Source organism: Dendropsophus ebraccatus, chromosome 14 (assembly GCF_027789765.1).
Source record: "Dendropsophus ebraccatus isolate aDenEbr1 chromosome 14, aDenEbr1.pat, whole genome shotgun sequence".
NCBI classification, from domain to species: Eukaryota; Metazoa; Chordata; class Amphibia; order Anura; family Hylidae; genus Dendropsophus; species Dendropsophus ebraccatus.
In genome coordinates, this window is record NC_091467.1 from 79,283,840 (window position 1) to 79,427,467 (window position 143,628).

General features: G+C 45.8%; 1 protein-coding gene across 1 annotated transcript; it reads right to left on the bottom strand.

Moving 5' to 3' along the window:
• Window positions 1-1,637: 1,637 nt before the first annotated feature.
• On the bottom strand, window positions 1,638-81,011 carry LOC138772051 (protein-glutamine gamma-glutamyltransferase E-like). The gene is made up of 13 exons (XM_069952143.1): window positions 80,858-81,011; window positions 52,297-52,437; window positions 37,212-37,454; window positions 27,768-27,886; window positions 27,564-27,692; window positions 15,096-15,273; window positions 12,981-13,116; window positions 12,433-12,536; window positions 11,989-12,231; window positions 10,403-10,933; window positions 6,990-7,147; window positions 5,321-5,454; window positions 1,638-2,739 (listed from the first exon to the last, which is right to left on the bottom strand). The coding sequence occupies exons 1-13, from the start codon at window positions 80,862-80,864 to the stop codon at window positions 2,592-2,594; spliced, it is 2,271 nt and encodes a 756-aa protein (XP_069808244.1). The 5' UTR covers window positions 80,865-81,011; the 3' UTR covers window positions 1,638-2,591.
• Between the last annotated feature and the right edge of the window lie 62,617 nt (window positions 81,012-143,628).

The following is a 143,628-nucleotide window of genomic DNA, read 5'->3' on the forward strand; positions in this document are numbered from 1 at the left end:
CCCCTTTGGCATTTCCCCTTCCCTCACTCTGTATCATGGTTCTTGGTTTAGCACCACTCTGCAGCTCCTCTAATCCCACCTTCCTGTTGCACATCATGGGGGCTTCCTCTACTCCTCAGAGGCAAGACAAGGGAGGGACACATAGCAGTTGCTTTCAGTGGTCCTGTCCCCTCACACTTCCCTTGCTGTCGACCACTGCTGTTCTGTATGTATACTGTATGAATACTGTACATTTTACAGAGGAAGCGAATATACAGTAACAACGAGACTGCGTGTCAGATTGGCAGCCTTTTAAATCAGTGCCTCGAAAACATGGATCTAGTCCTGGGAGACCTGGAGAAGTTTTTCAGGACTGGATCCATTTTTCCAGACACCGGGGGAGGAGCGGAGGTAAAAGGCAGCCAACCAGCAAACTAATAAAGCCTTTTCGCTTTGTTATAACTGTATATTTCCCCATCTCTAATCTCTAATGTCTACTTCAGTGTGCTAGCTGCAAAGAATTAGCAGTAAACTATGGGGTTAATTTTTTTAAGTGATACTTTCCAACCCTGTCAGTTTTTGTTCTGGTGAGAGGCAGCATTATGCTTCCTGCCAAAATAGGGAGAAGCCGGAGGGGATGACCGCTGCTGCCTGCAACAGATGAGTATCGCTTTTTTTTCTCTCCTGTTTTTAGTCAGGAAAGACTAATGGTTTCCTGAAGCCTCCTGATCTGTAAAAATGGTTGGAGAAGTTGCTACTAGCCGGGGTGCCCCCCTGAAAACTGCCCAGTCCTGGTGCGCTCTTCCCAGTTGTTTAAGCCTAGGGCCTGTACTACTGGATATTGCTCTCTGATCTCCCCAGCATTAGGCAGAACTTCATGCCGGGGTTTTCTCTCTATCTATAAAGTCATGCATCATGAGCCAAGGTTGTAAGAATCCCCACAGGTAAGTGCAGGGTATATCTGGACAGGTCCCCCTGCTGGTAATCCCCCAGCCTCATCTACAAGCATTATGTACTCAAGTATCAGAGACTTTCCAAAACTCTAAAGTATCTCCTATAACACTTACAGGAAACGTGCTAGAAACCGCTACTCTCAGCGCAAAAGCGCAGCGCAAACTGTTCCTTTAATTTCTTTCAATATTTTCTACTATTTAAGAAAGAATTGTCATGACTGTAGGTCAGATTTGTTTGATAAAGACAGACACGTTTTATTTCTACTGTAATTTAGGAAACGTCATTTTATTCAAGCAGGACAGGCGAAAGGCGGATACATTCATGATAATAAATAAAATATAAATAACCTTGATTGCACAGAATCTATAACTATACAATTATATAACAAGTTATAGAACATTAGAGTGAATTTCATCTTGCTTAGAAATAGGTAATAATGAACCTGTCATCACTTTCATGCTTCCTGATCCAGGAGTCATTAGGCGGTCGCCATTGACTTCTGTCCAACCTGCCGGCCAGGGAAGATGGTGATGAGAGGTTGTCTTACGATCCATGTCCACCATGTATACATTTAGTAAAACTATATAAAAAAAAATCCCCTTTCTTCATTGCGGAGATATCATCTCATATTAGAGCCTCCACGTGCTCCTCCATGCCCTAGTGCAGAATGGTTATCACTAGTTCATCACAATATCAATGGTTGATGGCCTCATTTTCTGAATAGACAAGGGATAGAAAGCGACTGGTAGCGTACTGGGAGGTCAGTATATATTTTAGATGGTTGGAAGTTTGTGCTGAAGTTAGCAGGTTTAGCCGACCCGAATCTAATGCATATAGTCAGCTTAACACCTGGACCAATGTGAGAACCACCCAGTTATGCGATGCTCTGCATCTGCCATGCTATAGTCTATGTATCCTATCAGCAGCTTTACTGATGGCTGGTAAATCCTAAAATCCTTGCAGCTGGGATCTACTACTGGGATCTACTAATTATTCTGCATGCATACAACACAACAGAAAATACATTGTAGTAAAAGAAAATACAAACTGTAAAATTCAGGTTTCTGAAAAATACTGTAATGAGCAGAAAATATCAAAAATGGATATGACCCCCCCCTTCCTCCTAGATTCTTCAGATTAGCAAGGAATGATGAGACACGCGCGTTTCTCATGGAGGACCTCATTGTTATCCGTCTAATTAGGCGTGCTAAGAGTTGTCCATGTAATAACTAGGAAGCATGAGATTCTCCACTGATAATGTAAAACACAATCACACAATTATTTTTTTCTGCTTTTTGTAACACTTTGCATTAGAACCTCATCCTGGTGGGAGAGGGAGACGTGTAGCACAGTACATGATAGATTGTACCTATATGTTTTACCCTAATCAAGGACTTGTCACATTTATTACTGGGAGAGTTTACCATTACATCCATATCTTGTGCCAGTAGATCGGAGTCGTTCGGGCATCTAGGGGGCACATCAGTAGCTAATCCCTATTTTTAAGGACTTTTTACACACTTCACTTATAGTGGATATTGTCATATATTCTCGGCACCTGCATTGATATTTTATTATAAAACTTTACCTCTAATATTATTGTACATCTATAAATTAATAATACCATGGATAATATGGTGCCCAGTACTGGCGGTGGATTACCAGGACTCTACGTGCAGTAGCTGATATCCTTTCACTGAAAAATGTTGACACTTAAAGTTGACTATGAGTTGCCTTGTGCCCGTCCTGTACGGTGTCAGCTCCACCTTGAATCTTATCTTCTCCTTTGGTTTTAGGTATGGCACCCTGTGAATGGCAGAAATCATCATCAGTGACCACTATGGTACCAGTGAGAACCTAGAATACCCCATAACAAGGATGGTGCTGCTGGACACCATCATATTCCATAAAACTCTGTATAACTATCAGTAACAGGAGATTATAATGTTATAGCTGATCTAAATGAAATAATACAGCAGTTTTTAATAGAATTTAAAGGAACCATAAATCACCTGTTTTTGGGATGTGTAAACATAAAATGTATATGATCGTATGAAGTTGCACGTGGCAGAGAGATGTGGGGGGTTGGGGGATGCTGGGATGGCCGCTGCCTTCTGCCCTTTTGATTCAGACAGAGGTTGTTCTCTTTTTTTTCCCATTCTGCACTGTTATTGCTCCTCTGAGCATGGGGTATACCTTACTGTATGTAATACTGTCCGCCTATTACTGTGTATTAGGCCTATTACTGGGTGTATTACAGTCCGCCTATGAATGAGTATTAGGCCCATTACTGTGTGTATTACAGTCCGCCTATGACTGAGTATTAGGCCCATTACTGGGTGTATTACAGTCCGCCTATGACTGAGTATTAGGCCTATTACTGTGTGTATTACAGTCCGCCTATGACTGAGTATTAGGCCTATTACTGTGTGTATTACAGTCCGCCTATTACTGAGTATTAGGCCCATTACTGTGTGTATTACAGTCCGCCTATGAATGAGTATTAGGCCCATTACTGTGTGTATTACAGTCCGCCTATTACTGTGTGTATTACAGTCCGCCTATGAATGAGTATTAGGCCTATTACTGTGTGTATTACAGTCCGTCTATTACTGAGTATTAGGCCTATTACTGTGTGTATTACAGTCCGCCTATGAATGAGTATTAGGTCTATTACTGTGTGTATTACAGTCCGCCTATTACTGAGTATTAGGCCCATTACTGTGTGTATTACAGTCCGCCTATGAATGAGTATTAGGCCTATTACTGTGTGTATTACAGTCCGCCTATTACTGTGTGTATTACAGTCCGCCTATGAATGAGTATTAGGCCCATTACTGTGTGTATTACAGTCCGCCTATGAATGAGTATTAGGCCTATTACTGTGTGTATTACAGTCCGCCTATTACTGTGTGTATTACAGTCCGCCTATGAATGAGTATTAGGCCTATTACTGTGTGTATTACAGTCCGCCTATTACTGTGTGTATTACAGTCCGCCTATTACTAAGTATTAGGCCTATTACTGTGTGTATTACAGTCCGCCTATGACTGAGTATTAGGCCCATTACTGTGTGTATTACAGTCCGCCTATGACTGAGTATTAGGCCTATTACTGGGTGTATTACAGTCCGCCTATTACTGTGTGTATTACAGTCCGTCTATTACTGAGTATTAGGCCTATTACTGTGTGTATTACAGTCCGCCTATGAATGAGTATTAGGCCTATTACTGTGTGTATTACAGTCCGCCTATGAATGAGTATTAGGCCCATTACTGTGTGTATTACAGTCCGCCTATGAATGAGTATTAGGTCTATTACTGTGTGTATTACAGTCCGCCTATTACGGAGTATTAGGCCTATTACTGTGTGTATTACAGTCCGCCTATTACTGTGTGTATTACAGTCCACCTATGAATGAGTATTAGGCCTATTACTGTGTGTATTACAGTCCGCCTAATAATGTGTGTATTACAGTCCGCCTATGACTGAGTATTAGGCCTATTACTGAGTATTGGAGATCTATTCCTTTACAGGGACTGAGTGTCACCACCACTATCTCCCATAGAGATCTGTATCAGCCCCTTTTCTGTAGCGTCAGTAAGGTACAAGTTTGACCATCATTGTATTTTATGTCATTTGTTGCTGTATTCCCTGTTTTTTTTTTATTATTAGTAAATAAAATTCTATTTCCTTTGATCTGTATGACCTCTATTTTCTTCTCTATAAGGTCCTATGTAGCCCTTGTTAGTGATAATTCCTGTGTGTTACAATGCTATCATGTCTCGCTATGGTAATCTCCATGCAATTAAAGGCGATACTATGATCTCTAGACATGGGTGCAGCTTCAAATCTTTGCCTCGGGTGTCAAACAACCTGTCCTTCCAGTATGGCAGACGTTTCATAACCTCCTAACAGAAGGACTTTCCTGCTTTGAGTAAAGAAGCTAAAACAGGAGAACTAAAATCGTATATCATTACAGATAATTCTATTTGACTTAAATCAGAATAAAAAATACAATTGGATACATTAGAATCCAAAGTTTTTGTGATTAATTTGAGCTCTGTGTCCCCGCTCCTGTACCTGGTGGCCTGGAGGGAAGCGGCCATACACATTACAGCTTTCACTCACTACATTCCATGGACAGGGCGCTCTGTATGCAGGTACAGGAACAGGCACACCTCACAGCGATAGGAGTCCCTGCTCCTGTAATACTTTGGGTGGACAGTAGGGACACTTCTAAATATAATCCAAACAAATCTAGCAAATCACATTTACCAAATCAGACCGAACCCAATGTCTGAATATTATTATTATTAATATTATTATTTCCCTCCCAAAGGTGGGATATGCTAATATGGATGGGGGAGGGGGTGGCTATACTCACACTGTAGACAGTTGCCTGTCTATAAGGCCACTGCCCTCCACCACCAGGGCGCAATCGGTGATTGTTATATCCAGTGGGTTTTGGAACCTGATCTCTAGCGCCATTGTCTTGTGCAGCATCGGTTTACCAAGAGGCTGGAAGGAAGGAGAAAAGAAAAGCATTAAACATTAAGACGTACTAAACACGTAAATGATCCTAAAGTAAGATGAAGATCTATGATGATGAGATGGAGCTGGGTCTGCGCCAGACATAATGGAGGCCAATCAGCTACTATCTGACCAAGTCATCTTCATGTCTAGGAGATTAGGATTATTTATTGCTCATGTTGCTTCTGTTATTCGTCTCTTCCCCATAGATCACAAGACATCACAACAACCATTTCCTGACGCTCTTTAAGGACATATGGACATTATGAGGGAAGGTCCTATGTTTGGTACTCCCCCTTCTAGATCCAAGAGCAGGGGCCAATTTATTTTACCATAGGCCCTGGGCTGTTCACAAAGCTTGGACCCCCTACCCCACAGTAACTATGGCAGTACTAGATTTAGTCTTTTTCCACCATAGTGCAGACTGTACCTGACAGGACCTGTGCTGACATCATAGTCACATGTTAAGGTCCTTCACTATGTTCTCTAACGTTACTGAATTGTCTCCTCGATGCTGTTTTGCCCTGATTATGCAGAATTGCTGTATAAAAAAAGCTGTAATTTTTCGCAAATCATGTCAGAAGTGTAGCCAGGAGACAGTACACCACTGAAAGTATAAGTCTGTTTGGGTGGCCATGGGCCCCCCAGGAGCTCAGGGCCCGGGCGACCCCCCAAAACGGACCTATTGTAATCCGCTGCTATCCAGGAGCCACCACAGAGTACACCATATAGTACTATACACATGCTGTGACCATTACTTTTTGCGAATGGCCTGTCAGGCTTAGTGGCCAGAATGAAAACTGCAAAATATCAGGATAATTTTATAATTAGATAGTACTATTGCTTCTAATATCTGTTACAATTATTATGATTAATTAATATCCAGCAGCTGCCGTCAGATACGGAGGTTCTCAGGGTATTTATGGAGGCATGTTGACTGCAGCAGGCAATATAAATCAGTCATTTAGCAATTTAAAGGGATTTAGACAATTCTCAGTAGTCTATACCTGACCATCATCTTTTCTCATGGAAGTTAGAGTATACTTTAGGTGGTTACTCTATCCTTTAGACAGGCCGGCACTACTATATAAGTAAGGGTTGGACTCCTGGCACCCCAACTGATCTAATGGTTATGGATGGAGCATAGGCCATCAAGGATTTATAGGCTGGAGAATCTGTTCCAGACTGCTGACACTATTAGATGCTGATAGGTTAGGCATGGTACCTATCATATCTCTCTGTGCTTCCCAGATGTAGAGAAAACACTTTTATTCTACATTATCTTGTACAATTAAGAATCTTAGTACAGGCGTCCGGCCCTGCACAACTAGTGTACGCCTCCTCAGAGCTGGTGTCGATTTTTGCCCGTTTTCAGGCTTAAATATTTATAAAACAGGTGCAGGGCCACGCCCCCTTCCCACCTTGTCACGCCCCCTTCCCACCTTGCTGCCCCATTTACTCATCCCTTATCACTAGTTATCGTCTGAATTCCCCATATGAGAATTATTACAGATGAATGTTACCTTGATCGTGATTGGTGGATTCTCCAAGACAATATCCTTTGTAATCACAACTTTCTCACCGAATGGCAATTCACAGAGAGCGACCACTTGTATCATATTGCCATCATTGATGAATTTATGGTAGTGAGAGTAAGGGATCTGCAAGGAGATGCGTGCATCTGGAAAACACAGTATATACCATTATATCCACACTGGAGATGAACCTTTACAGCAGACATAGTATTTCTTCTGTCATTGGATGTAAAATGTGCTGTCCTAGTTTGTGGCTGTATGAAAAACTTAAAGAGCTACAGCACCCCCTAGTGGTCATGGCCAAGTTACTTTACACCAGAAAACAAACACTTGAGATGAGCGAGGAGCAATAGGTAGAATACAGAGGAGCAGCTAGGATTCACGGGGCCCCATAGCAAAAAAAAGGGGCCCCCCTCCCCTACGCACAACACAAAGCACTGTGTGTATATTATATTATATATATATATATATATATATATATATATATATATATATATATATATATACACACACACACACACCAAGAATTCTGCAGCAAGTCGTTTGGTGAAAAAACTTCCAAGTGTTTATTACACAACATGCATGTAACTTTTACCTGTTATGGAATAAACACTTGGAAGTTTTTTCACCAAAGGACTTGCTGCGGAATTCTTGGTTTATGTAGCGGGGAGTCGTGGATTAGGTCTCCAGCTGCTGGCACCCTGAACAACACTTTTTACAGAGTGCACTTTATTGTGGAACATTCTCCCATCCTCCCACCTTTCCTGGCGCTTTTTTTTGGATCAATAATTATGCAAGGGGGTGTTAGAGGCCCTAGGAGCATTCTGACATCGAGAGAACAGCCCCTACAATCAATGGCTGGCTTACTCATGTGACCTCCAGAGTATAAGAACTTGGCTTTTACTGCTCCTCGTCAGATGCCATCTTGAAGGTAGTGAGGGAGAGATCTTGGAGTAGGGGCAGTGAGGATTTAGCAGACTGTAGGCAGGAAAAACCCCAAAAGCCCTTCTTAGGGCTGCTACACAGTTTGTTATATACCTTCAGATATATACAGTAAATAGGCCAGCTACCAGGACATCAGCTACTTAGACAAGCAGAGCATAATTTTCCTGTATACACCTGTCTTGGCCTATTTTATGTAACATCCAAATTGTTGTAGGACACCTTAATGCGCTCTGCCACCTTACATCAAACTTTATAAATATACTCTATATGCCAGTGTTTAATTAGTAGATTTCCTGCTCAATAAAAATTGTCACAGGACAGGTTATTCTGCTCATAAATGAGTCTGTTTTTGCAAAGTGTTTCCTGGACATAATATAGTTAATTGTGCTACAATACAACACAAAGACATATATCCCGGAACTTTGTGTACAGTTATAATTTTTTGCAATGTGGAAGGCTAGAACAAAGGGACAAGGACGGAGTGGGGAAAAGCAGACACAAGCCGTGGGCAACGTGTGAGAAAACAATGCTTGCTGCTGAGGGGGAGCCAGGATTGCGCTTATCCAGCATCGTTGGCTTCATCGGCCAGTTAAGTGTGTGTGTGGGGGGGGGGGGGGGGGGGGGGGTACAGCACTGTTGAAGCCAGAGCAGCGGGAGCAGGTGGTCAAATGGATAGCGGATAACGCTTCTATTCACCTGTCCACCACCCAGTCCAGAGGCGTAGCCATCTTTTTTCCTGCACTTCCAGGGTTGGGGGGGGGGGGACACGGGAAATGGGGCTATTCACTTAAATAACACACATTACAAAGTTGTATAACTCATCTCTAGTAAAAACTAAACCATATTTATCAAATATCAAATGTATAAACAAAGATATTATATGAAAGTAAAGAAGATCTGGGTGGTGTTATATTGTACTGTATGCAGTCCTTCTGATCATTTCAGGAACTGTGGAGATTGGGAGTGCTGCCCTCACGTGGTCAATGTGTGCATTACATGGTAGTCTGCAGCTTGTAAACAGTGTAGTCTATGGAGTGAGACAAATAGAAGTGCTCTGACATCCGCTACCTGTCACCTCCATATTAAGTCCTATCCTGCTTACTGTCCAATGCTGTAGACACTCTGTTAGAGATACAAGTTTAAGGGTTATTCCCTATACTCAGGATAGGGGGTAGCTAGATGATCGTGGAGGGGACCCCAGTGTCCTGTTAGAGGTGGATTATGAGCGGTGCTGCTCTATTCATTCTTTATGGGACATGTGCACCAGCCAAGTACAGTTTCAGCTGTTTCTAGAAGCTCCTATAGACAATGAATGACTGGGAGCCCAATCTTATCACAGAGGAATAATGTCATAAGGGCCAGTTCCCATTACTCCATGTGAACTGGCCCCAAGTAGGGAAAAGAGGTATTCCCATCTGACAAATACCTATGCTTTATTCTGACGTGTAGTGGGGTTTCAGAGGACATAGCTTACACCATGGCACCAGGTAAAGTGTCTGGGAGGTGGTCTTATTCGATTTTATTCTGTGCGCTTAGTCTTCATTGACAGTTCTCTTCCTATCAGTCCATAGTCATCAGGTACAACAATACGTTTAGAGGAACGTTTTAAAGTGAAACTCCTGGAACACCACGGCAAAGGTTTTTCTAACTGACAGGTGCACTTTAAATAGTATGAACATAGCCCTGGTGTGATTGGTGCTGTAATGGCCCAGAACCAATGTGCTATTACTGTGCTCTAGTATCTTCCAGTCGGCACTGAAGTGTTTGTTCCTTGCACTCCCGAGCTCTGAGATTATATCTGTATTATATTTCTGAGATCTATTACCACAGCTTGGCCACAAGCACTTACTTATTTTTCCAGCACATTGAAGCACTGGGCATTAATGCGCTGTTGATCTGATTATGTAAAGTTTTGTATGTGCAGGAGTGTGATAGGTTAGGGGATGAAAACATCAGAGTTGCTCTAGAAAGTTCCCACCAATGGGGCATTGAGTCACCGCAGTTCCTCAACCAATGGGGGGTTAGCTCACTTGTAACCCTATACATAGGAAGTTTGGTCAAGTCTAGTCAGTTCTAGTACTAAGTTTCAGAATAGTGTATCCTGATAGTGTTCCTGACCAGAGAGAAGTCCCTCAGGGTCTGACTCATGGCCAGGTACTGATGCCTTCTTTCGAAGTCCCAGCCTTCCATATGATGGCCTGCTAAAACCATAAGAGGGGCAAATATTTGCAGGCAGGCCAGTGAACTTGTGCCAAGTATCGACTTGTAATGTTGCTTTAAGAAGATTCTTTCAGTAAAGTTTACGCCTACAACTGTTCTACTTACAAGAGAGTGTGTTGGTACATCCAGGGGTAGGTATATACCACTCCTGGCCGCTGTGATACACTTACTACACCTAGCAACCCGGATTACCACAGGTACCATGGCTATGCTCCTGGTGCTATAAGTCTACATACCTTGACTTGGATTGATAATGAGAGACTTCTGATCTGTAAAGATGTCGTTCAGTCGTCTTCCCGTATACAGAACAGAGGAGGCACTGAGATTCACCTTCACGGGTCTGTGATATGGCGTCAGATTTTGTAAAGTTAGGATAAGGTTGATATCTTCTCCAACCACTACAGGACTGAGGAGTCTAAACTTCCCTGAGATGTCTGGACCATCAAATGTCGGCACTGTGGAACGGGAAGGATTCGTTGAAGGAGATGATGGACGGAAACCTGTCCGCGGTGAATTTAATGGACGGGACAGGTCTCCTATGGAGGGTGACGGTGGTAGTGGTCTTCCGCTTCCATGTCTTGTCAGTGGTCTTCCATTTGCCGACGTTGATAAGTTTGGTGTAGAGGATGAAAATCGTCCAAGTCGATTATTACTCCTTGTTCTGTTGCTCACAAGGAAGGGGATCTCATTGATGTTTTCTGATGGATGTCTGTAAAATGTCATGTTTCTGGTGGCCTTCTCAAACACTTCTCTCTCCTGAGGAGATCCTGGATCGACAAACATGTAAACCATTTTTAATATAGTTATAATGAATGCAGATTGTAGTATTACAAAATGTTATATTCCACTTTAAGGGGGCTGTCAAGGATTAGAAGAAACACAGGAACTTTCTTGCAAAAACAGCGCCACCCCTGTCCTCAGGTTGTGTGCAGTATACAATTCAGTTTCATTCACTTCAATGGAACTGAGCTGCATAACCCACACTCAACCTGACAAGAATGGCACTGTTTATGGAGAGAAGTGGCCATGTATTTCTATGTTTGGATAACCACTTTAAGGCTATGTTCACAGTACGTAAGAGACCGGCCGTTCCGTGACCCCGGCCGGGTCACGGAACGTCCGGTCTCTGGCCAGATCATCTCTCGGATGATCTTTCGTCCGCGGAGCTCTGATGCGGGCGCATCAACGCGCGCCCGCATCAGAGCTTCCCAGAGCACACAGTGAAGCGAGCGGCCGGAGCCGCTAGCTTCACTGTGTGAACTGACAGGTCTTTCTGCGGCCGGAATTCACTGAATTCCGGCCGCAGAAAACTGACCTGCCAGTTATTTGTGACGCCGCATAGATCCCAGCCGGAGCGTATACGATGTGTGTACGCCCCGGCCGGGATCCCATTGAAAGTAAGGTTATGTTCCACCCCGCAAAACTAAGGCTGTAGTTCTGCGGCGAGAGCTACGGCCGTAGTTTTATGTAGTGTGAACATAGCCTAAAGCCGGGGTTTGGAACTAAAGCTTTAGCTGTCCAGGCATGATGGGAATTGTGGTTCTGCAACAGCTGGAGGACTGCAGGTTCCCCATCCCTGACTTAAAGGGTTCATCCCACTAAGATATTTGATCAACTAATCGCCTATTGCTCCCAGCAATTTCAGAGTATTGAACAGCTGTCACTTTAATACAGGGTAGAAAACCCCTTCAGTATCCAACTGATTTATTCTAACTGGTAACTAAATCACTATGCAAACCATCACTATGTATAGGAGAACCTCATGAACCAACCATAAAACAGCATAAAAAAAGCTCCATGAATTCTCTGTATACTCTCTTACCTTCTGGATATTTGTAGTTGTGGGTTATATCTACACGGGAATCATTACCAATGGCCTTGGTGCTGATGTTTTGCCCCACATACTTGCTATCATTGTGGGCTTTCTCTTTGCTGCCATCCTTATGGACAACCCAGGTAACTCGATCTGCGTTGACTTCAGCAAACACAAAGGGGGTATCATAACCAATGTGCAAATCTCCTTCTTTGACTGCAATGACTGAGGTGGGTCCACAGCGAAAGACGCCTGAGAGAAAGCAATCCAACTGGTCAGCAAATACAAAGGACTATCCTTCTGTCTATAGTTATACACTTCTTCATAATTCCCTAGAGATGAGTGAGACCTGGAGCCCACTGGTCATATATGGCAATTCCTGCGATCGCATCAAATTTACAAGCTACAAATGTGAGCAATTTCCTATTTATGGACTCTCATTAGTTTTCTTACCTTGACTTTGTTCTTGAGGTGTTGAATCAAGTACTTGCCACCCACTATAGAAAAGACCAAGGTCTCTCCTCATAAACCAGGATTCGTTCCACACATGGAAATTCCTGCATTATAAAGGTCATGCATTAATCTTGTATCCAGAGGAATTAGTACAGATGAAACCACCACCAAAACTTATAAGAGATTGACAGAGATTTCTTAGAATATACTATAGAGCATAAACTGTTCTCCCCTGCCATCACTTTCCATTGGTTCCTAGTCCTGCTTCACAGAACCCACCGGTCTCAGTCTCTACACAAGGAAGTGTCCTCTCGGGCAGTCAAGGGCCCAAGGGACCGCTGCTGAGGCCAATGATTGGCTGAGTGAACCATGCATAGGGACTGGGCACCATTGGATGAATGGCAGTAGGGGATCGGGCAGGAGTGTACCGTTTGCTTGTTTTGTCCTCCCAGCTTGAGCAAAGTGATCAGACAACCCCTTTCTGTCTAGTCTGTAATGATATACAATAAGTGACTCAAAGTAACTCAAAGTAAAAGATGAGAACATACCAGATACTGTCACTGGAGATCTCCAGAAACTTTCCTTCTGCGTCATAGTGCATGTCAATAGCCATGTTCCCATCTGTGTTATGGGCAGAGTTAAAGTTTGTGATGACTCTGGTTGGAATGCCGAGGCACCTGAGGACTGGGAGAACAATAAAGAACAATATCATTGGAGAGGGAGGAGCAGAAAAACAATGTCTAATGTATGTAAGACAACAGAGAAAGGCCAGGAGGCGGCGAATGAGGAGAGATCTAGGGATATCAGTTGCAGCCACTTGCAAATATATAGTAGTACCATCCACCATAGACTAGGCTACAATATGCTACTTTAATAATCAGGGTCAGCTGAAAGTCTCCAACCTGTTATACCCTTCGTGGCAAGTGGGCAATTGGGAAACCGCAGCACTTTGCTGAATCCTAACCTTCTGAATAGCCCTGACCTCCCTACGCATTTCTCCTATAGTGTCAGAATCATTAGGGGGGCTGGTGGTAAGGGAAACAGTGGGGAGTGACAATTACTAATCATTTAGACATCAGGTAGTAATAGACAGAAAAATTGGGGTCCAGGGTCGGACTCCCAAGCCTTACTAACACAGTGTACCAGAAATGCAGGGATCCCAAAGAGTTCATCAAAAACTTGAATATCAGGCAAACATAGGAATTATAATCTGGCAATACACTTGCAATGCAATGTGGGGCCCTCAGGCCTTTAATAACATTTCTTATCAAAGGAAAAATGAATCATAAGTGGTAATCTGAGAGGCGCCTGTAGGGAGAGGCATCACTCCTGTAGACATGGAAATCCTCATCCTCAGCCAAGTGACTCATAGGCCTCAATTATCCTCTCTTCATATAGGAATAAGTCTCTACAGCCACCTCCCCAGCACTGGAGGACTCCAATCACCCACCTGTACACATAACAGCCACAAAGACCCAGCACTGGAGGACTCCATTCACCCACCTGTACACAGAACAGCCACAAAGACCCAGCACTGGAGGACTCCGATCACCCACCTGTACACATAACAGCCACCTCCCCAGCACTGGAGGACTCCGATCACCCACCTGTACACATAACAGCCACAAAGACCCAGCACTGGAGGACTCCGATCACCCACCTGTACACATAACAGCCACCTCCCCAGCACTGGAGGACTCCGATCACCCACCTGTACACATAACAGCCACAAAGACCCAGCACTGGATGACTCCAATCACCCACCTGTACACATAACAGCCGCAAAGACCCAGCACTGAAGGACTCCAATCACCCACCTGTACACATAACAGCCACAAAGACCCAGCACTGGAGGACTCCGATCACCCACCTGTAGACATAACAGCCACAAAGACCCAGCACTGGAGGACTCCGATCACCCACCTGTAGACATAACAGCCACAAAGACCCAGCACTGGATGACTCCAATCACCCACCTGTACACATAACAGCCACAAAGACCCAGCACTGGAGGACTCCATTCACCCACCTGTAGACATAACAGCCACAAAGACCAGGCACTGGAGGACTCCAATCACCCACCTGTACACATAACAGCCACAAAGACCAGGCACTGGAGGACTCCGATCACCCACCTGTACACATAACAGCCACAAAGACCCAGCACTGGAGGACTCCATTCACCCACCTGTACACAGAACAGCCACAAAGACCAGGCACTGGAGGACTCCAATCACCCACCTGTATACATAACAGCCACAAAGACCGAGCGATGGAGGACTCCGATCACCCACCTGTACACATAACAGCCGCAAAGACCCAGCACTGGAGGACTCCATTCACCCACCTGTACACATAACAGCCGCAAAGACCCAGCACTGGAGGACTCCATTCACCCACCTGTACACATAACAGCCACCTCCCCAGCACTGGAGGACTCCACTTACCCACCTGTACACATAACAGCCACAAAGACCCAGCACTGGAGGACTCCGATCACCCACCTATACACATAACAGCCGCAAAGACCCAGCACTGGAGGACTCCGATCACCCACCTGTACACATAACAGCTGCAAAGACCCAGCACTGGAGGACTCCGATCACCCACCTGTACACATAACAGCCGCAAAGACCCAGCACTGGAGGACTCCGATCACCCACCTGTACACATAACAGCCGCAAAGACCCAGCACTGGCCGTACTTCACCGGCTTGTAGTTGTCGTTGAACCATTTCCACAGAATCTCAACACTTCCGTTCCAGCTGTTTGGGTCAACACCATCTGAAAAGTCCTTCTCCCACTTTCCCTCCAGGACACCATAGTCATCATTACTGTTCACCTGGAAGAGAAACATTCAGTCGTCAATATTTCAATTGAAGGTTATAAAATGTAGCCTGAATAATGTTCATCTGGTTACTGACTGCTACGGTGAGAAATTGTTGCATCAAGTTAAAGGGGTTGTCCAGCGAAAATCTTTTTCTTTCAAATCAAGTGGTGTCAGAAAGTTATATAGGTTTGTAACTTACTTCCATTCAAAAATCTCAAGTCTTCCCATACTTAAAGGGGTTATCCAGTGCTACAAAAACATGGCCACTTTCTTCCAGAGACAGCATGACTCTTGTCTCCAGTTCAGGTGTGGTTTGCAATTAAGCTCAATTCACTTCAATGGAATAGAGTTACAAAGCCCCACAAAACTTGAGATAAGAGAGGGGCTGTCTCTGGAAGAAAGTGGCCATTTTTGTGTAGTGCTGGATAATCCCTTTAAAGGGGTTATTCAGCGCTACAAAAACATGGCCACTTTCCCCCTACTGTTGTCTCCAGATTGGGTGGGGTTTTGAAACTTAGTTCCATTGAAGTAAATGGAGCTTAATTGCAAACTGCACCTGAACTGGAGACAACAATAGGGGGGAAGTGGCCATGTTTTTGAAGCGCTGGATAACCCCTTTAATAGCTGCTGCATGTTCTAGAGGAAACCTAACAGTGCTCTCTGCTGACACCTCTGGCCAAGACAGGAACTCTTTAGAGTAGGAGAGGCTTGCTATGGGAATCCCCATAGAAAACCTCTCCTACTCTGGACCGTTCCTGTCATGGCCAGAGATGTCAGCAGAGAGCACTGTGTCAAACTGAAAAGAAAACATTTCCCGCATGACATACAGCAGCTAATAAGTATGGGAAGACCTGAGACTTTTGAATGAAAGTAAATTACAAATCTATATAACTTTTTGACACCAGTTGATTAGAAAAAAAGTTTTTTTTACTGTATAACCCATTTAAATGAGAAAAGACTGTTAATCCATGACTTCTGATGACCAGCATCTGATACATTGATCATGGACCTCCACATTCAGAATCAGAAAACTAAACGATTTCAAAACAGAACAACCAGATCCGCGCTTGTGAATGATGCAAGAAATTCTTTATTAGCAAAAGCCCATAAAACCAACGAGTGAGTGGTTAGTGCCTACGCATTGCAGGTTCTCAACCTTTAGTCATGGGCCATTAACTGGGACCACTCACTCGTTGGTTTTATGGCCTTTCGCTAATAAGAGTTTTTTGCGTCATTCACAAGCGCGGATCCAGTTGTTCTGTTTGGAAGTCGCTGCGACCCTGGTGGAGGGGCAGATTGTGTGCTGATCAGCTGGGAACGGTGAGCTGTATACACCTTCTGTGCTTGGACTAACAAAACTATTACATGACAGTGACAGCTTAAAGGCGGCAGCTCCTGCGCTTATGACCCCTGGGTTTCCCATTGCAGATTTTAAGGTGCGCTGTATATGATGCATTCTGGCCATCTTATTTAAGAATTGTGATGTGCATTAAGATGGATTTGGTATTTCATATTTAAACAGGAACTCCAGGTAGAGGTAAAAGAAAAAAAATAAACCTGCTGCAGAAGCATATAGCATTGCTTACCTGTCTAACCCAGTTTTGGAACTACCAAAAATCCATTCATTGTTTTGTTCTGTATTTTCTGACTAATTCCTGATTGAGCGGTTGTACACAGTACTACAGGTTCCAGAATGCAATGCTTTCCCTCAGCTGTTCATCACAGTCCTTCACCCTGCCTATTCCCCGCCCAAAGCTGTTGCAGAGCATCTAGGTTGTGTTCACACATTGCAGTTTCATTGTGTTACTGAATTATTTGCAGTAATTTATGATTTCATTGTGGTCCCACCCACACAGCGTCACTGTTACTACCTGTAACACCACACAGCACTGTATTCTCTACCTGTAACACCACACAGCGCTGTATTCTCTACCTGTAACACCACACAGCACGCTGTATTCTCTACCTGTAACACCACATAGCACACTGTATTCTCTACCTGTAACACCACACAGCACGCTGTATTCTCTACCTGTAACACCACACAGCACTGTATGCTCTACCTGTAACACCACACACCACACTGTATTCTCTACCTGTAACACCACACAGCGCTGTATTCTCTACCTGTAACACCACACAGCATGCTGTATTCTCTACCTGTAACACCACACAGCACGCTGTATTCTCTACCTGTAACACCACACAGCACGCTGTATTCTCTACCTGTAACACCACACAGCACGCTGTATTCTCTACCTGTAACACCACACAGCACGCTGTATTCTCTACCTGTAACACCACACAGCACACTGTATTCTCTACCTGTAACACCACATAGCACGCTGGATTCTCTACCTGTAACACCACACAGCACGCTGTATTCTCTACCTGTAACACCACACAGCACACTGTATTCTCTACCTGTAACACCACATAGCACGCTGGATTCTCTACCTGTAACACCACACAGCACGCTGTATTCTCTACCTGTAACACCACACAGCACGCTGTATTCTCTACCTGTAACACCACACAGCACTGTATTCTCTACCTGTAACACCACACAGCACACTATATTCTCTACCTGTAACACCACACAGCACACTGTATTCTCTACCTGTAACACCACACAGCACGCTGTATTCTCTACCTGTAACACCACACAGCACGCTGTATTCTCTACCTGTAACACCACACAGCACTGTATTCTCTACCTGTAACACCACACAGCACACTGTATTCTCTATCTGTAACACCACACAGCACTGTATTCTCTACCTGTAACACCACACAGCACGCTGTATTCTCTACCTGTAACACCACACAGCACTATATTCTCTACCTGTAACACCACACAGCACACTGTATTCTCTACCTGTAACCCCACACAGCACTGTATTCTCTACCTGTAACACCACACAGCACTGTATTCTCTACCTGTAACACCACACAGCACACTGTATTCTCTACCTGTAACACCACACAGCGCGCTGTATTCTCTACCTGTAACACCACACAGCACTGTATTCTCTACCTGTAACACCACACAGCACTGTATTCTCTACCTGTAACACCACACAGCACACTGTATTCTCTACCTGTAACACCACACAGCACCCTGTATTCTCTACCTGTAACACCACACTGTATTCTCTACCTGTAACACCACACAGCACCCTGTATTCTCTACCTGTAACACCACACAGCACACTGTATTCTCTACCTGTAACACCACACAGCACGCTGTATTCTCTACCTGTAACACCACACAGCACTGTATTCTCTACCTGTAACACCACACAGCACGCTGTATTCTCTACCTGTAACACCACACAGCACTGTATTCTCTACCTGTAACACCACACAGCACGCTGTATTCTCTACCTGTAACACCGCACAGCACGCTGTATTCTCTACCTGTAACACCACACAGCACACTGTATTCTCTACCTGTAACACCACACAGCGCGCTGTATTCTCTACCTGTAACACCACACAGCACTGTATTCTCTACCTGTAACACCACACAGCACTGTATTCTCTACCTGTAACACCACACAGCACACTGTATTCTCTACCTGTAACACCACACAGCACCCTGTATTCTCTACCTGTAACACCACACTGTATTCTCTACCTGTAACACCACACAGCACCCTGTATTCTCTACCTGTAACACCACACAGCACACTGTATTCTCTACCTGTAACACCACACAGCACGCTGTATTCTCTACCTGTAACACCACACAGCACTGTATTCTCTACCTGTAACACCACACAGCACGCTGTATTCTCTACCTGTAACACCGCACAGCACGCTGTATTCTCTACCTGTAACACCACACAGCACTGTATTCTCTACCTGTAACACCACACAGCACACTGTATTCTCTACCTGTAACACCACACAGCACTGTATTCTCTACCTGTAACACCACACAGCACACTGTATTCTCTACCTGTAACACCACACAGCACGCTGTATTCTCTACCTGTAACACCACACAGCACTGTATTCTCTACCTGTAACACCACACAGCACTGTATTCTCTACCTGTAACACCACACAGCACACTGTATTCTCTACCTGTAACACCACACAGCACTGTATTCTCTACCTGTAACACCACACAGCACGCTGTATTCTCTACCTGTAACACCACACAGCACACTGTATTCTCTACCTGTAACACCACACAGCGCGCTGTATTCTCTACCTGTAACACCACACAGCACTGTATTCTCTACCTGTAACACCACACAGCACTGTATTCTCTACCTGTAACACCACACAGCACACTGTATTCTCTACCTGTAACACCACACAGCACCCTGTATTCTCTACCTGTAACACCACACTGTATTCTCTACCTGTAACACCACACAGCACCCTGTATTCTCTACCTGTAACACCACACAGCACACTGTATTCTCTACCTGTAACACCACACAGCACGCTGTATTCTCTACCTGTAACACCACACAGCACTGTATTCTCTACCTGTAACACCACACAGCACGCTGTATTCTCTACCTGTAACACCGCACAGCACGCTGTATTCTCTACCTGTAACACCACACAGCACTGTATTCTCTACCTGTAACACCACACAGCACACTGTATTCTCTACCTGTAACACCACACAGCACTGTATTCTCTACCTGTAACACCACACAGCACACTGTATTCTCTACCTGTAACACCACACAGCACGCTGTATTCTCTACCTGTAACACCACACAGCACTGTATTCTCTACCTGTAACACCACACAGCACTGTATTCTCTACCTGTAACACCACACAGCACACTGTATTCTCTACCTGTAACACCACACAGCACTGTATTCTCTACCTGTAACACCACACAGCACACTGTATTCTCTACCTGTAACACCACACAGCACTCTGTATTCTCTACCTGTAACACCACACAGCACACTATATTCTCTACCTGTAACACCACACAGCACTGTATTCTCTACCTGTAACACCACACAGCACTGTATTCTCTACCTGTAACACCACACAGCACTGTATTCTCTACCTGTAACACCACACAGCACTGTATTATCTACCTGTAACACCACACAGCACGCTGTATTCTCCACCTGTAACACCACACAGCACACTGTATTCTCTACCTGTAACACCACACAGCACGCTGTATTCTCTACCTGTAACACCACACAGCACGCTGTATTCTCTACCTGTAACACCACACAGCACACTGTATTCTCTACCTGTAACCCCACACAGCACTGTATTCTCTACCTGTAACACCACACAGCACGCTGTATTCTCTACCTGTAACACCACACAGCACGCTGTATTCTCTACCTGTAACACCACACAGCACTGTATTCTCTACCTGTAACACCACACAGCACGCTGTATTCTCTACCTGTAACACCACACAGCACACTGTATTCTCTACCTGTAACACCACACTGTATTCTCTACCTGTAACACCACACAGCACGCTGTATTCCCTACCTGTAACACCACACAGCACGCTGTATTCTCTACCTGTAACACCACACAGCACGCTGTATTCTCTACCTGTAACACCACACAGCGCTGTATTCTCTACCTGTAACACCACACAGCACTGTATTATCTACCTGTAACACCACACAGCACGCTATATTCTCCACCTGTAACACTACACAGCACGCTGTATTCTCTACCTGTAACACCACACAGCACACTGTATTCTCTACCTGTAACACCACACAGCACGCTGTATTCTCTACCTGTAACCCCACACAGCACTGTATTCTCTACCTGTAACACCACACAGCACGCTGTATTCTCTACCTGTAACCCCACACAGCACTGTATTCTCTACCTGTAACCCCACACAGCACTGTATTCTCTACCTGTAACACCACACAGCACTGTATTCTCTACCTGTAACACCACACAGCACATTGTATTCTCTACGTGTAACACCACACAGCACGCTGTATTCTCTACCTGTAACACCACACAGCACACTGTATTCTCTACCTGTAACACTACACTGTATTCTCTACCTGTAACACCACACAGCACATTGTATTCTCTACGTGTAACACCACACAGCACTGTATTCTCTACCTGTAACACCACACAGCACGCTGTATTCTCTACCTGTAACACCACACAGCACACTGTATTCTCTACCTGTAACACTACACTGTATTCTCTACCTGTAACACCACACAGCACGCTGTATTCTCTACCTGTAACACCACACAGCACTGTATTCTCTACCTGTAACACCACACAGCACTGTATTATCTACCTGTAACACCACACAGCACTGTATTATCTACCTGTAACACCACACAGCACACTGTATTCTCTACCTGTAACACCACACAGCACACTGTATTCTCTACCTGTAACACCACACAGCACGCTGTATTCCCTACCTGTAACACCACACAGCACGCTGTATTCTCTACCTGTAACACCACACAGCACGCTGTATTCTCTACCTGTAACACCACACAGCACGCTGTATTCTCTACCTGTAACACCACACAGCGCTGTATTCTCTACCTGTAACACCACACAGTACGCTGTATTCTCTACCTGTAACACCACACAGCACTGTATTATCTACCTGTAACACCACACAGCACGCTGTATTCTCTACCTGTAACACCACACAGCACGCTGTATTCTCTACCTGTAACACCACACAGCGCTGTATTCTCTACCTGTAACACCACACAGTACGCTGTATTCTCTACCTGTAACACCACACAGCACGCTGTATTCCCTACCTGTAACACCACACAGCACGCTGTATTCTCTACCTGTAACACCACACAGCACGCTGTATTCTCTACCTGTAACACCACACAGCACGCTGTATTCTCTACCTGTAACACCACACAGCACGCTGTATTCCCTACCTGTAACACCACACAGCACGCTGTATTCTCTACCTGTAACACCACACAGCACTGTATTCTCTACCTGTAACACCACACAGCACACTGTATTTTCTACCTGTAACACCACACAGCACTGTATTCTCTACCTGTAACACCACACAGTACGCTGTATTCTCTACCTGTAACACCACACAGCACGCTGTATTCTCTACCTGTAACACCACACAGCACGCTGTATTCTCTACCTGTAACACCACACAGCACGCTGTATTCTCTACCTGTAACACCACACAGCACTGTATTCTCTACCTGTAACACCACACAGCACGCTGTATTCTCTACCTGTAACACCACACAGCACTGTATTCTCTACCTGTAACACCACACAGCACACTGTATTCTCTACCTGTAACACCACACAGCGCTGTATTCTCTACCTGTAACACCACACAGTACGCTGTATTCTCTACCTGTAACACCACACAGCACTGTATTATCTACCTGTAACACCACACAGCACTGTATTATCTACCTGTAACACCACACAGCACGCTGTATTCTCCACCTGTAACACTACACAGCACACTGTAATCTCTACCTGTAACACCACACAGCACTGTATTCTCTACCTGTAACACCACACAGCGCTGTATTCTCTACCTGTAACACCACACAGCACACTGTATTCTCTACCTGTAACAGTAACACGGCCGTTTCTAGGGCCGGGCGGGCCGGGCCACCGCACGGGGCGCCCTCAGCTAGGGGGTGCCCCGGCGGTGCCCGACAGCGCCCAGCCCCCCCTGCACTCACCCAGAGCAAATTGAAGGCTAAGGGCCGCTGCCGGACCAAGTGTCTGGCAGCACCCTTATTTCGGCAGCGGCCCTTAGCCTCCAGTCAGCAGCGCGGCCGCGACGCTGCCTTGTAATCCTTAGGAAGAGAGGAGGGGGGCGGGTTACCAGGGTAACTCACCTGTCCCGCTCCCCGGCAGCTCCTCTCTCTCATCTTCCGGCACAGGCAGCAGGGTACAGGGACGCTGCCTGCGGCGGATGTGACCTGCAGCCTCTTTCATTTGCAGGGACACCCAGCACAGGCAGAGTCTCTGTACCCGGCTGCCTGTGCTGAAGAATGACAGAAGATTGAGCGTCATAGAGGGGCTGCCGGGGAGCCAGTACTGGTAAATTACTGTTTTTCTGGTGGAGGCACTATGGGGAAGGGGGGGGGGGGGGAGGTGGAGGTTGTATACTATATTATATGGGGCACTATAGGGGAACTGGCTACTAAATGATTCACTACAGGGGGGACTGGCCACTATATGGGGCACTATGGGGGACTGGCCACTATATGGGGCACTATGGGGTACTGGCTACTATATGGGGGACTGGCCACTATATGGTGCACTATGGGGGACTGGCCACTATATGGGGCACTATGGGGTACTGGCTACTATATGGGGGACTGGCCACTATATGGTGCACTATGGGGGACTGGCTACTATATGGGGGACTGGCCACTATATGGTGCACTATGGGGGACTGGCCACTATATGGGGCACTATGGGGTACTGGCTACTATATGGGGGACTGGCCACTATATGGTGCACTATGGGGGACTGGCCACTATATGGGGCACTATGGGGTACTGGCTACTATATGGGGGACTGGCCACTATATGGTGCACTATGGGGGACTGGCTACTATATATGGCACTATGGGGGACTGGCTACTATATATGGCACTATGGGGGACTGGCTACTATATATGGCACTATGGGGGACTGGCCACTATATGGGGCACTAAGGGGTACTGGCTACTATATGGGGGACTGGCTACTATATATGGCACTATGGGGGACTGGCTACTATATATGGCACTATGGGGGACTGGCCACTATATGGGGGACTGGCCACTATATGGGGGACTGGCCACTATATGGGGGACTGGCCACTATATGGGGGACTGGCTACTATATGAGGGACTGGCCACTATATGGGGCACTATGGGGGACTGGCTACTATATGGGGGACTGGCCACTATATGGGGCACTATAGGGGACTGGCCACTATATGAGGCACTATAGGGGACTGGCCACTGTATGGGGCTCTATGGGGGACTGGCCACTGTATGGGGGACTATAGGGGACTGGCCACTATATGGTGCACTATGGGGGACTGGCTACTATATGGGGCACTATGGGGGACTGGCTACTATATGGGGGACTGGCCACTATATGGGGCACTATGGGGGACTGGCTACTATATGGGGGACTGGCCACTATATGGGGCACTATGGGGGACTGGCCACTATATGGGGCACTATGGGGGACTGGCTACTATATGGGGGACTGGCCACTATATGAAGCGCTATAGGGGACTGGCCACTGTATGGGGCTCTATGGGGGACTGGTCACTATATGGGGGACTGGCCACTGTATGGGGCACTATAGGGGACTGGCTACCATATGGTGCACTATGGGGGACTGGCTACTATATATGGCACTATGGGGGACTGGCCACTATATGGGGCACTATGGGGAACTGGCCACTATATGGTGGACTGGTCACTATATGGTGCACTATGGGGGACTGGCTACTATATGGTGCACTATATGGGGGACTGGCCACTATATGAGGCACTGTGGAGAGACTGGCTACTATATAAGGCACTATAGGGGAGACTGGCTACTATATGAGGCACTATAGGGGGGGCTGGCTACTACATGAGGCACTATGGGGGAGGACTGGCTACTATATATGGCACTATGGAGGGAGGCACTATAGGGGGGACAGGCTACTATATGAGGCACTATGGGGGGATTGGCTACTATATGGGGCACTATGAGGGGGGACTGGCTATTATATGAGGCCCTATGGGGGACTGGCTACTATATATGGCACTATGGAGGGAGGCACTATAGGGGGGGCTGGTTACTATATGAGGCACTATGGGGGATTAGATACTATAACGGGCACTATTGGGGGAATAGATACTATACCAGGGACTAAGGGGGGATTGGCTACTCTATAAGGCATTATAGGGGGGACTGGCTAAAATATTAGGCACTATGGGGGGGGGGGGGGGGGGGGGGGGGGGGGGGGAGATAGGCTACTATATTCGGGTTGCCAATGATGTTCTTGTATTCAGTAGAACATTATTTGGGGTGCCCTATGCTGTAATACACACACTGCCCCTTTTTAGCAACCCGAATCTTGATAAAAGCCCCCCTTCCTTCCCCAGGGCTGAAAACTTAGTGTGCTTTGGTGGGGCGGGGGCGCTTTTATTAAGAATCGCCCTGTTGCCGAAAAGACCTAGAAACTGCCCTGAACAGTAACCTTAAACAGTAAGATATATATTATACGTAATAGTGAGATATATATTATACGTAATACGTAACAGTGAGATATATATTATACGTAACAGTGAGATATATATTATACGTAACAGTGAGATATATATTATACGTAACAGTGAGATATATATTACACGTAATACTGAGATATATATTATACATAACAGTGAGATATATATTATACGTAATAGTGAGATATATATTATACGTAATACGTAACAGTGAGATATATATTATACGTAATACGTAACAGTGAGATATATATTATACGTAATAGTGAGATATATATTATACGTAACAGTGAGATATATATTATACGTAATACGTAACAGTGAGATATATATTATACGTAACAGTGAGATATATATTATACGTAATACGTAACAGTGAGATATATATTATACATAACAGTGAGATATATATTACGTAACAGTGAGATATATATTATACGTAATAGTGAGATATATATTATACGTAACAGTGAGATATATATTACACGTAATAGTGAGATATATATTACACGTAATAGTGAGATATATATTATACGTAATAGTGAGATATATATTATACGTAATAGTGAGATATATATTATACGTAACAGTGAGATATATATTATACGTAATAGTGAGATATATATTACACGTAATAGTGAGATATATATTACGTAATAGTGAGATATATATTATACGTAACAGTGAGATATATATTATACATAACAGTGAGATATATATTATACATAACAGTGAGATATATATTACGTAATAGTGAGATATATATTACGTAATAGTGAGATATATATTATACGTAATAGTGAGATATATATTACACGTAATAGTGAGATATATATTACACATAACAGTGAGATATATATTATACATAACAGTGAGATATATATTATACGTAACAGTGAGATATATATTATACATAACAGTGAGATATATATTATACATAACAGTGAGATATATATATTACGTAATGGTGAGATATATATTATACATAACAGTGAGATATATATTACACGTAATAGTGAGATATATATTACGTAATAGTGAGATATATATTACACGTAATAGTGAGATATATATTATACGTAACAGTGAGATATATATTATACGTAATAGTGAGATATATATTACACGTAATAGTGAGATATATATTACACGTAATAGTGAGATATATATTACACGTAATAGTGAGATATACCCATGTATTATACCCAATAGTAAGATATATTTCTATCTGTAAATCTTTGCCATCATTACACTATGGTTCTGCTGCTGCTCTATGGACCAGATTTGGCCTGAATCTCATTTGAATGATTGTTGATTAGGTAAGCATGAGTGCGGTATGAATGGCTGCTTCCACTAGGTGCTCTGCATCCAGCCCAGCCGCTTAATGTTCAGTACGAGAGCAGGAACTTCTCAGAAGTCTTGAAATTACGTCTCCTGTATATACTTTGGGGGACATCAATATGCGTTCCTGGCATACGCCGGGGTAAAGGGTCAGATTCTTGCCTTCTCCCTGGCGTACACCAGCTGTATCCCCCAATCTCCTGATGTGCAGATTTGCTGCACAGTGCCAGACGGCTTTACTAAAGCTCCTATTACATGGGGCGAGTGAGAGGAGAAAACGAGCACTGTCAGCGCTCATTTGCTCCTCGTTCCCCGCTCGCTGCCACTGCTATTACATGCGGCAGCGAGCGGGTGAGAGCCAGGGGGCGGCCCGGTGAGGTCCTGTTCCAAGAAGAGACAGCAGCAGATCGCTGCTATATGAGTCGTTTGTCTTTCAACATATTGAAAGACAAATGACTACAACGATCATCCGACATCGTTCATGTCGGCTGGTCGTTGTTGTTTATTACACAGGGCGATTATCGACTGAATACGGCCGATAATCGTTCTGTGTAATTGGGCCTTAAGAGGGGGCAGTGCTTTAAGAGTGACATATGAGCCAGTCCTGATAAATGTCCCCTGTGAGGGAAATCAGGAAAATGCTGAACCTAAAGCGCTGCCCGAATCCAAAAGAAAGCGGACAGTTAGATTTGCTAAATAGTGATGACTTACCATGGCACTGACAACTCTCCCCACATAGATAGGGCTGTGTCTCTGGGAGTAGTCGGACGCTGGATCTTTGTGAGCGTTAAGGCTTCTGTCCAGGATGTTCAGGCAGATGTTCAGAATGTTGTTTTCAAACTGGAAAAAGAAATAAGTTACAACCCAGGTAAATCCCTCAGATATATGAATGGATTGTCGGTGGTCGCTTGTTACCTGACCATAGTTCCAACCAACGCCTGAAATATGTTTGTCATTCCCCATGAATATGACACCGTGATCATTCAGAACATATTCTTTCCTCTCTTCTTCATTGGCCATGTACACTTCATCATCTGTCAGGAAGATAAGGAGATTAACAATCCGGCTCTCCTTTAGACGCTCCTTCAGTATGAGACCTAGCACTGACATGGGAAAGTCTATGGCAACCCGGCCCACAGCAACCTGCTACCTGGGAGGATAGCCCACAGGAACCCGGCAAATAGCAACCTGCTCCATGGGAGGATAGCCCACAGGAACCCGGCAAATAGCAACCTGCTCCATGGGAGGATAGCCCACAGGAACCCGGCCCACAGTAACCTACTCTATGGGAGGATAGCCCACAGGAACCCGGCAAATAGCAACCTGCTCTATGGGAGGATAGCCCACAGGAACCCGGCAAATAGCAACCTGCTCTATGGGAGGATAGCCCACAGGAACCCGGCCCACAGCAACCTGCTCCATGGGAGGATAGCCCACAGGAACCCGGCAAATAGCAACCTGCTCCATGGGAGGATAGCCCACAGAAACCTGCTCTATGGGAGGATAGCCCACAGTAACCCGGCAAATAGCAACCTGCTCCATGGGAGGATAGCCCACAGGAACCCGGCCCACAGCAACCTGCTCTATGGGAGGATAGCGCACAGGAACCGGACAAATAGCAACCTGCTCCATGGGAGGATAGCCCACAGGAAACCGGCAAATAGCAACCTGCTCCATGGGAGGATAGCCCACAGGAACCCGGCCCACAGCAACCTGCTACCTGGGAGGATAGTGCACAGGAACCCGGCAAATAGCAACCTGCTCTATGGGAGGATAGCCCACAGGAACCCGGCCCACAGCAACCTGCTACCTGGGAGGATAGTGCACAGGAACCCGGCAAATAGCAACCTGCTCTATGGGAGGATAGCCCACAGTAACCCGGCAAATAGCAACCTGCTCCATGGGAGGATAGCCCACAGGAACCCGGCCCACAGCAACCTACTCTATGGGAGGATAGCCCACAGGAACCCGGCAAATAGCAACCTGCTCTATGGGAGGATAGCCCACAGGAACCCGGCAAATAGCAACCTGCTCTATGGGAGGATAGCCCACAGGAACCCGGCCCACAGCAACCTGCTCCATGGGAGGATAGCCCACAGGAACCCGGCAAATAGCAACCTGCTCCATGGGAGGATAGCCCACAGAAACCTGCTCTATGGGAGGATAGCCCACAGTAACCCGGCAAATAGCAACCTGCTCCATGGGAGGATAGCCCACAGGAACCCGGCCCACAGCAACCTGCTCTATGGGAGGATAGCGCACAGGAACTGGACAAATAGCAACCTGCTCCATGGGAGGATAGCCCACAGAAACCTGCTCTATGGGAGGATAGCCCACAGTAACCCGGCAAATAGCAACCTGCTCCATGGGAGGATAGCCCACAGGAACCCGGCCCACAGCAACCTGCTCTATGGGAGGATAGCGCACAGGAACCGGACAAATAGCAACCTGCTCCATGGGAGGATAGCCCACAGGAACCCGGCAAATAGCAACCTGCTCCATAGGAGGATAGAGCACAGGAACCCGGCAAATAGCAACCTGCTCCATGGGAGGATAGCCCACAGGAACCCGGCCCACAGCAACCTGCTCTGTGGGAGGATAGCCCACAGTAACCCGGCAAATAGCAACCTGCTCCATGGGAGGATAGCCCACAGAAACCTGCTCTATGGGAGGATAGCCCACAGTAACCCGGCAAATAGCAACCTGCTCCATGGGAGGATAGCCCACAGGAACCCGGCCCACAGCAACCTGCTCTATGGGAGGATAGCGCACAGGAACCGGACAAATAGCAACCTGCTCCATGGGAGGATAGCCCACAGGAACCCGGCAAATAGCAACCTGCTCCATAGGAGGATAGAGCACAGGAACCCGGCAAATAGCAACCTGCTCCATGGGAGGATAGCCCACAGGAACCCGGCCCACAGCAACCTGCTCTGTGGGAGGATAGCCCACAGTAACCCGGCAAATAGCAACCTGCTCTATGGGAGGATAGCCCACAGGAACCGAACAAATAGCAACCTGCTCCATGGGAGGATAGCGCACAAGAACCCGGCAAATAGCAACCTGCTCCATAGGAGGATAGAGCACAGGAACCCGGCAAATAGCAACCTGCTCCATGGGAGGATAGCGCACAGGAACCCGGCCCACAGCAACCTGCTACCTGGGAGGATAGTGCACAGGAACCCGGCAAATAGCAACCTGCTCTATGGGAGGATAGCCCACAGGAACCCGGCAAATAGCAACCTGCTCTATGGGAGGATAGCCCACAGGAACCCGGCAAATAGCAACCTGCTCCATGGGAGGATAGCCCACAGGAACCCGGCAAATAGCAACCTGCTCTATGGGAGGATAGCCCACAGGAACCTGGCAAATAGCAACCTGCTCTATGGGAGGATAGAGCACAAGAACCCGGCAAATAGCAACCTGCTCTATGGGAGGATAGCCCACAGGAACCTGGCAAATAGCAACCTGCTCTATGGGAGGATAGCGCACAGGAACCCGGCAAATAGCAACCTGCTCTATGGGAGGATAGCCCACAGGAACCCGGCCCACAGCAACCTGCTACCTGGGAGGATAGCCCACAGGAACCTGGCAAATAGCAACCTGCTCTATGGGAGGATAGCCCACAGGAACCTGGCAAATAGCAACCTGCTCTATGGGAGAATAGCGCACAGGAACCCGGCAAATAGCAACCTGCTCTATGGGAGGATAGAGCACAGGAACCCGGCAAATAGCAACCTGCTCCATGGGAGGATAGCCCACAGGAACCCGGCTAATAGCAACCTGCTCTATGGGAGGATAGCCCACAGTAACCCGGCAAATAGCAACCTGCTCCATGGGAGGATAGCCCACAGGAACCCGGCTAATAGCAACCTGGCATCTGAGGTTTAAAGTGGTCACTAGTACAACTGTATGATCTGAAGTCTATGTGGGTCAGACATTCACGGTAACTCCCAGAGTACATTTCACGATTCAGGACTCTTGGGCACAACAATAACTAATGGCACATAACTAATTCTGCATGAAAGCGTTAACAGTCCTCAGCCGCTAATACTAGAAAGTATCAACAAGCAAGTGGGTTATGTGTGGTATCACTATGACATTCGGCAAATATGGAGCATGTTTCTGTCATGGTATGCCACTGACAGCATCCCCTCCCCCAGGGGCCCGGAGAGGGATCGGCCACTGACGTTCAGAAAAGCAGGACCTGCCAGCTTCCTGCACACAGAGAAGAGTGACAAAGGACCTGATCACATGACCCACAGGTCCTGAATACTACTGTGAGGAGATCAGCCCCACTACAGGAAGAAGAGGCAGTAGCCTGACAGCTCTAAGTGGGGTGTGTGTGTGTGTGTGTGTATTTTTTTTTATATGTCTGTGTGTATGTATCCGTGGGTATATATGTATATGTCAGTGTGTATGTATCTTTGTGTATGTATATGTCAGTAGTCAGGGCCGCTTTTACCTAGGTGCATATGGTGCACGTGCACTGAGCCCCCTAGTTCAGATCACGTGACAGGGGCCCCCCGCTGAGGAGAGCAGTGAAGGGGAAGGAGCTGAAGACACAAGTGTGGGCGCTCTGTGACACCTGTGGCAGTGCGGGGCTGGTGGTGGTCGGGAAGGAGGAGGACCGTAGCGGCTTCCTGTGAGACAGAGTGACCGGGTCTTACAGGAAGCAGCTCCAGGCTGCCCTCCATGCTCTGCTGGCCCTGTCTGCGGGGGGGGGGGGGGGGGGGGGGCCAGGAGGCAGTGCGGACTGCACAAGCATCCAGCCTCTCCCCAGGCAGAGTGTGTGGAGGCCGGGAGCAGCGCCTGCACCATGGATGTAAGTAGTAGTAGCCAGGTGGGGGGAGGGGGGAATTGAAGCTGGGGGCCCACGACAGAGGATTTGCTCACCGGACCTGTCCGGAGTATGTCCCGATAAGCCCCGGGGTCAAAAGATCTTACAGACTAGAAGGTCTGAGTCAGTCCTCCTAGTCTGTAAGATCCTGTCCCCGCAGTCCTCCTCCTAGTCTGTAAACTCCTGTGTCCCCCCCAGTCCTCCTCCTAGTGTGTAAGCTCCTGTGTCCCCCCCAGTCCTCCTAGTCTGTAAGCTCCTGTGTCCCCCCCCCAGTCCTCCTAGTCTGTAAGCTCCTGTGCCCCCCCAGTCCTCCTCCTAGTCTGTAAGCTCCTGCCCCCCCAGTCCTCCTAGTCTGTAAGCTCCTGTGTCCCCCCAGTCCTCCTCCTAGTCTGTAAGCTCCTGTGTCCCCCAGTCCTCCTCCTAGTGTGTAAGCTCCTGTGTCCCCCCAGTCCTCCTAGTGTGTAAGCTCCTGTGTCCCCCCAGTCCTCCTAGTCTGTAAGCTCCTGTGTCCCCCCAGTCCTCCTAGTCTGTAAGCTCCTGTGTCCCCCCAGTCCTCCTCCTAGTCTGTAAGCTCCTGTGTCCCCCAGTCCTCCTCCTAGTCTGTAAGCTCCTGTGTCCCCCAGTCCTCCTCCTAGTCTGTAAGCTCTTGTGCCCCCCCCCCAGTCCTCCTAGTGTGTAAGCTCCTATGTCCCCCCCAGTCCTCCTAGTCTGTAAGCTCCTATGTCCCCCCCCCAGTCCTCCTCCTAGTGTGTAAGCTCCTGTGTCCCCCCCAGTCCTTCTAGTGTGTAAACTCCTGTGTCCCCCCAGTCCTCCTAGTCTGTAAGCTCCTGTGTCCCCCCAGTCCTCCTCCTAGTCTGTAAGCTCCTGTGTCCCCCCAGTCCTCCTCCTAGTCTGTAAGCTCCTGTCCCCCCAGTCCTCCTAGTCTGTAAGCTCCTGTCCCCCCAGTCCTCCTAGTCTGTAAGCTCCTGTCCCCCCAGTCCTCCTAGTCTGTAAGCTCCTGTGTCCCCCCAGTCCTCCTAGTCTGTAAGCTCCTGTGTCCCCCCAGTCCTCCTCCTAGTCTGTAAGCTCCTGTGTCCCCCCCAGTCGTCCTCCTAGTCTGTAAGCTCCTATGTCCCCCCAGTCCTCCTAGTCTGTAAGCTCCTGTGTCCCCCAGTCCTCCTCCTAGTTTGTAAGCTCCTGTGTCCCCCCAGTCCTCCTAGTCTGTAAGCTCCTGTGTCCCCCAGTCCTCCTCCTAGTCTGTAAGCTCCTGTGTCCCCCAGTCCTCCTCCTAGTCTGTAAACTCCTGTGCCCCCCAGTCCTCCTAGTCTGTAAGCTCTTGTGTCCCCCCCCAGTCCTCCTAGTGTGTAAGCTCCTATGTCCCCCCCAGTCCTCCTAGTCTGTAAGCTCCTATGTCCCCCCCCCCAGTCCTCCTAGTCTGTAAGCTCCTATGTCCCCCCCCCCAGTCCTCCTCCTAGTCTGTAAGCTCCTGTGTCCCCCCAGTCCTCCTAGTGTGTAAGCTCCTGTGTCCCCCCAGTCCTCCTCCTAGTCTGTAAGCTCCTGTCCCCCCAGTCCTCCTAGTCTGTAAGCTCCTGTCCCCCCAGTCCTCCTAGTCTGTAAGCTCCTGTGTCCCCCCCCAGTCCTCCTCCTAGTCTGTAAGCTCCTGTGTCCCCCCCAGTCCTCCTCCTAGTCTGTAAGCTCCTGTGTCCCCCCCAGTCCTCCTAGTCTGTAAGCTCCTGTGTCCCCCCCAGTCCTCCTCCTAGTCTGTAAGCTCCTGTGTCCCCCCCAGTCCTCCTCCTAGTCTGTAAGCTCCTGTGTCCCCCCCAGTCCTCCTAGTCTGTAAGCTCCTGTGTCCCCCCAGTCCTCCTCCTAGTCTGTAAGCTCCTGTGTCCCCCCCAGTCCTCCTAGTCTGTAAGCTCCTGTGTCCCCCCAGTCCTCCTCCTAGTCTGTAAGCTCCTGTCCCCCCCCAGTCCTCCTAGTCTGTAAACTCCTGTGTCCCCCCCAGTCCTCCTCCTAGTCTGTAAACTCCTGTCCCCCCAGTCCTCCTAGTCTGTAAGCTCCTGTCCCCCCAGTCCTCCTAGTCTGTAAGCTCCTGTGTCCCCCCAGTCCTCCTAGTCTGTAAGCTCCTGTGTCCCCCCCAGTCGTCCTCCTAGTCTGTAAGCTCCTATGTCCCCCCAGTCCTCCTAGTCTGTAAGCTCCTATGTCCCCCCAGTCCTCCTCCTAGTCTGTAAGCTCCTGTCCCCCCCCCCCAGTCCTCCTAGTCTGTAAGCTCCTGTGTCCTCCCCAGTCCTCCTCCTAGTCTGTAAGCTCCTGTGTCCCCCCAGTCCTCCTCCTAGTGTGTAAGCTCCTGTGCCCCCCCCCCAGTCCTCCTCCTAGTGTGTAAGCTCCTATGTCTCCCCCAGTCCTCCTCCTAGTCTGTAAGCTCCTGTGTCCCCCCCAGTCCTCCTCCTAGTCTGTAAGCTCCTGTGTCCCCCAGTCCTCCTAGTCTGTAAGCTCCTGTGTCCCCCCCCAGTCCTTCTAGTGTGTAAACTCCTGTGTCCCCCCAGTCCTCCTAGTCTGTAAACTCCTGTCCCCGCAGTCCTCCTCCTAGTCTGTAAGCTCCTGTGTCCCCCCAGTCCTCCTAGTCTGTAAGCTCCTGTGTCCCCCCAGTCCTCCTAGTCTGTAAGCTCCTGTGTCCCCCCAGTCCTCCTAGTCTGTAAGCTCCTGTGTCCCCCCAGTCCTCCTAGTCTGTAAGCTCCTGTGTCCCCCCAGTCCTCCTCCTAGTCTGTAAGCTCCTGTGTCCCCCCAGTCCTCCTAGTCTGTAAGCTCCTGTGTCCCCCCCAGTCCTCCTCCTAGTCTGTAAGCTCCTGTGTCCCCCCCCCAGTCCTCCTCCTAGTCTGTAAGCTCCTGTGTCCCCCCAGTCCTCCTAGTCTGTAAGCTCCTATGTCCCCCAGTCCTCCTAGTCTGTAAGATCCTGTGTCCCTCAGTCCTCCTCCTAGTCTGTAAGCTCTTGTGTCCCCCCCCAGTCCTCCTAGTGTGTAAGCTCCTATGTCCCCCCCAGTCCTCCTAGTCTGTAAGCTCCTGTGTCCCCCCCCCAGTCCTCCTAGTCTGTAAGCTCCTGTGTCCCCCCCAGTCCTCCTCCTAGTCTGTAAGCTCCTGTGTCCCCCCAGTCCTCCTAGTCTGTAAGCTCTTGTGTCCCCCCCAGTCCTCCTAGTCTGTAAGCTCCTGTGTCCCCCCCAGTCCTCCTCCTAGTGTGTAAGCTCCTATGTCCCCCCCCCAGTCCTCCTAGTCTGTAAGCTCCTGTGTCCCCGCAGTCCTCCTAGTCTGTAAGCTCCTGTGTCCCCCCAGTCCTCCTAGTCTGTAAGCTCTTGTGTCCCCCCCAGTCCTCCTAGTCTGTAAGCTCCTGTGTCCCCGCAGTCCTCCTCCTAGTCTGTAAGCTCCTGTGTCCCCCCCAGTCCTCCTCCTAGTCTGTAAGCTCCTGTGTCCCCCCAGTCCTCCTCCTAGTCTGTAAGCTCCTGTGTCCCCCCCAGTCCTCCTAGTCTGTAATCTCCTGTGTCCCCCAGTCCTCCTCCTAGTCTGTAAGCTCCTGTGTCCCACCAGTCCTCCTAGTCTGTAAGCTCCTGTGTCCCCCCAGTCCTCCTAGTCTGTAAGCTCCTGTGTCCCCCCAGTCCTCCTCCTAGTGTGTAAGCTCCTGTGTCCCCCTCAGTCCTCCTAGTCTGTAAGCTCCTGTGTCCCCCCCAGTCCTCCTAGTAAGCTCCTGTGTCCCCCCCAGTCCTCCTCCTAGTCTATAAGCTCCTGTGTCCCCCCAGTCCTCCTCCTAGTGTGTAAGCTCCTGTGTCCCCCCCAGTCCTCCTAGTCTGTAAGCTCCTGTGTCCCCCAAGTCCTCCTCCTAGTGTGTAAGCTCCTATGTCCCCCTCAGTCCTCCTAGTCTGTAAGCTCCTGTGCCCCCAGTCCTCCTATAGACTAGGAGGAGGACTTGGGGGACACAGGAGCTTACACACCCATACTCCCTACATTGGGAACCTGTTATAGCCAGAAACTGTTCCAGTGGTGATATTATGTACGTGCCCCCACTAGCTTCACTCTCCATTATTCATAAAGATTTAGGGGTATTGTACCTGACATAGCAATGCTCCCCGACCATACTCCCTTTTTATAACTTGTCATAAAACCTGATGCACTGAGTATAATGCACCAGTGATAATACCTGATAAATATAATTCAGTTAAGCTTTATAAGGAGACCTCTTGAGGTCTGTGCACTGGGCCCACCAGTGTATTAAAACGGCCCTGTCAGTAGTGTCTGAGACAGTGGTGTAAATCTGTGTTTGTGTATGTCAGCAGTGTCTCAAGCGATTGACTGGTTTGCTCCCAAAAATGCTCTGCTTTTGATTGACAGATCTGCTTATAAAGATGTTTTGCAGCAGATATTATTTCTGGTTCAATAGTTCTTATTACATGTGGGAGATGATTAACTTGTATATGGTCTATTCATGGTGTGCACTAGTGTACTCACGTTCCAGGGTAAATGCGCGTCATTACAGACCTACACCTATACAATCTTATAACGGCACGTACACCTATACCATCTTATAACGGCACATACACCTATACCATCTTATAACGGCACATACACCTATACCATCTTATAACGGCACATACACCTATACCATCTTATAACGGCACGTACACCTATACCATCTTATAACGGCACATACACCTATACCATCTTATAACGGCACGTACACCTATACCATCTTATAACGGCACGTACACCTATACCATCTTATAACGGCACGTACACCTATACCATCTTATAACGGCACATACACCTATACCATCTTATAACGGCACATACACCTATACCATCTTATAACGGCACATACACCTATACCATCTTATAACGGCACGTACACCTATACCATCTTATAACGGCACATACACCTATACCATCTTATAACGGCACGTACACCTATACCATCTTATAACGGCACGTACACCTATACCATCTTATAACGGCACATACACCTATACCATCTTATAACGGCACGTACACCTATACCATCTTATAACGGCACGTACACCTATACCATCTTATAACGGCACGTACACCTATACCATCTTATAACGGCACGTACACCTATACCATCTTATAACGGCACGTACACCTATACCATCTTATAACGGCACATACACCTATACCATCTTATAACGGCACGTACACCTATACCATCTTATAACGGCACGTACACCTATACCATCTTATAACGGCACGTACACCTACACCATCTTATAACGGCACGTACACCTATACCATCTTATAACGGCACATACACCTATACCATCTTATAACGGCACGTACACCTATACCATCTTATAACTTCACTTCTACTATCTTATAACATTCACTTTTTGATTGAGGTTGATCTTTAGTTGCTTTACATTTAAATGTCCTAAAAAAAAAAATCCATTAATAAAATCAAATTATTCCAACCCGACTCCCTAAATAGCAAAGTGGAAGCAGCAATGTATTGTATGTCGCTGGTGAGGTCGTGTGAGGATTACCTAGACACCAGGGGTTGAAGAGCAGAATAAATTTCCCCAGTGAGTAAGTGTTCGTATGTCCCATCACAGTAATCTGAACGGTCAGGTCGTATCTCCCAATGACGGCGTTTGCCGGGCTGGACATGATAATGCGCAGTGAATTCCCTGGGCTGGACTCCAGAACGGCGCTCCACATCCCGCTGCTCCAGGAGCTGGACAGGGCAAATTGTACATTTGTGTTGTGATATCCTGAGTTCTTCGGACCTTCATGAAACCAAAAGAGACACAAAAATGATAAAGAATGTGTGACGTCTAGGAACCCAAGTACACAGAGTACAAAGCACAATGACAGGTTAATGTTAAGCTAAAAACTTAAATTATCTACATAACAATACCACTAGACTGGTATTTAGTAATCTACAGCTGCTCAGTGCTCCTGCATCCTCTTGGGATTGGACCCCCATCTCCTGAATACTGTTCCTACATTATACTACACAGCCTGCCGGGTAGTTTTGAATGTTAGCTGCTAAAGGAAGTCGACAGCCATCAGGTAACAGGCAGCCCATCTCCATGTATCCTGCACGCCACCATGACAAACCAACGGGTTATGGGAATAAAGACGTTTTCCAGGCTCGGAAACTCATGGCCAATCCTTGGAATACACCTTCAATATTGTATGAGCAGATGTCCGACTGCCACCTCTGCGATCACTTGAGCACACTTGCTAAAAGTTTGGTTTCGGCTACATACCCCATATCTGAATGCTTAGCATTGGACTACAGTGGCTGGAGAAGTTGGATGCCACACTGGAAAACATGGCTACAGCCATATGGAGTCCTGGAATATATGAATATAGCCATAGGCCATAGGCTGTATCCATGTTTTCCAGGGCCCACTAGGGCGGCATCCAACTTCTCCAGATGCCAGGAGTCAAATGCTGAATGTACAGGTTCGGAAATGTAGCAGAACCTGAACTTTAGGCAAGTTCATCCAACACTAGCAACCAGCTATTGTCCTTCCATCATGATACTTTTAGTAAAAGATAGTGGAATTTTATACTCACCGTAAATTCTCTTTCCTGTAGTCCGAAGCAGCAGCACATAATGGGGAAGATTCTATCTTCCTGCAATGATAGGACAGATGGTAACAAGCAATAAAGAGTTAATTGCCCCGCCTATAAGGCCCTATGCTGACCCAGCCTCCTTGTGTACTTCTAACGATCTAGGAAAACATAACCCAAACACTCAGGGTATGATGCACTTTTATAGGGAGGGTTAGTTTGTGCTGCTGCTTCGGACTACAGGAAAGAGAATTTACGGTGAGTATAAAATTGCACTTTCCCTTACGTCCTAAGCAGCAGCACATAATGGGGATATAGCAAGATCACATAAAGGGTGGGAGAATCATACAGCAGCCATGAGAACCGGTTTACCAAGATTAGTTGCCCAGAGGTTCTAATGTCCAAAAGTATAAGAAGACCACAATGCAGTTCTGTATATCTGATCAATGGGCATGCACATCTCCTCCACCCAGGATGTAGACATTGCCCTTGTGGTAAGGGCCTTAATGGATTCAGGTACTTGGACTCTCACCTCCTGGTAACACACAGTCTGCCGTATCCATCTGGATAAAGTGGTTTTGAGGACTCCAATCACTGTTCCTTCCTGAAAAAGATACAGAAAATCTTCGGACTTCTCTGGTTCTCACTAAATAAACTCTCAAGGCTCCGCCCACAACCAGAGAGCGCAGGCTCAAGGCTCAGCCCCCGTCCATAGAGTGCAGGCTCAAGGCTCCGCCCACAACCAGAGCGCAGGCTCAAGGCTCCGCCCACAACCAGAGAGCACAGGCCCAAGGCTCCGCCCACATCCAGAGTGCTCGGTTGTAACGCTTCCTCATTGGAGGAATTTAGGCAAAAACAGGTAACTCAATCTGCTGAGTAATGTTGGATAGGGAAGGAACCTTTTCTTCCGAAAAGGACCTGGGGGTATTGGTGGACAGTAAACTCAACTTTAGTGATCAGTGCCAGGCAGCAGCTGCCAAGGCTAATAAAATAATGGGATGCATCAAAAGAGGTATAGATGCTAAAGATGAGAACATAGTTTTGCCTCTTTATAAATCACTGGTCAGACCACACTTGGAATACTGTGTACAGTTTTGGGCACCGGTATATAAGAAGGACACAGCTGACCTAGAGCGGGTGCAGAGGAGGGCAACAAAGGTCATTAAGGGAATGGGTGGGTTACAGTACCAGGACAGGTTATCACGCTTGGGGTTATTTACGCTAGAAAAAAGACGTCTTAGGGGCGATCTGATCACAATGTACAAATATATGAATGGACAGTACAGAGATTTTTGTAGTGGTCTTTTTACTCCTAGGTCTGTAACAATGACAAGGGGGCATCCTCTACGTCTAGAGGAAAGAAGATTTCATCATCAGCATCGACGCGGGTTCTTTACTGTACGAGCGGTAAGACTGTGGAACTCTCTGCCACATGATGTTGTCATGGCTGATTCAGTAAATAAGTTCAAGGGAGGCCTGGATGCTTTTCTTGAACAATATAATATTACAAGTTATGGGCATTAGATTTCTGGTGATACGTTGATCCGGGGATTGTTCTGGTTGCCATTGCAGTTGGGGGAGGGGGGAGGGGGGGGGGGAGTTTCTCCCTGTGGTGGGGCGTTTGTCTTCTGCCTCATAGGGGTTTTTCGCCTTCCTCGATCAACACAGTAGGATTTTCCTAGGTTGAACCTGATGGACTCTTGTCTTCTTTCAACCTTATTTACTATGTTACTATGTAACCTTAAGGGTAAAAGACAAAGTCCTGAAGGATAACAAGATCTGGTTCAGTGGCTCCTAATGTCTGAACATCCTCCTGCGTTTAGCAGATGTAATAGCTACTAGGAAGCACCTTGAGGGTCAGGTATTTTAATTCAACTAAAGATAAGAACTCAAAATGGAGCCGTGCAAGGTGATGAAGGACGAGTCCTGGATCCCACCTGGAGTTGGATCCATTACAGTGGCTTTAATCCTTTGCGTAGCTTTAATAAATCTCTGTATTAGGGATTTATGGGACAGTCAGCTGTCTGGAAGAGCATAAAGAGCAGAGACATGTACTGTGACGGTCGCAGCTTCAGCCCATTCTCAAACCCATCCTGGAGAAATCGAAGGATCGCCTTTATAGCCAGTGATATAAGTCCAATTCTTCACACCAGGATAGACAATGTCCTTCACCCTCAGGGACGTTCTCTTTGTGGGTTCTGCTCTTAATAGCAGAATCATGTTTACCACCAATTCTAAAAAGCCTCAGCTCATCAGGCCTGTCAATCTTCAGGCCGTCAATCCTAGGTGGTCCAGACCCCGACACAATCTGCCCTTCTGTGACACTGAGGATTCTGGGGAAGTCTCCAAAATGTCCTTTTGGACATATTCATCAGGAGAGACCAACAATTACCACAATGACCTCTTGGGCCAATCTGTGGCTACCAGGATTAATGAGATTGATCCTGTATTGTCTTTTTACAAGACTTCTACTTATTGTTGTCCACAGTAGTTTTTAGGAGTTAAAACCACACATCCTGGTTTTACCCAAAATGGCCATGGGACCAATGGGTCGCTGTAATATCTGGCGATTCACCAGAACATCTCCTGGTCCAGAGACCATTCTTCTGTCAGGGTAATATCATGGCTTTAGCCTTTTACATTAAGTTATTGTGACTTCCCTTGTTGCTGGAAAGATCTCTTGGTCCATGCAAAAACAGCTTCTGCTTTTAACAGTAATGCTACTGATCACATGCAGCTCTGACGATCGATATGCACCACTGTAGATGTGTTACTTACTCCGATAGCTTCCCTATACATGGATATTCACCACTGTAGATGTGTTACTTACTCCTGTAGCTTCCCCATAGATGGATATGCACCACTGTAGATGTGTTCTGGATCTTACTCCGATAGCTTCCTTATAGATGAATATGCACCACTGTAGATGTGTTACTTACTCCTGTAGCTTCCCCATGGATGGATATGCACCACTGTAGATGTGTTACTTACTCCGATAGCTTCCCCATAGATGGATATGCAGCACTGTAGATGGGTTCTGGATCTTACTCCGATAGCTTCCCCATAGATTGATATGCTGAAGTGGACTGGAGCTCACTTACCGCTCTCATCTCTCACATGTTGGATGACAGCCACTTCTGTTAGGAACACAGTCTTCTTCGCCTGTCTCACCCTTTGTTAGATGGATCGGTGGTTGCCTCCACCCCCTTTGATGGCGAGATTGGTCTGCCACTGACTGAAGAAAATGTTGAGGCCCTTGTATCTGTGGGTATAAACCGTAACCCAATGTAGGCTGTTTATTCTTTGGTCCCATACTGACAGCATCTGCTGCACGGGGATACATATGCCAACCTGCCGATTCAATTCGTTGCTTGCAGACGTCATGAGACCTGACAATCATCATTGGGTGAAGGGACACCAATTGGGGAGTTCTAGGAATCCTGACCCAGGAATGGTTACGGGTAGGTGAAAATATAGTACTGTAAGTTTTTGACAATTAACAATCACTCGTGCAGGAAGGAGACAATGGTGATCTTGGATTCTCTCCAGATGGTGACTACAGCCGACATGACATAGAAGAGTGTCCCATCTACTTCCCTTCTTATCTTAGGATAGATATATGTCATCCCAGGCCCGGCAGGTAACCTTAGTGAGTGTAAAGGGAGCTGAGGGGATTTCAGAAAGATGCAAAGGAATATGCAGTCTTCTCTGTAGCCAGGTACATGCAGGTGTATGCAGTCTTCTCTGTAGCCAGGTACATGCAGGTGTATGCAGTCTTCTCTGTAGCCAGGTACATGCAGGTATATGCAGTCTTCTCTGTAGCCAGGTACATGCAGGTATATGCAGTCTTCTCTGTAGCCAGGTACATGCAGGTGTATGCAGTCTTCTCTGTAGCCAGGAACATGTAGATCTGTGTCTCTCACATCTAGCATGGTTAGTCTCCTCTAGGAGGGGGAGCACAGAGCATATGTTCTCCCTATGGAACCTTCTTTACTTAGAACTGTAGATCTATGGACGTTCACCAACAACTTACCTTCTTTGGATCGGAAACTGTCGAGAATATGGCATCATAAGGTAAACCCACAGGTGCTGCCAGAGAAGCTTTAGTCACAAGCTTCTTTGTCCACATCCACAAGACCTCTGAGATGGATGATCCCTTTTAGTGACGGATCCATCATTTCTTCCAGTACCTTCCATGCTGGAAACTTCTATAGAATGGGGAACAAGGGAGGATTTCCTTCTCCTTTTCAGACTGGGGCAGAGATTGTACCTTTCTGTAAGGAAGAGTCCTTCCTCAGAGTGTCCCCAATCCATTCAGGTGGATTCTCATGGTACATAGAGTATTATTAGAAAGAACATCCATCTCTGGCAAAGTCTATTGCTCCTCTCCAAGCGTGGAGGGGCCACGGACCGGGCAGCCAACTGTGGAGGGGCCACGGACCGGGCAGCCAACCGTGGAGGGGCCACGGACCAGGCAGCCAACCGTGGAGGGGCCACGGACCAGGCAGCCAACCGTGGAGGGGCCACGGACCAGGCAGCCAACCGTGGAGGGGCCACGGACCAGGCAGCCAACCGTGGAGGGGCCACGGACCAGGCAGCCAACTGTGGAGGGGCCACGGATCGGGAAACCAAATTTGGAGGGCCCACGGACCAGGCAGCCAACTGTGGAGGGGGGGCCATGGATCGGGAAACCAAATGTGGAGTGACACGCATACTCAGAAGTAAGCACCATCTGCTTAAGACATTGTATCTTCATTGTAACCCATTACAGAAGATGCTATCTACAAAAAAATAAAAATAAATCCCACTGCCATCTGGATATGGACTCTTGCAGGATACACACAGGCTCGGACCGGGCCACCAGGGGGCCGGGGGATCCCCCGGTGGGCCCTCCCCCCCTTAAAGGGCCCAGAGCTAGAGGTGGGCCTCATGTTCAGGATCTCCCTATAATCGGTAGATTTAGGGGCCCTCTGCTGCCTTCCACACTGCTCTAATGATGAAAGAATGGCAGCAGGGCCCCTTCTTTCACACAACTACTGTACACTCATGGGCCCCCCTCCCCCTGTACTGTAAGTGGAACGGTCCGGTCCTGATCAGCTTCCGGAGTGTCTCTCTTCCTGCCTGTCAGGAGCCCTCATGTGTGGCAGCAGGAACATGGAGAAAGCTGCACAGAGAAGCAGCAGCAGGGCCCCCTCCATCCCCCTGCAGTCATGTCTCCCCCCTCCATCCCCCTGCAGTCATGTCTCCCCCCTCCATCCCTCCTGCAGTCATGTCTCCCCCCTCCATCCCTCCTGCAGTCATGTCTCCCCCCTCCATCCTCCTGCAGTCATGTCTCCCCCCTCCATCCCTCCTGCAGTCATGTCTCCCCCCTCCATCCTCCTGCAGTCATGTCTCCCCCCTCCATCCTCCTGCAGTCATGTCTCCCCCTCCTGCTGCTGTGTGTGGAGTCGGTGCCGGGAGAAGGGGGAGGGGCTGCAGCCTGCACGGAATAGGAGACACTGAAGATGGAGACTAATGGACCCCTGGAGTTCCTGCATAAATGGTCAGTGTGTGTGTGTATATAAGTCAGTGTGTGTGAGGGTATATATATAAGTCAGTGTGTGTGAGGGTATATATATAAGTCAGTGTGTGTGTGAGGATATATAAGTCAGTGTGTGTGAGGTTATATATAAGTCAGTGTGTGTGTGAGGATATATAAGTCAAGTGTGTGTGAGGGTATATATAAGTCAGTGTGTGTGAGGGTGTATATAAGTCAGTGTGTGTGTGAGGTTATATATATAAGTCAGTGTGTGTGAGGGTATATATGTCAGTGTGTGTGTGAGGTTATATATATAAGTCAGTGTGTGTGAGGGTATATATAAGTCAGTGTGTGTGTGAGGTTATATATATATATATATAAGTCAAGTGTGTGTGAGGGTGTATATAAGTCAGTGTGTGTGAGGGTATATATAAGTCAGTGTGTGTGAGGGTGTATATAAGTCAGTGTGTGTGAGGGTATATATATAAGTCAGTGTGTGTGTGAGGATATATAAGTCAGTGTGTGTGTGAGGATATATAAGTCAGTGTGTGTGAGGTTATATATATAAGTCAAGTGTGTGTGAGGGTATATATAAGTCAGTGTGTGTGAGGGTGTATATAAGTCAGTGTGTGTGAGGGTGTATAAGTCAGTGTGTGTGAGGTTATATATATAAGTCAAGTGTGTGTGAGGGTATATATAAGTCAGTGTGTGTGAGGGTGTATATAAGTCAGTGTGTGTGAGGGTGTATAAGTCAGTGTGTGTGAGGTTATATATATAAGTCAAGTGTGTGTGAGGGTATATATAAGTCAGTGTGTGAGGGTATATATAAGTCAGTGTGTGTGAGGGTGTATATAAGTCAGTGTGTGTGTGAGGTTATATATATAAGTCAGTGTGTGTGAGGGTATATATAAGTCAGTGTGTGTGTGAGGTTATATATATATAAGTCAAGTGTGTGTGAGGGTGTATATAAGTCAGTGTGTGTGAGGGTGTATATAAGTCAGTGTGTGTGAGGGTGTATATAAGTCAGTGTGTGTGAGGGTGTATATAAGTCAGTGTGTGTGAGGGTGTATATAAGTCAGTGTGTGTGAGGGTGTATATAAGTCAGTGTGTGTGAGGGTGTATATAAGTCAGTGTGTGTGAGGGTGTATATAAGTCAGTGTGTGTGAGGGTGTATATAAGTCAGTGTGTGTGAGGGTGTATATAAGTCAGTGTGTGTGTGAGGGTGTATATAAGTCAGTGTGTGTGTGAGGGTGTATATAAGTCAGTGTGTGTGTGAGGGTATATATAAGTCAGTGTGTGTGTGAGGGTATATATAAGTCAGTGTGTGTGTGAGGGTATATATAAGTCAGTGTGTGTGTGAGGGTATATATAAGTCAGTGTGTGTGTGAGGGTATATATAAGTCAGTGTGTGTGAGGGTATATATAAGTCAGTGTGTGAGGGTATATATAAGTCAGTGTGTGTGAGGGTGTATAAGTCAGTGTGTGTGAGGGTGTATAAGTCAGTGTGTGTGAGGGTGTATAAGTCAGTGTGTGTGAGGGTGTATAAGTCAGTGTGTGTGAGGGTGTATAAGTCAGTGTGTGTGAGGGTGTATAAGTCAGTGTGTGTGAGGGTATATATAAGTCAGTGTGTGTGTGAGGATATATAAGTCAGTGTGTGTGTGAGGGTATATAAGTCAGTGTGTGTGAGGATATATAAGTCAGTGTGTGTGAGGGTGTATATAAGTCAGTGTGTGTGAGGGTGTATATAAGTCAGTGTGTGTGAGGGTATATATAAGTCAGTGTGTGTGAGGGTGTATAAGTCAGTGTGTGTGAGGGTGTATATAAGTCAGTGTGTGTGAGGATATATAAGTCAGTGTGTGTGAGGGTGTATATAAGTCAGTGTGTGTGAGGGTGTATATAAGTCAGTGTGTGTGAGGGTATATATAAGTCAGTGTGTGAGGGTATATATAAGTCAGTGTGTGAGGGTATATATAAGTCAGTGTGTGTGAGGGTATATATAAGTCAGTGTGTGTGAGGATATATAAGTCAGTGTGTGTGTGAGGATATATAAGTCAGTGTGTGTGAGGGTGTATATAAGTCAGTGTGTGTGTGAGGGTATATATAAGTCAGTGTGTGTGTGAGGATATATAAGTCAGTGTGTGTGTGAGGATATATAAGTCAGTGTGTGTGAGGGTATATAAGTCAGTGTGTGAGGGTATATATAAGTCAGTGTGTGTGAGGGTGTATATAAGTCAGTGTGTGTGAGGGTGTATATAAGTCAGTGTGTGTGAGGGTATATATAAGTCAGTGTGTGAGGGTATATATAAGTCAGTGTGTGTGAGGGTATATATAAGTCAGTGTGTGTGAGGGTATATATAAGTCAGTGTGTGTGAGGGTGTATAAGTCAGTGTGTGTGAGGGTGTATAAGTCAGTGTGTGTGTGAGGTTATATATATATATAAGTCAGTGTGTGTGAGGGTATATATAAGTCAGTGTGTGTGAGGGTATATATAAGTCAGTGTGTGTGAGGGTGTATATAAGTCAGTGTGTGTGTGAGGGTGTATAAGTCAGTGTGTGTGTGAGGGTGTATATATAAGTCAGTGTGTGTGTGAGGGTATATATAAGTCAGTGTGTGTGTGAGGGTATATATAAGTCAGTGTGTGTGTGAGGGTATATATAAGTCAGTGTGTGTGAGGGTGTATATATAAGTCAGTGTGTGTGTGAGGGTATATATAAGTCAGTGTGTGTGAGGGTATATATAAGTCAGTGTGTGAGGGTATATATAAGTCAGTGTGTGTGAGGGTATATATAAGTCAGTGTGTGTGAGGGTATATATAAGTCAGTGTGTGTGAGGGTATATATAAGTCAGTGTGTGAGGGTATATATAAGTCAGTGTGTGAGGGTATATATAAGTCAGTGTGTGTGAGGGTATATATAAGTCAGTGTGTGTGAGGATATATAAGTCAGTGTGTGTGAGGGTGTATAAGTCAGTGTGTGTGAGGGTGTATAAGTCAGTGTGTGTGTGAGGTTATATATATATATAAGTCAGTGTGTGTGAGGGTATATATAAGTCAGTGTGTGTGAGGGTATATATAAGTCAGTGTGTGTGAGGGTATATATAAGTCAGTGTGTGTGAGGGTGTATATAAGTCAGTGTGTGTGTGAGGGTGTATATATAAGTCAGTGTGTGTGTGAGGGTATATATAAGTCAGTGTGTGTGTGAGGGTATATATAAGTCAGTGTGTGTGTGAGGGTATATATAAGTCAGTGTGTGTGAGGGTGTATATATAAGTCAGTGTGTGTGTGAGGGTATATATAAGTCAGTGTGTGAGGGTATATATAAGTCAGTGTGTGAGGGTATATATAAGTCAGTGTGTGTGAGGGTATATATAAGTCAGTGTGTGTGAGGGTATATATAAGTCAGTGTGTGAGGGTATATATAAGTCAGTGTGTGTGAGGGTGTATATAAGTCAGTGTGTGTGAGGGTGTATAAGTCAGTGTGTGTGAGGGTGTATAAGTCAGTGTGTGTGAGGGTGTATAAGTCAGTGTGTGTGAGGGTGTATAAGTCAGTGTGTGTGAGGGTGTATAAAAGTCAGTGTGTGTGAGGGTATATATAAGTCAGTGTGTGAGGGTATATATAAGTCAGTGTGTGTGAGGGTATATATAAGTCAGTGTGTGTGAGGGTATATATAAGTCAGTGTGTGTGAGGGTATATATAAGTCAGTGTGTGTGAGGGTATATATAAGTCAGTGTGTGTGTGAGGGTATATATAAGTCAGTGTGTGTGAGGGTGTATATATAAGTCAGTGTGTGTGAGGGTGTATATATAAGTCAGTGTGTGTGAGGGTGTATAAGTCAGTGTGTGTGAGGGTATATATAAGTCAGTGTGTGTGTTAGGGCTGGGCAATTAATCAAATTAATTTGATTAATTCGCCTAGATTTTAAGAAACGATTTCAATCTCTTTGAAAATCGTAAATTCGAATTTCAAAGAAAAGAAAAAAATACCCTCTGACCTGCAGGGGGGAGCAGTGGCGCTCTGGGCAAGCTGCTCCTCCTGCAGGTCAGAGTGGGACCGCACGCCAGCACCCAGAGGACCAACGCCGCCCACCTATTAGTGAGCCCCACAGCCCGCCCGATGCGTCAGTGTGTCCGCTATCCTCCCCTCCCCCGGAGCGTAAGTGTGCCCCGCAGCCTGCCCGGAGTATCAATGACATCCCCCCACGGCACGGCTTGACAGAGCCCACCCCCCCCCCCCCCCCCCCCCAGCTGCCCGGAGTGTTGAGTGCGCACCGATACAACCGCCCGGCACAGCGTCTCAGTGCGCCCCCCTCCTGTTCCCATCTGGAGTGCCAGTGCAAGTCCCCGTCCCGTTCCCACCCTCAGCACGGCCTGGCGTCCAGTATTATTAGGGTCCCAGCATGCAGTGTGTTATAGCTGTGCCCCCTCCCCATAGTCATATCTGTCCACAGTCTGTGCCCACCCCTACTACTACCACTCCCAATCCTGCCCTACTACGACCCCCAATACTGCTCCCACTACCATTGCTATTATTACCCCCACTCCTGATACTACTACTACTCCTCTTAAAGGGAACCTGTCACCCCCCGTGCCGGGGTGACAGGCTCCCGACCCCCGTTAGAGCCCCCTATACTCACCTAATCCCGCCGGGTCCCGCTTCTGGATCCGGTCGGGTGATGAAGATCTCAGCCGCTGCAGCCCGGCGCGCGCGCTGAGAGATGAGTCCAACACCCATAGAGAATGACAGGAGAGTCCAGCGTCATTCTCTATGAGCGTTGGACTCATCTCTCAGCGCGCGCGCCGGGCTGCAGCGGCTGAGATCTTCATCACCCGACCGGATCCAGAAGCGGGACCCGGCGGGATTAGGTGAGTATAGGGGGCTCTAACGGGGTCGGGAGCCTGTCACCCCGGCACGGGGGGTGACAGGTTCCCTTTAACTACTACTACTCCTCTTATCTACTACTACACAATCTTCTATGCTTCTGTTACTACATCCCTTATCCACTATGCCTCTACTACACCCATCATAATTATCAAAAAAAAAATAAAAATAATAGAGATTTAAATCGAGAAAAATTTTTTAAAAAATCAAGATTTTATTTTTTGCCCATATCACCCAGCCCTAGTGTGAGTGTTTGTACATGTATATCATGTGTCTGTGTGTGTGTGTAATCTGCTTGTGTCTGTATGTTGGTCTTGGTGTGTTTGCATGTTTGTGTCTGTGTGTGTGCACATCTATTATGTATACAGTGTATATTATGTAGTGTGTAGTTCTATAGATGTTTATAGACAGAGAGAGAGGCAGAAATAGTAGGCTCTCTACTATCTACAAGTTTTCTATAGATTTTATTTAAAATGTATGCAGTATGAATGTGGACCGTACATATAAGCTTTGGGCTGCGTTCACACTACGTATATTTCAGTCAGTATTGCAACCAAAACCAGGAGTGGATAAAACACAGAAAGGCTCTGTTCACACAATGATGAAATTGAGTGGATGGCCGCCATATAATGGCAAATATTTGCTGTTATTTTAGAACAACGGCTGGTGTATTGAAATAATGCCGTTATTTACCGTTATATGGCGGCCATCCACTCAATTTCACCATTATGTGAACAGATCCTTTCTGGGTTTTTAATTCACTCCTGGTTTTGGTTGCAATATGAGGACCACAATACTGACTGAAATATACGTAGTGTGAACCCAGCCTAAAGGGGTACTCCTTGCCAGCTGTTTAATCCGTATACGGCCGGGGAGGGGGGGAAATAGAAGGCTCCGGTAACTTCCCCCCCCCGATTCCAGCGCTGGCTCCCGGATCGCGCCGCCCTGTTCTCCCGTCCCGCGGTTGCTTCCTGGTGAGAGCTTCGGCATGAGACTTGACGTCTCAAGGCAGCTCAGCCATTCAGCGGTCATAGCTGGCAGCTATGACAGAAACCTACAAAAACGATTGTGACTGACAGTGGGCTATGTCACTGGTCACATACACTGCTGAATGCAATGTTGCTCTACTAAGGTTAAAGGTTTGGCGATGGTTATGTATATGTATGTAGGGTGGGCCCCTAGAATCAATTTCCCTGGTGGGCCCAAGGTACCCCAGTCCGACACTGGATACACACATAAGTGACTGAGCTTTCCCATAGGTTTCCTCACCCTGAAACCTTGGACATTAGATTTCTGCATTAAGTGAGATAAAATGATAATAAACCTGCGCCAGGTAAAGAGGCAACAGACTGCTGTGTAGTGCAAGAAAGCCAGATCCCTCAGAGCAGCTGATACACAACTAGCAATTCTAAGGCTGTGTTCACACCATGCAGCCTCATTGTTTCAATGGATCATTGTTTCAATAGCAGAACTAATGTAAGACAGACACCAGGTATACTCAGTACACAACTAGAAACTCTAAAGTTGTGATCATACCCTGCAATATCTACGTTTTACTATTTTAAAAATAGCAGTACTATACATGTAGCAACTCTAGGCGTGTGTACACACAATGCTGTTTCATAGCTTCAATGCAACATTAAATATCAGTAACCGTGCTAGAAAAGACCCCAGATGCACTCAATACACAACCAGGAACTTTAGGGTTGTGTTCATACAATGCAGTCTCATAACTTCACTGCATCAAACAAAAAGCAGAGCTATAGATGACATTAAGGTGCAATTAATACACCACTAGCAATCCTAGGGTTGTGTTCACACAACAAAGTTTCATAACTTTACTGCCTCATTCAATAGCAGTACTGAGAGAAACATCAGGTGTAATAAAAAATAGCAACTCTAGGCTTGTGTTCACACAATTCATCTTTCCACAGCAGAACTGGAGCAAGGAATCAGAGGTCAGGAGCAATAATAGCAACTCTAGGCTTGTGTTCACACAATGCATCCTTCCACAGCAGAACTGGAGCAAGGAATAAATATTCACCTAGCCACTCTGGGCCTGTGTTCACACACTGCAGTCTCACAGCTTCACTGCATCCTTCAATCGCAGAACTAGAGCCAGGAATCACACTCAGGTGTAATGAATCACGCATCAGGTGTCACCAATACACACCTAGCAAATCTAGGGTTGTGTACACACAATGCAGTTTCATAGCTTCAATGCAACAAGAAAAAGCAGTGCGAGTGTAAGAAAGACACCAGGTGCAATCAATACACAACCAGCAACTAGTGCAAGAAATCAGCAACCAGGGCACAAACAGCTCAGTGACCGCACAACTAACAGCTCTTATCTAAGGCAGCATTCACATATAGCAGATCCATAGCTGTCACTGTATTATTACATAGCAGGACCCAGACCACATGATCACATAGCGGAACTGTCTCACAGAGCTCGCACAGGAAAAAAAATAAAAACAAACAAATTATAAACTATTCTAAATCTCATGAAATTTATAGCCATTAGCCTGCACACAGGCCTCCTGCCATACACGTCAGGCTTCCAGGCAGAGAGCCAGGCACCATACAATTCCTCACAGAAGAGGCCGGATGACTAGGACTTACCTCTCTGAAGAGTGAGGACAGACACCAGGCGAGCGGCATCCTGTCTGAGCAGCGCCATGGTTAGCAGCCACGTGCAGCCCGGCAGCGGATGGCGCCATAATACTTACTGACCAGAGCATAGAAGCTGAGCGATCACTGAGATGGCGGCTGCTTCCATAAGGAAAATAAAATCTTTGCTCTGTACACAACAAAGCAGGATAGAAAACAAAATACATATACAAAAAACTCTCCCACTCCACACGACCATGTGGAAAAGAAGAATTATTGGAAGGAGAGAAGAGAAAAACACATAGGCCTGAGCCTGCTCCTATCCTACCACCTGTCCTACAGGACACACATAGGCCTGCTCCCTGCTCCCTGCTCCCCGCTCCCCGCTCCCCGCTCCCCGCTCCCTGCTCCCCGCTCCCCTCCTACCACCTACCACCTATCTCACAGAAGGACAGAAAAAAAACACAAGGAGGCTGGGTCAGCATAGGGCCTTATAGGCGGGGCAATTAACTCTTTATTGCTTGTTACCATCTGTCCTATCATTGCAGGAAGATAGAATCTTCCCCATTATGTGCTGCTGCTTAGGACGTAAGGGAAACTGCAGCGTTGTCATATTCACTTGATCCTGGACAGTATCTTACAGCACCGCTAACAGTACAGCGATGTAAGACTGGTGATCAGTGGTGAATACTGAAGAGGTAGAGGTGCACACACAAGTCCTGGAGCTCCTTCATGCGGCTGGTCGGTGTAAGTGCCAATACTAAAGTAATATGGATAACCTATCCCCATAGGACATATCTGCTTATATACTGGGTAGCCCCTTTAAACTGCATTTCTATATTGTACAAGGTGTCACCTTTTCTTTGGATGAAATAAATTCATAACATGCTTTGCTAACTATGGAGTAGTGTGGACTTTACTGTACGGATTGGGACCTTTGGTCAAGGTTGACGCTGCCTGCACCCCCACTCACCGCATGAACAAGAGTACAGAGAACAAGGATGTACAAGTCTTTATAATGGGATGGGGGATGGGGATTACCTGTTTGTGCAGTAAATACTATACTTTGCCAGTCCGTAAGAGGTTTGTTAAACTCCAGTGTTATTCTGCAAGACTGTCCCCTCCGCAGTATCAGCTCCGAGCTGTTATACATATCAGTGTGATGCGCCTTTTTATTGGATTCTGCAGGTAATAAAAGGAATATATCAATATAAATATATATATATATATATATATACCAATGTACAGTGGGAAAAATAAGTATGTAATAAACTGCTGTATACCTACACAGAATGGAGAGATATATACACACTCATACAGGAGGATAATAAGTATATAATACACTGCTGTATACCTACACAGAATGGAGAGATATATACACACTCATACAGGAGGATAATAAGTATATAATACACTGCTGTATACCCACACAGAATGGAGATATATATACACACACACATACAGGAGGATAATAAGTATATAATACACAGTTGTATACCTACACAGAATGGAGATATATATACACTCATACAGGAGGATAATAAGTATATAATACACTGCTGTATACCTACACAGAATGGGGAGATATATACACACTCATACAGGGGGATGAGTATATAATACACTGCTGTATACCTACACAGAATGGGGGGATATATACACACTCATACAGGGGGATAATAAGTATATAATACACTGCTGTATACCTACACAGAATGGGGGGATATATATACACTCATACAGGAGGATAATAAGTATATAATACACTGCTGTATACCTATACAGAATGGGGAGATATATACACACTCATACAGGGGGATGAGTATATAATACACTGCTGTATACCTACACAGAATGGGGGGATATATACACACTCATACAGGAGGGGGATAATAAGTATATAATACACTGCTGTATACCTACACAGAATGGGGAGATATATACACACTCATACAGGAGGATAATAAGTATATAATACACTGCTGTATACCTACACAGAATGGGGAGATATATACACACTCATACAGGGGGATGAGTATATAATACACTGCTGTATACCTACACAGAATGGGGGGATATATACACACTCATACAGGAGGATAATAAGTATATAATACACTGCTGTATACCTATACAGAATGGGGAGATATATACACACTCATACAGGAGGGGGATAATAAGTATATAATACACTGCTGTATACCTACACAGAATGGAGATATATATATACACACTCATACAGGAGGGGGATAATAAGTATATAATACACTGCTGTATACCTACACAGAATGGGGAGATATATACACACTCATACAGGAGGAGGATAATAAGTATATGATACACTGCTGTATACCTACACAGAATGGGGAGATATATACACACTCATACAGGAGGAGGATAATAAGTATATAATACACTGCTGTATACCTACACAGAATGGAGATATATATACACACTCATACAGGGGGATAATAAGTATATAATACACTGCTGTATGCCTACACAGAATGGGGAGATATATACACACTCATACAGGAGGGGGATAATAAGTATATAATACACTGCTGTATACCTACACAGAATGGGGGGATATATACACACTCATACAGGAGGGGGATAATAAGTATATAATACACTGCTGTATACCTACACAGAATGGGGAGATATATACACACTCATACAGGAGGATGATAATAAGTATATAATACACTGCTGTATACCTACACAGAATGGAGATATATACACACTCATACAGGAGGATAATAAGTATATAATACACTGCTGTATACCTACACAGAATGGAGATATATACACACTCATACAGGAGGATAATAAGTATATAATACACTGCTGTATACCTACACAGAATGGGGATATATACACACTCATACAGGAGGATAATAAGTATATAATACACTGCTGTATACCTACACAGAATGGAGAGATATATACACACACTCATACAGGAGGATAATAAGTATATAATACACTGCTGTATACCTACACAGAATGGGGATATATACACACTCATACAGGAGGATAATAAGTATATAATACACTGCTGAGGACATATAATTGGAGGTAAGATGTAGCAGAGCCGACGTTCCCCTGACGCTTTACAGCTTTGCTTTCATCTCTGCAGGATAATGACAGGCGGCTTTCATCTCCTTTGTGATGTCAGGAATGTAATGTCAATGGATCTAAGTGTTAATGTATATAATGAGATAAATGAACCTTCCTGCCAATCATCCTGTTGTTAGGCTGCTGGATTATTACTCATTCCCTTTGTATTACATGTGCGTGCAGGATGCGTGTTTGCTCATAGCTTATTATCATAAAGGATCCATCTGATGTCACAGCAATGTCATCCTGATCCCTCTGCTGCACATGTGCTCCATACACCGGCTGTACATTGTCCAAGATATACTATATACCTGTAGGGATCAGGATACAGGGGTAACCCCATCATATATAATATAGTATATACCTGTAGGGATCAGGATACAGGGGGATTCCCATCATATATGATATAGTATATACCTGTAGGGATCAGGATACAGGGGTAACCCCATCATATATAATATAGTATATACCTGTAGTGATCAGGATACAGGGGTAACCCCATCATATATAATATAGTATATACCTGTAGTGATCAGGATACAGGGGTAACCCCATCATATAAAATATAGTATATACCTGTAGGGATCAGGATACAGGGGGTTTCCCATCATATATAATATAGTATATACCTGTAGGGATCAGGACACAGGGGGGTAACCCCATCATATATAATATAGTATATACCTGTAGGGATCAGGATACAGGGGGGATTCCCATCATATATAACATAGTATATACCTGTAGGGATCAGGATACAGGGGTAACCCCATCATATATAATATAGTATATACCTGTAGGGATCAGGATACAGGGGGATTCCCATCATATATAATATAGTATATACCTGTAGGGATCAGGATAGAGGGGTAACCCCATCATATATAATATAGTATATACCTGTAGGGATCAGGATACAGGGGGGATTCCCATCATATATAACATAGTATATACCTGTAGGGATCAGGATACAGGGGTAACCCCATCATATATAATATAGTATATACCTGTAGGGATCAGGGTACAGGGGTAACCCCATCATATATAATATAGTATATACCTGTAGGGATCAGGATACAGGGGTAACCCCATCATATATAATATAGTATATACCTGTAGGGATCAGGATACAGGGGTAACCCCATCATATATAATATAGTATATACCTGTAGGGATCAGGATACAGGGGTAACCCCATCATATATAATATAGTATAAACCTGTAGGGATCAGGATACAGGGGGATTCCCATCATATATAATATAGTATATACCTGTAGGGATCAGGATACAGGGGTAACATCATATATAATATAGTATATACCTGTAGTGATCAGGATAGAGGGGGTAACCCCATCATATATAATATAGTATATACCTGTAGGGATCAGGATACAGGGGGATCCCCATCATATATAATATGGTATATACCTGTAGGGATCAGGATAGAGGGGGATCCTCATCATATATAATATAGTATATACCTGTAGGGATCAGGATACAGGGGTAACCCCATCATATAAAATATAGTATATACCTGTAGGGATCAGGATAGAGGGGTAACCCCATCATATATAATATAGTATATACCTGTAGGGATCAGGATACAGGGGTAACCCCATCATATATAATATAGTATAAACCTGTAGGGATCAGGATACAGGGGTAACCCCATCATATCTAATATAGTATATACCTGTAGGGATCAGGATACAGGGGGATTCCCATCATATATAACATAGTATATACCTGTAGGGATCAGGATACAGGGGGTAACCCCATCATATATAATATAGTATATACCTGTAGGGATCAGGATACAGGGGGTAACCCCATCATATATACTATATTATATACCTGTAGGGATCAGGATACAGGGGGTAACCCCATCATATATAATATAGTATATACCTGTAGGGATCAGGATACAGGGGGATTCCCATCATATATAACATAGTATATACCTGTAGGGATCAGGATACAGGGGGTAACCCCATCATATATAATATAGTATATACCTGTAGGGATCAGGATAGAGGGGGATTCCCATCATATATAATATAGTATATACCTGTAGGGATCAGGATACAGGGGTAACATCATATATAATATAGTATATACCTGTAGTGATCAGGATAGAGGGGGATCCCCATCATATATAATATAGTATATACCTGTAGGGATCAGGATACAGGGGTAACGCCATCATATAAAATATAGTATATACCTGTAGGGATCAGGATAGAGGGGTAACCCCATCATATATAATATAGTATATACCTGTAGGGATCAGGATACAGGGGGATCCCCATCATATATAATATAGTATATACCTGTAGGGATCAGGATACAGGGGTAACCCAATCATATATAATATAGTATATACCTGTAGGGATCAGGATACAGGGGGTTTCCCATCATATATAATATAGTATATACCTGTAGGGATCAGGACACAGGGGTAACCGCATCATATATAATATAGTATATACCTGTAGGGATCAGGATACAGGGGTAACCCCATCATATATAATATAGTATATACCTGTAGGGATCAGGATACAGGGGTAACCCCATCATATATAATATAGTATATACCTGTAGGGATCCGCATACAGGGGTAACCCCATCATATATAATATAGTATATACCTGTAAGGATCAGGATACAGGGGGATTCCCATCATATATAATATAGTATATACCTGTAGGGATCAGGATACAGGGGGATTCCCATCATATATAACATAGTATATACCTGTAGGGATCAGGATACAGGGGTAACCCCATCATATATAATATAGTATATACCTGTAGGGATCAGGATACAGGGGGATTCCCATCATATATAACATAGTATATACCTGTAGGGATCAGGATACAGGGGTAACCCCATCATATAAAATATAGTATATACCTGTAGGGATCAGGATACAGGGGGGATTCCCAGCATATATAATATAGTATATACCTGTAGGGATCAGGATACAGGGGGGATTCCCATCATATATAATATAGTATATACCTGTAGGGATCAGAATACAGGGGTAACCCCAGCATATATAATATAGTATATACCTGTAGGGATCAGGATACAGGGGTAACCCCATCATATATAATATAGTATATACCTGTAGGGATCAGGATACAGGGGTAACCCCATCATATATAATATAGTATATACCTGTAGGGATCAGGATACAGGGGGATTCCCATCATATATAATATAGTATATACCTGTAGGGATCAGGATAGAGGGGTAACCCCCTCATATATAATATAGTATATACCTGTAGGGATCAGGATACAGGGGGATTCCCATCATATATAATATAGTATATACCTGTAGGGATCAGGATACAGGGGTAACCCCATCATATATAATATAGTATATACCTGTAGGGATCAGGATACAGGGGGATTCCCATCATATATAATATAGTATATACCTGTAGGGATCAGGATAGAGGGGTAACCCCATCATATATAATATAGTATATACCTGTAGGGATCAGGATACAGGGGGGATTCCCATCATATATAACATAGTATATACCTGTAGGGATCAGGATACAGGGGTAACCCCATCATATATAATATAGTATATACCTGTAGGGATCAGGGTACAGGGGTAACCCCATCATATATAATATAGTATATACCTGTAGGGATCAGGATACAGGGGTAACCCCATCATATATAATATAGTATATACCTGTAGGGATCAGGATACAGGGGTAACCCCATCATATATAATATAGTATATACCTGTAGGGATCAGGATACAGGGGTAACCCCATCATATATAATATAGTATAAACCTGTAGGGATCAGGATACAGGGGGATTCCCATCATATATAATATAGTATATACCTGTAGGGATCAGGATACAGGGGTAACATCATATATAATATAGTATATACCTGTAGTGATCAGGATAGAGGGGGATCCCCATCATATATAATATGGTATATACCTGTAGGGATCAGGATAGAGGGGGATCCTCATCATATATAATATAGTATATACCTGTAGGGATCAGGATACAGGGGTAACCCCATCATATAAAATATAGTATAAACCTGTAGGGATCAGGATAGAGGGGTAACCCCATCATATATAATATAGTATATACCTGTAGGGATCAGGATACAGGGGGATCCCCATCATATATAATATAGTATATACCTGTAGGGATCAGGATACAGGGGTAACCCCATCATATATAATATAGTATATACCTGTAGGGATCAGGATACAGGGGTAACCCCATCATATATAATATAGTATATACCTGTAGGGATCAGGATACAGGGAGATTCCCATCATATATAATATAGTATATACCTGTAGGGATCAGGATACAGGGGGTTTCCCATCATATATAATATAGTATATACCTGTAGGGATCAGGACACAGGGGTAACCGCATCATATATAATATAGTATATACCTGTAGGGATCAGGATACAGGGGTAACCCCATCATATATAATATAGTATATACCTGTAGGGATCAGGATACAGGGGTAACCCCATCATATATAATATAGTATATACCTGTAGGGATCCGCATACAGGGGTAACCCCATCATATATAATATAGTATATACCTGTAAGGATCAGGATACAGGGGGATTCCCATCATATATAATATAGTATATACCTGTAGGGATCAGGATACAGGGGGATTCCCATCATATATAACATAGTATATACCTGTAGGGATCAGGATACAGGGGGATTCCCATCATATATAATATAGTATATACCTGTAGGGATCAGGATAGAGGGGGATTCCCATCATATATAATATAGTATATACCTGTAGGGATCAGGATACATGGGGATTCCCATCATATATAATATAGTATATACCTGTAGGGATCAGGATGCAGGGGGATCCCCATCATATATAATATAGTATATACCTGTAGGGATCAGGATACAGGGGTAACCCCATCATATATAATATAGTATATACCTGTAGGGATCAGGATACAGGGGTAACCCCATCATATATAATATAGTATATACCTGTAGGGATCAGGGTACAGGGGTAACCCCATTATATATAATATAGTATATACCTGTAGGGATCAGGATACAGGGGGATCCCCATCATATATAATATAGTATATACCTGTAGGGATCAGGATACAGGGGTAACCCCATCATATATAATATAGTATATACCTGTAGGGATCAGGGTACAGGGGTAACCCCATCATATATAATATAGTATATACCTGTAGGGATCAGGATACAGGGGTAACCCCATCATATATAATATAGTATATACCTGTAAGGATCAGGATACAGGGGGATTCCCATCATATATAATATAGTATATACCTGTAGGGATCAGGATACAGGGGGATTCCCATCATATATAACATAGTATATACCTGTAGGGATCAGGATACAGGGGGATTCCCATCATATATAATATAGTATATACCTGTAGGGATCAGGATACAGGGGTAACCCCATCATATATAATATAGTATATACCTGTAGGGGTCAGAATAGAGGGGTAACCCCATCATATATAATATAGTATATACCTGTAGGGATCAGGATACAGGGGGATTCCCATCATATATAATATAGTATATACCTGTAGGGATCAGGATACAGGGGTAACCCCATCATATATAATATAGTATATACCTGTAGGGATCAGGATACAGGGGTAACCCCATCATATATAATATAGTATATACCTGTAGTGATCAGGATACAGGGGTAACCCCATCATATATAATATAGTATATACCTGTAGTGATCAGGATACAGGGGTAACCCCATCATATAAAATATAGTATATACCTGTAGGGATCAGGATACAGGGGGTTTCCCATCATATATAATATAGTATATACCTGTAGGGATCAGGACACAGGGGGGTAACCCCATCATATATAATATAGTATATACCTGTAGGGATCAGGATACAGGGGGGATTCCCATCATATATAACATAGTATATACCTGTAGGGATCAGGATACAGGGGTAACCCCATCATATATAATATAGTATATACCTGTAGGGATCAGGATACAGGGGGATTCCCATCATATATAATATAGTATATACCTGTAGGGATCAGGATAGAGGGGTAACCCCATCATATATAATATAGTATATACCTGTAGGGATCAGGATACAGGGGGGATTCCCATCATATATAACATAGTATATACCTGTAGGGATCAGGATACAGGGGTAACCCCATCATATATAATATAGTATATACCTGTAGGGATCAGGGTACAGGGGTAACCCCATCATATATAATATAGTATATACCTGTAGGGATCAGGATACAGGGGTAACCCCATCATATATAATATAGTATATACCTGTAGGGATCAGGATACAGGGGTAACCCCATCATATATAATATAGTATAAACCTGTAGGGATCAGGATACAGGGGTAACCCCATCATATCTAATATAGTATATACCTGTAGGGATCAGGATACAGGGGGATTCCCATCATATATAACATAGTATATACCTGTAGGGATCAGGATACAGGGGGTAACCCCATCATATATAATATAGTATATACCTGTAGGGATCAGGATACAGGGGGTAACCCCATCATATATAATATAGTATATACCTGTAGGGATCAGGATACAGGGGGTAACCCCATCATATATAATATAGTATATACCTGTAGGGATCAGGATACAGGGGGATTCCCATCATATATAACATAGTATATACCTGTAGGGATCAGGATACAGGGGGTAACCCCATCATATATAATATAGTATATACCTGTAGGGATCAGGATAGAGGGGGATTCCCATCATATATAATATAGTATATACCTGTAGGGATCAGGATACAGGGGTAACATCATATATAATATAGTATATACCTGTAGTGATCAGGATAGAGGGGGATCCCCATCATATATAATATAGTATATACCTGTAGGGATCAGGATACAGGGGTAACTCCATCATATAAAATATAGTATATACCTGTAGGGATCAGGATAGAGGGGTAACCCCATCATATATAATATAGTATATACCTGTAGGGATCAGGATACAGGGGGATCCCCATCATATATAATATAGTATATACCTGTAGGGATCAGGATACAGGGGTAACCCAATCATATATAATATAGTATATACCTGTAGGGATCAGGATACAGGGGGTTTCCCATCATATATAATATAGTATATACCTGTAGGGATCAGGACACAGGGGTAACCGCATCATATATAATATAGTATATACCTGTAGGGATCAGGATACAGGGGTAACCCCATCATATATAATATAGTATATACCTGTAGGGATCAGGATACAGGGGTAACCCCATCATATATAATATAGTATATACCTGTAGGGATCCGCATACAGGGGTAACCCCATCATATATAATATAGTATATACCTGTAAGGATCAGGATACAGGGGGATTCCCATCATATATAATATAGTATATACCTGTAGGGATCAGGATACAGGGGGATTCCCATCATATATAACATAGTATATACCTGTAGGGATCAGGATACAGGGGTAACCCCATCATATATAATATAGTATATACCTGTAGGGATCAGGATACAGGGGGATTCCCATCATATATAACATAGTATATACCTGTAGGGATCAGGATACAGGGGTAACCCCATCATATAAAATATAGTATATACCTGTAGGGATCAGGATACAGGGGGGATTCCCAGCATATATAATATAGTATATACCTGTAGGGATCAGGATACAGGGGGGATTCCCATCATATATAATATAGTATATACCTGTAGGGATCAGAATACAGGGGTAACCCCAGCATATATAATATAGTATATACCTGTAGGGATCAGGATACAGGGGTAACCCCATCATATATAATATAGTATATACCTGTAGGGATCAGGATACAGGGGTAACCCCATCATATATAATATAGTATATACCTGTAGGGATCAGGATACAGGGGGATCCCCATCATATATAATATAGTATATACCTGTAGGGATCAGGATACAGGGGGATTCCCATCATATATAATATAGTATATACCTGTAGGGATCAGGATAGAGGGGTAACCCCCTCATATATAATATAGTATATACCTGTAGGGATCAGGATACAGGGGGATTCCCATCATATATAATATAGTATATACCTGTAGGGATCAGGATACAGGGGTAACCCCATCATATATAATATAGTATATACCTGTAGGGATCAGGATACAGGGGGATTCCCATCATATATAATATAGTATATACCTGTAGGGATCAGGATAGAGGGGTAACCCCATCATATATAATATAGTATATACCTGTAGGGATCAGGATACAGGGGGGATTCCCATCATATATAACATAGTATATACCTGTAGGGATCAGGATACAGGGGTAACCCCATCATATATAATATAGTATATACCTGTAGGGATCAGGGTACAGGGGTAACCCCATCATATATAATATAGTATATACCTGTAGGGATCAGGATACAGGGGTAACCCCATCATATATAATATAGTATATACCTGTAGGGATCAGGATACAGGGGTAACCCCATCATATATAATATAGTATATACCTGTAGGGATCAGGATACAGGGGTAACCCCATCATATATAATATAGTATAAACCTGTAGGGATCAGGATACAGGGGGATTCCCATCATATATAATATAGTATATACCTGTAGGGATCAGGATACAGGGGTAACATCATATATAATATAGTATATACCTGTAGTGATCAGGATAGAGGGGGATCCCCATCATATATAATATGGTATATACCTGTAGGGATCAGGATAGAGGGGGATCCTCATCATATATAATATAGTATATACCTGTAGGGATCAGGATACAGGGGTAACCCCATCATATAAAATATAGTATAAACCTGTAGGGATCAGGATAGAGGGGTAACCCCATCATATATAATATAGTATATACCTGTAGGGATCAGGATACAGGGGGATCCCCATCATATATAATATAGTATATACCTGTAGGGATCAGGATACAGGGGTAACCCCATCATATATAATATAGTATATACCTGTAGGGATCAGGATACAGGGGTAACCCCATCATATATAATATAGTATATACCTGTAGGGATCAGGATACAGGGAGATTCCCATCATATATAATATAGTATATACCTGTAGGGATCAGGATACAGGGGGTTTCCCATCATATATAATATAGTATATACCTGTAGGGATCAGGACACAGGGGTAACCGCATCATATATAATATAGTATATACCTGTAGGGATCAGGATACAGGGGTAACCCCATCATATATAATATAGTATATACCTGTAGGGATCAGGATACAGGGGTAACCCCATCATATATAATATAGTATATACCTGTAGGGATCCGCATACAGGGGTAACCCCATCATATATAATATAGTATATACCTGTAAGGATCAGGATACAGGGGGATTCCCATCATATATAATATAGTATATACCTGTAGGGATCAGGATACAGGGGGATTCCCATCATATATAACATAGTATATACCTGTAGGGATCAGGATACAGGGGGATTCCCATCATATATAATATAGTATATACCTGTAGGGATCAGGATAGAGGGGGATTCCCATCATATATAATATAGTATATACCTGTAGGGATCAGGATACATGGGGATTCCCATCATATATAATATAGTATATACCTGTAGGGATCAGGATACAGGGGGATCCCCATCATATATAATATAGTATATACCTGTAGGGATCAGGATACAGGGGTAACCCCATCATATATAATATAGTATATACCTGTAGGGATCAGGATACAGGGGTAACCCCATCATATATAATATAGTATATACCTGTAGGGATCAGGGTACAGGGGTAACCCCATTATATATAATATAGTATATACCTGTAGGGATCAGGATACAGGGGGATCCCCATCATATATAATATAGTATATACCTGTAGGGATCAGGATACAGGGGTAACCCCATCATATATAATATAGTATATACCTGTAGGGATCAGGGTACAGGGGTAACCCCATCATATATAATATAGTATAAACCTGTAGGGATCAGGATACAGGGGGATTCCCATCATATATAATATAGTATATACCTGTAGGGATCAGGATACAGGGGTAACATCATATATAATATAGTATATACCTGTAGTGATCAGGATAGAGGGGGATCCCCATCATATATAATATGGTATATACCTGTAGGGATCAGGATAGAGGGGGATCCTCATCATATATAATATAGTATATACCTGTAGGGATCAGGATACAGGGGTAACCCCATCATATATAATATAGTATATACCTGTAGGGATCAGGATAGAGGGGTAACCCCATCATATATAATATAGTATATACCTGTAGGGATCAGGATACAGGGGTAACCCCATCATATATAATATAGTATAAACCTGTAGGGATCAGGATACAGGGGTAACCCCATCATATCTAATATAGTATATACCTGTAGGGATCAGGATACAGGGGGATTCCCATCATATATAACATAGTATATACCTGTAGGGATCAGGATACAGGGGGTAACCCCATCATATATAATATAGTATATACCTGTAGGGATCAGGATACAGGGGGTAACCCCATCATATATAATATAGTATATACCTGTAGGGATCAGGATACAGGGGGTAACCCCATCATATATAATATAGTATATACCTGTAGGGATCAGGATACAGGGGGATTCCCATCATATATAATATAGTATATACCTGTAGGGATCAGGATACAGGGGGTAACCCCATCATATATAATATAGTATATACCTGTAGGGATCAGGATAGAGGGGGATTCCCATCATATATAATATAGTATATACCTGTAGGGATCAGGATACAGGGGTAACATCATATATAATATAGTATATACCTGTAGTGATCAGGATAGAGGGGGATCCCCATCATATATAATATAGTATATACCTGTAGGGATCAGGATACAGGGGTAACGCCATCATATAAAATATAGTATATACCTGTAGGGATCAGGATAGAGGGGTAACCACATCATATATAATATAGTATATACCTGTAGGGATCAGGATACAGGGGGATCCCCATCATATATAATATAGTATATACCTGTAGGGATCAGGATACAGGGGTAACCCAATCATATATAATATAGTATATACCTGTAGGGATCAGGATACAGGGGGTTTCCCATCATATATAATATAGTATATACCTGTAGGGATCAGGACACAGGGGTAACCGCATCATATATAATATAGTATATACCTGTAGGGATCAGGATACAGGGGTAACCCCATCATATATAATATAGTATATACCTGTAGGGATCAGGATACAGGGGTAACCCCATCATATATAATATAGTATATACCTGTAGGGATCCGCATACAGGGGTAACCCCATCATATATAATATAGTATATACCTGTAAGGATCAGGATACAGGGGGATTCCCATCATATATAATATAGTATATACCTGTAGGCATCAGGATACAGGGGGATTCCCATCATATATAACATAGTATATACCTGTAGGGATCAGGATACAGGGGTAACCCCATCATATATAATATAGTATATACCTGTAGGGATCAGGATACAGGGGGATTCCCATCATATATAACATAGTATATACCTGTAGGGATCAGGATACAGGGGTAACCCCATCATATAAAATATAGTATATACCTGTAGGGATCAGGATACAGGGGGGATTCCCAGCATATATAATATAGTATATACCTGTAGGGATCAGGATACAGGGGGGATTCCCATCATATATAATATAGTATATACCTGTAGGGATCAGAATACAGGGGTAACCCCAGCATATATAATATAGTATATACCTGTAGGGATCAGGATACAGGGGTAACCCCATCATATATAATATAGTATATACCTGTAGGGATCAGGATACAGGGGTAACCCCATCATATATAATATAGTATATACCTGTAGGGATCAGGATACAGGGGGATCCCCATCATATATAATATAGTATATACCTGTAGGGATCAGGATACAGGGGGATTCCCATCATATATAATATAGTATATACCTGTAGGGATCAGGATAGAGGGGTAACCCCCTCATATATAATATAGTATATACCTGTAGGGATCAGGATACAGGGGGATTCCCATCATATATAATATAGTATATACCTGTAGGGATCAGGATACAGGGGTAACCCCATCATATATAATATAGTATATACCTGTAGGGATCAGGATACAGGGGGATTCCCATCATATATAATATAGTATATACCTGTAGGGATCAGGATAGAGGGGTAACCCCATCATATATAATATAGTATATACCTGTAGGGATCAGGATACAGGGGGGATTCCCAACATATATAACATAGTATATACCTGTAGGGATCAGGATACAGGGGTAACCCCATCATATATAATATAGTATATACCTGTAGGGATCAGGGTACAGGGGTAACCCCATCATATATAATATAGTATATACCTGTAGGGATCAGGATACAGGGGTAACCCCATCATATATAATATAGTATATACCTGTAGGGATCAGGATACAGGGGTAACCCCATCATATATAATATAGTATATACCTGTAGGGATCAGGATACAGGGGTAACCCCATCATATATAATATAGTATAAACCTGTAGGGATCAGGATACAGGGGGATTCCCATCATATATAATATAGTATATACCTGTAGGGATCAGGATACAGGGGTAACATCATATATAATATAGTATATACCTGTAGTGATCAGGATAGAGGGGGATCCCCATCATATATAATATGGTATATACCTGTAGGGATCAGGATAGAGGGGGATCCTCATCATATATAATATAGTATATACCTGTAGGGATCAGGATACAGGGGTAACCCCATCATATAAAATATAGTATATACCTGTAGGGATCAGGATAGAGGGGTAACCCCATCATATATAATATAGTATATACCTGTAGGGATCAGGATACAGGGGGATCACCATCATATATAATATAGTATATACCTGTAGGGATCAGGATACAGGGGTAACCCCATCATATATAATATAGTATATACCTGTAGGGATCAGGATACAGGGGTAACCCCATCATATATAATATAGTATATACCTGTAGGGATCAGGATACAGGGAGATTCCCATCATATATAATATAGTATATACCTGTAGGGATCAGGATACAGGGGGTTTCCCATCATATATAATATAGTATATACCTGTAGGGATCAGGACACAGGGGTAACCGCATCATATATAATATAGTATATACCTGTAGGGATCAGGATACAGGGGTAACCCCATCATATATAATATAGTATATACCTGTAGGGATCAGGATACAGGGGTAACCCCATCATATATAATATAGTATATACCTGTAGGGATCCGCATACAGGGGTAACCCCATCATATATAATATAGTATATACCTGTAAGGATCAGGATACAGGGGGATTCCCATCATATATAATATAGTATATACCTGTAGGGATCAGGATACAGGGGGATTCCCATCATATATAACATAGTATATACCTGTAGGGATCAGGATACAGGGGGATTCCCATCATATATAATATAGTATATACCTGTAGGGATCAGGATAGAGGGGGATTCCCATCATATATAATATAGTATATACCTGTAGGGATCAGGATACATGGGGATTCCCATCATATATAATATAGTATATACCTGTAGGGATCAGGATACAGGGGGATCCCCATCATATATAATATAGTATATACCTGTAGGGATCAGGATACAGGGGTAACCCCATCATATATAATATAGTATATACCTGTAGGGATCAGGATACAGGGGTAACCCCATCATATATAATATAGTATATACCTGTAGGGATCAGGGTACAGGGGTAACCCCATTATATATAATATAGTATATACCTGTAGGGATCAGGATACAGGGGGATCCCCATCATATATAATATAGTATATACCTGTAGGGATCAGGATACAGGGGTAACCCCATCATATATAATATAGTATATACCTGTAGGGATCAGGGTACAGGGGTAACCCCATCATATATAATATAGTATATACCTGTAGGGATCAGGATACAGGGGTAACCCCATCATATATAATATAGTATATACCTGTAAGGATCAGGATACAGGGGGATTCCCATCATATATAATATAGTATATACCTGTAGGGATCAGGATACAGGGGGATTCCCATCATATATAACATAGTATATACCTGTAGGGATCAGGATACAGGGGGATTCCCATCATATATAATATAGTATATACCTGTAGGGATCAGGATACAGGGGTAACCCCATCATATATAATATAGTATATACCTGTAGGGGTCAGAATAGAGGGGTAACCCCATCATATATAATATAGTATATACCTGTAGGGATCAGGATACAGGGGGATTCCCATCATATATAATATAGTATATACCTGTAGGGATCAGGATACAGGGGTAACCCCATCATATATAATATAGTATATACCTGTAGGGATCAGGATACAGGGGGATTCCCATCATATATAATATAGTATATACCTGTAGGGATCAGGATACAGGGGTAACCCCATCATATATAATATAGTATATACCTGTAGGGATCAGGATACAGGGGGATTCCCATCATATATAATATAGTATATACCTGTAGGGATCAGGATACAGGGGTAACCCCATCATATATAATATAGTATATACCTGTAGGGATCAGGATACAGGGGGATTCCCATCATATATAATATAGTATATACCTGTAGGGATCAGGATACAGGGGTAATCCCATCATATATAATATAGTATATACCTGTAGGGATCAGGATACAGGGGGATTCCCATCATATATAATATAGTATATACCTGTAGGGATCAGGATACAGGGGGATTCCCATCATATATACATTATATCATACTATATTATATATGATGGGGTTACCCCTGTATCCTGATCCCTACAGGTATATACTATATTATATATGATGGGGTTCCACCTGTATCCTGATCCCTACAGGTATATACTATATTATATGTGACGGAAATCCCCTGTATCCTGATCCCTACAGGTATATACTATATTATATATGATGGGAATCCCCCTGTATCCTGATCCCTACAGGTATATACTATATTATATATGATGGGGTTACCCCTGTATCCTGATCCCTACAGGTATATACTATATTATATATGATGGGAATCCCCCTGTATCCTGATCCCTACAGGTATATACTATATTATATATGATGGGGTTACCCCTCTATCCTTATCCCTACAGGTATATACTATATTATATATGATGGGAATCCCCCTGTATCCTGATCCCTACAGGTATATACTATATTATATATGATGGGGTTACCCCTGTATCCTGATCCCTACAGGTATATACTATATTGTATATGATGGGAACCCCCCTTTATCCTTATCCATACAGGTATATACTATATTATTCTAAACATACCAGTCCTCAAAGCAAAATCTGATAATGTGTGTCAATTTATTGTAATAAAATGTAATAAAAATATATATAAATATATAGTAAAAAAGTATATATAAATATATAATAAAAAGAAAAAAAAAATCTTAAACCTGAAGTGTCTTTCTGTCTAGTCCAGGATAAAATACTCATAAACACATCAAAAGCATAAACCACACAAATACATAAGCCCCGGGGCCCTTATAGTACAATAGATCAACACAGAGGGTTAGGGAATGCGGTACAAAAGCATATGAAAACAAATCTGTTTTCTTTTTTCTTCCATTTGTTTTCATATGCTTTTGTACCGCATTCCCTAACCCTCTGTGTTGATCTATTGTACTATAAGGGCCCCGGGGCTTATGTATTTGTGTGGTTTATGCTTTTGATGTGTTTATGAGTATTTTATCCTGGACTAGACAGAAAGACACTTCAGGTTTAAGATTTTTTTTTTCTTTTTATTATATATTTATATATACTTTTTTACTATATATTTATATATATATATTTATTACATTTTATTACAATAAATTGACACATATTATCAGATTTTGCTTTGAGGACTGGTATGTTTAGAATTTTTTAGTTACTGTATACATTGGATGGTGGATTCCAGTTAACCTCAGCCAAATCAGATACAGGTGAGCTGCACCTTAGATCGTTACTGTGCACTTGATATACTATATTATATATGATGGGAATCCACCTTTAGGCCATGTTCACACCACGTATAACACCGGCCGTTCTGTGACCCAGCCGGTGTTATTGAAGATAATCCCGGCCGGGATTTATTTCTGGTGAAATCAAATGCGTGTGCACCTGCATTCGAAATTCACTACTGCACACAATGGAGCATGCTGCCGGAGCCGCACTCTCCATTGTGTGAATTGACAGCAGCTGCAGAAAACTGACACGTACGGCCGGAGCGTATACTGTGTGTATATGCTCCGGCCAGGATTCCATTCATTTCAAATTGCAACAACAGCCGTGATTTATACAAAACATACGTTGTGTGAACATAGCCTTATCCTGATCCCTTTAGGTATATACTATATTATATATGATAGCATACCCCTGTATTTTATCTTATGTCTGAGTTCACATCCAGCTGTCACCATCAACTTAATGGAGGACATGGCATGTTCACAGGATGTTTACTTGAACCTCACAGGTCTGATCACAGGATGTCCCAGTGCCGAGATCTGCTTTAAAGGGTTTGTCAACTGATGATTTTCTTTAAATTATGACTGGAGTGTTGTTTCAAAAAAGTCTGAGCTCAACTCCATTGATTCCTGTTCCTGTGATGTGTCGACCCCAGAGAAACTGCCATATGCAGCCAATTGTTAGTTACCTTCCCTTAGGGTGCGTTTACACAGAAAGATTTATCTGACAGATTTTGGAAGCCAAAGCCAGGAATGGATTTGAAAAGAGGAGAAATCACAGTCTTTCTTTTATGACCTGATCCCTGTTTTTAGTCTGTTCCTGGTTTTGGCTTCAAAGATCTGTCAGATAAATCTGTCTGTGTAAATGCACCATAAGTCAGTGATTGGCTGAGCAGTCCCAGTGGAGTCGGCACATCACAGCAACCTAGAAGAAACAGCAATGACCGGGATCTGGAGCTGCAGGAGATCAGCAGAGGTGAGTATGATTTCTTTTCACAACCTGTCGAGCCTTAGTAAAAAAAGTGTAAGCCCTGGATAACCCCTTAAGGCTATGTGCACACTACGTGAGAGACCGGCCGTTCCGTGACCCGGCTGGGTCATGGAACGTCCGGTCTCTGCAAAAATCATTCCGGCCGGTACTTAAGGATGATCTTTCCGGCCGCAGTGTTCTGATGCATCAGCGTGCGCCCGCGTCAGAACTTCACACAGCACACAATAAAGCTTGCGGCTGGATCCGCTCGCTTCATTGTGTGAACTAACAAGTCTTTCTGCGCCTGAAATTCACTGAATTGCGGCCGCAGAGAACTGACATGTCAGTTCTTTGCGGCGCCGTATGGGATCCCGGCCGGAGCGTATACGATGTGTATACGCTCCGGCCGGGATCCCATTGCAGTAAAGGCAGTGTTCCACACCGTTGTTGCCGATAGCAAGTGTGTGAACATAGCCTAAAACTGTATGGCTGTGTTGCCATAGTTTATTCCAATGCATATTTCATGTTAGACTATGGGAAAAACTTTGTAATCTATGGTCCATTGTATTTAATGGGGATACACAATAATTTGCTTTCTATGCAGATTTTAAACATGTGAATAGCCAGGATGGTAATAATTGCCAGAAGCTTCTCTCCCCAGTTGTCAGTCAATTCCTAATCCTAAAAAATCCTAAAAACTACTTGGAAAAAATGTATGGCCTCTTTATACCCTTTTATCTCTCTGATCTCCAGCTGTAATATATATATATATATATATATATATATATATATATATATATACTGTACTGTATTGTATATGTGCAGGAATGGGACGCTCTCTAGAACACAGTTGTCCCCTTTACCTAATAAAACCTCGGCCACATCCTGTAGTTATCCGGCCTTTAATTGTATGATATGTGCGTTGCCTCCCAACATTTTTTAATCTTGTGGCCTATAATTATTAGTTTATATTCTTACCGGGTAACTTTATATAGTTCTTTTTTATGATTGCAATAATATCTAAAGTTAGACTGTGAAGTGACAAGTCGCATCCTGATTCAGAGCTTCAGAGTTTAGAGTATATATATTATATATAGTGCTTGTATATATAGGAATGTATATGTGACCATTCCAAAGGCCATTTCTCCCAAATATCATCATTAAATGTCATTTCTTGTGTTACCCTTTTGTGTCATTAGTTCTATTGTGGTGACATCTGTTGCTATGTAATACGGTGACAACTAGAGATGGGAGAATCCATTCAGAATCCATTCAGATGGGAGAATCCATTCAGCGCTAATAGAATGTCATCCACAACCATACAATAGGAGTATAGGAGCCTATAATGACTTGGCTGGGCTTCGGCAAATGAACAATCCCTGGACGTCACTGTCACTGAATGGGCCCTATACTCTGCAATTGTGGACAGCCTCATTATAGTTATCAGCCTCAAAATCCTTTTTTTTTTTTTTTTTTTCAAATCTTATCGTCCCTGTGCTCTAGGTGGTTCGGAGGTAAATGGTGATGCTGTATGCAATGCAACTTCCACTCGGTCCATTGCTATGAACCAGCGGCTTAGTGTACTGTACAGAAGCAGGCACTGCCTGTGACTTTCACTCCATTGACATCCAGTATAACCACCATTACAGCTTCCAGTGGATAGAGACACAAATTGGAAGATGCAGCACTCCAAGGAAGTCAACAAAATGGGGATAAATAGAATCCTCTCCATTGTTTCAAGCTTCTAGTGGTGTAATAATAGGGGGTGACAGTCACCCTGGGCCCCTCCAGAGGGGACTATAAATAAACGTTAACCTGTCATTTTCCATCGGTTATTGCTTTTAGGTCAAGGATTGAAAGTCAGAGAGAAACCTTAGACTGCAATGACTTGTTGAGTTCTGTATCTTCATCTGATTTCAATGTGGATATGTGGGTATCATCTGCTGTAATAAGTTCGGTATCTAGGGGAAACAGATCACTGATATCAGGGAGACCAGCCAAAGATAACACTGTCGGCTGCTGGTAAAGCGCTCAATACAGTGAAATCCTAGGTGCATTGCTCCCTGGGAAATACAAATATGCAAAAAAAGAGCCCGTGGGGCCTCATTTAAAGAGGACCTGTCAGCCCAGCTGCCGTGGCGGAGCCCGCCCGACCTCCCAGTAGAGATGAGTCCAACATCAATAGAAAATGACTGAAGCAGTCATTTTCTATGGACATCGGACTCATCTCTAATGATCTACATAACGTGTGCGCTCAGCTTCGGGCCGCGACTTCTCCGCCCCGGGACCGGGTCCAGGAGCAGGACTTCCAGGGAGGGTTAAGTATGCCTGGTTCCACCGGGGGGTCTGGCGGGCTCCGCCACGGCAGCCAGGCTGACGGGTTCTCTTTGAGAGTCTTTGGCTGGTCTCCCTGAGATCAGTGATCTGTTTCTCTTATGGCTCTACTAGGCATTGCTCCCACCTAGCCAGAATCCTGCTCCACACTGATGAGGGGCAACACCCCGAAACAGCTGTCTGTGGATGAATATCTGGCCTTGGTGTTTCCCTTGTCATTACATTGACTTATAGGGCCACTTAATATGGTGGATTGGTGGTTTCCCTACAGGAGCCACCACTTGGCTGGGTCCTTCCCGGAGGGATATCTGGCTAGTCCTGGGTTTCGAGACTCTTAAATGAGGCTGCACGGACTCTTTTCTGCAAGTTTGGTACCTACCTACCTAGAACATCTATGGGGAGCCTGGCTGATGTGATCTTCAGATGGTAAAATATACATAAATCAGAAGACAATTTGGCCAATGTATATTATTAAACCATCGGTTACCAACAAAAAACGATTGCAGATTTGACCTAATTTGCTCTCATTCTGTGAAGTGGCCGACTCCACTACACTGTGATCCATCTGACTCTTACTCTCCAATTGATCTATTTTATGGCTGCCTGTAAAACTTTTACAGTCATCCTTTCCTCATCTCCATTTATTCTCTAGTTCTAGGGATGATTCTTCTTGTTGTTCGTTTACTCTTCCATTTGTTTTTGGTTACTGAACCATTAGAAATATCTACAGACGCTGTCCTCCTATCTACAGCCACTGCCCCCCTATCTACAGCCACTGTCCCCCTATCTACAGCCACTGTCCCCCTGTCTACAGCCACTGTCCCCCTATCTACAGCCACTGTCCTCCTGTCTACAGCCACTGTCCTCCTGTCTACAGACACTGTCCCCCTATCTACAGCCACTGTCCCCCTATCTACAGCCACTGTCCTCCTGTCTACAGCCACTGTCCTCCTGTCTACAGCCACTGTCCTCCTATCTACAGCCACTGTCCCCCTATCTACAGCCACTGTCCCCCTATCTACAGCCACTGTCCTCCTATCTACAGCCACTGTCCTCCTATCTACAGCCACTGTCCCCCTATCTACAGCCACTGTCCCCCTATCTACAGCCACTGTCCCCCTATCTACAGCCACTGCCCCCCTATCTACAGCCACTGTCCCCCTATCTACAGCCACTGTCCCCCTATCTACAGCCACTGCCCCCCTATCTACAGCCACTGTCCTCCTATCTACAGCCACTGCCCCCCTATCTACAGCCACTGTCCCCCTATCTACAGCCACTGTCCCCCTATCTACAGCCACTGTCCTCCTGTCTACAGCCACTGTCCTCCTATCTACAGCCACTGTCCTCCTATCTACAGCCACTGTCCCCCTGTCTACAGCCACTGTCCTCCTATCTACAGCCACTGCCCCCCTATCTACAGCCACTGTCCCCCTATCTACAGCCACTGTCCCCCTGTCTACAGCCACTGTCCCCCTATCTACAGCCACTGTCCTCCTGTCTACAGCCACTGTCCTCCTGTCTACAGACACTGTCCCCCTATCTACAGCCACTGTCCCCCTATCTACAGCCACTGTCCTCCTGTCTACAGCCACTGTCCTCCTGTCTACAGCCACTGTCCTCCTATCTACAGCCACTGTCCCCCTATCTACAGCCACTGTCCCCCTATCTACAGCCACTGTCCTCCTATCTACAGCCACTGTCCTCCTATCTACAGCCACTGTCCCCCTATCTACAGCCACTGTCCCCCTATCTACAGCCACTGTCCCCCTATCTACAGCCACTGCCCCCCTATCTACAGCCACTGTCCCCCTATCTACAGCCACTGTCCCCCTATCTACAGCCACTGCCCCCCTATCTACAGCCACTGTCCTCCTATCTACAGCCACTGTCCCCCTATCTACAGCCACTGTCCCCCTATCTACAGCCACTGTCCTCCTGTCTACAGCCACTGTCCCCCTATCTACAGCCACTGTCCCCCTATCTACAGCCACTGTCCTCCTGTCTACAGACACTGTCCTCCTGTCTACAGCCACTGTCCTCCTATCTACAGCCACTGTCCCCCTATCTACAGCCACTGTCCCCCTATCTACAGGCACTGCCCTCTTATCTACAGCCACTGTCCTCCTATCTACAGCCACTGTCCCCCTATCTAAAGACACTGTCCTCCTATCTACAGCCACTGTCCCCCTATCTACAGCCACTGTCCTCCTATCTATATTCACTGTCCCCCTGTCTATATTCACTGTCCCCCTATCTACAGCCACTGTCCTCCTATCTACAGACACTGTCCCCTCTATCTACAGCCACTGTCCCCCTATCTACAGCCACTGTCCCCCTATCTACAGCCACTGTCCCCCTATCTACAGACACTGTCCCCCTATCTACAGACACTGTCCTCCTATCTACAGCCACTGTCCTCCTATCTACAGACACTGTCCCCCTATCTACAGCCACTGTCCTCCTGTCTACAGACACTGTCCCCCTGTCTACAGCCACTGTCCTCCTGTCTACAGCCACTGTCCCCCTATCTACAGCCACTGTCCTCCTATCTACAGACACTGTCCCCCTATCTACAGCCACTATCCTCCTATTTACAGACACTGTCCCCCTATCTACAGCCACTGTCCTCCTATCTACAGCCACTGTCCTCCTATCTACAGCCACTGTCCTCCTGTCTACAGCCACTGTCCCCCTATCTACAGCCACTGTCCCCCTATCTACAGCCACTGTCCTCCTATCTACAGCCACTGTCCTCCTGTCTACAGCCACTGTCCTCCTGTCTACAGACACTGTCCTTCTATCTACAGCCACTGTCCTCCTATCTACAGCCACTGTCCTCCTGTCTACAGCCACTGTCCTCCTGTCTACAGACACTGTCCTTCTATCTACAGCCGCTGTCCTCCTATCTACAGCCACTGTCCCCCTATCTACAGCCACTGTCCCCCTATCTACAGACACTGTCCCCCTATCTACAGACACTGTCCCCCTATCTACAGAGACTGTCCCCCTATCTACAGCCACTGTCCCCCTATCTACAGCCACTGTCCTCCTGTCTACAGCCACTGTCCTCCTGTCTACAGACACTGTCCTCCTATCTACAGCCACTGTCCCCCTATCTACAGCCACTGTCCCCCTATCTACAGCCACTGCCCCCCTATCTACAGCCACTGTCCCCCTATCTACAGCCACTGTCCCCCTATCTACAGCCACTGTCCCCCTATCTACAGGCACTGCCCTCTTATCTACAGCCACTGTCCTCCTATCTACAGCCACTGTCCCCCTATCTAAAGACACTGTCCTCCTGTCTACAGCCACTGTCCCCCTATCTACAGCCACTGTCCCCCTATCTACAGGCACTGTCCTCCTGTCTACAGCCACTGTCCCCCTGTCTACAGCCACTGTTCTCCTATCTACATTCACTGCCCCCCTATCTATATTCACTGTCCCCCTATCTACAGCCACTGTCCTCTTATCTACAGCCACTGTCCCCCTATCTACAGCCACTGTCCCCCTATCTACAGCCACTGTCCCCCTATCTACAGACACTGTCCTCCTATCTACAGCCACTGTCCCCCTATCTACAGCCACTGTCCTCCTGTCTACAGCCACTGTCCTCCTATCTACAGCCACTGTCCCCCTGTCTACAGACACTGCCCCCCTATCTACAGCCACTGCCCCCCTATCTACAGCCACTGTCCTCCTGTCTACAGCCACTGTCCTCCTGTCTACAGCCACTGTCCCCCTATCTACAGCCACTGTCCCCCTATCTACAGCCACTGTCCCCCTATCTACAGACACTGTCCTCCTGTCTACAGCCACTGTCCCCCTGTCTTCAGCCACTGTCCCCCTATCTACAGCCACTGTCCCCCTATCTACAGCCACTATCCCCCTGTCTACAGACACTGTCCTCCTGTCTACAGCCACTGTCCTCCTATCTACAGCCACTGTCCTCCTATCTACAGCCACTGTCCTCCTGTCTACAGCCACTGTCCTCCTATCTACAGCCACTGTCCCCCTGTCTACAGACACTGCCCCCCTATCTACAGCCACTGCCCCCCTATCTACAGCCACTGTCCTCCTGTCTACAGCCACTGTCCCCCTATCTACAGCCACTGTCCCCCTGTCTACAGACACTGCCCCCCTATCTACAGCCACTGCCCCCCTATCTACAGCCACTGTCCTCCTGTCTACAGCCACTGTCCCCCTATCTACAGCCACTGTCCCCCTATCTACAGCCACTGTCCCCCTATCTACAGACACTGTCCTCCTGTCTACAGCCACTGTCCCCCTGTCTTCAGCCACTGTCCTCCTATCTACAGCCACTATCCCCCTGTCTACAGACACTGTCCCCCTATCTACAGCCACTGTCCCCCTATCTACAGCCACTATCCCCCTGTCTACAGACACTGTCCTCCTGTCTACAGCCACTGTCCTCCTATCTACAGCCACTGTCCTCCTATCTACAGCCACTGTCCTCCTGTCTACAGCCACTGTCCCCCTGTCTTCAGCCACTGTCCCCCTATCTACAGCCACTGTCCCCCTATCTACAGCCACTGTCCCCCTTTCTACAGCCACTGTCCCCCTATCTACAGCCACTGCCCCCCTATCTACAGCCACTGTTCTCCTGTCTACAGACACTGTCCTCCTATCTACAGCCACTGTCCCCCTATCTACAGCCACTGTCCCCCTATCTACCGCCACTGTCCTCCTATCTACAGCCACTGTCCTCCTATCTACAGCCACTGTCCCCCTATCTACAGCCACTGTCCCCCTATCTACAGACACTGTCCCCCTATCTACAGCCACTGTCCTCCTGTCTACAGACACTGTCCCCCTGTCTACAGACACTGTCCTCCTATCTACAGCCACTGTCCCCCTATCTACAGCCACTGTCCCCCTATCTACAGACACTGTCCTCCTATCTACAGCCACTGTCCTCCTGTCTACAGCCACTGTCCTCCTGTCTACAGACACTGTCCTTCTATCTACAGCCACTGTCCCCCTATCTACAGCCACTGTCCCCCTATCTACAGACACTGTCCCCCTATCTACAGACACTGTCCCCTATCTACAGCCACTGTCCCCCTATCTACAGCCACTGTCCTCCTGTCTACAGACACTGTCCTTCTATCTACAGCCACTGTCCCCCTATCTACAGACACTGTCCCCCTATCTACAGGCACTGTCCCCCTTTCTACAGCCACTGTCCCCCTATCTACAGCCACTGTCCCCCTATCTACAGACACTGTCCTCCTATCTACAGACACTGTCCTCCTATCTACAGCCAATGTCCCCCTATCTACAGACACTGTCCTCCTATCTACAGCCACTGTCCTCTTATCTACAGCCACTGTCCTCCTATCTACAGCCACTGTCCCCCTATCTACAGCCACTGTCCTCCTATCTACAGCCACTGTCCTCCTATCTACAGACACTGTCCTCCTATCTACAGCCACTGTCCCCCTATCTACAGACACTGTCCCCTATCTACAGACACTGTCCCCCTGTCTACAGACACTGTCCTCCTATCTACAGCCACTGCCCCCTATCTACAGCCACTGTTCTCCTGTCTACAGCCACTGTCCTCCTATCTACAGCCACTGTCCCCCTATCTACAGCCACTGTCCCCCTATCTACAGCCACTGTCCTCCTATCTACAGCCACTGTCCTCCTATCTACAGCCACTGTCCTCCTGTCTACAGCCACTGTCCTCCTGTCTACAGCAACTGTCCTCCTGTCTACAGCCACTGTCCTCCTATCTACAGCCACTGTCCCCCTATCTATAGACACTGTCCTCCTATCTACAGCCACTGTCCCCCTGTCTACAGACACTGTCCCCCTATCTACAGCCACTGTCCTCCTATCTACAGCCACGGTCCCCTCTATCTACAGCCACTGTCCCCCTATCTACAACCACTGTCCCCCTGTCTACAGACACTGTCCCCCTATCTACAACCACTGTCCCCCTGTCTACAGCCACTGTCCTCCTGTCTACAGACACTGCCCCCCTATCTACAGCCACGGTCCCCCTATCTACAGCCACTGTCCCCCTATCTACAGCCACTGTCCCCCTATCTACAGCCACTGTCCTCCTGTCACAGACACTGCCCCCCTATCTACAGCCACTGTCCCCCTATCTACAGCCACTGTCCTCCTGTTTACAGCCACTGTCCTCCTGTCTACAGCCACTGTCCCTGTAACTCTTCAGAACTAAATCTTATATTACTAAGTCTTAGCTTCTAATACATAAACCTGTACATCCACTTTAAAAGATCACATAGGAACATACATGACAAAATGCATATAACAGTGTGGATAACCATTGCACATCTTATCTGAACAGCACAACGAGTCAAAAATATTAAAGTACAAACGGTATCTAACAAGTTCTTCTCCTAGAGTTTTCCCTCTTAGATGAGAATAATGACTGTGATCAGACTCCATACAACCTTCTAGTTGTATATAGACACTGACACCTATGTGATAATACTATAGTTGTATATAGACACTGACGCCTATGTAATAGTATTATAGTTGTATATAGACACTGACGCCTATGTGATAATACTATAGTTGTATATAGACACTGACGCCTATGTGATAGTATTATGGTTGTATATAGACACTGACGCCTATGTAATAGTACTATAGTTGTATATAGACACTGACGCCTATGTAATAGTACTATAGTTGTATATAGACACTGACGCCTATGTAATAGCACTATAGTTGTATATAGACACTGACACCTATGTAATAGCACTATAGTTGTATATAGACACTGACGCCTATGTGATAGCATTATAGTTGTATATAGACACTGACGCCTATGTAATAGTATTATAGTTGTATATAGACACTGACGCCTATGTGATAGCATTATAGTTGTATATAGACACTGACGCCTATGTGATAGCATTATAGTTGTATATAGACACTGACACCTATGTGATAGCATTATAGTTGTATATCGTACGTGGTGCTAATAATCCATTGACTTACCATCCATGGTGACTTGATGTTCTGCCTGTATGTAGTGACCTGCAGGCTAAGCTCCAACCGACTAACAGCTCGATGTGAATCAACCATTATTTGTATCTTCCTCTCTAGCCTCTCTATTAAAATTCCAGTGAGTGAGTGTTTTATGAGAGTATTAATGGGAGATGCCTTCATGCTTACACTCCGGGATCTCTTCCTGGTTTGCTGCTCACATGATAAGCGGAAGTGCCCAGAGGAGATTCCATCCAATCTGCCATCTTCCTGGCATGCATCCTACTATTTGCTAATGAAAATACCCTGGCACGTTCCTGAGCGAATGCTTCACCAGTGACACCAGAAGCTTCAGTCTGAACTGTTTCTTAGAACAAATCATATTTTACAAGGCCTTGGAAAGGGTTCAGAGTAATCCTACAAAGACGCCTGTCCTAGTTTTTCTCCATGTCCTGAATGATTTTTACAGCTGGTGACAAGCTGCGGGAGTAATGTCTGGCTGGTTACATGAGAGATTATACTGGGCGGAGGCCGCAAAAAGCATTAAGGTCCCTTCACTAAAGTTTATCTAGTAGCACGGAGAGTTTGTCCTTGTGCATCACAACAATTTGTAGAATGTATTAGCTGATTTATAGGAATTAATTCTGCTTAATATTTTATTTCACGGACAGAACGTTCCAGGAGCAGAGTGACATTTTCAGGCCATTTTTATTGATGTTTTTAGTATTAGATGTTGAATTCTATTACACCGAGTACAGAATGATTTCTCATTGTCTTTATCAGGGATGGGAAACCTTCAGCCCTCCTTGGTAAAGACGGGAATTGGAGCTTTGCAACAGCTGGAGAGAAGAAGAGTCACCACTTTTGGCCTATATAATCTAGTATTAGCTAAAAAGGGATCAAAAATTCTAAAAGAGTAAAATAATTTGATAAATCATCTTCTCTCTGGGAGAACAGTTACCATGTCTGCTGTGATGGACGTACATTGATCCTGATACCTTGGTTGGCTGTTCACCAGGTAAATTCACTTATACCATAGATCTAGCCCATTTGTGTTATCCAGCTATACATACAGGAGTGGGATTGGTATTTACCCAATTTGCACATTATTACATAGTTTCATATACTTGTATCTGACTGTTTTATACGTTATGGAAATGGTTTTCCTATGAATACTTAGACTCACTGATGTGGGTTTAATGAAGAACCAGAAGCCTATATGAAAGAACCAGAGGCCTATAGGAAAGCAGGGCTATAGATCATACATAAATTTAATATGACATCTGACCATCCCTCCCAAGGAAGGAGGAAGAGAGGGGAAGAAATGTTAATCATTTTAATCAAATTGATAATTGTTCGGTTGAATAGCAGTTAACGATTAATGACCGAACGAGAAATCGTTGATCGCTTAAGAACTGGATCTATTTTTATCATTGCTCATTCGCAAAACGTTCGCAATGAATATGACATCGTTCGGTCGTTCGCAGTAGTGACGAACGCAATAGCGATGACAAGACGACCGTAAGAACGATCATAAGTAAAGATTATCGTTCCATGTTAATGGGTGAATGATTTCAGGTCTTTCGCAATAGCGGTTGTTTGAGATCGTTTATCGTCAACGATTATGCAAACGATAATCGTCCCGTGGAATAGGGCCCTTAGTTAAGGGGGAAGTATATACTTACACGTACTGTGTGACTGTTACACTATATGATGATAGCTCCCTCTAGTTTTCCTAGTGTTATTTTATTTCAGAAAGGGATTCCCTTGGCTATTCTGGTTGGTGGTGTGTTGGTTTTATAGTAACAGGCCCAGAGAGCATAGTGGAGAGTTCAGGGGAAGCTTGGTTGAGTTCACACCACCGACTTCCCTCATTCCTGAGGGATTCAGGGAGCACTGCTGCTGGGTTCATGGAGGAGGCCCGACTGCTTCTGGCTTTTAGCTAGATAGCTAAGAAACTCCTGGAGGAGCACAAGCCAGCAGGTAGAGATAAGGCTTAAAGTGACTGTAGGCCCAGGCTGAAGCACTGGACGCGGGCCGACCCACCCTTAGTGGGAGGAAACCCCCGCCCCTCTATGATAGGGTTCCATTGATTCTAATGGAGTCACGTCATGGAGGGGCTGGAGTTTCTTCCCACTGGGGGTGGGTCGGCCTGCCTCCAGTGCTTCGGTCTGGGCCTGGTGGTATAGTCACTTTAACAGCTATCCCTATCCATAACATCTTCAGTGGTTTGCCCAGTGTGTGCTGTGTTTGCAACCTTTTCCTTTAAAGGGGAACTCAGTACAGGAAAAACTTGTTTTCTATTAAAAGTACACTAAAATTTAAATATATGTGTCTATACAATGTATTACCGTTTCTGTACGGTTCTGCCACACTGGTAGATTATAGAAATCCAGGAAGTGAAAAAAAATGGCATCTGTGCAAATCCACATTGTCTCCTGCTCCTTCTGCTATCCCCCCTTAGGACACAAATCTTCCATGCCTCTGTCTCACATTGTGTGTGTTTGCTGAGCACAGGCTGATGATGCAGACAGGGGGCAGGGTGTGATGTCACAGGAGGCGGGGCTGGATCCCCCAATCCAGAGTGATTCACCATCTCTGACCAGCCAGAAGCAGCTGCTGCACTGATTTCTCTAATTGTGCAGAAGTGTGTAGTGAAATTAGGGCTGTGTTCACACATGTTGGAGTGTAATTGCAGTACTGCAGCGTATTCACAGAAATGATGCAGTAACACAAGTAAATTATGCTAAACGGCAGAGAGGATCAGAGCCTTATTGTGGGGCTTAACTTCAAAGATAACAGATGCTTGATCATAATATGTGCGTGGAGAGGAAAAGAAAAAAAAAAAATTCAAAAAGTTCTTTATTCCAATATGAGTGTTACAGGCAGAGAATACAGCGTGCTGTGTGGTGTTACAGGTAGAGAATACAGCGTGCTATGTGGTGTTACAGGTAGAGAATACAGCGTGCTATGTGGTGTTACAGGTAGAGAATACAGAGTGCTGTGTGGTGTTACAGGTAGAGAATACAGCGTGCTATGTGGTGTTACAGGTAGAGAATACAGCGCTGTGTGGTGTTACAGGTAGAGAATACAGCGCTGTGTGGTGTTACAGGTAGAGAATACAGCGCTGTGTGGTGTTACAGGTAGATAATACAGTGCTGTGTGGTGTTACAGGTAGAGAATACAGCGCTGTGTGGTGTTACAGGTAGAGAATACAGCGCTGTGTGGTGTTACAGGTAGAGAATACAGTGCTGTGTGGTGTTACAGGTAGAGAATACAGCGCTGTGTGGTGTTACAGGTAGATAATACAGTGCTGTGTGGTGTTACAGGTAGGGAATACAGTGCTGTGTGGTGTTACAGGTAGAGAATACAGCGTACTGTGTGGTGTTACAGGTAGACAATACAGTGCTGTGTGGTGTTACAGGTAGAGAATACAGCGCTGTGTGGTGTTACAGGTAGAGAATACAGCGTACTGTGTGGTGTTACAGGTAGAGAATACAGCGTGCTGTGTGGTGTTACAGGTAGAGAATACAGCGTGCTGTGTGGTGTTACAGGTAGACAATACAGTGCTGTGTGGTGTTACAGGTAGAGAATACAGCGCTGTGTGGTGTTACAGGTAGAGAATACAGCGTACTGTGTGGTGTTACAGGTAGAGAATACAGCGAGCTGTGTGGTGTTACAGGTAGAGAATACAGCGTGCTGTGTGGTGTTACAGGTAGACAATACAGTGCTGTGTGGTGTTACAGGTAGAGAATACAGCGCTGTGTGGTGTTACAGGTAGAGAATACAGCGTACTGTGTGGTGTTACAGGTAGAGAATACAGCGTGCTGTGTGGTGTTTAGGGATGTCACGATACCAAAATTTTGAGTTCGATACCGACACCAGCTTTCGGATTTCGATACTCAATACCAATTCGATACTAAATAAAAAGTTTGAGAAAAAAACACGTAAAAATACAAATATAATTTCCCTTTTCCCTGACTACAGATATGTTCCCCCCATGCACAACATTTTTATTTATGTGACTTCTTGATCACTTTGTTACATTTTATAGTTCGGACAATTCACATGTAATGGATACATGTATGTTCTTTTTTTTTGTTTTTTGTTTTTTACTTTTTTTTTGAAAAAAAGGGAAAAGGGGGGATTATTAGAACCTTTATTTTTTGTTTTATTTTAAAACACTTTTTTTACATTTTTTATTCCCCTCTAACCTCAAGCATACCTCCCTGTGCACAACAACTCCCAGAATACCTTCTTGTGGGGAGTTGTAGTGCACAGGGAGGTATGCTAGGAGTTGTAGTGCATAAGAAGGTATCCTTGTGCACTACACCTCCCAGCATAACTCCTGGTGAACAACAACTTCCAGCATAATTCCTTGTGCTTTGCAACTCCCCACAAGAAGGTATGCTGGGAGTTGTAGTGCACAAGGAGGTATGCTGGGAATTGCAGTTGTGCAGCTCCTGACACAACTCTGTGCAGCATACATTCTTGTGCACTACAACTCCCAGCATGCCTCCTCGTGCACAAAGAGGTATGCTGGGGGATGTAGTGCATAAGGAGGTATGCTGCTGGGAGTTGTAATGCATTAGCAGCCTCCTGGCACAACAACTCCCAGCATGCCTCCTTGTGAACAACAACTCCCCACAAGAAGGTATTCTGGGAGTTGTTGTGCCACTGTATCGGTGGGCCCCGCGGGAATGGAGGGGCGGCGACAGGATTGTGGACCCGGAGGTTGGGGAACTGGCTGGTGTAAGGGACCGCTGTCGCAGCACCGGCGGGTCCCGTATTTGGAATGGTTGAATGACTGCCGCCCGCTGTGTGTGTGTGTCTGTGTGTAGCTGAGCTGTGTGTGTATGTGTAGTTTGGCTGTGTGTCTGTGTGTGTGTGTATGTGTGTTTGTGTATGTGTAGCTGAGCTGTGTGAAACACCAAGTGATACTGCCTCACAATGACCTCATATCACCAGCTGAAAGTGACTAACTATTATTTATTACCAATACACAAGGAAAAAAAATAATCCTGCCACATCTCGATTAAACTACCACTACTTAGTTACTGAACAATACCACCAGTGATGCTACTGAACAAAAATAATAGTAATCCCCCCTCCTGTTTGCCACATTGTCATAATCCCCCCTCCTGTGTCCCCATGTAGTTATAATCCTCCATCCTGTGTCCCCATGTAGTTATAATCCTCCATCCTGTGTCCCCATGTAGTTATAATCCCCCTCCTGTGTCCCCATGTAGTTATAATCCCCCCTCCTGTGTCCCCATGTAGTTATAATCCTCCATCCTGTGTCCCCATGTAGTTATAATCCCCCATCCTGTGTCCCCATGTAATTATAATCCCCCATCCTGTGTCCCCATGTAGTTATAATCCCCCTCCTGTGTCCCCATGTAGTTATAATCCTCCTCCTGTGTCCCCATGTAGTTATAATCCTCCTCCTGTGTCCCCATGTAGTTATAATCCCCCTCCTGTGTCCCCATGTAGTTATAATCCTCCCTCCTGTGTCCCCATGTAGTTATAATCCTCCTCCTGTGTCCCCATGTAGTTATAATCCTCCTCCTGTGTCCCCATGTAGTTATAATCCCCCTCCTGTGTCCCCATGTAGTTATAATCCTCCCTCCTGTGTCCCCATGTAATTATAATCCTCCCTCCTGTGTCCCCATGTAGTTATAATCCCCCTCCTGTGTCCCCATGTAGTTATAATCCCCCCTCCTGTGTCCCCATGTAGTTATAATCCCCCCTCCTGTGTCCCCATGTAGTTATAATCCTCCATCCTGTGTCCCCATGTAGTTATAATCCCCCCTCCTGTGTCCCCATGTAGTTATAATCCTCCATCCTGTGTCCCCATGTAGTTATAATCCTCCATCCTGTGTCCCCATGTAGTTATAATCCCCCATCCTGTGTCCCCATGTAGTAATAATCCCCCTCCTGTGTCCCCATGTAGTTATAATCCTCCATCCTGTGTCCCCATGTAGTTATAATCCTCCATCCTGTGTCCCCATGTAGTTATAATCCCCCATCCTGTGTCCCCATGTAGTTATAATCCTCCATCCTGTGTCCCCATGTAGTTATAATCCTCCATCCTGTGTCCCCATGTAGTTATAATCCCCCATCCTGTGTCCCCATGTAGTAATAATCCCCCTCCTGTGTCCCCATGTAGTTATAATCCTCCATCCTGTGTCCCCATGTAGTAATAATCCCCCCTCCTGTGTCCCCATGTAGTTATAATCCCCCCTCCTGTGTCCCCATGTAGTTATAATCCTCCCTCCTGTGTCCCCATGTAGTTATAATCCCCCATCCTGTGTCCCCATGTAGTAATAATCCCCCTCCTGTGTCCCCATGTAGTTATAATCCTCCCTCCTGTGTCCCCATGTAGTTATAATCCTCCCTCCTGTGTCCCCATGTAGTTATAATCCCCATCCTGTGTCCCCATGTAGTAATAATCCCCCTCCTGTGTCCCCATGTAGTTATAATCCTCCATCCTGTGTCCCCATGTAGTTATAATCACCCCTCCTGTGTCCCCATGTAGTTATAATCCTCCCTCCTGTGTCCCCATGTAGTTATAATCCCCCATCCTGTGTCCCCATGTAGTAATAATCCCCCTCCTGTGTCCCCATGTAGTTATAATCCTCCTCCTGTGTCCCCATGTAGTTATAATCCCCCCTCCTGTGTCCCCATGTAGTTATAATCCTCCATCCTGTGTCCCCATGTAGTTATAATCCCCCTCCTGTGTCCCCATGTAGTTATAATCCCCCATCCTGTGTCCCCATGTAGTAATAATCCCCCTCCTGTGTCCCCATGTAGTTATAATCCCCCCTCCTGTGTCCCCATGTAGTTATAATCCTCCATCCTGTGTCCCCATGTAGTCATAATCTACCACGTCCTCATAATAACCCCTCCCTGTGTCCCCTAAATTACTCACCTCCCCAGTGTCTCCCACGCTGCTGTGTCCCCCTGGATGCTTCATGGAGAAGTCTGTGTCAGGAAGACATTACTATATGCAAAGGGTTTGTGGAGCCTCGGTGCGTCTCAAAACACTGGAATAGCCAGATATCCCTCCAGGAAAGGAAACCTGTTGCCAAGGGGTGTCTCATCCCTCAGGGGAGATCATCAAACTACCCGGACACTTAGCCCCTTAAGTCCCGCAAGTTTTGGGACACAAATATGGAAATTCCAGGGTGGCCGCTTTTGCATCAAAATCTAACTCAGTTGCGAGTATTACATATGACAAGGGATTTCCAAAGCCAGGGATCCACCCCCCAGACAGCTGTTACAGGGTATTGTCCCTCATCAGTGTGGAGTACGATTCTGACTAATGGGGCAGTGAAGAGTAGACCAACAAAACACAACAATTACTGAGCTCAGAAAGAGATGACAGAGTGCCAGATCCAGGAACACAGTCCCCGGGCTTGAAGACAACCGGGCAGAGCTAATCCCTCGAGATTACCCAAGGTAATCTAGCGGTAGTCAATGGGGTACTTCAGATTTACTTGAACTTAACCAAGAGGCTGTGGACAGTCCTGGTCAGCAGAAGGACTTCCTGAGAAAAACACTTGTAGAAGTTGGTCACCCCAGACGTAGACAGGTGGTAGATCCCCTTAACGATAGTTGCCCCTCTTTAGGGTTTTAGCAGGACATAATTCTGATTCAGGATCTTATAAAGGAAATAGTCTTTTGCAGGAGCAGGCACATAGCCATAAGGGTCGGGCCCTATGGTAAACTTTCTTGTGCAACTAACTTGTCAGGAACACTTTCTAAGACTAAAAGCCACTGCTACTAACCACAACCTTTTATATAAGGGCTACTTCAAGGCTAATTGCCCATTGGTGGAGGAGCTGTGAGGCAACTCAATATCCCATCGGTGGAAAAATTCTAGAATAGGCCTCTGGCGTGTCTGGCAATCATACCCTGCCACCAGGCCCGTTCCTACCATGAGGCAGAGTGAGAATTCTGCCTCAGGCGGCAGCTTCCGAGGTCCCTGAGGGGGCGGCACAATCCTGCCCTGTCATTGTAGTTAAGTCATTTCTGACTTAACTAGATGACAGCAGCCGCCCAGCAGTGTTACCTTATCTCCTGCTGCCTTATCTGGGTCCCGGCTGCCTTATCTGCAAAGCAAACAGTGGAGGATGCACAATACTACAAAGTTTCCCTGTGATCCCGGTGCTTCCTCCACTGTGTGCTGCCTGAGTGTCGGGACTGGAAGCAGGAGGACTTAGCACGGCAGCCTGCAGAGGTCATAACAGTGAGAAGACCAGGAAACTGACCCTGCAGAGCTCTGTCTCCTGTCCACCCTCCTCTGTGTGTGCTGCCTGTCCTGTGCCCCCCTCCCTTCTGTGTGTGCTTCTTGTCCCCCTCCTCTGTGTGTGCTGCCTGTCCTGTGCCCCCCTCCCTTCTGTGTGTGCTTCCTGTCCCCCTCCTCTGTGTGTGCTGCCTGTCCTGTGCCCCCCTCCCTTCTGTGTGTGCTTCCTGTCCCCCTCCTCTGTGTGTGCTGCCTGTCCTCTGCCCCCCTCCCCTCTGTGTGTGCTTCCTGTCCCCCTCCTCTGTGTGTGCTGCCTGTCCTGTGCCCCCCTTCCCTCTGTGTGTGCTGCCTGTCCTGTGCCCCCCTCCCCTCTGTGTGTGCTTCCTGTCCCCCTCCTCTGTGTGTGCTGCCTGTCCTCTGCCCCCCTCCCCTCTGTGTGTGCTTCCTGTCCCCCTCCTCTGTGTGTGCTGCCTGTCCTGTGCCCCCCTTCCCTCTGTGTGTGCTGCCTGTCCTGTGCCCCCCTCCCTTCTGTGTGTGCTTCCTGTCCCCCTCCTCTGTGTGTGCTGCCTGTCCTCTGCCCCCCTCCCCTCTGTGTGTGCTTCCTGTCCCCCTCCTCTGTGTGTGCTGCCTGTCCTGTGCCCCCCTCCCTTCTGTGTGTGCTTCTTGTCCCCCTCCTCTGTGTGTGCTGCCTGTCCTGTGCCCCCCTCCCTTCTGTGTGTGCTTCCTGTCCCCCTCCTCTGTGTGTGCTGCCTGTCCTGTGCCCCCCTCCCTTCTGTGTGTGCTTCCTGTCCCCCTCCTCTGTGTGTGCTGCCTGTCCTCTGCCCCCCTCCCCTCTGTGTGTGCTTCCTGTCCCCCTCCTCTGTGTGTGCTGCCTGTCCTGTGCCCCCCTTCCCTCTGTGTGTGCTGCCTGTCCTGTGCCCCCCTCCCTTCTGTGTGTGCTTCCTGTCCCCCTCCTCTGTGTGTGCTGCCTGTCCTCTGCCCCCCTCCCCTCTGTGTGTGCTTCCTGTCCCCCTCCTCTGTGTGTGCTGCCTGTCCTGTGCCCCCCTTCCCTCTGTGTGTGCTGCCTGTCCTGTGCCCCCCTCCCTTCTGTGTGTGCTTCCTGTCCCCCTCCTCTGTGTGTGCTTCCTGTCCCCCTCCTCTGTGTGTGCTGCCTGTCCCCCTCCTCTGTGTGTGCTGCCTGTCCTGTGCCCCCCTCCCCTCTGTGTGTGCTTCCTGTCCTGTGCCCCCCTCCCCTCTATGTGTGCTTCCTGTCCCCCTCCTCTGTGTGTGCTGCCTGTCCCCCTCCTCTGTGTGTGCTGCCTGTCCTGTGCCCCCCTCCCCTCTGTGTGTGCTTCCTGTCCCCCTCCTCTGTGTGTGCTGCCTGTCCTCTGCCCCCCTCCCCTCTGTGTGTGCTTCCTGTCCCCCTCCTCTGTGTGTGCTGCCTGTCCTGTGCCCCCCTCCCCTCTGTGTGTGCTTCCTGTCCTGTGCCCCCCTCCCCTCTATGTGTGCTTCCTGTCCCCCTCCTCTGTGTGTGCTGCCTGTCCCCCTCCTCTGTGTGTGCTGCCTGTCCTGTGCCCCCCTTCCCTCTGTGTGTGCTGCCTGTCCTGTGCCCCCTCCCTTCTGTGTGTGCTTCCTGTCCCCCTCCTCTGTGTGTGCTTCCTGTCCCCCTCCTCTGTGTGTGCTGCCTGTCCCCCCTCCTCTGTGTGTGTTGTCCCCCTCCTCTGCACCATGAGCTCTGTCTTCTGAGGTCCTCACCCTCCACAGCCTCCCAGGACCTGTGTAGCCAGGAGACAGATCAGAAACAGAAGGTATGGTGTGAATTGCATAAGTGTGTGTGTGTGTGTGTGTGAATGTGCATGTGGGTTTTATACAGTAGATATATGCTGAGGTGGGTATGCAGTGTTTCTAGGTGCTTACTGTGGGGGGTGACTGGTATTAGGGGGTCTTTGCTGAGGGAAGGGTATGGGTATTTTCTATTAGGAGGTCAGTATCACCAACGAGTATGCTGTTTGGGGGTATTAGGTGATATCCACCATTACAGGGGGCACCAGGCTTTATAGGTCACCTACCCTGATCATATGCTGTAATCCTCTACTGGGCACTCTGGAGGATTACTGCATCAAGGGAGGTGACTTATACAGCATGGTGAGGGTACAGCCATTATGCGGATCCCATGCTTTATAGTTCATCATTATCTCTCCATCTCATTCATTGAATACCGGCGGCAGAGAACCTGTTAGTTCTTGCAATGGAGTGTGTGGCTCCGGCCGTGGCTCCGCACCCAAATTCAGAAGGAATGAACATCATCCATCCGGTACTGTGGTGACTTGATGATCTTCAGTAAAACCAGACGCTCTGTGATCCGGCTGGGTCACAGAACGGCCGGTGTTATACATAGTGTGCACATGGCCTAAGGCACAGAGACAGGGGGAGTGATGGTAACTGGTCACACAGCTGCTACATGTGTTTGCATGCAGTATACGCACTGCTGGTACCTACTATGCAGTACATACACTGCCGGCAGGTATATTTTTATGTGTGTGGTATATTTATAGCTAATATATACCTATATGTGTGGTATAATTGCTGCTAGTATATATATATATATATATATATATATATATATATATATATATATGTGTGTGCAGTTGATCACTAATTATTGGGGGGGGGGGGGCGCCATTTTAATTTTCGCCTCAGGCAGCAGAAAGGCTAGAATCGGCCCTGCCTGCCACCATAAAACAGCATATATATTAATCCCCAATATATTTCCAATGTGCTGGCTTTACAACACAGAAGTACTCTCTGGCATATTGTGGCCAATACTACAGTTCTGAGAAACACATCACAGGGAAGTATAGGAACCTTTAGTAAAATACCTCAGTGCCGACTGACACCAACCCTTGGCAGTGGCATATCTGCATACCCGCAACATTTTGAAGAAGCTGTCATCGGCGTAGGACTAGAAGAAGGCATGAAAAGTTAGGCATATATGGGGTTAAACAGACAATATATAAAATGACATAAAATAAGGCACATATACTTATACTTATACACTTATATCTTATACTCACGTCCTGAGGGACCTCCAGAAGGATCAGCGGCCCGGGGGGGTTCACGCATGCGCAGGAAGCAGCCCGTCTCCAACATGATTGCTTCCCTGCGCAGCCGTCCTGTATAGAGCCCACTATGCAGTTATGAATATGTATAGTGGGCGGGAGGAGGCAGGCTGGGCGGGTCGCGGTGATGCTCTCCGGCCTAGAGCAATGCCCTAAATGCTCTTATGCAGGTAATTTGCATAAGAGCATTTAGCGATTTTAACAAGAATGTGGGGGAGGACAGGGGTGCAACTAATGGCTATGTATTACTGACATACACAGCTACTGCGGCATAGAACCTGCTGATAGTGGCGCTTTAATCAGTCCCTCCAGACGTGGACAGGTGGACAGGATTGATGGACTATCTTTAGAATAGGCAATCGATTGTTGATTGATAGGGTGCTGACACCTGTCACCCCCCCCCCCCCCCCCCCTATATATGCTATATGCTATGTCAGGTGGGGGTGGAATATCACCTCAATGGGGTTAATGACTTAAGTTAATGACTTATGGAAAGAGTAATTCCATGCAATGCTCAACTATCATGACAATATTGTCTAAAGCTACTCATTATAAATTCCCATCCACAATTAGTGTAATCCAATCTAGATCACTCTGTGCTTGATGATTTTAGGGACTGTGGTAGTACAGACAGTGTGTTACTTACATAAGACTGATTCAGCCATTCCATATGCCCTGGCATATCTATAGACATGTCTGCAGTATTAGTCTTACAGGTTGTACAGACGCTGTAACTTATTTCCTTTGGCATACGAGAGGTTTTCCACTGCACACTGACTTTCACTATGGATGGAAGCACAAGGCCTGTGGCATGTAAGGAATTGGTTTTGGCAGACGGCAGCTTCCACACCGGTCAGGTAGAAATGACTGTGATTCCAACACCCAAATATGTAAATATAAGAAGATGGCGCTCGTGCTGCTGTTGTGGTAGAAGACTTGTACTATTTCATCTACACTACACGTAGTAACTTGTAACCCTCGGCTTCTACAGGGATTGTCGTTTTTTTGTGGCTTGGCCTCATATACATATAAATGATTTAATACATAAAATAATTCTGCAGTTACAGATGGTACAGAATAGTTGTTCCACAATGAAATGGGGAGCCCCATTGTATCTTATGCTCTAATATCCACCCATCTCCTTTGATGACCACCAGGGTGCTGGACACCTTCCATTTGCGCTGGGCACTCCGCTGAGAGTAGTGGTAGATGGTAGTACCAGGTAGGGACCCGGTTAGCCACTTCCCTGATGGTATGTCACGGTATGGGCACGAGGGATAGCAGCTGTAGACCAGGAACCTGACCAAGCGGAGCCCGAGCAATTCTTCGTTGTCCTTAGTCAGGGCACCAATAATTACACCAATGCCAAGGTTCAGAAACAACGGTAGTTGTGTATTTATTATAACGGTGGTAACTAGTAGCAACAGTCTCTCCGGATGCAACCGGGAATAAGGCAGACTTGGATAAAGCAGAGTAATGGGTGATGCTGCAATAGGCTGTGATGATAGCGTACTGAATGATGGGAGTAGTAGTGATACTGAGTTTAAGATGCTGGGCGGAATAGAGCTGAGATGAATACTTGCTGTTGATGATTAGAGAAGATGATGAGAGGAATGACTGAAGAACGGCACCTAGATCTTTAGTATAGATAAGGATCTTGAGGACTTGAGAATAGAACACAGCCAGGAACACTTCTGGTAATGCTGCAGCAGATACCACAGGGTTGCAGCCTTGTGACACAGGAGCAGCAGCAACACACACCTTGTCCCCCTGAAGGTGGAAGACAGGACTCCGGTAGAGAGGAAGTCACATGGTATTCCCCAGCCAAAGCTCGATGGCTATTGGAGTTACCATGGAAGCAGGGGCAGTCACATGACACCAAGCCATTGCATCATCACACCATTAGGCATATAGGACCAAATATACATAAGAAGTACCATACTTGAACACTGGGAGGCGACATAATACCCTTAGGCACTGATAACTGAACATGCATGAGAAATGAATGGAATAGCAGACCTGTACACTGAGAGGGGTGACACAATACACACAGTTTGCAGTGGACCATAGTTTTCCAGAACAGAACTGGACATAATAAAGGTGCAGAGATAAAGTGACAAATAAATACGCTGTTCTGGGACACTGCACATTCATGGTCCCAGCTGAGGCTGACTAGAAGCTACATACCCCAGGCTTTTATAGTAAGTTTGGGTGGGGGAAGATGTGCTTCCATAACTGTCTGTGATGACCTTGAATGGTAGTGAGGTAATGTTTCCCAGGATTTGCTCATATTTGCCCATGAATGTGGTTTCACGGTTATAGCTCCATGGTTCGGACAGCTGGACACAACAACTGTATCCTCCAATGGTGACACTATTGGGGAGGTTTATGGCTGAACGACATCAAGATGAAGACTTCCTTCCTATTACATCAATGAGGCACTTTTGTTAAATAAACACATCAGGTTACATTGTGGTTGTTGACACAATAGGATCAGTTTTTCACTGGTTATTTTCACAATGTGGACTATTTACTATTTACCCCCACAGTAGATTTATTAATAGGGGTGCACCCGGGGTAGAGAATGGAGTCTTGTTTGTGCTATGTTTGCATCTACAGCTTTATCAGCTTATCACCTCATCTTATGACAGTCGCTGTTATTGTTATTTTCCAACCTGTTGAAAGACCATGATCAGCTGATATTGTGCGTGTCGGCTGATCGTGGTCTTTTTACATGTGATACTACACTAATTATTGGCCTGAATGGCCGGTAATCATCCAAGTATGGCCGATAATTGTTTGGTGTTATAGGACCCTTAGTAAGATAGAGAACCATGGGGTCACAGAAAAAGGTCGGAGAGCTTGTGTCCTGCACTAGTATATAGGAGCCAGGAAGCTAAATAACTAAGGGCCGAGGCCATATCTGGTCACATCAATGGACGCATTTCCATCCAGGCACCTAGATAAAGCCTAGTAATTGGGATTGTAGGAGAAGTGCCATGTCATTTTAAAAAAGCTGAAGGGCGGAGGGGGGAGTAGGAACATAGTAAACAAAGTAAACCTACCTCTCCTCTACTTAGTTGCACTTCCTTAAACTCTCTCTCTCCTGGGGGTCTCCTGTCTCCTCAGGCTCGGACTGGGCCTCAGGGGTGCTGGGGGGAGCCTGAGGGGGCCTCCTGTTTAGCAGCTCCCCAGGGTGGTGAGGTAAGAATAGGATCTTTATTAAGTTCTCTATAAGGGCAGCAGAATATAAAACCTTTTAAGGGGCTATTCTCTAAGGGGGCACTGATTAGAGAAATGGGGGGACTATATGGGCGTAATGACTCTATGCACTATTATGGAGGAAAACTACTGTGAGGGGGCACTATTATTGTGGTGTGCATTATGGACAAGACATTTGTGGGATGCTGTAAAAGTGCAGAGTCTAAAGTCTGTCAGAGCTCGCGTTCACCTCGTTCCCTGCTCGCTGCCGGCGCTATTACTATCGTTGTCAGCGAGCAGGTGAGTACAGGGGGGGCTGCAAGGAGCTGCAGGGGTGCTGCCCGGGCGATCGCTAGATCTTCCAGGCAGCCCATAGAAGATAGCGTCAGTCTGCTGCCTCCTATTCCACAGAGTGACGGCAGCAGATCGCTGCTATATTAGTCGTTTGTCTTTCAACATGTTGAAACACAAATGACAGCTACGATCAATCAACATTGTTCATGTTGGCTGATCGTTGTTTTCTATTACACAGAATGATTATCGTCTGGAACGGCTGCTATCGGCCGAATACCGCCAATAATCGTTTCGTGTAATAGGGCCTTATCTCTGGATAAAAGTATTAAAAGTTATATAGATGTGTCTATACAATGTATTACTGTATCTTTACAGTTCTGCCACACTGGTAGCTGATAGAAATCCAGGAAGTGAAAAAAAATGGCCCCTGTGCCAATTCACATTGTCTCCTGCTCCTCCTGCTATCCCCCACTAGGAGACAAATCTTCCATGCCTCTGTCTCACATTGTGTGTGTTTGCTGAGCAAAGGCTGATGATGCAGACAGGGGGCGGGGCGTGATGTCAAAGGAGGCTTGGCTGGATAACCCAATCCCCTGAGTGATTCACCATCTGTCTGGCCAAAGGCAGCTGCTGCACTAATTTTACTGATTGTAATAAGTGGGGGCTGTGATGATCACGAGGGAAACACACAAAACACAAAACAGAGCAAAAAAAACCCCAAACAAATGGATTTTTGGTAGTTTCAAAACTGGGATAGACAGGTAAGTAATGCGTTATGCTTCTGCAGAAGTTTCATTTTTTTTTAACCTCTACCTGCAGTTCCCCTTTAGATATTTGTCTGGCAGATTCTGCAGATAGGCGTAATGGCTTGAAGAAGCCACTATGGCCATCTAGGCCAGAAGGAAGTAACAGCGGTATTCTACAGTTATTTATGGGGTGGGGGGTGTTAATTTGTGGTCATGGTGTAGCCGATTATTTGTACCCTTTATAGAGGTGTCATTGGACATATTGGTCTTAGTTTTGATCAGTATCAGCATGTGGCAGCATTATTCCGTCACTATGTCAGTATTTGGTCAGTATTTGCAGTCTTTAAAGCGTTAACTGTCATGTAAATGAACCTTAAATGTCAGAGGTTTAAATTGGTCTTGGGCAGAATGCTGTCATGGATGGTGCATTTATGGAGGCATACACGGGTGTGTGCAAGATCCTGGACTGTTATTACATATCATGCACACATGTGAAATGTTTTGATCAGTTGGGGTGTCCATGCTGAGACCTCCTCTGGTGGCTACATCATCAATCGATTGTACAAGTAAAGGGCTCCATATTCTATAATAAAATCCATCTCTTATAAGGGTATGTTCTGCTCTCCGCGGAGTCCGCATACAGAACTGACAGTGCAGACAATGTCAAGTGCGGCTCCAGCTGTCATCCTCTTGGATGTTTCTCCTCATGCTCCCCTCTAGCTATCTTCTCCTCAGATGTTTCTTCTTGTGCACCCCTCTAGTGGTCATCTCCTCAGATATTTCTCCTCAGGCACCCGTTTAGCTGTCATCTCATGTATCCCTCTAGCTGTCATCTCCTCAGATGTTTCTCCTCACGCACCCCTCTAGCTGTCATCTCTTTAGATGTTTCTCCTCTGGCACTCCTCTAGTTGTCATCTTCTCAGTTGTTTCTCCTCATGCACCCCTCTAGCTGTCATCTCCTCAGATGTTTCTTCTCATGCACCTCTCTAGCTGTCATCTCCTCAGATGTTTCTCCTCACGCACCCCTCTAGCTGTCATCTCCTCAGATGTTTCTCCTCATGCACCCCTCTAGCTGTCATCTCCTCAGATGTTTCTTCTCACGCACCCCTCTAGCTGTCATCTCCTCAGATGTTTCTCCTCACGCACCCCTCTAGCTGTCATCTCCTCAGATGTTTCTCCTCAGGCACCCCTCTAGCTGTCATCTCCTCAGATGTTTCTCCTCAGGCACCCCTCTAGCTGTCATCTCCTCAGATGTTTCTCCTCAGGCACCCCTCTAGCTGTCATCTCCTCAGATGTTTCTCCTCAGGCACCCCTCTAGCTGTCATCTCCTCAGATGTTTCTTCTCATGCACCCCTCTAGTTGTCATTCCCTCAGATGTTTCTCCTCATACACGCCTCTAGCTGTCAACTCCTCAGATGTTTCTCCTTATGCACCCCTCTAGCTGTAATATCCTCAGATGTTTCTCCTTATGCACCCCTCTAGCTGTCATCTCCTCAGATGTTTCTCCTCACGCACCCCTCTAGCTGTCATCTCCTCAGATGTTTCTCCTCAGGCACCCCTCTAGCTGTAATCTCCTCAGATGTTTCTCCTCACGCACCCCTCTAGCTGTCATCTCCTCAGATGTTTCTCCTCAGGCACCCCTCTAGCTGTCATCTCCTCAGATGTTTCTCCTCAGGCACCCCTCTAGCTGTCATCTCCTCAGATGTTTCTCCTCAGGCACCCCTCTAGCTGTCATCTCCTCAGATGTTTCTCCTCAGGCACCCCTCTAGCTGTAATATCCTCAGATGTTTCTCCTTATGCACCCCTCTAGCTGTCATCTCCTCAGATGTTTCTACTTACCCACCTCTCTAGCTGTCATCTCCTCAGATGTTTCTTCTTAGCCACCCCTCTAGCTGTCATCTCCTCAGATGTTTCTCCTCAGGCACCCCTCTAGTTTTCATCCCCTCAGTTGTTTCTCCTCTCGCACCCCTCTAGCTGTCATCCCCTCAGTTGTTTCTCCTCTCGCACCCCTCTAGCTGTCATTTCCTCAGATGTCTCCTCTGGCACCCCTCTATCTGTCATCTCCTCAGATGTTTCTCCTCATGCACCCCTCTAGCTGTCATCCTTTCAGATGTTTCTCTTCATGCATCCCTCTAGTTGTCACCCTCAGATTCTTCGCCTCACGCACCCGTCTAGCTGTTTCTTCTTACCCACCCCTCTAGCTGTCATCTCCTCAGATGTTTCTACTTACCCACCCCACCACTCTCAGAAGGGGGGCCGCCCCGAGCCCCATGGATGGCAGAGGATGCAGGGGCGACATGATCCGGGGCGCCCTCAGGAGGAGGGAGGTTGCGCTGTGAGGCAGAGGCGTCCGCTCCTGCCCGGGATGTTGCAGCAGGGGGGTCTGGCGCCATCTTGGATCACGGCGTGTCGAGCTGAGACTCCAGGACCAGGTACTTATTGAGGGTCGGCTGCAAGGGTCTGCTTGCCTTGGATGCGGGGAGGGTCTTAGGCGGCCTCTGGTGTCTCCTATTCCCCATAGGAGAGCGGGATGCAGCTCGGGGAAGATGCGTCATCACTCCATGAGCCTCAGGCCACGCCCCCTATTCAAGTGTTTTTAGAGACTGTCCTTAAAGTATCTATTGTCTATATCCACCAATGAGAGGCTGAGATTACTTATATAACCGATACAAGGGCCCAGCTCAAGTGATCTGTGGTTATTTTTGTACTGCACCTTACTGCCAAAGTTTTGCACCTTTGAATTTCAGTAGACGTTGCTGGTGCTGGTTACCTGTTCTATCTTTAACCCCTTAAGGACCGGGCCTAAAATGGCCTTAAGGACCGGAGCAAATTTTATGAATATGACCTGTGTCACTTTATTCATTAATAACTTCGGGATGCTTTTACCTATCCGGCTGATTCTGAGATTGTTTTCTCGTGACATATTGTACTTCACATTTCTTGTAAATTGGAGTCGATACTTATAACGAATCTTTATGAAAAAAAACCAAAATAACGTGAAAAATTGTAAAAAAATGCATTTTTCCAACTTTAAACCTTTTCTGCTTATACAGAAAATGGTTATGCCACATAAATGATATATTAAATAGCATTAGTAACATGTCTACTTTATGTTGGCGGCATTTATTAAACTATCTTTCATTTTTTTTAGACAATAGTAAGCGTAAAACATTAGCAGCAAATTTCCAAATTTTCAGTAAAATTTCAAAATCAGATATTTTTAGGGACCTGTTCAGGTTCAAAGTGTATTTGAGGGGCCTGTATGTTAGAAAGCCCCACAAAGCACCCCATTTCAGAAACTGCACCCCCCAAACTCTGCAAAAGCAGATCCAGAAAGTTTTTTAACCCTTTAGGGGAGTCACAGAAATAAAAGCTAAGTGTGTAAGAAATTTGAAAATTTAAATTTTCTGTGCAGAGATTTTATTGTAATCCAATATTTTTCATAATTATAAACTTATTAGCAGAGAAATGCACCCCAATATTTATTGCCCCGTTTCTGCAGTTTATAGAAATACCCCATATGTGACCCTATTGCGCTATTTGACGCAACCACAAGCCTCAGATATAAGGGAGCGCCTAGTGCATTTCAATGGCTCCGTTATATTTGGTCATTTCTGACTGTATCACTTCAGCTTGGCAGAGGCTCTGGGGTGCCAAAACCTAAAAAACACCCCTAAAGGGACACCATTCAGAAAACTACACCCCTCAAGGAATGTAACTAGGGGTGCGGTGAGCATCTGGACCCCACAGGTGCTTCACAGATTTTCCCAACAATATGGCGTGAAAAAAGACAAAAGTATTTTTTACACTAAAACGTTGTTCTAGCCTTGAATTTTTCATTTTTACAAAGGGATAAAAGGAAAAAAAAAACACAAAACATGTAGCGCAGTTTCTCCCGAGTACGGAAATACCCCACATGTGGACATAAAGTGCCAAGCGGGCGCAGGACGAGCCTCCAAAGGGAAGGAGCGCCAATTGGATTTTGGAAGCTGGATTTCACTGGAATGGATTTCAAGGGCCACGTCGCATTTACAGAGCCCTCGTGCTGCCAAAACACTTGAAACCCCCCACAAGTGACCCCATTCTGGAAACTACACCCCTCAAGGAATCTAACAAGGGGTGCAGTGAGCATATGGACCCCACTGGTGACGGGCACAAATGTGGAACAATGTGACGTGAAAGTGAAAAACTTCATTTTTTCACTTTCACGGCACAAATGTGCCCGTCATCAAGGGGTCCATATATCCTCATTGCACCCCTTGTTAGATTCCTTGAGGGGTGTAGTTTCCAGAATATGGTCACTTGTGTTGGGTTTCCACTGTCCTGGCAGCACAAGGGCTCTGTAAATGCGACATGGCGTTCATCATCCATTCTAGCCAAATTCAACCTCCAAAATCCAAATGGCGCTCCTTCCCTTGAGAGGCTTGCCATGCACCCACATGGCGCTTTATGTCCACATGTGGGGTATTTACGGACTCGGGGGAAATTGCTCTAAACATTTTGTGTGTTTTTTTCTCTTTTAACCCCTTGTGAAAATGATAAATTCAAGGCTAGACCAACATTATAGTGTAAAAAATGTAATATTTCATTTTTCACGCCACATTGTTCCATATTTGTGCCCGTCACCAGTGGGGTCCATATGCTCACTACACCCCTTGTTACATTCCCTGAGGGGTGTAGTTTCCATAATGGGGTCACTTGTGGGGGGTTTCAACTGTCTTGGCAACACAGGGGCCTTTTAAATGCAACATGGCCCCTCGAAATTCATTCCAGCCAAATCCAGCCTCAAAAAAACAAATGGCGCTCCTTCCCTTTGGAGGCTTACCCTTCACCCGCATGGCGCTTTATGTCCACATGTGGGATATTTCCGTACTCAGGGGAAATTGCTCTACAAATTTTGTGTTTTTTTTATTTTTTAGCCCCTTGTGAAAATGAAAAAATCAAGACAAGATTAATGATTTAGAGTAAAAATTTAAAACAAATTACACCAAATGTTGGTCTAGCCTTGATTTTTTTCCATTTCCACAAGGGGTTAAAAAAGAAAATAAACGCAAAGCGTGTAGGGTAATTTCCCTTGAGTATGAAAATACCCCACATGTGGACATAATGTGCCATATGGGCACAGGGCAAGCCACCAAAGGGACAGAGCGCCATTTAGAGGCTGGAATGGAGGATGGAGGCCATGTCGCAATTACAAAGCTCCTGTGCTGCCAGGACAGTAGAAACCCCCCACAAGTGACCCCATTCTGGAAACTACACCCCATAAGGAATCTAACAAGGGGTGCAGTGAGCATATGGACCCCACTGGTAACAGGCACATATGTAGAACATGTGCCATGAAAATAAAAAATAATTTTTTTTTCATTTTCACGTCCCAAATGTGGCCGTCACCAGGGGGCCATATCCCCGCTGCCCCCCTTGTTAGATTCCTTATGGGGTGTAGTTTCCAGAATGGGGTCACTTGTCGGGGGTTTCTACTGTCCTGGCCGCACAGAGGCTTTGTAATTGCATCATGGCATCCTCTAATGGGAATGGCGGCCATACCTATTTAGCTGGGGAAAAAGGGACAATTCTAATTTATTTGGGGGTATTAGGCCAATTATTAGTTTATAAGGTTGAAAATGACAGGTGTCCATCAAATTCAACCTGTGTTGATCCAGAGGAAGGCAAAAAACCCTCGTAAGGCAGACGACAGTAGCTTCATCACTGGGAAAAAATTCCTTCCCGACTCCATAATGGCGATCAGAATAATCCCTGGATCAACGTGACCCCTGAAATAGGAATAAGGGACAGAATTTAGATAATGTAGAACCCCAGTGACGTGTGGTGCGCCTTGGAGCGATCCAGTATGCAGAGGCCGGGGTGATCAGGACAGGCGTCACACTGGAAAATGTTGTCCTTCCTGATCCCCCTGTTACACCACACTCTGCACTTCTTCTGGGGTCTCCTGTTTTCCAGTGTGGGGGACGTCACCTGGAAAATGTTGTCCTGGTGCGATACGGGGTCCTTCATATCCAGAAGTGCTGGGTCCGCTCCATGGCTGCTAAATATTAGGACTCTATTACTACTTCTGATATGTTCGGATGGTGCCGCAAGCTACAGGGCAGCGAGGGACCGGAAGAGGGGGTGCTGGTATAAAAGTTATCCCCGTACAGGTGGTAACCTTTATCCAGCAGTGGGAAGATCAGTTCCCGAACGATCTCCCCACTAACTCCGAGGATGGGGGGGGGGGCATCTGGGGGCTGGATTTGGGTGTCCCTTCCTTCATACACTCTAAGTGCACGTGCACACTGCGGAATGGCGAAGGATAACCCTTTGTGCATTCCGCAGCTGGCACCCACCGGCAGACTGATGCGGGCGCGCGTCTCCGTCCGTGTCATAGACTCCATTCTATGCACGGGCGGATTCCGCTCTCCGTCAAATGTGTTCATTCTTTGGACGGACGATGGAATCCGCCCAAGCATAACATGGAGTCTATGACACGGGTGGAGACGCGCGCCCGCATCAGTCTGCTGGTGGGTGCCAGCTGCGGAATGCACAAAGGGTTATCCTTCTCCATTCCGCAGTGTGCACGTACCCTAAATCTGTAAGTGTACCCTGAGGTACTCTCACAGAGTTTGTAGAATTTCACGCCATACCGTGATCTCTTATTGGGACGGTACTGGCGGAAAAGACGTGTCTGGGGGGCAGCGTACGCTACGCTACCCCCAGATACGTCATTGGATGATGAGGATGAATGGAGGAAAGAAGGATCCCCCCATTCATCCTCACTGGCTGTTTCGGTGTCGGAGGCAATAATAGCGTATGCGTCCCACACCGAAAACACCCTGGGGGCCATCTTTATACGGGGATTGGTATATGGGGTATGTAGTGGTGTAGTGTAAAACTTTATTCCGTGTAGTGTAATGGTGTTTTTTACATGTTTTTTTAACATTAAGTATAAAAAAAAAAAACTACGCCAAGAAAGGAGTTGCTGATAAATGCCGCACTTATGTGCGGCACTTATCAGCAGACCGTGGCTGTAGGATATAGGAAAAAAACACTCTACGCCAAAAAGGAGGAGTTGCTGATCAGCGGCGCACTTACGTGCGATGCTGATCAGCACTCAGCGGCGATAGGGTGCGGAAAATAGAAAGAAAAAAAATTGGGAAAAAAAAAAAAAATCTTCAACCCTATAGCTACTGATATGTGTATTATATACACTTATCAGCCGCTAGGGGGCAGTAGAACGCCAATTCCGGAAAAAGCCGAAGTTTGATGACGCTGGAGCCGATGATTACCGATGGGGACCGCCGGAAAAAGACGAAGACGCCGACGAAGACGAGGACGCGTTCGGAACCCGGAAGACGCGTTCGGAACCCGGAAGACGCGATCGGGACGCTGGATCCGGTGAGTATGGGTCAATACCTGCTCTGGACACCTCAGCTACCTAGCTGAGGTGTCCACAGCAGGTATTTAACCCTTTCATGGGGTAGCCGGTCCCGGCGATCGGGACGTGGCACCGTGGCCACCGTTACTTTTAACAGTAATGGCGGTCGGTGTCATCCTCGGACAGCACCGACCGCCATTGCTTTCCGGGCCATCGGGTCACCGATGACCCGGAAAGCTGCAGATCGCCTCCATATGCTGATCTAAATTGATCAGCCAATAGCGGCGATCGTCAGCACGGGAGGGGTTAATCACCCCCCGTGCCGACAAGCAGGGATGGCCTGCTATACATTATAGCAGGCCATCTTCCCCGATCGCTGCGTGTGTACACGCAGCGATCGGGGAAACCGCGGGCGTAAATGTACGCCCGTTTGCGTTAAGGCACGGGTTTTGGGGGCGTACACTTACGCCCGCGGTCGTTAAGGGGTTAAAAAGATATGTGTCAGTATTCCCGGTGGGTGCTACCAGGGCCAATTCAAGGTTTTCTGCTGCCTGAGGCGAGAAATGAAATGAACATACATACATACATACATATATATATATATATATATATATATATATATATATATTCTTGTTTACATTTTTTTATTTAAAAAATTGGGAAAAGTAGAGATTTTAATTTTTTATACAGTGGATTCATTTTTCTACCATCTTTTTACAGTACATTGCACTAATAATGTAAGTAGTGTATACTAATTCTTATGGTATGTATTACAGTGTGCGGCTATAACTATGGCATCTAGGGATTTTCTATTGCTTCCCAGCAAGGTGAATATGTGTACAGGCGTTCTGTGGGGGTGCTAATAACACAACAGAATGCCAGTCTGCCTCATGGTAGAAGCGGCCCTGGGTGCAACCCCTCCTGGTGATCATGACAAGTGTCCTGTTGGTACACCCCCATCTCACCCACCTAATACATTACCCAGAAGCCTCTGGGATCCTACATGCATATACAGGCCCTACAGACTACACTAATAGGCTGCTGCACCTTCTTCTGTGATGAGGACAGCCTCCCAGAGATCCAAAGCGTCATTGTATGTCAGCCGCCAGCCATCTTGAGCGAAACAGAAACTGCAAAGCATAAAATGGTGGAAGTATTTCCTCTGCTTTTCTTTATGAACAGACCTAAGTGGCCCACATTGTTTTGTATATAAAAAGACTTAAGCTGTCCTCTAGTCTTTGTGTGTCCATGTCTTCACAGCGTCAGCTGCACTGGAGGATATAATCCCGGGATCCCCTCTCCATTCTCCATATCTACCAATGTGCTCACTTACAACAAAGATTTTTCTTGAGTAATGATTTTTCTGCTGGATTATCAGGAGACACATGTCACTTGTCAGGATTAACCAGGAGGAGCCGATTACATAGAAGCAATGAATTCAGGATATTATAATTGGCCGTGTAATTGCTTGGATGTTCTTAATCATTTTATTGCGTATTGACAGTCAGGATGTCAGTACACGTTACAGCTATCACGGCATGGACAGACGCCCAGAGACAATTCATACATATATATATACACTTCATACATAGAATCTTATTTTATGTTGTTTTTGGCCTAGACCCTGTGAAACAGCTAGCACTTATTTCTCTTTGTACTGAATATTTTGTCTTTTGGAGGTTGAGGAGTTTTCCCCTCTGAAACATCTACCCCCCCCCCTTCCCCCCAATATCCAGTTATTGGGAGCCTTTTATTTTCCTTTTAAGCTTCTTTACCAAAAACAATAATAATAATAATACAAAACAGTCAATCACACATTATGCATAATATCGTATTCTCTGGCAGGCGACGTTTAAATTGCAGCTAAACACAGTTTGTTATGTGACTTTGCTGACTCATGATCGATGAGCGTATGTTGTGCCAATGTGCCAGACAGGATGCCGCACAAGAATTTACTTTGATAAAAGTCTTCAATAAGACTCAGAGGCCCAGACAATGAAATAATCATAATGTTAGCTAATAGTTAACATTAATCTCATTGCTGTGACTATGCCCCGTGATATAGTGACCATTGCCAAATAAATAATTGGTATCATTTTGATATCCTGAATATTCATTATTCTATTATTTTTCTCTAATCCCTCCAGTCTAATGATGTAATAGTACGCCATATTAAATGGAATCATGGAAAAGTGTTATTACTTCATGGTGATGGTCCCAGCATCAGTGCTTGATGGCTGTAAGAGCAGGGATACGAGATAACACATATCCCAGCCATTAAACACCATAGGCAGTCATGGCTGCCAGGATGTATATTTACCTATTAGGTCTCTTGTAAGTTTTTCATCCCTGTGATCTGGATCTGGTATACCTTGCCATTTTGCCAGAAATGTACTCTCTATTGTTGGTACTAGCACCAACGCCTGGTCACCTGGCTGAAAGGTTCTGACCCTTGCTGACCTATTATAAACCCTGGCCTGTATTTCCTGAGCTTGCTGCAGGTTCTCCTTGATGATTGGCATGACTGCCGCAATTCTATCTTGCATCTCGGCTATGTGTTCGATTACACTTCGGTATGGTGTATTTTCTTGCTCCCAGGTCTCTTTTGCTATGTCCAGGAGACCTCTGGGATGTCTGCCATATAGAAGCTTGAATGGGGAGAAGCCAGTGGATGCCTGTGGAACTTCCCGTATTGAGAAGATCAGGTAAGGTAATAGGCGGTCCCAGTCCTTCCCATCCTCATCCACCACCTTTTTAAGCATGGACTTCAAGGTTTTATTGAATCGTTCTACAAGTCCATCTGTCTGGGGACGGTACACAGAGGTTCGCAAATGTTTAATTTTTAGAAGACAACATAGCTCTTTGGTCACTTTGGACATGAACGGTGTGCCCTGGTCAGTTAGGATCTCTTTTGGGATCCCTGTTCTGGTAAACATGTAAAACAGCTCTTTCGCTATCACTTTAGATGAGGTATTCCTAAGAGGAATTGTCTCTGGGTAGCGGGTAGCATAGTCCACGACCACTAAAATATGCTGGTGACCATATGGTGGTCGTTGCATTAAGGACGTATGGGTAGTATTTTGTATGCACTTTATTAAGCACTATGCTTGAAACTTAGTCTATTACATGCCCAATGCCCAGTGCTCCGTCTGTGTAAATTTATTTACTATCTCTGTATTTTGTACATATATTGCTCTATATTATTTACCACCACCATTGTTCTGGGGTTCTGTTCATGTGTCAGTTCCTCCATTATGTAAAAAATATTTTAATTTTGTTTTGTAATATACTTTTCATACATACAAATAAAGATATATGATTATATAAAACTTTGTGATTTTTGGTCCTGCATGGTTGGTTAGCGGGGTGGGTTTGTTTCCCCCCCTTCTTTCCCTTTTTTGGTTTTGGCATTGCAGTGTGCACAAGGACCCTGGGTTATACACCCATTGGATCATATATAGGTATATGATTTAGGAAGGGGCCCAACCAAATCCATACCAATCCGTTCGAACGGAACTTCGATTATCGGTAGGGGTATTAGAGGGCTCCGGAAATGAGGTTTCGGGGCACTAATTTGGAACTCTGGACAGGATTGGCAAAATTCTTCTACCGCTTTATAAATACCCGGCCAGAAAAAGTTCCGCTCCACTCGCTTTTTGGTTTTGTCCACCCCTAAGTGCCCACCCAGCACATGTGAATGAGCCAATTCTAAAACCAGGCGTCCATGAGACTGGGGTACAACCAGCTGCTCAACCACCTCTGTTGATGTTTTTTTTTACCCGGTACAATAAATCATTATTTACAGCAAAATGAGGATAGACTAATGCTGTGCCTGGCTCTTGGGGTCTACCATTAATAACCTTTACAGTCTTCCAAGCATTAACCAAGTTAGGGTCCCTTAATTGCTCTGTACCAAAGTTTCCCTTTGACACGGGCAAAGAAGAGAGCTCTAGTTCAGGGGGAGTTTCTTCCGGATCGCCAACCAGGACTGCTAAAGGAAATATATCTGACTCCCCTTCCACCAGAGCTACAGCCTCAGTATTTTCAGACCCATCATTTACAACCTGAACATCATCATACATGGTACTTTGTTTATTCCCCCACATATCCCAAAACAGAGGAAAATCACAGCCAAGGATGATACTGTGTGGCAAGCCCGCAACAATGGCCACTTCATGTTGCACTGAGCCACAAGGAGTCTCTACTGTAAGTATGGCGGTGGGATAGTCTTTAGTGTCACCATGAATACAGACAACACCTATTCGGCGTGTCTGGAGTTTGTCTGGGTCCACGAGACTGGCTTTCACCAGGGTCACCATACTCCCTGAGTCCAATAAGGCCTGCACAGAGTTTTCACCAACCTTGACAGAACACTCACGTCTGTCTCTCCCAGAGTCTGCCTGAGCAGAGTAGGAAGGTTTGGCAAACAATGATGAACGTCTTCCCAGGCCACACTCCATTGGCTCCCCTGCCATCGGACATTGTGCATGTCCAAGACCTTGACAGCGCCAACAGACTATGGGGCTCTGGGCTCTCCTTAAAGAGTCCCCTTTTGGTCTGGGTAACCGTTCACCCCTGTCATCAAATCGGGCCCTCCTCCCCTCAGGATACAGTCTCTTCCCTTTTATAAATGGAACAGTCTTACCAAGTGTCGGTTTGTTCTCACGGGGATGCAACACCTGGAAGAATTCCTCTGTTGCACTGTATCGCTCCACAACGGACACCAGCTCGTCCACACTTTTGGGGTCCATATACCCCACACAGCGCTGGAGCCCGATGGGTAAGGAGCGGATGAAGCGGTCACAGACGACTCGTTCCATGACTTAAGCTGGTGTGAGATCCTCTGACTGCAACCATTTATTAGTGAGATGAAAAAGGTCATACATCTGCGACCTAGCTGGCTTGGTAGGATCAAACTCCCAGTTGTAGACTCTTTGGGCTCGCACAGCTATGGTAACCTCAAGCCGGGCTAGGATTTCACCCTTTAGCTTTGAGTATTCCTTAGCATCTTGAACCCTTAGATCGAAGTAGGCCTTTTGCGGTTCTCCGGTTAGAAAGGGCGCCAGGACATCTGCCCACTGGTCCACAGGAAGTCTCTCTCTCGCTGCAATACTCTCAAAGGTGCCAAGATATGCCTCCACGTCGTCCTCTTTGGACATTTTCCTTAATGCATTTTGCACCAGCTGCCGGGGCGTAGACTGCCCACCTATCGCCCCCTCTGGCCTATCTGCCAAAGCCTGAAGCTGCTGCTGTAGAGACTGATTCACCCACTGCTGTTCCTGCACCGTGGCTTGGTGAGCTTCCATCAATAGGCGATTTGTCTCAGCCTGGGCTTTTACAGTCTCCTCGTGCACCTGTCGCTGTAAGGCATTAGCTTCTCGCTGTGAGGTATGGGCATGCTGGAGGCTGATATTGGCTTGCACAAGCTGCTTTATTAGTTCCTCCATAGTTGCAACTTCTCTTTGTTTTAGGTATTGTCTCTTTAACCCCTTAAGGACCGGGCCTGAAATGGCCTTAAGGACCGGAGCAAATTTTATGAATTTGACCAGTGTCACTTTATTCATTAATAACTTCGGGATGCTTTTACCTATCCGGCTGATTCTGAGATTGTTTTCTCGTGACATATTGTACTTCACATTTCTTGTAAATTGGAGTCGATACTTATAACGAATCTTTATGAAAAAACCCAAAATAGCGTGAAAAATTGTGAAAAAATGCATTTTTCCAACTTTAAAACTTTTCTGCTTATACAGAAAATGGTTATACCACATAAATTATATATTAAATAGCATTAGCAACATGTCTACTTTATGTTGGCGGCATTTATTAAACTATATTTCATTTTTTTTAGACAATAGGAAGCTTAAAACATTAGCAGCAAATTTCCAAATTTTCAGTAAAATTTCAAAATCAGATATTTTTAGGGAACTGTTCAGGTTTAAAGTGTATTTGAGGGGACTGTGTGTTAGAAAGCCTCACGAAGCACCCCATTTCAGAAACTGCACCCCCTAAACTCTGCAAAAGCACATCCAGAAAGTTTTTTAACCCTTTAGGGGAGTCACAGAAATAAAAGCTAAGTGTGTAAGAAATTTGAAAATTTTAATTTTCTGTGCAGAGATTTTATTGTAATCCAATATTTTTCATAATTATAAACCTATTACCAGAGAAATGCACCCCAATATTGATTGCCCCATTTCTGCAGTTTATAGAAATACCCCATATGTGGCCCTATTGCGCTATTTGACGCAACCACAAGCCTCAGATATAAGGGAGCGCCTAGTGAATTTCAATGGCTCCGTTATTTTTGGTCATTTTTGACTGTACCACTTCAGGTTGGCAGAGGCTCTGGGGTGCCAAAACCTAAAAAACACCCCTAAAGGGACACCATTTAGAAAACTACACCCCTCAAGGAATGTAACAAGGGGTGCGGTGAGCATCTGGACCCCACAGGTGCTTCACAGATTTTCCAAACAATATGGCTTGAAAAAAGACTAAAGTATTTTTTACACTAAAATGTTGTTCTAGCCTTCAATTTTTCATTTTCACAAAGGGATAAAAGGAAAAAAAAAACACAAAACATGTAGCACAGTTTCTCCCGAGTACGGAAATACCCCACATGTGGACATAAAGTGCCAAGGGGGCGCAGGACGAGCCTCCAAAGGGAAGGAGCGCCAATTGGCTTTTGGAAGCTGGATTTCACTGGAATGGATTTCAAGGGCCATGTCGCATTTACAGAGCCCTCGTGCTGCCAAGACACTGGAAACCCCCCACAAGTGACCCCATTCTGGAAACTACACCCCTCAAGGAATCTAACAAGGGGTGCAGTGAGCATATGGACCCCACTGGTGACGGGCACAAATGTGGAAAAATGTGACGTGAAAGTGAAAATTTTCATTTTTTCACTTTCATGGCACAAATGTGCCCGTCATCCAGGGGTCCATATCCTCACTGCACCCCTTGTTAGATTCCTTGAGGGGTGTAGTTTCCAGAATGGGGTCACTTGTGGGGGGTTTACAGTGTTTTGGCAGCACAAGGGCTCTGTAAATGCGACATGGCGTTCATCATCCATTCTAGCCAAATCCAACCTCTAAAATCCAAATGGCGCTCCTTCCCTTGGGAGGCTTGCCCTGCACCCACATGGCGCTTTATGTCCACACGTGGGGTATTTACGGACTCGGGGGAAATTGCTCTACACATTTTGTGTGTTTTTTTCTCTTTTAACCCCTTGTGAAAATGATAAATTCAAGGCTAGACCAACATTATAGTGTAAAAAATTTAATATTTCATTTTCACGCCACATTGTTCCACATTTGTGCCCGTCACCAGTGGGGTCCATATGCTGACTACACCCCTTGTTACATTCCTTGAGGGGTGTAGTTTCCATAATAGGGTCACTTGTGGGGGGTTTAACTGTCTTGGCAACACAGGGGCCTTTTGAATGCAACATGGCCCCTCGAAATCCATTCCATCCAAATCCAGCCTTCAAAAACCAAATGGCGCACCTTCCCTTTGGAGGCTTACCCTGCACCCGCATGGCGCTTTATGTCCACATGTGGGGTATTTCCGTACTCAGGGGAAATTGCTCTACACATTGTGTTTTTTTTTATCTTTTAACCCCTTGTGAAAATGAAAAAATCAAGACAAGATCAATGATTTAGAGTAAAAATTTTAAAAAAATTACACTAAATGTTGGTCTAGCCTTGATTTTTTTCCATTTCCACAAGGGGTTAAAAAAGAAAATGAACACAAAACGTGTAGGGTAGTTTCCCCTGAGTACGAAAATACCCCACATGTGGACATAATTTGCCATATGGGCACAGGGCAAGTCACCAAAAGGACAGAGCGCCATTTAGAGGCTGGAATGGGGGATGGAGGCCATGTCGCAATTACAAAGCTCCTGTGCTGCCAGAACAGTAGAAACCCCCGACAAGTGACCCCATTCTGGAAACTACACCCCATAAGGAATCTAACAAGGGGTGCAGTGAGCATATGGACCCCACTAGTGATGGGCACATGTGTAGGACATGTGCCGTGAAAATAAAAAATACCATTTTTTTCATTTTCACGTCCCAAATGTGGCCGTCACCAGGGGGCCATATACCCGCTGCCCCACTTGTTAGATTCCTTATGGGGTGTAGTTTCCAGAATGGGGTCACTTGTGGGGGGTTTCTACTGTCCTGGCCGCACAGAGGCTTTGTAATTGCATCATGGCATCCTCTAATGGGAATGGCGGCCATACCTATTTAGCTGGGGAAAAGGGACAATTCTAATTTATTTGGGGGTATTAGGCCAATTATTAGTTTATAAGGTTGGAAATGACAGGTGTCCATCAAATTCAACCTGTGTTGATCCAGAGGAAGGCAAAAACCCCTCGTGAGGCAGACGACAGTAGCCTCATCACAGGGGAAAAATTCCTTCCCGACTCCATAATGGCGATCAGAATAATCCCTGGATCAACGTGACCCCTGAAATAGGAATAAGGGACAGAATTTAGATAATGTAGAACCCCAATGACGTGTAGTGCGCCTTGGAGCGATCCAGTATGCAGAGGCCGGGGTGATCAGGACAGGTGTCACACTGGTAAATGGTGTCCTTCCTGATCCCCCTGTTACGCCACACTCTGCACTTCTTCTGGGGTCTCCTGTTCTCCAGTGTGGGGGACGTCACCTGGAAAATGTTGTCCTGGTGCGATACGGGGTCCTTCATATCCAGAAGCGCTGGGTCCGCTCCATGGCTGCTAAATATTAGGGCGCTATTACTATTTCTGATATGTTCGGATCGTGCCGCAAGCTACAGTAGCTCAGGCAGCGAGGGACCAGAAGAGGGGGTGCTGGTATAAAAGTTATCCCCGTACAGGTGGTGGTGACCTTTATCCAGCAGTGGGAAGATCAGTTCCCGGACGATCTCCCCACTAACTCCGAGGATGGGGGGGGGGGCATCTGGCGGCTGGATTCGGGTGTCCCTTCCTTCATACACTCTAAGGGTACGTGCACACTGCGGAATGGCGAAGGATAACCCTTTGTGCATTCCGCAGTTGGCACCCGCCGGCGGACTGATGCAGGCGCACGTCTCCGTCCGTGTCGTAGACTCCATTCTATGCACGGGCGGATTCCGCTCTGCGTCCAACGTGTTGATGGAATGACGGATAATGGAATCCGCCCATGCATAGGATAGAGTCTATGACACAGGCGGAGACGCGCACCTGCATCAGTCCGCCGGCGGGTGCCAGCTGCGGAATGCACGAAGGGTTATCCTTCGCCATTCCGCAGTGTGCACGTACCCTAAATCTGTAAGTGTACCCTGAGGTACTCTCACAGAGTTTGTAGAATTTCACGCCATACCGTCATCTCTTATTGGGACGGTACTGGCGGAAAAGACGTGTCTGGGGGGCAGCGTACGCTACGCTACTCCCAGACACGTCACTGGATGATGAGGAGGATGAGGATGAATGGAGGAAAGAAGGATCCCCCCAATTCATCCTCACTGGCTGTTTCGGTGTCGGAGGCAATAATAATGTATGCGTCCGACACCGAAAACACCCTGGGGGCCATCTTTATATGGGGATTGGTATATGGGGTATGTAGTGGTGTAGTGTAAAACTTTATTCAATGTAGTGTGGTGTAATGTAGTGTTTTTTTACGTGTTTTTTACAGTAAGTATACAAAAAAAACCTACGCCAAAAATGGTGTTGCTGATGAATGCCGCACTTATGTTCGGCACTTATAAGCAGACCGTGGCAGTAGGATATAAAAAAAAAACACCCTACGCCAAAAAGGAGGAGTTGCTGATTAGCAGCGCACTTTCGTGCGATGCTGATCAACACTCAGCGGCGATAGGGTGCGGAAAATAGAAAAAAAAAAAATTGGGAAAAAATTTTTTTTTTTTACTACATTCTGAACATCCCTGTAGTGGCTGATACGTGTATTACACTTATCAGCCGCTAGGGGGCAGCAGAGCGCAAGATCCGAAAATAGACGACGCTGGAGCCGGAAAAATACGAAAATAGACGACGCTGGAGCCGGAAACAGCCGATCGGGACTCACGGAAGAAGCCGAAGTCCCGACAAGAGGAAGTGGACGCCGGGAACCCGGAAGACGCCGATCAGGACCCCGGGACAGGTGAGTAATGTACAAATACCTGCTCCGGACCCCTCAGCTACCTAGCTGAGGGGTCCGGAGCAGGTATTTATTACTTGTGGGGACTTTGATCGCCGTGAACGGCCGGCCGGCTGGCCGGCCGTTCACGGCGATCGGGACGGTGGTACCGTGACCACCATTACTTTTTACAGTAATGGCGGTCGGTGCCGTCCTCGGACAGCACCGACCGCCATTTTTTTTCCGGGTCATCGGGCCACCGATGGCCCGGAAAGGTTCCGATCGCCGCTATGGGCTTATCAGCCAATAGCGGCGATCATCGGCATGGGGGGGGTTAACAACCCTCCATGCCGACAGGGAGAGATGGCCTGCTATGTATTATAGCAGGCTATCTCCCCCGATCGGGACCCGGCCGGCCGCGGCGCCCGTTTAAAGGGATGACGTACCGGCACGTCATGGGTCCTTAAGTGACAGTGATCCATGACGTGCCGGTACGTCATGGGTCCTTAAGAGGTTAAAGTGTCACTGTCGTAAATTTTTTATTTTTTTTGCAGAAATCAATAGTCCAGGCGATTTTAAGAAACTTTGTAATTGGGTTTATTATCCGAAAAATGCATTTTTATCATGAAAAAGCAGTTTGAAGCTCTCCCCCCTGTCTTCATTGTTCTCCTATGGAGAGAGCTAAAGAAAAGACCAAAACAGGACAACAAAGAGTTAATCTACAAATCCCTCACCCGTTATCTCTTCTGACCATCACCAGTGACCTGTCTGAGCTCAGATTACAGCTGTCACCCAGCTCCGTGCCTGTAATCCTCTTTTATCTGCTTTCTGCTGCCGGCTAACTCCCTCCTTCCTCCTCCCCCCTCCCCTCTCTATAGAGCAGACAGGGGACGACTCCTGCAACAAGTCACAATTTTCAGATTTTTCGGAGTGGATGAAAAAGAGGAAGGAGGGGGGACCTGGGAAAAGGCTTTTTACATGCAGATAATGGCAGATTTGGCTAATAAACCCAATTACAAAGTTTCTTAAAATCGCCTGGACTATTGATTTCTGCAAAAAAAAAAAAAAAACGACAGTGACTCTTTAAGAGTACTGCCTCTTTAAAAAAGGGCCCGCATCCTCCACCATATGTAAGGTTTCCAGCCCTGGGATCTGGGGCAAAGTCCATTCATGAAGAGACACAGACAAGGTTGCAGTCTAAATGCGGTAACCTCCGTAGTTTTATTGGCAGCAGTGGAGGTGCAATAGAAACAGGTACAAAATAACATAAACAGTAAAATAAAAACCTGCTGGTCTGAGCACTACCTAAACAGTGTTAGTTCCCTCACTAGCACTATAGAAAAAAACCAAACCTTGCAGGAGACACAGGTACGTTCTGTGTGCAGCTCAGCAGACAAAGCCTTTTCCTTGTGTAGCAGCCACCCACACCCACCATCCAGCTGACTAGCTGGCTCTATATAGGCTGGACAAACATGGGGAGTAGTCACCCACCCAACACTGACTACTCCCAGAAAGAACCGTCCTGGATCAGCTGTCTACAAACAGCTCTACTAACTATAAAAAGGTGTCAACCACTTACTGCAGCTTACACAGCTGAATTATCGGTTCTTACTTTACCAAGGCCCGATACCTCGGTAACATGTATAGAGAACATGTGTAGAGAACCTAGCTGGAATATATACCCCATTATATACCTTCCCAGCTGCTGTCTTACACCCTCTATAATAATAGGTTGTTTTACAGACAATGATAGACTAATACAGGAGCATTACAGACTATTACATGAGGGATTAGAAGATCACACAGTCAGTTCCTATAGTGGAACTAAAAATGTAAAGTGATTTATTTAAAATATACATATTAGGTATCACTGACTTATAATAACTGTTTAAAGGCAAAATGCTATATATAAAGTATGGTAAAAAGAACAATGTTGGAATCTACCATGACGCCACATGCTTTGGCTTTCCTATGGAACATGATCAACAAAGTAAATATTTACATAATGTTTATACTGTGATATTGTGTTTATATTTCTTATAGTATGATAATGTGTGTTATATTTGTACTATAATGACCTGTGTGTATTGTACTGTGATAGTAGTGTGTGTTATACCAGTACTATAATAACTAGTGATGAGCTAGTACTAAAATACTCGGGTGCTTGTTACTCGAGACAAATATTTCCTGATACTCGGGTGCTCGTTTCAAATAACGAACCCCATTGAAGTCAATGGGAAACTCGAGCATTTTTGCAGGGGACCCAAGTTCGGTAGAGGGAACGTAGTGTGAGAACCTGTCAACCTCAGAAAATGATGGAAACACCACGGAAATGGACAGGAAACAGCAGGGGCAGAATGCATGGATGCCTCTGAGGCTGCCGAATTATGGACAATTGTATGGCAGTGCTCACACAATGAAGGATTAACAGAGGTCGCATATGAACCACCCCAAAATTTAGCCTGACACAGCATGGCAGTGAGAACACAGGGAACCATTCAAACACAGGTAGCATATGAACCACCCAAACACTTTGCCTGACACAGCATGGCGGTAAGGACACAGAGAACCATTAAAAGTGAGGTAGCAAGTGAGCCTCCCAAAAATTAGGCCTGACACAGCATGGCAGTGAGGACACAGAGAACCATTAAAACACAGGTAGCATGTGGACCACCCAAAAACTTAGCCTGACACCACTGACCCAGACCAAGATGGACGATACAATCATCCAATTAAAATAGCCAGATTATGGCTAGATTTAGCCTCAGAGAGGGACACAGAGAACCATTAAAAGTGAGGTAGCAAGTGAACCTTCCAAAAATTAGGTCTGACACAGCATGGCAGTGAGGACACAGAGTTCTATTAAAAGTGAGGTTGCAGAGCCGCCACCAGGTTCCGCCCGCTGTCACACACAACCAAGCTCATTGCTAATTACAAAGGGTAATACAATACAGTCTTCTTAAGAGGCCCAGGAATTATATTAAAAAGACCTGGTCAATCCTGCCTTTAAAACGGCTACAACATCCAAGGAAGGTAGAAGGTACTGGTGAAAGGACAGCAAAGGACACCCGTAAGATGACATTTGACTTTGAATTTGACTGTAGCAGTTGGGGTAACTTTCCCTGGTTGACTTGCGGTGCGGTGCACCTTGGTAAACAAGTCAGCCAAATTGGGGTAGGTTTTAAGGAACCGCAGCAACACTAGGTTGTAGACGTGGGCCAGGCATGGTACATGTGTGAGGCTGCCAAGTTGCAGAACCGTCACTAGGTTCTGCCCGCTGTCACATGCTACCAAGCTCACTGCTAATTACACAGGGTAATTGGCAGTGAGCTTGGATATGGCTGCGATAAGAAATAAGAAAATTCATAAACCTCAGCCTGTCAGCGCTGTCAGTTTACAGGCGCTTATTAGTGATGATGCCACCAGCTGCACTGAAGACCGTTCTGACAACACGCTGGGGGAAGGGCAGCCCAGCACCTCCAAGTCAAACTCAAACTCAAAATCGAATCAGCGGTGGGAAGAAGTGGTGAGTCACATCCAAGCTCAAATCTAACTGCCTTGTGAAAGATGGTAGCATATACTAAATAGCTGCAGTTACCCGCAAATTGTATATGACAACCTCCAGAAACTAGTGTGACCAGTATATTTTCTTATTTCATTTATTTTTTTATAAATTCTTTATTTAATACAAAGGAAGAGAAAAACAAAAGAAAACAAACACCATAGAGATACAAACCAAGACAATAAAATAAAATACACAACAATAAAGAAAGCAAAACACAATTTTCTTGCAGATAAGAGCCAGAAGTGGGGCCGTATCCCCCAGGGATGGCATAGGGATAACCCCACAAACGTGGCGTACGTACCAATGGGAGCGCTGTATATCGTGTACTCACGGTGCAACGGGGAGTGTATCGGGACGCTGCACAAAGCTATGATCATAGTCGGTGGTACACATGAGAGGGCAAGCGGGAAGGCCATCCCAAGGGTGGGCCCACACCCGGCTCCGCTGCTTTCCCAGAGAAAGAAGAAAAAGAGGTCCCATGGGTAAAGCGCCCACGAGACATCAAGTACAGAGAAAGGGGTTAGGTAGGAGAGAATGCAGGAGGGAGAGAAAAGAGGACCAGGTGAGAGGGGCGAGGGGTATTGGAGGAGGGGGAGGGGGGGGGGGGGAGGGGGTCAGGACCCAGATGGCAACTTCCAGAGCAACCCACTGCTACCTCTACATTGGTGAAGGGGCAGTGTCCCCAGCCAGGAGGGTAGCATATTCGGGAGTGGTCTGAAACTCCATCCAGGCGAACCATGTCTTCGTGAAGCGGGAGTTGGAGTTGTGCAGGGAGGACGTCAGATCCTCCATCCTCATCAATTCATTAACTTTGGTTACCCACAGCGACACAGGGGGAGGAATCGAGCGTTTCCAGAACAGAGGCACACACGCCCTGGCAGCCATGACCAGAAAGCGCAGCAGAGATCGCCTGTATGTCTGTATTGCCATCCCGCTGTGATGTAGGAGGAAGAGAGCAGGGGTGAATTCCACGGAGGCTCCCGTTACACGTCTCGAGGTCTCAATCACTCGATTCCAGAAATTGGATAGTAAGGGGCAGGACCAGAAGATGTGCAGGAACGTACCCTGAGAGTCTCGGCACCTCCAACAGAGCGGGTCAGACTCAGGCCAGATTGCGTGTAATTTTACCGGAACCTGGTACCAGCGCGTCAGGATCTTGTACCCTGCCTCTTGGAGACGCGAGCTCACCGAGCTCTTATGTGCGAGCGTCAGGATATTGGTCCTTTGGGTCGAGGTCAAGTTCAGATTCAGGTCCTCCTCCCATCTCACCAGATAAGGGGGGGGGGTCCTGGTCAGGCGGGGACACCAAATCGGAGTAAATCAGGGAGAGAGAGTGTCGCAGTGTGTCAGAGCCATCACAGAGGGTCTCGAAGTAAGTCATTGTGGTAGAGAATTGGGACGGCGGCGGGAGGGACCTAAGATAGTGAGTAAGCTGTAAAGTCCTCCACATTCCCAGGGGCGGGGTGTCAGAGTTGGACCTCAGAGCCTCCGCAGTAAGCCAGGAGGAACCCGAGGAGAGATGTTTCACCCTAAAGACCCTTAGGGATATCCACCTCCGAAAGACCGGGTCTGAAAGGCTCGGCACAAAATCCGGGTTACCAAGGACCGGCGTCATCAAGGAGCCCCTTGGTATGAACCTGTCTCGGACCGTGGGGTGTCCACAGGCTTTAAATGTCGGGCCGATCGTGGGGTGCGGGTAGAGAGCTTGACATGCCTCTCTAGGGAGCCATGGTACACAACTTAGGGGAATGTCCGTCGAAGCCTGTTCTATGGCGACCCAGGGTTTTGTCTTGGCGTGCCTAGTCCAGTCAATCACTCTGGTCAGGTGGGAAGCCAGGTAGTACATGTAGATGTCTGGCAAGGACACTCCTCCACACTCCTTCCGTCTACACAAGATTGTCCTTTTTATGCGGGCAGGTTTTGCTCCCCAGATGAATTTCAGCAGAATGGATGTTATTGCTTTAAAGAAGGATTTAGGGACCCCGATTGGCAGGCATTGGAAAACATACAGCAACTTTGGCAAGAGCGTCATCTTAAATATGGCGCATCTACCAAACCATGTGAACGTCCCCTTGCTCCATTCGGAACAGCAGGATTGGATCTGGGCTAAGAGAGGTGGGTAGTTGAGAGTGTATAGGTCCTGGAGAGAGGCAGATAGTACAATACCCAAGTATTTGATGGACCTCGTGGCCCAGCGAAAGCCAAAGGAGGGTTGGATGGAGGACACCACCTCCGTTGGGAGGGAGATGTTAAGTGCCTCCGATTTGGAATAGTTGATCTTGAAGTTAGACAAGGAGGAGTAAACCTCCAATTCTCTCATCAAGACTGGCAATGTAATTCTCGGGGAGGAGATAAAAAAGAGTAGGTCATCCGCGTAGGCGGCCACCTTATGAGTAGTGCCCCCAACGCGGATCCCCTCAATATCCCCATTGGCCCGGATGTTACGCATGAGGGGCTCAAGGGTGAGTACAAAAATTAATGGGGATAGGGGACAGCCCTGTCTGGTCCCGTTGTGGATCGTGAAGCTCTCGGAAAGGATACCATTCACCCGGACCTTGGCTGAAGGGTTGGAGTACAATGACAAGACCCAGGATAGGAAATTTGAGCCTAGGCCCAGAGCTCTTAATGTTTCCTCCATGAACGCCCAGTTGACCCGGTCAAAAGCCTTTTCCGCGTCGGTGGATAACAACATCAACGGAGTGCGGGAGACTAGAGCTCTATGGACCAGGTCAACTGTGCGCAGGGTGTTATCGCGGGCCTCACGGCCGGGCATGAAGCCTGATTGGTCCGGGTGAATGATAGTGTCTAAGTGCACCACCAGTCGGGTCGCCAAAATTTTTCCAAAGAGCTTCAGATCCACATTCAGGAGCGAGATCGGGCGGTAGCTGGCGCATTGGGAGTGGTCTTTACCTTCCTTGGGAATGACAACTACCGTGGCCCGAGTACTATCTCTAGGAGGAGACAATCCCTGTGCTAAGGAGTTGTAGGCCGAGAGGAAGTGAGGGGTGAGGATCTGTTCCAACTGTTTGTAGTATGGCAGAGTGAGGCCATCAGGGCCCGGGGCTTTGCCCGTCTTAGAGTCCTTGACGGCAGCTTTGAATTCTTGTTCAGAAATCGGGGCTTCTAGGGAGGCTATAATTTCCTCCGTGAGATTGGGAAGGCCCGAATCCGCAATATAGTTTCGGACCCGGGTACGGAAAGAGGGGGATTGGGTGAGGGGGTTGGAGATGTCCGCATTATACAGGGTGGCATAGAAGTCCCTGAATGTCCTTGCAATGCCCGCCGGGAGGTGCTCCCTGGTCTGAGTGGGTGTCATGATATGGGGGACATATGTCTTAGACCACTGAGAACGGAGTGCCCTTGCCAGAGTCCTACCACATTTATTCCCGAATTCATAAAAATGCCTACGGCATTTAGTGAGTTGTGCTTTGGCCCTGTCTATGAGATGGGAACGCAAGGCGTCTCTGGTCTGTAACAATTGAGTTTTGGTGACGTCAGAGGGGGAGGATTTGTGCACGAGCTCTATGTCCCGAAGTTGGTCTAGGAGGCGTTTAGTTTTGGCGGCTTTGTCTTTTTTTAGGCGTGTTCCGTGTTTTATGAGCACACCTCTGGCCACACATTTATGCGCCTCCCATACCGTCATGGGAGAAGTCTCGTCGGGGGGATTCAGGTGGAAGTATTCCTCTAAGGACTGTTTGAGGTCCGCAAGGACCGCTACGTCCTGAATCAGCGTGGAGTTCAGTACCCACTGCCATTGTGTGGGGTATGGTTCGGGAAGGGAGATGGATAATGTAATCAAGGCGTGGTCGGAGAACGTAATGGTATCTATAGTCGCATCAGTCAGTAGGGTCATGTCACGGTGCCTCAGGAACAGATAGTCCAATCTGGAGAACATGTCATGGACCGGGGAATAGAAAGAATAGTCTCTGTCTCGTGGGTGGGTCAGTCTCCATGTGTCAAGGAGTTGGTGGTCATGCAGTAGAGAGCCTACTCTCCGTAGTGTTGCACGATTAATATGGGAGGAGCCTCTGGAGGTATCTACCGTGGGGTCGAGGGCCAGGTTGATGTCCCCACCGACGACCAGGACCCCTTCTGCAAATTCGTCTACCCTGTCCAGGTAAGAGGCGAGGGCCCAAGCCTGACCCGCATTGGGGAGGCAGAGAGAGGCAAAGGTGAACATCTGAGATGCGATCCTACCTTTCACCAACATCATTCTCCCCTCCTCATCACAGCGTGAGTCAACCAGCTCCCACGGCAGCGACCTGGAAATTAAAATGCTCGTTCCTTTAGCCTTGGGGATGGGAGAGAAGCTGTGATAGACATGAGGAAACCAAGAGTTAGACAGTGTGAACTTGTGAGAAGTCAGCATGTGAGTCTCCTGTACAAAAGCAACATGTAGGCCCTGTTTCTTAAATAGATTTAACATGATAGAGCGCTTCCCGCAATCGTGTAGGCCCTTGACGTTCAGGGAGCCCACCTTTAGGGATGTCTGTGAGCGGGCCGCCATCTGGGTATCTGGGGAAGGGAAGGACAGTGGGGAGGGAGGGGACAGGGGGGGACTAAAGGTGGAGGAGGAGGGAAGATGGGGAAGGGGGGGGGGGACAGAGAAAGGTTAGTAGGTAATAGAGAAGAAGACCCTAGACGGCTAGCAACCAGAAGAAGGGGTCAGGGGAAGAAGGGTAGGCAGATAGAGTAAGAGAAAAAGCACACAGATGCTTAGAATAGAAACACCGCTCCAGGAGGAGGGGCAAAGAAAGATGGAGACGTGGAAAACCAGGGGCGGGGGGACCCCCAGGCCGGCAACACAGCTTAAAGGATTCACTGAGAGCTCACCGCCCCATACCCCACAGTAGGGCACAGCGCGAGTGAGGATCCCAGGGCACAAACTTTAACTTTCCTTCCAGAACTTTAAATAGGAACCTGCAAAACGGAGGGGGCCACAGGAACCCCTAATTCCAACAGTAAGATTAGCGTGAATGTGGCACAACACGGGTAGGGCAACCGGAGGAGGGGGGGAGGGGGAGCAGGGGTAGAAGGGGAGGGGGGGGAGGAAAGGAGGGGAGGGAAAAAAGGGGGGGGGGGGAGGGGAGGGAAAGGGAGGGGGGGGAGGGGAAGGGAGGGGGGGAAGGGAAGAGGAAAAGGGGAGGGAGGAAGATGAGGGGGAAGGGAGAGGAAAGGAGGGAAGGGAGAGGGAAGGGGGGAGGGAGAGGAAGGGGGAGTAGGAAGGAGGGGAGGGAGCAGGGAGGGAAGAGGGGGGCGGCACCAGGCAAACCAATTGTTAAGGTAGTGCCACAGTCGGCCACCACTGGAGACAGCAGGCACACATCAGGGAAACATGTGTAGTGGGGGCCACAAGAAGCGCCTTAGATCTCCCCTTTTACCGCTGAGTGTCTCCTCGAGACGCCCCCCAGCCACAGCCGCAGAACACAGGAGTCAGTCAGAAAACCATAACTTGCAGCTGGAGGCGTCGCTCCATCAACCCCTCTCCCCCCCCCCAGAGTCCCCAGAGACATGCGACAGTACAGGTAAACCTGTGTGAATATACGGTCCTGACGGAAAGCGTAAACCACCGCATCCCCTCCGATGATGTGCTGAGATGAGTAGGTGCTGAGATGGGTATGCAGGGCTCAGATCAGGCTTCCATCGGGAACCTCCCAGACAGATCTTCTCCCATGGGCCGAGGGGGGGATGTGGATCGATCCGAGATGATGCGTGCTCGCGATCCACGACGGCGAGGTGGTGCGACCGGGTCCGGCAAATCCACCGACAGCCAGTCGGGTACCTCTACTGGGGAGATCCCTAGGAAGCTGAAGAGTTGCGGCAAGTCCTCATATCTTCTCAGGGGGAAGATGTCCGTACCCCGCCGGACCAGCACATGCAGTGGGTGTCCCCACCTGTATGATGCTCCCGCATCTTTAATGGCAAGCAGAAGTGGGCGGAGGAGACGTCTCATATGTAAGGTGCGTATGGAGACGTCAGGGAACAGACGGATTGTCTCTCCCTCATACTGAACCGTCTCTGAATTGCGCACTGCGAGCATCAGGGCTTCCTTGTCCACATAGTTGTGGAGGCGACAGAGGATGTCTCTCGGTGCCGGATTGTCACGGGAGGAGAGCCGCGCCACCCTATGCACTCTATCTATGTGGTAGGTCGAGTCCAGCGGTCTGTTTGTCGCTCTATTAAAAATTTCAGTCACCCGACGGAGCAAATCATCCTGTGGGTGGTTCTCGGACAGGCCTTTAATGCGCACATTGTTCCTGCGTCCCCGGTTCTCCTGATCATCTAGGAGGAGGGTTAGCCTCTGCGTGTGTGCGCGAGAGCGCGCCATCTCTTGCTCTAGCGTGTCCACCCTGTCGGACAAAATGGCGGCTGCATCCTCTGTAGCTGTCGTGCGGGCCGCCAGCCCCTCTACGTCCGCCCTGACCGCCTCCAAAGCTTGTTGTTGGGCGGCCTCAATCCTGGCCACCACAGCATCTAAGTCCCTTTTAGTCGGGAGTGCCTGAATAAGTTCCCTGAGGAGCTGGAACTCCGATTGTGGGACAGTACCTTGCGCCTGCGGGCTCACCGGCGAGGCGGCTCCATGTGCGGAGGGCCAGTCCGTGGGCTCCTGCTCCTCCATAGGAGCACCCCGATCTGCGGTGGCAGTTGTCCCCTGCGCGGAGTCTGTGGCCTCGCGTCGGTCCCTAGACGGAAGTGGCTGCAGACGGGCCGTCGCCATGTTGCAGGGCCGCGGGCCGGGTCGTGAGGAGGAGGACGGCTGCAGAAACCTCTCAATGCGGGGGGTGCCCGACGTGGATCTCGTCACCGGTGGGTTCGGGGTTCCTGCAGGCCTTCCCCGCCTGACCGGCATCAGGTATGAGGTGAAGGAAGGAGTTATGCAGCTGTGTCTGTGTCGCGCGGCCCGGAGCTCCACCGAAGTGCGACCTCACCGCGCCATCGCTAAGCCACGCCCCCTCTTATTTCATTTATGACTGCAGTCACATCCAAGCTCACTGCTAATTGCCCTGTGAAAGATGGTGGCATCTATATAATAAAAATGAAAGTCTGTCTGTCCGTCTGTCCCGTATAGACTTCCAAACGCCTGAACCGTTTGACCCCAAATTTGGCAGGCAGATACATTGGGTGCCCGGGAAGGTTAGAGCGAAGGTCCCATCCCCGCCAGATGTACCGGAGGGGGAGGGGGAATATGGCCCCATAGAGATGAATGGGAAAATCTCCTCACTGCACACACAGGTGATATAATTAGCTGCAGCTGCCAAGCAGAAACTGCAGTTGGAAGCCTTAGCAACCAATAGGATTACTGCTTTCATTTTCATAGGGAGCTGGAATCTGATTGGTTGCCAGGGCAGCTGCCTCACAACAGATCCACAGCCCAACCATCATTCATATTCAGAAAGGCATGCAATGTAGGAAACATGGTGGCTCCCACTATAAAAACACAGAGGAATAAAACCAGTGACCACCTATTCTCCCTCCCGCTGGGCTTCTACCCCTGCAAAAATTGCAAAACATGCAACATCTCAGGAAAACAAAGAAAAGTTTTATCTACAGGAGAAGCTCCAGCAATGGGAGAAGACAATATAAAAATTAAAGACTTGTAAATCAAAGGGAGTAATCTACTGCATTGTATGTCCTTGTGGTAAACGATATATAGGCCGGACTAACTACACGTATACAGGAGCATCTCATAAACAGAAAATCTAAAGGTCATCCACTGTCTCGTCACTATATCGAATGTCATAACTGCTCATTCAGAGATTCATATTTTTTTGGTTTAGAGAAAATAACATCACATTGGAGAGGAGGTAATTTTTTGGAGAAAATGTCCAGAACTGAACTGAACTCATTAGCCCCAGAAGGCTTAAATGTAGATCTAGAACTGTTTGCCTTTTTGTGAAATGAAACAAAACAAAAATAGGCAGTGAAAAAACAGGGGTGGGGATATGTAAATGATCTGATGAAATACCATACAATCAATGCAAATTGAGAAGAGAAGAAACACAAGTATAGGCAAAGAGTCATTATTTACAACAAACTATTTGACGTGGACTTTCCAATACACATTACACGTATGTGTTTTATAAAACATGGAGGAAGTTAAACAGTACTCTCCATAATGTAAATAAACCCTGGCAATAGGTGGGCTGGAAAGGATCCAAAGAAAAGCCCTATCCCTGATGAAGGTGTCCGTGTACACTGAAATGGATAGGATAACTTCTGCCTTGCACTAAGATCCAAACCTAAGGAGAGTGATGTCACTCAGGATCCCACTTTTTGTCACAGAAATCTTGACTGTGTGAACTTATGTGCAGTGCTACCGGCCGGAGGATCTGTCTAGTTCAGAAGATTTCTTCCCCTTGATCAACTTCTCTACACTGCATAAAAGCTGGATGTGACTTCGGCTGAACTCCATTGATATCGGCATCTGGGCAAGTGTTATATTCACCTTTCCAGCTGGATTTCGATTCAGGTATTTGTCACCTATATAATCTTGACCCTCCTTATTCTGACTGACCCACTAATTATCTGCGCTGGGTGTATCTACACTCACCGGCCACTTTATTAGGTACACCTGTCCAACTGCACGTTACCACTTAATTTCTAATCAGCCAATCACATGGCGGCATTTAGGCATGTAGACATGGTTAAGACAATCTCCTGCAGTTCAAACCGAGCATCAGTATGGGGAAGAAAGGTGATCTGAGGGCCTTTGAACGTGGCATGGTTGTTGGTGCCAGAAGGGCTGGTCTGAGTATTTCAGAAACTGCTGATCTACTGGGATTTTCCCGCACAACCATCTCTAGGGTTTACAGAGAATGGCCCGAAAAAGAAAAACCATCCAGTGAGCGGCAGTTCTGTGGGCGGAAATGCCTTGTTGATGCCAGAGGTCAGAGGAGAATGGGCAGACTGGTTCGAGCTGATAGAAAGGCAACAGTGACTCAAATAGTCAACCGTTACAACCAAGGTAGGCAGAAGAGCATCTCTGAACGCACAGTACGGCCAACTTTGAGGCAGATGTGCTACAGCAGCAGAAGACCACACCGGGTGCCACTCCTTTCAGCTAAGAACAGAAAAATGAGGCTACAATTTGCACAAGCTCATCGAAATTGGACAGTAGAAGATTGGAAAAACTTTGCCTGGTCTGATGAGTCTCGATTTCTGCTGCTACATTCGGATGGTAAGGTCAGAATTTGGCGTCAACAACATGAAAGCATGGATCCATCCTCCCTTGTATCAACGGTTCAGGCTGGTGGTGGTGGTGTCATGGTGTGGGGAATATTTTCTTGGCACTCTTTGGGCCCCTTGGTACCAATTGAGCATTGTTGCAACGCCACAGCCTACCTGAGTATTGTTGCTGACCATGTCCATCCCTTTATGACCACAATGGACCCAACATCTGATGGCGACTTTCAGCAGGATAATGCGCCATGTCATAAAGCTAGAATCATCTCAGACTGGTTTCTTGAACATGACAATGAGGTCACTGTACTCCAATGGCCTCCACAGTCACCAGATCTCAATCCAATAGAGCATCTTTGGGATGTGGTGGAACGGGAGATTGGCATCATGGATGTGCAGCCGACTAATCTGCGGCAACTGTGTGATGCCATCAGGTCAATATGGACCAAAATCTCTGAGGAAGCTTCCAGTACCTTGTTGTATCTAGGCCACCAAGAATTGAGGCAGTTCTGAAGGCAAAAGGGGGTTCGACCCGTTACTAGCATGGTGTACCTAATAAAGTGGCCGGTGAGTGTATATGTTTAGTTTATGATCTGTATAATTGGGGGAATATAGGGTGTCCCCCACACACCTAGCAGAATTTATATATTTTTGTATACAGCGCTAGTGAGCATATCAACACACAGTGTATACTAACACAGTGTGTTGACTGCATTATCAATATTCAGATCCACAGAAATAACTGGTAGACCCCCTACTCCATCTATACAGTACAGGTATACAGGGCCCCCTACTCCATCTATACAGTACATGTATACAGGACCCCCTACTCCATCTATACAGTACAGGTATACAGGGCCCCCTATTCCATCAATACAGTACAGGTATACAGGGCCCCCTATTCCATCAATACAGTACAGGTATACAGGGCCCCCTACTCCATCTATACAGTACAGGTATACAGGGCCCCCTACTCCATCTATACAGTACAGGTATACAGGGCCCCCTACTCCATCTATACAGTACATGTATACAGGACCCCCTACTCCATCTATACAGTACAGGTATACAGGACCCCCTACTCCATCTATACAGTACATGTATACAGGACCCCCTACTCCATCTATACAGTACATGTATACAGGAAGGACCCCTACTTCATCTATACAGTACATGTATACAGGACCCCCTACTCCATCTATACAGTACATGTATACAGGACCCCCTACTCCATGTATACGGGACCCCCTACTCCATCTATACAGAACATGTATCCAGGACCCCCTACTCCATCTATACAGTACATGTATACAGGGCCCCCTACTCCATCTATACAGTACATGTATACAGGACCCCCTACTCCATCTATACAGTACATGTATACAGGGCCCCCTACTCCATCTATACAGTACATGTATACAGGACCCCCTACTCCATCTATACAGTACATGTATGCAGGACCCCCTACTCCATCTATACAGTATATGTATACAGGACCCCCTACTCCATCTATATAGTACATGTATACAAGGCCCCCTACTCCATCTATACAGTACATGTATACAGGACCCCCTACTCCATCTATACAGTACATGTATATAGGACCCCCTACTCCATCTATACAGTACATGTATACAGGGCCCCCTACTCCATCTATACAGTACATGTATACAGGACGGACCCCTACTTCATCTATACAGTACATGTATACAGGACCCCCTACTCCATCTATACAGGGCCCCCTACTCCATCTATACAGTACAGGTATACAGGACCCCCTACTCCATCTATACAGTACATGTATACAGGGCAGTATTACCAACTGCTGGTGCCCTAAGCACTAAACCTGAAGATGCCCCATCCTCACTTACCAATTAGCATCAGGATAGATTGGTAGGTAATAGCTCCACATGTCACATTTAACACCGACCGGCTTGACCAATACCGCCATACCAGACCTGACCAATACGGCCATACTGTGACTGGAGAACACCGCCACACCAGACCTGACCAATACCGCCATACCCCCCCTCGAAAAGACACCAGATTTTCTGGCAAGTCTGAACGGGAGAGTACTGCCCCTCTGCAAGGTGCTACCCTAGGCACCAGACCATGGGTCCCTAATGGTAAATACGACCCTGCAGGTATACAGGACAACTACAGCTATACAGGACCCCAAAACTATACACTACAGGTATACAGGACCTCCACCAACTCTATACTACAGGTATACAGCACCTTTACTAACTCTATACTACAGGTATAGAGGACCCCCAAACTTTACACTACAGATATACAGGACCTCCACCAACTATATACTACAGGTATACATGACCCCAAACTATACACTACAGGTTTACAGGAACCCAAAACTATACACTACAGGTATACAGCACCCCCACCAACTCTATCCTACAGGTATACAGGACCCCAAACTATACACTACAGGTATACAGGACCTTCACCAACTCTATACTACAGGTATACAGGACCCTCAAACTATAAACTACAGGTAAAAAGGACCCCCGAACTATATACTACAGGTATACAAGACCTCCACTAACTATACACTTCAGGTATCCAGGACCCTCAACTATAAACTACAGATATACAAGACCTCCACCAACTATACATTACAGGTATACAGCACCAACTATATGCTACAGGTATATAAGACCCCCAAACCATACAGTACAGGTATACAGGACCTTTACCAACTATACACTGCAGGTATACAGGACTTCCCAAACTTTACAGTACAGGTATACAGCCCCCCAACAATACACTACTCGTATACAGGACCTCCCTCAACTATACACTACAGGTATACAGCCCCCCCCCCCAAACTACACACTACAGGTGTACAGGAGCCCCCCAACTATACACTATAGGTATACAGTACCCCCCCCCCCAACTATGCACTACAGATATGCGAGACCCCTAAAAACTATACACTGTAGGTATACAGAACCCCTCCAATTATGCACTACAGGTATACACTAATTCCACTGATTAACTCAGATGAAACAATACCTTTAGATTGGCCTCCTGGGCACCTTAGAACAAATCTAATTAACACACTGACACTTTATACCTGGGCAGCGCCGGGTACATTTTCTAGTTTACTATATAATAGTAATAATAATATAATAGTACTGAGGACTTCTTTGGGGTCTGTATGCAACACCTGCTGCCCCCATTCTGCCAGCAGCCGATCACCACAGTGTGCTGCTAAAATCTTGGTAGCTGCACTGCATGTCCCAGCCAGCAGTCTGGAGTCTGACTTTGAGCATAGTGGAGGTGAAGGGGTGGGTGTAGGGCGGGAGGCGCTCGTGCCTGGGCCCTGGGCGGGGGGAATGACAGAGCCAGAATGTGACACAGGGGAAGGAGTACTAACTAAGTGAATGGCCTTGGTTCCACTGAGTGGGGTGTTTAGCACTCATATGCCTGCGCATGCTGGTAGTGGTTAGGCTGGTAGTGGTGGCTTCCCTGCTGATCCTGGCGTGGCACACGTTGCACACTACAGTCCGTCGGTCATCCGCAATTTCTTTAAAGAATCTGCAGACTTGCAGACATCTAGGCCTGACCACGGGAGTTTGACTCTGTGAAACAGTTGCTGATCTACCTACTCTGCCCCTGCTTCTCCCTCTGCCCACCCCTCTTCCTCTTCCAACCGGTCCTGTGGCTTAACCTGACTCCCCCTCAGAAGCACTGTCACTAGGCTTATCCACCCAGCTAGGGTCAGTCACCTTGTCCTCATCCACCACCAGCTCTTCCTCCAATTTTGAATCCCTCCTTTCCCTGGAGGGGCCATGCTGTGGGGAAGGAGGCTGAGCTGTTGGAGCAAGGGTTCCACTCCCTTGGGTAGCGTGGGTGGACTGCGTGGAAGACTGGGTGGTGGATAAGTTACTGGACACATTATCCGCATCAGCACCTGTTCCCACTGCTGCGGTTTGAATAGTGGTGTACCCTGAGGCCCAGTAAGTTGCGAGAAGACGCTAGAGTTTGAATGTCTGCGGTGTGCCACTGCTACCTCCTCAACGGATGCTGCTGTGTCACCCTGCCCTAAACCACGGCCTCCGGCAACGGCATCGTTTAGAACCCCACGCCCTCGACCCTTACCCCTGGGCTTCACCATTTTATGGACACTGCACAGTCAAGACTGAGATAGCTGCACTATAGATCACAGCAAGCCAAGAAAATATATTACTCAGACTACTTTTGGAGGTAGTCGTATAGAGTCTGTGTGTAAGATCTGCTATATGGTGTATGCCACCTCTTACACAGGGCAATTAGCAGTAAGCTTGGATATGCCCTCAGTAAGAAATACAGAAATCATAAAATATACTGGTGGTGACACTAGTTTTTCAAAGGCAGTGGTATACAATCTGTTGCTGACTGCAGATATACTGTACACTGTATGACACCCCCTAACACAGTATGCCTATATATGATCCAATATATCCTAGGGTCCCTATGCACACTAGTATACCAAAACCAAAAAGAGAAGAAGAGGGGGAAAAAACCACCCCACTAACAAAACATGCAGGACCAAAAATTACAAAATATACGTATGTTGTTTACCTTTATTTACATATATAGAAAAATACATTTACAAAGCAAAATTTTAAACAGTAAAGGAACTGACAAACAGATCCCCAGAACAATGGTGGTGGTAAATAATACAAAACAATATGTATACAGAGTACAGAGGTAATAAATTAATTTACACAAACGAAGCACTGGGCATTGGGCATGTAATTAGCTAAATTTATGCATAGTGCTATATAAAATGCATACAAGTCCATAAAGTGCATATTTAGACACTACCCATATGTCCTTAGTGCAACGACCACCATACCACTCACCCGACGTGCGTTTCGCGTACTTGCTTTATCGAGGGTAAACCCTCGATAAAGCAAGTACGCGAAACGCGTGATAACCAGTGTGTATTGTAATGTGATAGCATTGTGTGTTATACATTACTATAAAAACCGATGTGTATTGTACTGTGATGGTAGTGTGTGTTATACTTGTACTATAATAACCTGTGTGTATTGTACTGTGATACCAGCGTGTGTTATACTTGTACTATAATAACCTGTGTGTATTGTACTGTGATGGTAGTGTGTGTTATACTTGTACTATAATAACCTGTGTGTATTGTACTGTGATACCAGCGTGTGTATTATATCAGTACTATAATAACCTGTGTGTATTGTACTGTGATAGTGGTGTGTGTTATACTTGTACTATAATAACCTGTGTGTATTGTCCTGTAATACCAACATGTGTTATACTGTACTATAATAACCTGTGTGTACTGTATTGTGATAGTATTGCGTGTTATACTGTACTATAATATCCTGTGTATTGTACTGTGATAGTATTGTGTTTTATACTGTAGTGTACTATAATAACCTGTGTGTATTGTCCTGTGATGGTAGTGTGTGTGTGTTATACCTGTACTATAATAACCTGTATGTAATGTCCTGTGATTGTACTGTGATACCAGCATGTGTGATACCTGTACTATAACCTGTGTGTATTGTACTGTGATGGTAGTGTGTGTGTGTGTGTGTGTGTTATACCTGTACTATAATAACCTGTGTGTATTGTCCTGTGATGGTAGTGTGTGTGTGTTATACCTGTACTATAATAACCTGTATGTAATGTCCTGTGATTGTACTGTGATGGTAGTGTGTGCTATACCTGTACTATAACCTGTGTGCAGGGCCGGGACAAAGGGTAGGCCAGGGTAGGCGATGGCCTAGGGCGCCATCTAGTGGTGAGTTACAGGGTGCGCAATTTCAATCTCCAAAAAAAAAAAAATGACTCCAGGCTCCTGTACTCCTGGTGGCCTCAGAGTGCTACCCCTCCCTGCTCACCTTCAGCATCCTCATGTGCTCCCACTCTCTCCCCTCCTGGGCAGACAGTGTGAATATCCCCTCACCCCGAGCAGGATCATTGCTCTGCCCTGAAGATGGCCTGCTAGGACCTTTCACTCGGACTAGAGGCTCCGCCCCCTCCTCACCATGTGACCTCCTCACTATCTGACTGCTGGAGGCCGTGCCGACTGCTGGGGCTGCTGTCTGGTGAGTTCACTGACTGACTCTCATCATCCTGTAGGTGTAGGGAGGCTGGGAGTGCTGGGAGAGGGAGGTCACCTAGGTCACAGGGCTGCCCCATATATCCCTGCACTGCTCCTCTATACACAGCACTTCCCATATTATCCCCCAACCTGTGGGTCACCAGCTGCTCCAAAACTACAGTAGTCACAGCATGATAGGAGTTGTAGTCCTGCCACAGCTTGGGACCCACAGGTTGGGGAACACATGTGTTTATTATGTACAGGCTAATTCTCCTGACACTGGTGCTTTATATCCTTATTGTACTGGGTCAGGATCAGTATATGATGTGTATATGGCGCTGTGCTGTCATGGTATAGGGGAGGTGTATGTGGTAGGATCAGTATATGATGTGTATATGTGACTGTGCTGTCATGGTATAGGGGAGGTGTATGTGGTAGGATCAGTATATGATGTGTATATGTGACTGTGCTGTCATGGTATAGGGGAGGTGTATGTGGTAGGATCAGTATATGATGTGTATATGTGACTGTGCTGTCATGGTATAGGGGAGGTGTATGTGGTAGGATCAGTATATGATGTGTATATGTGACTGTGCTGTCATGGTATAGGGGAGGTGTATGTGGTAGGATCAGTATATGATGTGTATATGGCGCTGTGCTGTCATGGTATAGGGGAGGTGTATGTGGCAGGATCAGTATATGATGTGTATATGTGACTGTGCTGTCATGGTATAGGGGAGGTGTATGTGGTAGGATCAGTATATGATGTGTATATGGCGCTGTGCTGTCATGGTATAGGGGAGGTGTATGTGGTAGGATCAGTATATGATGTGTATATGGCGCTGTGCTGTCATGGTATAGGGGAGGTGTATGTGTCAGGATCAGTATATGATGTGTATATGGCGCTGTGCTGTCATGGTATAGGGGAGGTGTATGTGGTAGGATCAGTATATGATGTGTATATGTGACTGTGCTGTCATGGTATAGGGGAGGTGTATGTGGTAGGATCAGTATATGATGTGTATATGGCGCTGTGCTGTCATGGTATAGGGGAGGTGTATGTGGTAGGATCAGTATATGATGTGTATATGTGACTGTGCTGTCATGGTATAGGGGAGGTGTATGTGGTAGGATCAGTATATGATGTGTATATGTGACTGTGCTGTCATGGTATAGGGGAGGTGTATGTGGTAGGATCAGTATATGATGTGTATATGTGACTGTGCTGTCATGGTATAGGGGAGGTGTATGTGGTAGGATCAGTATATGATGTGTATATGTGACTGTGCTGTCATGGTATAGGGGAGGTGTATGTGGTAGGATCAGTATATGATGTGTATATGTGACTGTGCTGTCATGGTATAGGGGAGGTGTATGTGGTAGGATCAGTATATGATGTGTATATGTGACTGTGCTGTCATGGTATAGGGGAGGTGTATGTGGTAGGATCAGTATATGATGTGTATATGTGACTGTGCTGTCATGGTATAGGGGAGGTGTATGTGGTAGGATCAGTATATGATGTGTATATGGCGCTGTGCTGTCATGGTATAGGGGAGGTGTATGTGGTAGGATCAGTATATGATGTGTATATGGCGCTGTGCTGTCATGGTATAGGGGAGGTGTATGTGGTAGGATCAGTATATGATGTGTATATGTGACTGTGCTGTCATGGTATAGGGGAGGTGTATGTGGCAGGATCAGTATATGATGTGTATATGTGACTGTGCTGTCATGGTATAGGGGAGGTGTATGTGGTAGGATCAGTATATGATGTGTATATGTGACTGTGCTGTCATGGTATAGGGGAGGTGTATGTGGCAGGATCAGTATATGATGTGTATATGTGACTGTGCTGTCATGGTATAGGGGAGGTGTATGTGGTAGGATCAGTATATGATGTGTATATGTGACTGTGCTGTCATGGTATAGGGGAGGTGTATGTGGTAGGATCAGTATATGATGTGTATATGGCGCTGTGCTGTCATGGTATAGGGGAGGTGTATGTGGTAGGATCAGTATATGATGTGTATATGGCGCTGTGCTGTCATGGTATAGGGGAGGTGTATGTGTCAGGATCAGTATATGGTGTGTATATGTGACTGTGCTGTCATGGTATAGGGGAGGTGTATGTGGCAGGATCAGTATATGATGTGTATATGTGACTGTGCTGTCATGGTATAGGGGAGGTGTATGTGGTAGGATCAGTATATGATGTGTATATGGCGCTGTGACTGTGCTGTCATGGTATAGGGGAGGTGTATGTGGTAGGATCAGTATATGATGTGTATATGTGACTGTGCTGACATGGTATAGGGAGGTGTATGTGGTAGGATCAGTATATGGTGTGTATATGTGACTGTGCTGTCATGGTATAGGGGAGGTGTATGTGGCAGGATCAGTATATGATGTGTATATGTGACTGTGCTGTCATGGTATAGGGGAGGTGTATGTGGCAGGATCAGTATATGATGTGTATATGTGACTGTGCTGTCATGGTATAGGGGAGGTGTATGTGGTAGGATCAGTATATGATGTGTATATGGCGCTGTGACTGTGCTGTCATGGTATAGGGGAGGTGTATGTGGTAGGATCAGTATATGATGTGTATATGTGACTGTGCTGACATGGTATAGGGAGGTGTATGTGGTAGGATCAGTATATGGTGTGTATATGTGACTGTGCTGTCATGGTATAGGGGAGGTGTATGTGGCAGGATCAGTATATGATGTGTATATGTGACTGTGCTGTCATGGTATAGGGGAGGTGTATGTGGTAGGATCAGTATATGATGTGTATATGTGACTGTGCTGTCATGGTATAGGGGAGGTGTATGTGGCAGGATCAGTATATGATGTGTATATGTGACTGTGCTGTCATGGTATAGGGGAGGTGTATGTGGTAGGATCAGTATATGATGTGTATATGTGACTGTGCTGTCATGGTATAGGGGAGGTGTATGTGGTAGGATCAGTATATGATGTGTATATGTGACTGTGCTGTCATGGTATAGGGGAGGTGTATGTGGTAGGATCAGTATATGATGTGTATATGGCGCTGTGCTGTCATGGTATAGGGGAGGTGTATGTGGTAGGATCAGTATATGATGTGTATATGTGACTGTGCTGTCATGGTATAGGGGAGGTGTATGTGGCAGGATCAGTATATGATGTGTATATGGCGCTGTGCTGTCATGGTATAGGGGAGGTGTATGTGGTAGGATCAGTATATGATGTGTATATGTGACTGTGCTGTCATGGTATAGGGGAGGTGTATGTGGTAGGATCAGTATATGATGTGTATATGTGACTGTGCTGTCATGGTATAGGGGAGGTGTATGTGGTAGGATCAGTATATGATGTGTATATGTGACTGTGCTGTCATGGTATAGGGGAGGTGTATGTGGTAGGATCAGTATATGATGTGTATATGTGACTGTGCTGTCATGGTATAGGGGAGGTGTATGTGGTAGGATCAGTATATGATGTGTATATGTGACTGTGCTGTCATGGTATAGGGGAGGTGTATGTGGAAGGATCAGTATATGATGTGTATATGTGACTGTGCTGTCATGGTATAGGGGAGGTGTATGTGGTAGGATCAGTATATGATGTGTATATGGCGCTGTGCTGTCATGGTATAGGGGAGGTGTATGTGGTAGGATCAGTATATGATGTGTATATGTGACTGTGCTGTCATGGTATAGGGGAGGTGTATGTGGGAGGATCAGTATATGATGTGTATATGGCGCTGTGCTGTCATGGTATAGGGGAGGTGTATGTGGTAGGATCAGTATATGATGTGTATATGTGACTGTGCTGTCATGGTATAGGGGAGGTGTATGTGGTAGGATCAGTATATGATGTGTATATGTGACTGTGCTGTCATGGTATAGGGGAGGTGTATGTGGTAGGATCAGTATATGATGTGTATATGTGACTGTGCTGTCATGGTATAGGGGAGGTGTATGTGGTAGGATCAGTATATGATGTGTATATGTGACTGTGCTGTCATGGTATAGGGGAGGTGTATGTGGTAGGATCAGTATATGATGTGTATATGTGACTGTGCTGTCATGGTATAGGGGAGGTGTATGTGGTAGGATCAGTATATGATGTGTATATGTGACTGTGCTGTCATGGTATAGGGGAGGTGTATGTGGTAGGATCAGTATATGATGTGTATATGTGACTGTGCTGTCATGGTATAGGGGAGGTGTATGTGGTAGGATCAGTATATGATGTGTATATGGCGCTGTGCTGTCATGGTATAGGGGAGGTGTATGTGGTAGGATCAGTATATGATGTGTATATGGCGCTGTGCTGTCATGGTATAGGGGAGGTGTATGTGGTAGGATCAGTATATGATGTGTATATGGCGCTGTGCTGTCATGGTATAGGGGAGGTGTATGTGGTAGGATCAGTATATGATGTGTATATGTGACTGTGCTGTCATGGTATAGGGGAGGTGTATGTGGCAGGATCAGTATATGATGTGTATATGTGACTGTGCTGTCATGGTATAGGGGAGGTGTATGTGGTAGGATCAGTATATGATGTGTATATGTGACTGTGCTGTCATGGTATAGGGGAGGTGTATGTGGTAGGATCAGTATATGATGTGTATATGTGACTGTGCTGTCATGGTATAGGGGAGGTGTATGTGGTAGGATCAGTATATGATGTGTATATGGCGCTGTGCTGTCATGGTATAGGGGAGGTGTATGTGGTAGGATCAGTATATGATGTGTATATGGCGCTGTGCTGTCATGGTATAGGGGAGGTGTATGTGTCAGGATCAGTATATGGTGTGTATATGTGACTGTGCTGTCATGGTATAGGGGAGGTGTATGTGGCAGGATCAGTATATGATGTGTATATGTGACTGTGCTGTCATGGTATAGGGGAGGTGTATGTGGTAGGATCAGTATATGATGTGTATATGTGACTGTGCTGTCATGGTATAGGGGAGGTGTATGTGGTAGGATCAGTATATGATGTGTATATGGCGCTGTGACTGTGCTGTCATGGTATAGGGGAGGTGTATGTGGTAGGATCAGTATATGATGTGTATATGTGACTGTGCTGTCATGGTATAGGGGAGGTGTATGTGGCAGGATCAGTATATGATGTGTATATGTGACTGTGCTGTCATGGTATAGGGAGGTGTATGTGGCAGGATCAGTATATGATGTGTATATTGCGCTGTGACTGTGCTGTCATGGTATAGGGGAGGTGTATGTGGTAGGATCAGTATATGATGTGTATATGTGACTGTGCTGTCATGGTATAGGGGAGGTGTATGTGGCGGGATCAGTATATGATGTGTATATGTGACTGTGCTGTCATGGTATAGGGGAGGTGTATGTGGTAGGATCAGTATATGATGTGTATATGTGACTGTGCTGTCATGGTATAGGGGAGGTGTATGTGGTAGGATCAGTATATGATGTGTATATGTGACTGTGCTGTCATGGTATAGGGGAGGTGTATGTGGTAGGATCAGTATATGATGTGTATATGTGACTGTGCTGTCATGGTATAGGGGAGGTGTATGTGGCAGGATCAGTATATGATGTGTATATGTGACTGTGCTGTCATGGTATAGGGGAGGTGTATGTGGCGGGATCAGTATATGATGTGTATATGTGACTGTGCTGTCATGGTATAGGGGAGGTGTATGTGGTAGGATCAGTATATGATGTGTATATGTGACTGTGCTGTCATGGTATAGGGGAGGTGTATGTGGTAGGATCAGTATATGATGTGTATATGTGACTGTGCGGTCATGGTATAGGGGAGGCTCCTGTGCTGCATCATTTTCTCTGTTCCTGAAGTCTGTAACGCTGTATATTCCTGTTATACCTATAGTACAATGTGCACCATCATTATACCCGAGGGGCCTGATGTGTGACACCTAAATTCTCAGGATGCCATGTGTGACACTACTACATTCAGGTGGCATGGTGTGTTACAGTCAGGGGGTACAGTATACATGGTCCTGTTACAGTCAGGGGGTACAGTATACACGGTCCTGTTACAGTCAGGGGGTACAGTATACATGGTCCTGTTACAGTCAGGGGGTACAGTATACATGGTCCTGTTACAGTCAGGGGGTACAGTATACACGGTCCTGTTACAGTCAGGGGGTACAGTATACACGGTCCTGTTACAGTCAGGGGGTACAGTATACACGGTCCTGTTACAGTCAGGGGGTACAGTATACAGGGTCCTGTTACAGTCAGGGGGTACAGTATACATGGTCCTGTTACAGTCAGAGGGTACAGTATACAGGGTCCTGTTACAGTCAGAGGGTACAGTATACACGGTCCTGTTACAGTCAGGGGGTACAGTATACATGGTCCTGTTACAGTAAGGGGTACAGTATACATGGTCCTGTTACAGTCAGGGGGTACAGTATACATGGTCCTGTTACAGTCAGGGGGTACAGTATACATGGTCCTGTTACAGTTAGGGGGTACAGTATACATGGTCCTGTTACAGTTAGGGGGTACAGTATACATGGTCCTGTTACAGTCAGGGGGTACAGTATACATGACCCCCACATAGAGTATAGCCTCCTGGCTGTCCCTGCATAGCGTACAGTCTATTCTGGGGGGGGGGGCACCATTTGTCTTCTCTGCCTAGGGCACCAAAACTCCTTGTCCCGGCCCTGCCTGTGTGTATTGTACTGTGATGGTAGTGTGTGTGTGTGTGTGTGTGTGTGCTATACCTGTACCTTAATAACCTGTGTGTATTGTACTGTGATACCAGCATGTGTAATACCTGTACTATAATAACCTGTGTGTATTGTCCTGTGATGGTAGTGTGTGTGTGTGTGAGTTATACCTGTACTATAATAACCTGTGTGTACTGTATTGTGATAGTATTGCGTGTTATACTGTACTATAATATCCTGTGTATTGTACTGTGATAGTATTGTGTGTTATACTGTAGTGTACTATAATAACCTGTGTGTATTGTACTGTGATGGTAGTGTGTATATGTGTGTGTGTGTGTGTGTTATACCTGTACTATAATAACCTGTGTGTATTGTCCTGTTATGGTAGTGTGTGTGTGTGTGTGTGTGTGTGTGTGTGTGTGTGTGTTATACCTGTACTATAATAACCTGTGTGTACTGTACTGTGATAGTATTGCGTGTTATACTGTAGCGTACTATAATAACCTGTGTGTATTGTACTGTGATGGTTGTGTGTGTGTGTTATACATGTACTATAATAATCTGTGTGTACTGTACTGTGATAGTATTTCGTGTTATACTGTAGTGTACTATAATAACCTGTGTGTATTGTACTGTGATGGTAGTGTGTGTGTGTGTGTGTGTGTGTGTGTGTGTGATACCTGTACTATAATAACCTGTGTGTATTGTCTTGTGATGGTGCTGTGTGTGTGTTATACCTGTACTATAATAACCTGTGTGTACTGTACTGTGATAGCATTGCGTGTTATACTGTACTATAATATCCTGTTTGTATTGTACTGTGATAGTATTGTGTGTTATACTGTAGTGTACTATAATAACCTGTGTGTATTGTACTGTGATGGTAGTGTGTATGTGTGTGTGTGTGTGTTAAACTGTACTATAATAACCTGTGTGTACTGTACTGTGATAGTATTGCGTGTTATACTGTCCTATAATAACCTGTGTGTATTGTACTGTGATGGTAGTGTGTGTGTGTGTGTTAAACTGTACTATAATAACCTGTGTGTACTGTACTGTGATAGTATTGCGTGTTATACTGTCCTATAATAACCTGTGTGTATTGTACTGTGATGGTAGTGTGTGTGTTATACCTGTACTATAATAACCTGTGTGTATTGTCCTGTGATGGTAGTGTGTGTGTGTGTGTGTTATACCTGTACTGTAATAACCTGTGTGTATTGTCCTGTGATGGTAGTGTGTGTGTGTGTGTGTTATACCTGTACTGTAATAACCTGTGTGTATTGTACTGTGATGTTAGTGTGTGTGTGTTATACCTGTACTTTAATAACCTGTCTGTATTGTACTGTGGTGGTAGTGTGTGTGTGTTATACCTGTACTGTAATAACCTGTCTGTATTGTACTGTGGTGGTAGTGTGTGCTATACTTGTGCTATGATAATCAGTGTGTATTAAACTTGTAATGTGACTTCAGTGTTTGCTTAACCTTTCTGCACTACATCATTATCTCTGTAGATCCATGTGCACTCTTCTTGTTCTGTGAAATGACTGTGTGCATTATGTTTGCATAGTGACATCATTGTGTGCATAGTCCTGGGGAAGGTGGGTGACAGCACACAGCCACGAGATCGGATGAATGACGTCACAGTTTTCTGATCTTGTGGCTGAGCGCTGTCTCCGACCTTCATTGGGATTATATGCAGCTGTGACGCTAATGAGTTAAATATGTGCAGTATTATCCCTAGGCGAGTGATGTTAGCAATTACTGGAGGTAATACACACTCACCTGGACGGGTCGTACTGTAGGCGTGACACTTGGAACAGCTTGTAGTATCAGTATGCATCCATCCACCTTCTAAACCACTGGAGTCTGACTGACCTGGTTGAATACAGTGGAGCAAAGAGCAGAAGAACATTAAAGCTCTATTTCAGGGGTCGTTTAGAGGAGCAAACGAGCGCTCTCAGCGCTCGCTTGCTCCTCGTTTCCCGCTCGCTGCCGTCACTATTCAACGCGGCGGCAGCGAGCGGGTGAGTGCGGGAGGGGCGGCGGGGACCTGCGGGGGGGCTGCCCGGGTAATCGCTGATCGTCTGGGCAGCCCATAGGATACTGCAGCGCCTGCTGCCGATGCTCCTATTCAACGGAGCGACGGCAGCAGATCGCTGCTGTATCAGTCGCTTGTTTTTCAACATGTTGAAAAACAAGTGACTGCAATGATCAGCCGACATGAACGATGTCGGCTGATCGTTGCACTCTATTACACGGGATGATTATCGTCCGTAGCGGCCGATATCGGCCGAATACGGACGATAATCGCTCCGTGGAATAGAGTGCAATTAGATTAGTGGATTAGAATAGCGAATTCCCCCACTGTAAACATATACCGGCTACTAGATGGAGGAGACAGCCCCAGACTTCTTGTTGAATAGAAGACATTTGTACTGGTTTGGGCAATGCATTTAGAGAACTACACTGTCCTCTTCATCAGGCGTACTTACAATTGCAAAATGCTGTTATTTTCTGATAAAGATATAATTGATAACCTGAAAAGGCTTGCAGTGCTGTGGGCTGACGTCACCAAAAGTCCAGTGTTTAAAATGTCTGCTCTGTGACATTGCTGTGTGCACAATCTCTGCTCAGTGACATTGCTGTGTGCACAATCTCTGGTCTATGACATTGCTGTGTGCACAATCTCCTATCTATCTATCTATCTATCTATCTATCTATCTATCTATCTATCTATCTATCTATCATCTATCTCCTATCTATCTATCTATCTATCTATCTATCTATCTATCTATCTATCTATCTATCTCCTATCTCCTATCTATCTATCTATCTATCTCCTATCTATCTATCTATCTATCTATCTATCTATCTATCTATCTATCTATCTATCTATCTATCTATCTATCTATCTCCTATCTATCTATCTATCTATCTATCTATCTCCTATCTATCTCCTATCTATCTATCTATCTATCTATCTATCTCCTATCTATCTCCTATCTATCTATCTATCTAGACTCTTCAAAAAAGTGCGGCACTCAGAAATGAATGAATGCTGGGTGCCAGCGGTATCACCCTGATCCAAGGGTGTATGTTAAATAGCAGAAACGATATAACTGCAGCACGCCAGTCTTGTGGTGAAAAAATCGTGAATAATTTATTCCATGAAGAAAAACACTCGGAACAGTGGTAGCGACGTTTCAGTCCTTCAATGTGGACTTTTCTCAAGCTCAGTGAACACACACACACACACATTATATAGCATACGTGATTAAATAATTAGTGACGTGAGTAGCTCAAAGCATGTGAGGCATAATCAAACATAATATAACTTAGTGATTAAGGGAACAACATCGGTTCCGAAAGAATACAGTGTATAGTGATAAAAATGAAAAATTACATCATGATGAAAATCAATTCGGATCGAATCTAGTTCACCCACATCATAGTGTAACCTTGGAACATGGAGTACGACTTGTTGAACCGCACGCTAAGATGAAGCGCACGGCCATATTGTTGACAACAGTGAGCTGAGGTATGGCGTCCTGGGTTGCTATGCAACCAGAGTAACTTCAGCGTCCATCTCATGCCTGTACTGAATCTTAGGCATTGGAGCCTGAGTAGGATGTCAAGGAAAAGCGTTATTTCACTGCCGATTTTAGCGCTGAGAGTCCAACCTATTAACACAGATCTCCCTCACTGTGTGAAACAGGAAGCTGGATCTTGTGTCCTCGCAACAGGAACTGAAGCTTTGGACACCAACGGGTCACTGTGGGGGCTCACCAGCTAACGGCTGTGAATGTGTCATCATGTACTGCATCCTACTGGCGGTATAAGGACAATTACCTCTGGAACGATGTCTGTTAATGCATGGTGAGATCAAGGTCATACTTGGTGAGGAACTTTATTCCGATCCGATAGAAAGGCTTGAAAATAATGAAATCTGTAGCAAATGATATTTAGATTATGATCAATATTCATGAATACAATATGATGAACTATAAGTGTGTTCACAATACTCAAAATGGGAGAAAAACAACATGGTCACAGGTTAACATATGAATTAGAGTTCTAAAGTTATGATGATAAATATTAAATTGCTAAACTGATGTTAAATACCTTGTCTATTATTCTGAATGACTATAGAGATATTATATCTTTACAGTCATAGACATAAATGTAATTATCTTTGATTACAATATCGTGGTAA

What these genes read in the sequence shown, in the direction of transcription:
- LOC138772051 (XM_069952143.1), bottom strand. An exon ending in CATTATCAATCCAAGTCAAG is followed by an intron (nt 7,148 to 10,402) that starts GTATGTAGACTT and finishes TGTGTTTTCCAG; the next exon opens with ATGCACGCATCTCCTTGCAG. An exon ending in GACAGGCAACTGTCTACAGT is followed by an intron (nt 2,740 to 5,320) that starts GTGAGTATAGCC and finishes TGCCATTCACAG; the next exon opens with GGTGCCATACCTAAAACCAA.